At 39.8% G+C, this 144,179-nt stretch overlaps 1 long non-coding RNA gene across 2 annotated transcripts; it reads left to right on the forward strand.

Moving 5' to 3' along the window:
* The first annotated feature begins 57,791 nt into the window (after positions 1 to 57,791).
* LOC121827288 (uncharacterized) lies at positions 57,792 to 114,757 on the forward strand. 2 transcript variants are annotated; one of them, XR_013049193.1, is made up of 4 exons: positions 57,792 to 57,982; positions 109,725 to 109,758; positions 110,867 to 110,923; positions 112,147 to 114,757. It is a non-coding gene; the product is annotated as an uncharacterized LOC121827288 (long non-coding RNA). The 2 variants fall into 2 exon arrangements; XR_013049194.1 differs by lacking the exon at positions 57,792 to 57,982 and adding an exon at positions 79,709 to 79,770.
* The last annotated feature ends 29,422 nt before the right edge of the window (positions 114,758 to 144,179 follow it).

The following is a 144,179-nucleotide window of genomic DNA, read 5'->3' on the forward strand; positions in this document are numbered from 1 at the left end:
AGCAATAGTGGAGAGGGTGCCTGAACTGGCCTTCTCCTGTAATCAGATTGGTGACTACCCTAATTGCCATCATAGAATCTTCATCCAGCAACTGATGGAAGTAGATGCAGAGATCCATAGCCAAGCACTGGGCCAAGCTCCAGGAGTCCAGTTGAAGGGAGGGAGGAGGGATTCTATAACCAAGGGGAGTCAAGATCATGATGGGGAAACCCACAGAGACAGCTGACCCAAGCTCATGGGTGCTCACAGAAGCTCACAGACTCTGGACCAACAGCTAGGGAGCCTGCATGGGACTGATTTAGGGGTACATGTGGGTGAAATTGTGTAGCTTGGTCTGTTTGTGGGGCCCTTAGCAGTGGAACCAGGATCTGTCCCTGATGCATGAGCTGGCTGTTTGGAACCTACTCCCTTACTCAGCCTTTATGCATAGGGCAAGAGCTTGGTTCAGCTTCAACTTGATATGCCATGCTTTGTTGACTCCCATGGGAGGCATTACCCTTTCTGAGGAGTGGATAGGGGGTGGGGTAGAAAAGAGGTGGGGAGAGGGAACAGGAGGAGAGGAAGGAGGGGACACTGTGGTTGGCATGTAAAATAAAAAAAAATAAGGATAAATGAGGGCCTTCCTACCAATCTGTGTTTTATTTCTTTTTGATACGACTTTGCTTAAAACTTAATTGTAGTCAGTTTCAAAAGGTATAGTGTAAGTCATTAGAAGAACTCTCTGGATTTATGATCGTGCAGACTAAAGGCATTTGGAGGATGGTGGGCTGAAAGCTTTAGGGAAGAAATACTGCCTGGACACCAACCTCCCAGGCCTGAAGAAAGGAAATGCCTACTTGTTTATCTATGAAATATCTCTTGAGCACAGTGCTGGAGTTATTACATCCATCCCAAACAAATATCTAACCGCTAACATTCAGAAACAAGTTCTCTTTTGACCAACTCTTTGTGTCGAAATTAGGTAAGTGCTCACTACATTTGAGAATTGTTTGTAAAGCTTACTTTTAAAGGCATTTTAATCCTCCTTCGCTTTCCTGTTCTAGCGGCTGCTGCTGCTGAATTATGAGGCTTGCTGAATCATTTGCAGAAGATAGCTTTGTTTTTGCAAAATGAAAGAAATGTGGGGTATAGATTGTGGTATATAGATAGTTGGCATTGAAAGAAACCTGAATAAATATCCAAGAATGACCACAAGGCCACAGACGTGGGTGTATTTATCCATTTGCCTCATGACTGCGAGGTTTTAGTCTGGAGACGTAGGAAGAGAGAAGGAGTGAAATAACAGTTTTGAATTTTTGAATGAATTTCCACTTGATATATTCTAAGAGTTCTACACTGTAGCGAGGAAATTGAGGAAGATTGTGTTATTGATCATTAACTACTAAAAATTAAACTAGCGGGGATAGTGAGATGGGCCAGCATTTGCTAAACAAGTTGGAAGCTTGAATTTAACCCCCAGACACTGACACTATAATTGTTCTCTGAACTCCACGTATGTGATGTGGCACGAGCCACCCCCAATATGTGCATACACCCACACAAATTCTCCTTGGCCTCTGCTTCAGTTTCTGCCTCCAGCCTTCTGCCTTGCTTGAGTTTCTGCCTTAGCTCTCTTCAGTGATGAACTGTGGTGGGGACATTAGGCCAAATAATCCTTTTCTTTCCCAAGTTGCTTTTGGTCAGGGTCTTTTTCACAGCAACAGAAAGCCAACTAGGACAAAGCCTTTTTCACTTTTTTCTTCTTCATGACATTGCATAGGACTAGGGAAAAGACTCATAATTCTGCAATCAGACTGTGTCAAAATCCAAGTGTTGTCATAGTCAGGTTGTGTGATGTACACAAGTTAACCTCTCTGTGCCTCGGTTTCTTTATATGAAAAATGAGAATGGTGTGATGCATGGGAAGTGAAATCAAACGTTGTGGGAAGTGAAATCAAACATTGTAGCAAGCACATAAGAGACCAACACACGTGCTCCTTTTTATGTTGGTTTATGAATCCTGCAGGAAGTAGCTCTGACTCAGCTGTGAAACAGTGGTTGAGAATGGTTAGATTTGACCCTTCCATGTGTGGGATCCATGATTGTGCTGGAATTATGAAAAGCCCCAGCGCCTCATGTTGAAGCATGTAGTGTAAGGATATTTTCTCCTTATGTGTTTTTGGTTGTTCTGTTTTTGAACTGAACTTTGCCAGGAATCTGGGAAAGAAGACCACACTATGCAATGACATTAGAGGGCTTGACTTTAAACTTCAGTTCTGTTCATTGTAGCTGTTTGGCCTCTCTCAGCTCACACTCCATGCTTTTCAATATGGTAACACCGACTTCCCAGAGCTATGTGGCTTAAGTGAGAAAATTGATGGGCAAGTGCCCAATTATGTTTCACATATGGTAAGTATTTAATAGGAATTTTAGAAATTAGGAGAAAACAAAACTTAGTAGCATGCTTAATTTTAATACTTAACTATAGGAGAAAAAAAGAGGCCTAGACTTTTTACTTAGTTGTAGTCGGTGTGAGGTCCTGGTTTTACTTGGTGGTTTTAGGAAGGGCATACATGGAGGGCAAAATGTCTGAGCCCAACTCAGGTTTGAAAACTTACCAAAACCCACCAGTCCCTGAGCACAAACCCCCCAATCCCTGGGCAAGGCTTGAAATCTCACCAATCCCCACCCTGGAAATCTCCACCCTGGAAATATTCTCCCCCAAGAAACGCTCTATAAGCCTGTGTCCTGCTCGGTTCCCTGCTGCTTCCCACCTGAGCAGAGGTAGCCTTCTCTTGTGTCTTTCCCAATTAAATCTCTTCTGTGAGGTTTGTTGCGTTGTGTGACTTTGTGGTATTCCTTGGCTCCCAATTGCCAAGATTCCTTTCCCTTCAGAGCTGTAACACTTGCATTGGTGAAACCTTCCCGCTCCGGACTGCAACACTTCCCTTGAGGAAGCCTCTCCCCTCAGAGCTGCAACACCTCCAGTGCGGGAGCTCTCCCCTCAGAGCCTTATACTTCCATCTGGGAAGCCTTTTCCTCCGAGGTGTAACACTGACAACTCAGGATGGTGTTTTGTTTATATATGGTCTGGTCTTATGCATATGATGTGAATGTAGTTTGATAACGAGAGTACACTGAATAGATTAAAGGTAAGTGTGGGATGATAGGCAGACTTAGTATTCCTTTGATAGTTCACACCTAGATGATGCACTTCAAACAATGAGAAAACACCATTACTAAAAGCTACAGAAGCCTTGGTAGGCTTAAAGTTTATTCATGGGTGTTATATTTTAGTGGGCATTCTTTTTCATGGGCCACTTCTCTCACTTGAGAAAAATGGTAAATGTGAACCTTAATGTAAAGTATAGTTGTACAATCTCGACTTGAGCCTGATGCCTTCCAGTCTCCAGCAGCACCTTCTGTTATCCACTTGCAGTTTGGATCGGTCCATCTAGTGGATTTACAGAAGGTATGCCTCGGGCTGTGTCCATCTATCCATGTTGACATAAAAGGTGAGGCCCAGAAAAGTGAGGTCACAAATGTTTGGGAAGCCAGCAAACATCAGGGCTTGGGCTGGCAGGAGAGCAGAGAAGCAGTGACAGCAGCAGAATTAAAGATAGATGATTATCAGAACAAAATACTGCACTGTGGGTGGTCAGAAGTTGCTGAAACAGTGGGTGCAAGGGCGGAACTTCATCCGGGCTGCCTCCCTGGGGTGCTTCACCCCTCTCTGCTGTTCTACTGTGTGCTGCTTCCATCTTTTTGAAGACATAGATCTCAGATTCTGATCCCATGTGCCTAGCTCCTTAGGATTTGTTGAAATGAACAGAGAAGAATGTGTTCAAGTCTCACCTGTAAGAGCTCTTAGGAATGACTGTGAGCGTCACACCTGCCCCGTTGCCTTAGAACTATGGTGAGAATTTCGTCTCTTTTACTCACGGTCTCATCATACAGATGATTTCTGGTTGGCCTCTACCCTCCACACTCATGCAATGGCAGACCCATGCTCCTCCCGTAAACAATAAACAAATGGAAAAGGAAAAAGGTGAGAAACGTAGAGAGTTGATAGAGATTCTGTCAGGTGGTATTTCGGTAGGAAAAAGGAAAAGATTGTTGCACTGTTTGCAAAAGACTGAAGATCCTAGTTGCCACCAATCCTTGCCACAGAATGGATTTCAAAGTAAAAAGGCAGTTTTTAATGAAGTGGCAACAGCATGCACCTTTAGCTCATCTTAGGGGAGAGTGAGCCTTGTTCTCTGTTTTGTCTGAGGTCTTTGAAGTTATGACAATTGTTTTGCCTCAGACTCAAGTCCTGGGGCTACAGGTCTGCACCACTCTCTTCTGCCTAGTGTCAGACTTCCTAAGCATAAACACAATAATGAAAGAATAGCCGCAACAAAAATATTCAGAATAAGAATAAAATAAAAGCCAAATAACAAACAGGCAGTGTTTGGTATCAGATAAAGGAAAGTTGCTAGTTTAGTTTACTGTTGTTTCTCTTGAGATTAAAACACCCTGTCTTGCAGGAAGCTCCTTAAGCATGAAGGTAAACCACTCAGAATAGCTTCAGAAGTCCCTGAAACTGACCACATTTACTAGGCTTCTCCCAGCTAGCATTAAGTGATAAAAACTGAGAGTCTCTCCTCTCTCAGACAGAGAAAAGCCACGCTGAAAAGAAGATTCTCAATCAAAGCTGCCAAGAAGACTCTGAGACCAGGCCAGCTACCTGGAAGAGGCAGAAACTAGCTGATCTGCCTGGAAGAGATTCAGACTAACTGAGGTACCTGGAAAGGACACTCTTTAACCTGTTGTGCTGCCCGCAGGCTGTGCAGTGTGCTCCTGGTTCCCAGCTTTGGGAGCTGTCACCTTTGCTGGGGTGGACTTTGGTGGTGCAGCTGTTTTGGAGTCATTTCTGCTCCTGTAAGTAACCTATCACCCACATTCTTGTAAGTAGCACCAACAAAACTCATTGATTTTCCTATAATTCAAAGACTAAAACACTGGGAACTGATGAGTGGATTAAGATTACAGCTGTATAGTTCAAGCAAGAAAAGAATATAAATACCCAACTACCATAGAAAAATTTCAAATCATTTAGTAAAGAAAATGTTAATTAAACATGAAATAATGTATTGAAGTAGAATGAGTGTTTCTTAATACATTCATTTTTGGTGATGGTGTGGCAAACTGGATAGATATGTTCTACAAGAACTATATATTGATGCAGATGTATAGGTATGCACTATTGTGCCAAGTTAAGAATATATTTTTTTCGTATATTATTCTCACGTTAGAGCCCAAGCAAGATCTGCAGAATACATTGCTTTGCTCATTGTCCTGTTCTGTGTTGGATAAACAGAACATTGTCCTGTTCTTTGTCTTGTATGCACCATATTCTACATCCAGCTGATATTTGCTTCATAATGTCATGAGATTCCTCCCACTTATTTCTTGTATAACAGTACTTGAAATGAGAGGTTTGACTGGAGTCAGGTTGATTTTATTTTATTTGCTTTTGGCAAGATCGTAGATTTGTGGTATGTGCTCTTCCGGTTGCAACACACCAGAATGATGTTGTTTCTGGTTGCCCTGTTTTTAAAGGAGCTAAAGTTGGTTAACAGCATATGAAGACTCCTCCCCGATCAACTTTCTCACTGACATTTTGCATCATGGTTCATATATTTGCTAGTGGGACTGGAGACGTGGCTCAGTGGTTAAGAGAACTTACTACTCTTGCAGAGGACTTGGGTTCAGTTTCCAGCAACCACATGACAGCTCAAAACCACCAGTTCCAGAGAATCTGATGTTCTTTTCTGATGTTTGCCAGCTCATGTACACATGTGGGGCAATACATACATTCAGGCACACACACACATTAAATAAAATGAAAAATATATTCATTAATGATCTGCCATTCTGTAAGAATTTATTAAATATAGGCTGCTAGTTTATCTTTTCTATATCAATCAACTGGTAATTTTCTATAACACTTAAAAAAAGAAAAATTTGTCTTTTCTAATAATCCAATTACTTTAAAACAGTGCATGCTGCAAAGGTAGTTACATATCACTCTTGACTCTGTGTATTTGTCAGTTTTCATGGTAAGTAGTGGGTGCTCCTTCATCCTTGACTTACAATAGAGAAAGCTGGTTAGCAACACTGATATCCAACAATAGAAGGTACATTTTGATAGGTCTGTGATACAGATTCATACTGTAGATGTTGTGTAGCCTCTAGACTTCAAAGAATAGTTAATAAAAATATTCATGAAGAAATATCAAGTGGTAGAATGAAAAAATGTATACTCATTGTGATCTGAAATGAACTAAAATACAAGCATTGTAAAATATTCTCTCAGCTTTAAATACAGATATAATTATCATAATACAGTGAAATAGGTATTTTCAATCTTTTAATATTTATTTTTCTATAGGTCATTGTATTATAGATAGTAGTTTTGTAAGTAAAAGGAATATATATTTGTTTAAAAGAGAGGTCTCTAGACAAGTTATACTTGAAGGATTCATAGCTGTTGACCTGGGCACTGACTTTGATTTCTTTGGTAACTTTGGATCTTCTCCCAGCAGTCCCCCCCCCCCCGCCCCCGCCCCGCTTTTTTTTTTTTTTTTGTAATTAGGAGTATAAACTTCCTACCTTCTAAAATATAAATTATTTTTATTTCTTTTAAGTCATTCTTGTTTTAAAATTATATATTGCCGGGCGTGGTGGCGCACGCCTTTAATCCCAGCACTTGGGAGGTAGAAGCAGGCGGATCTCTGTGAGTTCGAGGCCAGCCTGGGCTACCAAGTGAGCTCCAGGAAAGGCGCAAAGCTACACAAGAGAAACCCTGTCTCGAAAAAACCAAAAAAAAAAAAAAAATTATATATATATATATATATATATATATATATATATATATATAGAGAGAGAGAGAGAGAGAGAATGTGTGTGTGTGTGTGTGTGTGTGTGTGTGTGTGTGTGTGTGTGTGTGTGTGTGTGTGTGTCTAGGAGAGGGCACATGGAACTGCACCTGCAGACAGTTGTGAGCTGCTGTATGGGTGGTGAGAACTGAATCTGCGTCCTTTGGCAAAGGAGCCAGTGCTCTTAACTGCTGAGCCTTCTCTCCAGCTTCTTCTCCTAGAATTCTTAAATGGGCCTTTCATTAGGTCCAGATTTCTTCCTATTATAATAAGTGATAGGATTATGTGGAGTTCGTCTTTTTTCCCCTTATTGTTCAGGTGTGTGTGTGTGTGTGTGTGTGTGTTTGCGCGCGTGTGCGTGCGCGCGCACGCGCGCGCACTCATGTGATCTTGAGCTACAGCAGTGCAGCCATCCTGATGGACTTGCTACGGCTGCCATTCCCCAGGCTGTTTTCTTTCCCACTGCCCTTGCTTCTGTAGTCTGTCGTTTTACTGTGTGGCTCTGTGGGTAAGTATTCCTTAGGGAAGAGTAAGAACACGTGGCCTAAACTTCTGAAATTTTGCTGACAGTGGGAGGATTTGGGGATGGATTCAAATAGGATCATCCACATGGCCAAATATTTAAGGACTATAAGGCTTCCTCCAAGAAACATTTCCCATCCCCATAGAAGGAAAGAAAGATAGCTCCGAAGCTCATGTACTGTGCCCCTGGGGCAGTAGCCTAAGAGGTCCTTCTCAGTGTTTCTATGTTGTAGTCTAGAAGAAACCTGTGTTTTCAGTAATAGCCTGCAGTTGACTGCATGAGGCCTGCTTGCATTCTAAAATTCTGCTTTACTCAAAGTCTACTGATTAAATTAATTCCATATAAAACAGTTTCATGGCAACATTTTAACTGCTGTCTGCCCAAATGCTTGGCGCTACAGTATAGACAAGTAAACACATACAATTACCACCAAAGGGGATAAAGTATTTACGATCTTACCATTAGGTCAGAGGTGATTTTTGTTAGCCTACAAAATTCAGGTGGCTGTTTTTGCTTTAGGGATACGATCAATAAAAAGGTCTCCTGTCCTTATCTGCTTCACACTTGGAAAATGAGACCGAGGGCATTTTATAACTCCATGGAAGTCCAACTTGATAAAGTACCCCTCTTAGACACCCCTGTGGGAGCCACTATGACACAGTGCTTTAGTGACAGCTTTCTGATAAGAGCTAATGCCTCTTTAACTTCCTTAGTTACCCTACGGAAAAACCTACTAATTGATGTCTTCTTTATTCACTAAAAGTTATTCCCTTTAAAGAATGAATGCCTCCATTTCTAGTGAGTGAATTTTCTTCTTAGGAGACATTTACCAAATTCTTATGGCTGCATTTAAAACCTGAAAAAATGACGTTGTGGTGGAAGGTGAAAAAAAGGGGTGTTTCTTTCCTACTTTTTACTTTTAAAAATCTCTCTACATTTTGTGAAACAGTGATTAAACACATCAAGAGAAACATATATGCTATCCTAGGGTTATTAATGTCACCTCAGAGTGATAAGCAGGGAATTTAGTTTTTTAAGAGAAAGTGCTCGTTGCTTAATACCAGGAACACTAAGGCCCCCTTACGATTATTTGAAATGAAAAGAATCGTAAAAATTCTAATAATCTTTCTTGTAATCTCAATGAAATTGTTTTAAAAACTCATTTAGATTTTCACCAAAACATGTACCAACATCGACACACTTTTTTGTGTGACTTCAAACTCATAAAAGTCTAGCAGGATCTGAAATTCAATGAAATCTGGCAACAACATACTGATAAATACATAAATAAGTGTATATTTTGCTTGCAGTCATTGTATGGGTTCTTTTTCTCTTTCATTATTTGGCCACTTTAACTTTATACATGTTGATCTAATTTAAATATATTAATTTGTTTTACCTAAATGGTACAGTGGATATTAAGTGTAAGTAAAATGAAATTTTATTACACAGTTTAAAATCATATTATAGCATTAAAAATCATATATTGGTGCCCTAGTGGATGCCACTCTATGATGAACAGGTATGTGGTGGAGAAATGGGAGAGAAGGAGAAGGAGAGTGGTTCGTGCTTTATGGAGAGAAATGGAATTGAAAACACAAAAGTGGTGAGGAGTAGGCTGATAAAGGTGGCCTACACTGCCACCTGCGGCCAAGTGATATCTGAGCCTGAGCTGCCACCTAGGGCCATGTCTGGGTCCTTGGGACTACCACAGCTGCAGTCAGTGTTGGTATCTGTGACCCATGTTACCACCAAAGGCCATCCAGATAACCATGGTCTGAGCCACCACCTAAGGCCATGTTGATTTCCAAGAGCGAAATGCTGCTGGCAGGGCCATACTAACCTGAGTGGCCTGTGCTGTCACCTGAGGTCACAGTGATGTCTGGGCCAGAGCTGCAGCCAAGGGCCATGTCTGGGTCCATGACCCAACCACTGCCAGGGTCTATGACGATGACCATGGCCCATGTTGCCACTGAATGCCATGGGGATGCCTTGGGTCTGAGCTGCCACTTGGGGGCATGTTGGTGTCCTGGGGCCACGCTGATCTGAGTGGCCTGTGCTGCCACCCAGGGCTATGGTGACATTTGGGCCTAAGCTGCAGCCTAAGGCCATGGGTCAGTTGTCCTACTGCAGCCAGGGTTGATGTTCATGGTTGATACCATGGGGCCCCGGGAGAACTGATCCTGCCCTTTGGCAGCTCCATCAGTGAGAGAGCTGTTCCCTTCTCACAGGAGAACTGGCCCCAGTGGCATAAGCACTGAAGAGCTAGCCCTGACCCTTGCCTGAGGGAGGCAGTCCTGCTGGAGGCTCATACTGACCAACTCAGCTACCATCCAGGCCTACATCTGCACTTGACTTGCTAATCTCCCCCCCCCCCCCAAACATCTACCTCATCTATAACCTGCTGAAGCATGTGAAGGGGCTGGTCCTGTGGTACCACAGCTGCAGGATCTCCATGACTCGGGACAACAGCAGGATGCCTGAGACAACATTCCGTGAGGGATCCAGTACTGATGGTGTACCAGAAGTCAGAGGCTTTGAACCTGACCAACAACTCATTGTAGTGAACATTTGCAAGTAAAGTTGTATGGGCCAAAGAGTGTACTGCATGACACACCACAGCTCGCAAGGCCATTATGACAAATGAATGTGCCCTGGAGAGGTGGGAAAGACTGAGAACTGAAATATTTTTTTCTGGTTTTTGTTTGTTTGTTTGGTTTTATTTTATTTTAGGGGCTACAAGGGTGGAGGAAGGACATGGAAGGACTGGGAAGTGAGTGGGATTGGGGTACATGGTGTGAAATTCCCAGTACTTTTAATAGAACATCCTGAATCCTCATGAGCCTGTCAGCTTATTATCAATAGTTGGATGAACTTGTTCATGTACTCTATCCTTTTTTTGTGAATGAAATACATAGGTGAGTTCCAGACCTTGAATGACTTCAGCCATAAGTAATATATTATGCATTGTTAGTTGAGACAATAGACTTTATGTATAAACTGTGTCATAACTACAAAATTGATTTTATATTATTTAATATCCATTTTCAAAGTTGCTTGACAGACTCCTTTGAACAGTTCTTTCCCATTGATTGTGACTAAGCAAAGAAAGTGAAAAGTGAGTGGACAGAAATCATAAAAAGCACTTACTTAATAAAAATACTTTTACTAATGATGATAAAATGATAATTATGATAGACCAGTAATAATTATACAAAAACAATTATGTCAGGGATTTGTGAAAATTCCTAGTATTTCTGTTGTGGTTGTTTATATTTTATTTGGAGGACTAGAGGTTGAAGCCAGAGCATCACACAAGCTAGGAAAGTGTGCCACCACTGACATATGTATGTATGTCTGCAGACCTCTTTGTGCTTTTTAAAATTGTTATTTAATGATTTTAATTATTATCATAGTACAAGGGTTGTATGGTGTATGTGTGCGTGTGTGCGTGTGTGCGTGTGTGCGTGTGTGTGCGTGTGCATGTGCGTGTGCGTGTGCGTGTGTGTGTGTGTGTGTGTGTGTGTGTGCTTCTGTGAACCCGGGTAGGTGTGCCATACAGTGTGTGGAAGTCAGAGGACAACTCTTAGTCTGTTTTCTCCATCGACTATGAGTTGTGGGGCTCAAATCACCCGTTAAGAAAGTGATTTTCACAGCTGAGCTCTCTCTAGCCTTCCATTTACATTTCATTTTGAAACAATCTTCCTAATTGTGCACAAAGACCTTCTAGTCTTTTCTAGCCTGAGCTGGCTAGGAGCTCAGCCCTGCTGTCTCAGCTTGAAGGGCAGCTGAGTCCTCGTGTTTGAGACACTAGGTTGTCTCTGTTTGTAAATGATATGTTAGGCAATTTAAAAGTTTTTCCACTTTTGTTTTTGGTTTTGTTTCCTGTGAAACAGGGTTTCTTTGTGTATCCCTGGCTGTCCTGGAACTCACTCTGTAGATCAGGCTGGCCTTGAACTCATAGAGATCTACCTGCCTCTGCCTCCTGAGTGCTAGGATTAAAGACATTCCCATCATCTTTCCTTTTTAAATTTTATGAAATTTTGTTTTCTTGGGAGGTTGAATAATTTATTATTTTCATTTTGCTAATTTTTATTTTTCTGGTTATAAAAGAAATACATGTTTCATAGAAAAATGCTGGAAAAAAATAGCAATTCCATCACCTGGTGGCAATCACTCAGTATTCTGACGTATTTCTTAGTCTTTTCTTGGTGTGTGTGGGGGATGTGCAAAACATGTATCAGGATGTGTATTTGTGTAAAAAATTAGAACTTCTTTCCAAGTCACTTATTTTAATTTACATTTTGTTTGATGTATTTATCTCAGATTATTTGAGAATGTTAAACATTTTCTTCACTCCTTGTGCTAACTAGTGAGTGTTCTGTAGCAAATCCTCTAAAGTGGAACTCAATTCCACAGAGAGGACTGTAAATACTTTCAAGATTGTAAGTATCTGTTGTTTAGTTCTAGTTATTATCTCCTAGTTTAGAAAATGAATATTCATTTCAAACAAACTATTGGTTTAATATGTTAATGTATTAGTTTTTGATTGATGTATGGAATATTGTCTACCTTTCTGTTTTTCTTTTTAACATTTTTGAGAACGAATTCTTTTTCAATACTTTTGAAAACTCTCTTCTGAGTATTTGTGTGTCTGATCACAGTTCTTTGCTCTTTCACGGTGTTTTCCTGTTTCAGGGCTCATCCTCCTGCTTCTAAAACCTTCTCTAGAGACACAAACTCCGTATGTCTTAGGTTTTCCCCAGCACTCTTAATCTTCTCCTGTGCCTCCCAGGAATGCAACGGCCAACAAAAACTTCTAATTGGAAATTAATTCTTATATTATTACAAGGATTAATGAGTCATTGATACACTTGGAAGAGTATTAACTTTAAGATAAATGAATGTCTGTTTTGAATTGTTTAAATATTAAATTTTGGCAAGGAAGTCAGGTGTAGCTGACATACTATTTAATATCCCTCCTAAGGTTAGAATTCTTCTAACTGTTGCGAAACTCTCATTTCCTAATAGCTTCATTAGCTTTTTGTGGTCCCTAATACTAAAACCAGTGTCTGGATCCCCAGCACTTTAATTGAATGCTCTTAAATTATAATATGTTGATAAACACATTTGTCATTCCTATATGACACAGGAAACTTTTGGTGATTTCATTGGTTCATTCATATAGTAAGATTTCCACATATACCACCCAGGTCCACACCTTCCACCCAGGATCAGATGTCGGCTTTCTGGGCTTAGCTGAGGATTGACTGTGGAGAAGTACTGAGATAGACGCTTTTCTCATCTCCCTATCCTTTCCTTCCCTGATTCCTTTGCAGTACTGACTGGATGGATACTTTTCCCCCCTGGAATCAGTTATGTTTTCACGCCATAGTAGAAGGCTGCATTATCTGGCCTTTAGTTGCCATTAAATAAGACATGTAGTTTAGATGCAATGTCTTCATCTGGGCTGGTAGTGCTCCCTCTGAAAGCCAAAGATTATCTAACAACACTATCAATGCTAGGAATGAGGATCCCTCTTTGGAGGTGCTGTCAGGGCTGTCTAAGAGATTCCCAAAACATTACAGACTCTGACTGTTGCCCTTGTTTGCCCTCCAGAGGTGGAAATTAACTCCTTATTGCTGAAGACACCGTGCACTTCAGACACAGGGTTCAGAGGTCTCTGTGCTGGAGCTAACCTGAAAGCCTAGCTTTCATGTAAGCTTCCAAAGAAAGAAAGCAACCAACAGTCCTACCCAGCTATGATACCTATGAACCCCAACAATGACCAGCATGACATATTAACACTAAAGGTGCAGTAGTGCACACATGCATCGTCTGTAACCAACAGCTCTCTAATTGAACTTAGGACCTGCTCAACAAGAGGTAAACCATGCCTGGTACTGGAAACCTAGACAACTACTCAGGGCTAATGAAGTCATGGATCTTGGAGGAAAACCTACAGCCTCCACTTTATTGAACCAGCATAATCTCAAACAACATTTAAGTATTTGTCCTTATACATATCTGAATAAAACAATATAACTTAAAAAGTTTAAATATTTTTGGTTGTGAGCCTAGCCTCAGGAGGCAGAGGCAGGCGGATCTCTGTGAGTTCGAGGCCAGCCTGGGCTACCAAGTGAGTTCCAGGAAAGGCACAAAGCTACATAGAGAAACCCTGTCTCGAAAAACCAAAAAAATAAAATAAAATAAAAAAAATAAAAAAATAAAAAATAAAAAGTTTAAATAAAGACGCAGGGGTCCAGAGTATATGGATGATTTTAAAACTATCCCTATTTCTTTTCCTGTTGTGATCAAATACTCTGACAAAAGCAAACTTAGGAAGAAAAGGGTTTATTATGATTAACAGTTCAAAGTACAGTTCAACGTGTCAGGAAAGTCAAGACAGAATGAATTTGAAGCAGCTTGTCACATTGCAACTACAGTCAAGAGACAGACAGCAATAGATGCTCAGATACCTCTCTCAATTGTGGCTGGAATCCCAGTCAGTAAACAGTGCTATCCATACCGGGGCAATTCTTTAATCAAGATACACAGCAGGCATGCCCAGAGGCCCATCTCCCAGCTAATTGCAGATTCTGTCAAGCTGACAACATTAACAGTCACACAAACTGTGATTGAATCTCTAGTAGTGAAAGGAAAAACAATTTAAACAATAAACAATACTACTCCCTTTAGGCCAACACCTTAGTTATATCCACCAAAGTTGATACTTTTTGAATGTTCCTTCAACACTAATATACTAAGGCTACCACCACTGCCATTTACTGTTTCTTACAGCCCACACGGTATTGAAACAGTCTATTATTTCTGCCTTTTTTTTCATGTACATAGATAATTCACAACCTAGGAAGTAAACTTCAATATTTCAAGAAGAAACTTACCTTTTTTCTTAAGAAAACAGGTTTATTTAGTACAGTGCAAGAGGGCTGGGCAGTAATGAGACTTTGCAGCAAAAATAAACTTTTCATACATTGACTTTGTCACGCCCATGAGCTGACTGAGCCAGTTGACATAAGGAACAGTCACAACACAGATTCTCTTCTGGAGATTCTAGAATGGAGATCTAAAAGTATGGATTTAGTTCCAGGTGTGTCACACTTTTATACTGAACATTCTTTTTACCTTACCTTCTATTTTTGAAGAGGGAATCAATATAGATGAATAGTGATTTTTTTTTCTTGTTTTGAGTTCTCATCATGACAGCCGTGCCTATTGACTGGCCAACTGGGTACAGTCGGATCTTAGCTCAGGCATTGGCTTAACCAACTAACTCCCCTTGGGCTTTGGCCAAGCCTCTGCCCATTGGATTTATCAATAGGGAGCAGGGTGAGCTCCCTGCTGGTAGGGATTTTACCTGGTTCCTTTCTGATATCATCCATCCAGATCCCAGGAAGAAGCCACCGACAGCTCTATTACAAGGAAAGCATGGAAAGGAAAGCATGCTAAGCCATGTACTTCTCTCCCCTTGAAACTAAGCTGCTGTTTACAACCTACTTCTATGAAAGCTGCCGTCATTGGTAAAGATTCTATAAAATGAGGAGAGGGAGAGAGAGAAAAGAGGGGATGAATGCAAAGCATATGCTTGGGAACCTGTTTATACTTCAACTTCCTTGTGATTAAAAAATGAGTTTACTGTATTATTCTGAAAAGGGTCCAAGCATTAATGACATAACTTTGGTTTAGCCCATTCCTTGCGATCTTCTCAACTCTTCTGTAACTACAAGGCTGCTGAAGCAAAAGAGAGTTGAGTTTTCTGTATTAACACTGCTGTTGCCTATAGGTTATTTCCCAAGAATTCTTTTCAATAACATCAGTATGAACAGGGCTGTATGCATTTAAATATGTTGATCTTTTGAAAAAAATCCTGAAAGCCAGTGAACCCCTATCAATGGCTCATTCTTGTTTTTGTATAAATAGGATTCTTTAAAGATCTTAACAAGTTCTTTGATAAAAACACTTGAAGAACTTGATTTGATTAGGAAGTAGTGATTTTTGAATAACAACAATATCCATATTAAAAGATTTATTTTATGTGTATGGATATTTTGCCTGAATGTATGTCTATACACCTTGTGTGTGCCTGGTGCCCATGGAGGCCAGAGTAGGACGTCAGGTCCCCCGGAACTTGAGCAGCCACCATGTAGCTGCTGGGAATCTACCTTGTGTCCTCTGGTAGAGCAGCCAGTGCTCTTAATCACTGGGACATCTTTCCAGCCCTTAGCAATATCCATTTTTAAATAGGTCATTCAAAAGTCAGTTTGAAACTGTTTGAGTGAAAATGGGGACCATGGAAATTAGGATTCCCTGTTTTCATGAATGGGAAATGACATTAGAGGCAAAGTTGGTGTCTTTATTGCAGTTGTGGCCCTTGTGTTTGGCCTTTCTGTGGACAGCATGAAGATATATAATTAGGTTTAATAAATGCCAGCAGACACCCATATGAACTGGCTTTATATATGTTTATACACATGGGCAATAATAGTTAAATGAAAGCATCTATATATTTGTTCACTCATCTTACGGTAGGTCTGAATTATCTCAGAAGTGCTTTTTGTGTGCCACTGAAGAGCAAACCCGCTAACATGATGTCAAGATGTGTTTGTGCTTTCCTAACTCTCTATCCCTCACACCTTGCCAAGGCCCAGTAAAGACTGTGGGCCAGAGGTCCCTGGAGTCATGATTCGACCACCACCTTACCCTTGCTCTGGTGGTATGTCCATTTGAAGAAACAGTGGATTCACTGTCCTGGTTTCTTTCTTTCTTTTTTTTCTTACCCATTTAGTCTATCTTTTCAGTATATATGATGTCATGGCAAAACTATAACATTTTCAGCCAAGTGGTAGGAACTTGTGAACCCCACTTCACTCCCTTCCCTTCATCTCTTGGTAACCAGATACAAGGCATTCCGATTTCTTCTTGCTTGTTCCTTTTGCAAACATGTGCAGGTGTAGGTGAGATTTATCATCCCCCCCACCCTGCATTTTACACAAAAAGTGGCAGACTGCACACTCTTCTGCCCCACCCTTTCATCATGTAACAGTATCTGGAAATTGTTCATAGACATTTGTTCATGGACATCTTTGTCATGCTGTTTTTATAACAGATGGAACTTGATAAGTGAGCTAGATTCAAGAGAGAGGGGAAACCAGTGCTGTACAATGAGAGGACTTGCGGGGGGGGAGGGGGGGGAGGCTGGGGAAAGCACATCTTTGGGAAGATTTTCTCCAGGCTGAAAGGCCTAATTCATTGTATTCACTATCCACTTAGGAAACATTTGGAAAAGACCGCTTTTCTGTCCCAATGGATGTGCTGCTTTGTTGAAGTAGGATTGAAAGTAGAACATGTTTGGATTTAGTGGAGTCACAGGAGAGCATCAGAGATCTCATATCCTGAGGCACAGAGAAATCTGCTTTGAAGTGTGACTACTGATAGAGCATCTTTCCAAGTCTGCCTGGCCTCTTGCATGAAGAAGGCCTGTGGACGATGTCTCACTACCTGCTCTCTAGAGAATTAAACATTGACTTTAGACAGATTCATGCAGATAGTGTACAATGCAATTATCCAAGTGAGGACAGCCACAGAATCATCAAAGCATGAAGCTCCTGTGACAGCTAAGACCCAGAGGGTTAGAGGCAAATGTCAGAGCAGGTCTATTGTTCTGGAGTCTGAGAACTGGAGATGAAAGGAGCCCCAAACACTGCAAGAGTAAACAGGGAGGGACACAGGATGATCCTCCAGCTAGAACAAGCACCGCCTCTCAGAGCTTCCTTTGAAGTTCTTTCTGGTGAGGGTGTGGTGGGTCAGCTGAGTCTATGGAGCCCAGACACAAACACATAGATGCTTCACTTTTACATTTGAAGATTGGATGGGATGACACAGCTTCGTTTTACAAATCGCAGAATACCTAACTAAACCCAGGCTCTTGTGTAGGAAAGTCGGAAAACTAAATTGCACTTTACATGCCAAGCAGTGAGTGTAAGTGGTTTATTTCCTCAGAAGAACAGAAAAGAAAATGTGTAATGTCCAGTATAAATTCTTAGATGAGCGACTTGGAATTAACTAAGAGAAAGTAAAGGCCTTCAAATAAGCAGTGAGATTACATCTGGGTAGCCTTCAAAGCACCCCTCCAACTCTGTTCCCTTTAGTATTCCTTCACTATTGAATTTGCCTCAGATATCTGCAATAAAACATGAAGGCCCAAACAAAAACATTTTAATTAAATTTCCTTAGCATTTAAAAGTAGAAAGAAGTTAAATTTGATTGATATTTTCGAGAAGCCGTCCCATCGCATTCCTTTCTGAATTCTAAAAACTTCCATTGAACAAATAATTGTATGTATTTTTGGAGTCCAGTATGAAGTTTCAGTCAGGTGTACATTTCTGAATTTCTTCTGTAGTGTTGTTTTTAAAACAGAAGACTTTGTCGGATATACCCCAGGGATGCTTCAAATTATAAGTAATAACAGAAAAGAAGCTGATTATATTGAAATATAGTTATAAACACACACACACACACACACACACACACACACACACACACACACACACACACACACACACACACCACCTGTGTGCTTGCACAAAGCCTCATTGTGATATGCTAACATATACACATTATATTGTACTGGGCATTGATCCCAGGACCTCATGCTAGCTACGCACTCAACCACTGAGCTATATTTTCAAGCCTCTTTTTGCCTTTTATTTTAAGATGGGTCTCACTAAGTTGTGCAGGCTGGCCTTGAATTCACTCTGTAGCCCAGGCTAGTCTCAAACCTGCAGTATTCCTGCATCAGCTTCCTCAGCTGGCCTCTGATACCAGGACTGGTGAATATGTATACTTAAAAAAAATCAACTCATCAAAAATAATAAGAGTCACTAAGCTGATTAAAATGAGTAACATAATCCTAATAAGTATAAGTGATATTTAGTGATACTTATAACAGCTGTCATAATATGAAAATACCTGACATATTTGAGAAAATGCCAGTTATTATTGTCATGACTATGATTTCTGGTTTTTTATGCTTGTAACAAAAAGAAATACTAGATTTCCAGCTATGAAAACAAACACATGGCATTTCCCCACTCAGTTTCATAGACACTGTGAATTGAAAGGGTAATGGAGCTCACGTGAGAAATGAGTTTGTCATTTAACTTGTCAGGGACTTGATGCCTTCACAAACCCAGGGACATTTCAGTCTAAATTACCGCCTTATTTTCACGACCCAGATCCTCACAGGGACGGTGACCAAAGGCCCTTTGATCTCTGTGGCTGCAGGATTTTGCTAGGAGACTTTTGATGTAGATTTTATTTTTCCCACACACTGACTATAAGGGTGACATGGGAGAGTTCCTCAGTGTGCCTTTGACACCACTGTCTTGGGAATCCTGGCCTTATGGTTCATTCCTCACCTTTTTGGCACCCAATCCTTGGTCCTCCTGAGTCACAGAGGCCCACAAGGCAGCTGCTGACTCAGCGGCTTGTTTGGCTCTGAGGTTATGTGATTCCTCATCACTTCTGGCCTCTGAGAATTTCCCCGGTTTTCCTGCCTTCTCGGGCACACATCCTTTTTTTTTTTTTTTTTTTTTTTTTTTTTTTTTTTTTTTTTTTTTTTTTAAATCATGCTACAAAGCTTCTGTTTTTATTTCCTTTTTGGTGACATTCTCCTGAGAGGATTTCTTTGGGTAGCTGGGATATTGTCTTGTCGGATCTGATCCTGATTGGAATTCATCTTGTTTAATCTTGTTTTATGTTTACAGACATCCTATGACATAGCTCATCAGAGCTGGAGAGAGGAGAAAGTCGGCAGCTATTTGTTTGATCAATAAATAGGTGAATTTTTATGCTTCCACATAAATGAATAATGGTGTATTTTGAGGCTATGTAACACGCCATTAAGTTGATGGGTTAGGAATCTTCCCTTTGAGAGAGTGATGCCTATTTAACTTGCTCCAGGGAAGAGCAAAAGAAAAAAAAAAAAAGCGATCTGTATACATTGTCGATATAACAGTCTCTTAAGTGCAAAGTTCTCCCAAATAGACCCATTATTGTCTTGCCATTCACCACCTCTCTCCTATGTTGCCAAAATAACTCTTCTTTTTTTTATTTCTTTGCATTTTATTAGTTTTCTTAAAGCCAGCCACATCATGAAATTCCTGCATTTTTACTAATTCCTGCATTTTTACTCTGTCCGTGGACTGGTGGACTCCTTGCTCCTGGTTCTAAGAGCTGTGGGGGTGTCTGTCTTTTGTGTCCTGCAGCATTCTTTGTTGCGTTTAAGTCACAACAGAAATGCGATCTCAGGCATTTCTTCTGCTGTGCAGCTAACCATAAAAAGGCAATCTCATTCTAAGTCAGTTAGAGTTGCCGAGAATGATTCGCGTTCAGCTTTGTTCCGGTTGAGAGGCTGTTCTTACCAAATTTCTATGCATGGGCTACTACAAAATAGGCTCAAAATAATACACAGGTCTGGGGTCGTTAAAGAAGCTTGTGCCAGGGCTGAATTGACTCTCACCTAAGCTACAGGAGACGTCTTTGTCCAAGGTTCTATCCTCCCATTTCCAATCAGCAAGTGTTTTGTAAGTACCTGCTGTGAGCAAACAGCATGCTAGGAGGCGGTAAACCGGCAGGGGAAAATGAGGAAATCAGTAACACATTTGCTAGGACTGCTAAGTGCAAACGGCCTTAGAGGCCTCGGGCACAGAGCAGCTGAGTGTGTGTGTGTGTGTGTGTGTGTGTGTGTGTGTGTGTGTGTGTGTGTGTGTGTGTGTGTGTGCTGGCTTCACACACTTCTCTGCTGCCCTCCCTTATCTTGGCTGGTTATCCCCAGCTGGCCTTGGTGGCTCTTCAAGGTTTTTCTTTTTCTTCATTCTTTTCCTCTCATCCTGCACATGTGCCCATTGATTTCTAGATGTTATGTAGAGTGCTTGCAACCAAGAGCAGGTCATTTCTGCAGAAGAGCAGGCCAGGCCAGGCTCTGCCTCCCATCCTGACCACTCCTTGTACAAACTGGAGTGCTTCATCAGACATTTGCTCTTAGCTTCTCTTTTTTGATTTCATAGATTCCAGCCCCAGCAGTCCCCACCTGTCCACCTGTGTTTGCTTCTTCTCCTCCTTATTCATGCACTTATTTATTTGTGTTTTAACTTCCCAGAAAATCTCTTCCTTCTCAACGTTTCAAAAGTATGGCTAGTCTTTCATATGTGAGTTGTTTGATCCTTGTACAAATCTAATATTGTAAAATTAGTTCTATTTTTGAGATTACAATATAATCATTTCCCCCTTCCCTTTCCTTCTTCAAACCCTTCCATAGACCCTTCCTGGCTCCTTTTCAAATTGATGGCCTCTTTTTTCTTTGTTGTATACATATATGCATTTATATATATTTAATATATAACTACAGCTGCTCAGTCTGTATAATGTTACTTGTATGTATGATTTTAGGGCTGACCATTTGCTATTAGATAACCAATATTTGGTTATTGGATAATCAGTATGTCCTTCCCTGGGGAAGACTATTCTCTCATTCTCAGCATTCCTTAGTTGAAAATCTGATTTTTTTAAAATCTCGAACATTTTAATATACATGGAAATTTTTTCAATTCTTTGAGGATAAGGGATAGAGTGTCTCCCCTCTTCCTTTTTCCTTTCTTTTTTTTCTCCTGTAATTCCCTATTCACTTTTTTTCTTTAGTTCTGGAAGAAAATATTCCAAATGCCCATCATTGTTCTGAGCACTTTGGAGGAACAGGGTATACACAGTGGGCAGTGGAGTCTGTTGCGGAAGATGGGAAGGCGTGCTGTTCGAATGCATCAAGACCACTGTGTCCAGTGTACACTTGGCTTAACTCAGATCTGTGAGTCATCTGTTATCCTGGGGGGATTTTGTTACTGATTCACGTTTCCAGTGTGGTGACAGACACGCATTATATTTACATGAAGCCTGAACACCCCACACACAGTGTCTTACTGAGACTTAATGCAGTGCCTTTGAGAAAATTTCTCCCAGTGAGGAAACAACCTCCTATATCTGTGATGCCAGACCATGTTTTCAAGATGCGTTTAGGAAATCTGGCAGTCTTTGCTGCCTGGTATCTCTGAGCTGAGGTGAGTGAAGTCAGAGCATGCCATGAACTGTCGGCCTCCGCAGCAGTGTTGGCATGGAGGTGGCTATGAGTGGAGGACCCATCAGGGGATACCGAACCCTCTGAATGTTGTGAGAATGCCCAAGTGTCAGTGGCTGGGATTTTAGGAATGTTTCAGAGTGTAAGGGGAAAATAATCCAGGAGATATCTGGAGGGGCTTGGCGCCATTGGATGGAAATGGCAAGTTACAAATGATTGGCAGGTCATCTGTATGCCTTGGTTTTTTTGATTTGATGAGTCCATATCAGGTGAGGCTCGGACACACCAGCTGTTCTGCCAGCAGACACGAATCTTGAGGTTGTCTGCGGCTAATCTTTAGTGGAGATGCTGTGATGTGCTCAGGCGGGAACAGTCTGACTGTGGTGTTGCCTGAAACATTCAAACTGATGTCTGTTCATGAAGTTCTATTTTGGAAGTTTGAAGGGCTGTGAGGGGCCATCACCTTCTCAGGCTCCCTTCTCTCCCCCACATGATACAACACTCCCATTTGTTTTTATGTTACATTTCTTCCTGTTTTGTATGGAGCACACAGCACATGTGGCATTTTTCTCTTTCACTTTCAAAGGAAGTGTATTTGGGACAGTAAACATGACATTTAGTGCCCTGTGGCCAACTGGCCTCAATTTGAGATTTCAATCACTTGCACAATTTCAAGGCAATGCAAAGACAGTGTGCCACTGCTAGAAACAAAGTCCTAGGTTACTGACACCTTAACACTGTTACCACCCATTTTAACATTTGCATAAAGATGCTCACAGAGCTGGCTGACTCTAGGAAGCCGTTGATGGCTCTGCCTAGGCCAGTGATCTTCAAATTAGGTCCTAGCTGGGTGGGAATAGGAGCAGAGTCACCTCAACTGAATATTGGACAAAATCGATACTAACTATTGGGTTTGTGTCTCACCTAGTTGTAACACATGAATCTACTAAGTATGTAGTCCTGTAATAACTCTTGTCCAGGGGTACAAAAATACAGTGTTTCTTTCTCCAGGATCTGAAAGTTTCTCCTTCACTGTTTCTTGACATTCTCTGTATCCTTTGGATACGTTATAAATAAAGAAAGAAAAGTATTTTTGTTTCTTTTTGGGTATCTGTTTCAGAATAGTTTTGCATAAATTAGTCAAAGAACTATAACTTTTAAAATAAAATCAGAATGAGAAGAACAGTTTATATTTATGAATCATATCACACATCTATTTCCATCTAGACATATCATAAGGTAGATGTGCATTGTTGTTCTCATTTTGTATATGGCAGAGGTGTGGCATTTTCACTGCAGCTGATCTGGAGACAGACCCTGAAGCTAGATGGATAGATGCCGTGGACAGTTGGGTACTGCTAGTCTTTTCTTTATTTTTATTTAATTATAATATTTCTCCCTTCCCCTTCTTCCCTCCAAACCCTCCCATATATCCCCCACAGCTCTCCTTCAAATTCATGGCCTCTTTTTTCACTAATCATGGTGTATGTATATATGTATTTGCATATACATAGATCTTTCTCTTTTTTTTCTTCTCTCTTTCTCCTTCCTTCTTTCCTTCCTCCTTCCCTCCCTCCCTCCCTTCTTTCTTTTTTCATCTGTTTGAGACAGAGTATATCTGTGTGTATCTATTGGCTGTCCTGGAACTTGGTCTACCTCAAACTCACAGAGATCTGCCTACATCTGTCTCCCAAATGCTGGGATTAAAGGTGTGTACTACCACCGCTCAGTTCACACACACACACACACACACACACACACACACACACACACACACACACACAACCAGCAACAAAAAAATTACAAGAAAACCTCTTTAGTCCACATAATGCTACCCATATGTATGTTTTCACCCATATGTGTGTTTTCAGGGCTGACCGATTGGCACTGAACATGGACCAGTTGGTGTGCTTTTCCCTGGGGAGGGCCACCTCTCCTGCTCCCAGCTTTCCTCAGCTTGGGCAGTCTTCTCAAACTCTGAGTGGCTTTTGATCAGAGAACTGTTGCTTGAAATAGTTTTACGTTGTTTGCTTGTATCCTTCCTCTATCAGAAAAGGAAACAAATGCTTCGAGAAGACCTGTGTCTTGATCTGGAAGGACCTGTGCAAATATTTTGATCCCATGTAAACTATATCGAACAAACTTTTCAGTTGTTTATTTTTTAAGTTAGGGCTGCTTTCAGGGATACGGATTGTAAAACCTGGCATTGTTGACTTTTATTTTGCTTTAATATTTGTTTTTGGAGGAACCAGAACCTCCTAACTTTATTGCATTGCAGAAGTATTTACTGACTTTACAGCTGGTTACAGCTATGGCCACTACACATTTAAGGTGTCTTGACTCTCTGAGAAAGGCATAATAATAATAATAATAATATCAATAATAAATAATAATATAATAATAATTATGTATTATTATTATTATTTACTACTATTATTTTTTATTTCAGTTTAAACATTGAGGTTGACAGTCTGGGTGACTTTCCTGGGACTGTGCAGCTAAGCAGTTGGATGATGGGATTGGAGATCGGCCTGACTGGCTCTGGAGACCTGTGTCTTTAACCACAGCAACACAACAGCCTGTTCTAGGGCTGCACTTATAGGCTGGCAACTCCTAGGTTACTCAATGGCTTTAGTCTCCATGGTTATCATTTGTGAGGAGAGAATACATTGCAGAGTTCATTTTCTGAGCAGTATCCCTTTGTTGCAAACACCTCCAGTCCAATCCTCTCAAAGTCCCTAGGCCCAGATAATATTATTATTAAGACTCTGAATTGCCTATGGGAAGACCCAGGGGGCTACTGAGCAGCAGGGAAGGTGGCATTGCTGTTTTGTGGATTGATGAACCAGTTTTTCATTTTAATAATTATACTTCACTGCACTTTCTTTTTCTATTGCTGTGATGAAACACTGTGACCACCAGCAACTTGGGAAGGAAAGAGTTTATTTCAGCTTACAGCCTGTAGTATACCATCCACGGAGGTTGAGGCAGGAACCGATACAGAGTCCATAGGGGAGTGCTGCTTACTGGTTTGCTCACTGTGCTCTCTTATAGTATCGAGGACTGCTCCTGCATCCACCCTGGGCCCAGAGATGGCACTGCCCACAGTGAGCTCTTACATCAATCATCAAACAAGAAAAGGCACCACAGGTCCATCTGGTTGGGAGCATTTTCTCAATTGAGGTTCCCTCCTTCCCATGACTCCAGCCTGTGCCAAGATGATATTAAAACTAGCCAGTACAATGCTTTATGCTGATTTGTGATTAATTCCACACATTAGATCCTGGCTAATTTATTTTAAAGGTGTATGGCAGTATGTCTATTTACTAATTCCTCTTCTTTATAGATATCCCAAGAAGTCTACAAATGAACACCGATAATAGCAGTCTGGACAATGATACATTGTGCTATTAGTGTTAGATTATTATTATTTTGAAGAGTCACATGTATAACAAACAGGATGCAACCGGACATGGCGGGCATCTGTTGCTAAGGTGAGAACTACAAAGGATTAGATTCTCATTATTACTCACAGTTAGTCCCAAATATCTTCGTATGCTCGGCTTCTCAAATTTTTTTTCCTTCAGTTTGGCAGGAAGTCTTAAAGAAGCAAACAGCATGCCCTTCCGCCCTGGCATATTCATAAGCTATTTTGGGATGAGTCATCGGAATTCTGTGGTTTGTATATCCTGAAGGGAGAAAGAAGACACTGTATGGTTAACATTTATTTGAAAGAGCTTATTGGAAAGAAAAATTCTTTGATAAAGTTCAGCATTAGGTAAAAAAAAAATGCCTGTGGATCTTTACACTGTTGTAAAGATTTTGCTTGTGTGCCCATCTCTGGGAATACCATACCACAGTAACTCTTCATGCTGAACTCTCAGTTTGATGTAGTGCCTATAGAAGTCTGAACAGGTGTTTAGCAGAAGTAATTCACTGGCAGTAAACAAATGACTGTTTCTTTCATTGGAGTTGATGCTATATGTGAAGATCTAGAGGCCAAGTCATCTATCTGAGACTGTTGGATCATACTGCCAATACTGTCACTGTAGATTATGATTGAGTCCACTCTGTCATCTATGACAATAAAAAGTACTGGTCAAGGATTTAAGAAATCTTTCTCTAGCTTCAAAGTAGCTGTTGAGAACTTTTTTTGTAATTAACACTGGAAACAATCTTGTGTGTGTGTGTGTGGGGGGGGACGGGGGATGGGAGGGCTGATTATGAACGGAAAAGAGAAATAAGTACAATTTATTGGGGTTCTTAGTGCATACAGATGCTGCACCCCAAACACTGTTTACGTGCTTGAGTGAATGTGCTCTGGTGTTTGACAGGCAGATTTGCTGTGCTCTCCAGAGAGATATGTTCTGATAAGCAGATGTAGCACTTCTCCATCATACTCCATCAAATATCCCACGATGTCCTGACTTTCTAGTTCTCTTTGCTCTAATTATAAAACACTGACTCAACCTCTAACCACTGATCCGTTTGCAACTGTATCCTGATGCCAAGAGGGTGGTGCCTTAATTTAGAATCAGCAATTTTTAATACTCGGTCGTATCTCACAACAGGAAGCACACGCTAAGTTTTGTCTCAGTAACAAACAACTTTATCTTAATGGCCTAGCCCACCTACCTTTCTTCCTTTCTCACACTTTGTATCCCTCCAAGGCTGGCATGGGCTTTGCTTGTTGTAATCATCTCAAACTATTCTCAGGATAACATAGCCAAGGACGTGACAGATCACACACTGCCGTCTAGACACTGTCCGAATACACCTCACTCCTGTTCATCCACTGGTTTCTCTTCCTCCTCCTTCCCCCCTCTCCCTCCTTCCCTTACCCTCATCTCTCTCCTCTCTTCTGCCCTTCTGCCCTTATCTCTGCTCTCCTTCTTCTCTCCCTCTGAAGGAGCAATGGACCACATGTCAAATATGAATATGATGGAGAAATGCAAGTCTACAATATTTCAGGAAAGTGAAGAGAAGATTCCCACATCGGATGGAGTAGACTAGTAGCAGACATGAGCACGTATTGGGAATTGGATTGGCCAGAGGTGGATTCCCTCTATAAACCTCTGAGTGTTCAGCAGCATCAAATTTCTTTTTTTAGACTCCCGGACTGACTCTGAATGTGGTAACCATACTAACATGGTGTAACCTGTACAATTCTGCTATCCTTGCTAGCTTGCCCACTTCACTTCCACGGTTTGTGCTTTGTGTAATAGTGAAAGAGATTCCTATAAATTCAGTTTGAATTCTTCTGCTAGTCAAACGTGAATACATTATATCTTGGCCAAGGAATTCTTTTTTGTAGTGATACTTAAAAATGACTGTGGAGCCAGGCATTGGTGGCGCACACCTTTAATCCCAGCACTTGGGAGGCAGAGCCAGGCAGATCTCTGTGGTTCGAGCCCAGCCTGGTCTACAGAGTGAGATCCAGGATACGCACTAAAACTACAAGGAGAAAATTGTGTCTCAAAGATAAAAAATGGCTGTGGATATTCTAGCATGAATTTAGTAGGCAAATGTGGCTTCCAAGAGACTAATCAATTCTGAGACAATCAGAGAGATCAAGAAATTTGAGGACAGACTCTTCATTCTACATGGACTCAACATTTTATATCTATCTCTTTCCAACAACCACATCTATATCTATATAGATATATGTCATCTCTCTGCTCTCCAATGCCACCTATATCTCCATGTCTACAATTCTGAGGTATAGGAAAACTTCCCCTCTGTCAGGAACTATGAAGCATCTCTAGACGTCTTTTACTACATAGTTTTAAAATAGATTAAAAAACCCAGTATTTTCTTATTTAGCAAACATTTTAAGTACTGTTTGGATTTCCAAAATTGGTGGGCCCTGAATCCAGATAGGTGAAATCTGCATTTGAAAATGTCTTGATCCCCAAAAACATAAACAGAAAACAAATATCAACATCTACCCATGTCTGTGGAACACCCAGGAAAGTAGGTGTGGCGACTTGTAAATGTGACTGGCAGAAGAAGCAGATTCCTGCGCTTCTCCCAAGCCACTTGGAGGATGCTCTCCCCAGTTCCTTGCATCCAGCACATCGACAGAATGGTTTCTAAGCTACAAGTTGGCTCCAGTGGACACAGAATAATCACCTGGCTGAGTGAACAGAGAGAAGGGATCTCTTACTGCTCCCCGTCAGCTGCTACACATCCAGACATGTGGCTAATCATTTATTAGCTTCTAATTTTGGAGGCTGCCTTCAGATGATAAGCCTCATAAAAAACTAACAAGGGGATATCTTTGATAAGCCAGTTAATCATTAAAAGTATGAACAACCAGTTGATTTATAGCTTACTGGAATACATTTGAATGTGAAAGATAAAAAAATGGTATTACCTTTGTCCCTTAAAAATTACATCGGTAAAAACATATACATACAAGCAACACTAAACAGATTCAGCAGGTTGTATTTAGACATTCATCCATATATATACAAAACAATACTCATGAAAGATTAAGGGACTATGAATTTGAGAGCAGGGCCACATGGGAGAGGTTGGAGGGAGGCCAGGGAGGGACAAAGTGATGTAACTCATATTTTAGTTTAAAATAAAAGAGATAAACTAAGAAAAAGGACTCCAAATGTTTCTATTTGTTCTTAGTCCAGTTTCACTGTTTCTGTATTCCAATCATCAAAATATTATTGAAATGCAACTGTAAAAAATTCCACCAGTGTTAAATATTTCAAACAGGTCTACTTTTTTTTTTTTTTTTTTTTTTTTTTTGCTGAGGCTTAGAGATTTCTAGTTGAGTGACTGAACTCAAAACACTTTTGATTCTGAAACTGCTTAAATTTCTTTTTATTTAAAGAAAATAATTTTGCTCTTTTTTTTGTGGTTTCTGAATTCATGCACCAAAGAGTATACAAAGAATACAGATTTTTTTTCTAGTCTGTAGGTTCCTGTGAAAATGCAATGGTTTGCATTGCCCATATATATTTATGACTTAAAGCTTAAATTTATGGTAGATCATACTTCCTCTTTCAATTTACCCCATTCTTTCTAAACTCCCTCCTTTGTGGGGGAAAGATCAAGGCACATTTCTTAAAATAGTCTGTCTCTAGAGGGAGGAACCTGGTACTCACACCGCAGGTGTTCTTAGTGTCCATCTGCTGTGTGCATCTATTCTGTGTTTAAATGTAAAACTATCCATTAAGAGCTTAAAGATGAAGATCATCTCTTAGGACCTTTGTGAGTGTCATGCCTCCTGCCTGCAGCACCTCCTTCTGAACTATTGGGGCTCTCATTCATTTCTTCATGTCTTTCAGTCTGTTTGTTCTTAGGAACACATTAGCTGGCCACTTTAATCTTAAATCATCTGGAAGCTGTTTGTTTTTTCTCCCATCTTTTTCTTCTTTTTTAAAATCACTCCTTATGCCCCGGATTTGGATGATCATAGTTGGACTATGAGGGGAGTTGGGCAATGATGGCCAGGTTCCAGAAAGCACTTGCATTTCTCTCTGACAATATCCTGTAGTATTTATAACCTAGAGTCACATTTAATTACATACATCGGATGAGTGGTTCCAGGATTTCCGAGAGGAATGAATTAAATCCCTTGTTCTCCCTCCTGCCTGATTTCCTGCCCAGGATTTCAAAATTCTTAGGGAAAAATTTTCATCCCTGAGCAAAGGCTCTGGAGCGTTTTACAAATCACACTTGCTCACAAGTAGCCTGGATTAGGTGCACGCTGATGGCGGGCAAGCAGGGTGGGGGAGCTTCTATCACCTTCGTACCTCTGAGACTGGTTGGGCCCTCTTCAACCAGAAGGAAAGAGACACTTTTTGGATTCAGTATTCTCAGGAATGACTGCAGAAAGGAGTTCTGTTCTCTGTGGTTCTGACTCCTATGAAGAGTAACCAGTTGCCCTGGGGCTAGGCTGCTTGAGTGTAAGAAACTCCCGTTTAGTTATAAAAAGATACATAGAATGTGATCAATCACACTCTTAGCTCTCATTTCAGATACCTGTGGCACTGAAATCCAAAAGCCCCTGCTAGTTGGATTGATTAACTTCATAGATCTGGCAAGTCCAGGGACTGCAGGAAGCTATCTAGTGATTGAAGGTCAATGTTGCTTGTGAGTGGCTTTTACTTAGTGATTCTTAAGCTTCATAAGGGTGATCGAGGACACCTATGGAGACCCTAATGAAGAAAAGTGTCATGCTTTCCTCTCTCCTTTCCCTCCTTCTCCTCCTCTTTATGAGGTTCTGGGTTCTTGGGATTGAACTCAGGGCCTTATACATCCCAGACCAGTGTCCTACTACCAAGCTACAACCTCACCCTTTATTTTTCTGAGTCAGAGACTGTCTATGTATTTTTAGACAGTCTTCAACTCCCATTCTCCCTGGCTCAGCTTCCTAAATGCTGAGTGCTGGGATATAGGCGTCTGGCAACACACCTGTCTAAGGTAGTGCTTCCTAAATTACGATGGTGATATATAAATTTTTGTTGTTTTAATCACTGAGTTTCCTTCTACTTGCTTAATTTTATTATTTTATTTTCTTCTTTGTCTTGGTTTTAACTTAATATGAGCAAAAGTTCACTGGATATTAATGCAGTTTATGATTTCTACTTTCTCCACAATAATACAAGCATTCAGAGCACTTAATCCCCAAATCTTCAGCTGGCAGGGTCACAATGGAGAGGCAGTGTCTTCACAGTTTTTTTTTTTTTGGTATTCTGTTTCATTTCTAAATATCTTCCCTAATAAAGATTTAATTAAGAAAGTTTCCTTCTATTGGTAGTAATAAGAAACGAGACCTAAAACAGAGATACGGATAGCAGATACTATTCCCAATATAACACAATTAAAAAACAATCAGAAATAGTAAGGGCTTAGTTTTTTTTTAATGGATAAAAACAAAGAACTTAAGAGAATAAAGGAAGACTTAAATTGATTGACAGAACATTCAGTTAAAAAAGAAAGAGAGAGACCCCACATTGAGCAGCAACTTAAAAAATAAAGCATTTTAGAGATCGGCTTAACATTAACTATGAGGAAAGTAATAAACTTTTACTGAGTTGTAAAAAGAAGGTAAGACAATAAACAGGAATAGCATTCCTATGAATGAGAAGAGAATGCTAAAATGCATTGATTTTTGATCAATAAGCATGTATATGATATATAAATATATATTTCAAGTATTACCAAGCAGGGTCTTAGTGTAACATTTTTTTTTTTGAAAAATATATCCAAATGATTTTGGAGCTTATGAATTAAAACAACAGAAAAAATTTCCCTGTCTTTGCTGAGCAGTAGTGCTTTGAGCCAGACAAGAAAGACCACAGGTAGCACAGTGCTGAAGTGGCCAGACACTGAGATCCGGCTCTGGTTCTTGTGGTCTCTGAGCTTGTGGTCCTGAGAAGTTCCCAGACAAAAATTCTGTCACTTTCTACTATGGTGGATGAGTGTTTCTCAGTCACTTAGTTAGGATCAAGCCGTGCTGAGAGCAAGCTTCACCTTCAGGGAAGTCAGGCCCTTGTTGGGGAGGAAGACACTAAAATTGCATTCTGGGAAGAGACTTTTAATCTCACAGGGAGACTGCAGGCACCAATCAGGATCCTGATGAAGTAAACTCGAGTTTTCTGAACTGTTTGTCTAGAGGATTAATTGTGTTTTTTTCAATCCATGGTACACATCTATTTGGGAACTTATAAAATGGCTTTTATGATGAGTAAGTATTATGAATGATTTCTATTCATGAACAAATTTTATTTCTATCTCATTGCTGATGGTTAATAAATCTATGATTGGCAAATGACCCTGGCTCATACTTTGAGGAGCATCAAAGTAGCAATCCTTTGAGTAAAAAAACCAATACTACAGACAAACCCCAAGAACCAAATTTCTACTGCTGCATTGACATTTCACCCGGCTCCCTTTCAGTCACATGACCACTCCAGTTTCTAGACTTTCAGTCTCCACCTTTGGCCTCTGGCAGTGGCATGAATGGTTCTAGTGGTAGCTCAGTCTAGCATAGGAAATGCCTAAACTATTCTTGCTTCAAATCTTGAGGCTCTGCCCCCCAGCATTGTGCTTTAGGAAGACCAGGAAATAGAACGTACTGGAACAGAACATGTATGATCTTCTGAAATAGAAAGAAAGGAAGGAAAGAAAGGGTCATCAATAAGTATGTTTCCTTTATCTGGATACAGATTGGTAATTTTTTTTTTTGTTTGTTTTTTTTTTGTTTTTTCGAGACAGGGTTTCTCTGTGTAGCTTTGTGCCTTTCCTGGAACTCACTTGGTAGCCCAGGCTGGCCTCGAACTCACAGAGATCCACCTGCCTCTGCCTCCCAAGTGCTGGGATTAAAGGTGTGCGCCACCACTACCCGGCCAGATTGGTAATTTTAAACTCCAAAATTTATTATTATTATTATTATTATTATTATTATTATTATTATTATTATTATTATTATTATTATTTTAACTTAGGATTTTCGAGACAGGGTTTCTCTATGTAGCCCTGGTTGTCCTGGAACTCACTCTGTTGACCAGGCTGGCCTCAAACTTGTAGAGATCTGCCTGCCTCTGTCTCCCGAGTGCTAGGACAAAATCATTTGAAAAGGCTTTAACTTTCAATTTTAAATTTGTATTCAGGTTGAGGAAAGAACTCGGTAAAGTACTTACTTTGCCAGCATCAGGACCCGAGTTAAACTCCCAGAACCCACTTTAGAAAATAACCCTGGGCTGAGGCAGCTGGGAGAGATGGCTCTGAGGACGTAAGAGAGGGAGAGCTGTCCCTGCCCCCACCAGCTGCAACACTCAGGAGGGCAGGCCCTACACCTTGCCTGGGCAGCACAAGGGAGCCAACCCCGTGGGCAGAGGTATGGGTGAGTCAGCGCCGAGAGCTGTCCCTAGTGCGGTGGTGGTGAGGGTGCGAGAGAAATGTCTCCCCACCCTTATCCCTTCCCCCTTCTCCCTTCCCGCCTGAGACAGACGAGGGAGCTGACCTTCCTCTTTACTAGTTCCAGCATTGGGGGGGGGGGCGGGGGGAAGGGGACCCTGCACCTCACCTGGGCAGCACAGTAGAGCTGACCCTGCCTGTTGGCAGAGGTGTGGGTGAGCCAGTCGTGAAGTTGTGAGCCTGGAAGAGCTGTCTTTATTACTCACCTGTCTTGTGGTGACATGGGCAGGGGAGAGGTTCCCCCCCCATCAGTGCCAGAGGCAGGTGGGAGAGCAGGCTCTGAGGTCACATGAGCAGGAGAGCTGTCCCTGCCCCTTGCCAGCCGCAGCCCTTGGGAGAGCGGCCCATACACCATGCCTGGGCAGCCCAGTAGAGCAGATCCTTGTGGTGGGTGTAGAGGTGAGAGAGCGGACCCTGAGGACATGAAAGCGGAAGGACTGCTGCCCCCCCTCTCTTTGCTGCTAGGGTGAACTACTCAGGGCAATGCCGGAGAGCTCACCCTGGTGGTGAAGACAGGCGAGAGCTGTGAGGGGGACCAATCCTGAAACTACTCCTGGCCCTGGAACCAGGTTTTTGTGTTGGCCCACTCCAACATCCACTCCATCTGTAATCTGCTGGAGAGTAGGTGTGTGTGTTTTGTTGGGGCACGGGGGTGGGGGGCAGGGGGCGGGAGGGGAGTGGTCGGTCCTTTAGGCCCAGGGCTGCAGGATCTCCTTGACACAGGATGTCCAGGAAGAGTCCCAGTAAGAGTTCAATGTCGATGATAGCGTAGCAGGGACCAGGGCCTCGAACCAAACCAATGATTCTTTGCAATGAATGCCTGGGTGTAAAGACGTATGGACAAAGGGGTTTACTGTGTGACTCACTGTGTCACACTGCAGCTTCCAGGATGAGATTTTCCCCTTTCTTCCCCCCCATTTTTCCTTTCAAATTTTATTTTGTTTTATTCTGGGGTAGGGTGGGGAGCGAGATGGGTGGGATCCGGAGACATGATGTGAAAGACACAAAGAATAAACAAAAGAAAGTTAAAAAAAAATAAACCTGGGCATAGAGGGGTGGGGGTGAGGGTGGAGGTGAGGATGGGGTGGCTCTTGAAGACAAGTTCCAGGCCAATGAGAGACTTGTTTATAAAAAAAAGAAAAAAAGGTGGAAAACATGGATGGCACCTGTGAAACATTACCTGAGGGTATCCTCCACACAGGCACTCTTGCACGCATGCATGCGTGCGCCAGCCCCACCCCCCCGCCCCCCACACGAGTTTGAGTTCAACTTTAGTTTTTTAAAAAAATCCGGTTTTCTAGGTTCTCTGGAATGCTCAGAGCTCTGCTCAGATTATACCAGGAGAAATTGCTATGCATTTTAAAGAACAATTTTACACCTCCATAAGCACTAGTTTATAATTATAATTACATACACCTTATGAGCTTGTTGGAAATATTAAATGAACTAATGTTGGTAGAACTCCTAGAAGGGACTAAGGATATTTTTAAGGGCTCCATGTTAACCATTGTCTCAGAAACAAGAATTGACATATAATTATTCGCTTGTGTATGGTTCACCTCTCTACAGGGCTTTACCCCTGTATAAGCCTTCAGAAACACAGCTCCTTGATTATTTTCTTTTATCAGATGGGCCGAAAGACACACACTGGCATGTCCGTGTTACTAGTCACCTAATTAACATTTGTATTTTGAATCAGGGCATGTGGTCCACTGTTGTCTTAAGCCTTTCATCTGGCGACATTAGTTAGAAAGATCGTCTCAGTTGATCTTGAGGGGGAGAAAGAACATGACATGTCCCTAAAAGGCAACCTGGACCGTGGAGTGAGGGGAGGACCGGTCTCAGTAGCTGGAAAACCAAAACTCTGTGGCCCCAAATAAGGTTATGTTGCACTCATGTGTCTTCCTCTCTGAGCAGAAGCAGGCCCCAGTCCAAGGGAGGGTGGTGGGGGTTCTGGTTTGTAATTAGCTTCTGGCTGTCAGGCACAAATATGTCTGAAATTAAGATCAAGGTCTGTGAGCCTTTGAGGGGGAAAAAAAACCTGAAATCAACCCTGAAAATTCCCCTGGTTATCTGAAAAGGCCACCCCGCCGTGAGTGTTGTTTTCTCACTAGGGTTTATCTTTACAGGTGTTTTGTAGAGGCCTAGACAGCCAGTCAGCCAGTGTGAGTCATCTGGCTGTGGTAAGATTAGGAATTCCTAAAACATGATAAAGGATCCGGAGTCTGAGACAGGAAAGATGTAAGGGAAGTGCCCTCCGCAGCAGCTCCCGCCACCCATTCCCACCACGTGATCCTGTTGTCCTTAACCTTTGGCTAGATATGGGCAGTTACCTGCTTTCTTTCTCATCTCCCCACCTTCCCTCCTCCTCCTCTTTTAATATTTACTTATTTTATGTATGTGTGCCTGAGTGTGCGCATGTGTACTAGAGGCTTTGCAGGTCAGACGAAGTCATTGGATTCCCTGGAAGCAGAGTTACAGGTAGTGAGTGGTGAGCGCCGGGAGGATGCCGGGAAGAACCCGGGGGTCCATAACTAGCGCAGCAAGGACTCACAACAGCCGAGTCATTGCACAGGCACCGCTTCTTCTTCTTTTATTCCTTTCCTTGACTCTCCAAAGTCATGAAATATTATTGCCATTGAGTATGTAAATATTCATATTTTAATCATAACCCCCCCGCCCCCGCCGACGTGTGCGTGTGTAAAGGTGGTAGACTTAGATATGGTTTAAGAGAGAACTGAAAAGGAAGAAATAGAGGGGGCAGAGATGGGACGGGGGGGGGGCGGGGAGAGCTGGAAAAGAGAAAAAGAAAAGGGAGGGCCGGTACGAAGGGGCGTCGGTGACTTGGTGCTGGATGACGGTCTTGACGTGAAAATGAATGGACAGACATTCCTTGCTGCACAATGCCGTCTTGTTTACAAATGCCACGACTAAAGAAAGGCAGCTCAAAGTCAGAACGTATTCTCTGCACATTTGAATTGCTGAGGGGCTGGGCGGCGGCCAGTTGGCCACTCTTGTTCCGGTTCAGGGCTAAGAGGGTCTCCTCCACCTCCCATGCCCGCCTTCCGTCGGTACAAACACCGAGAACCGCAGTTACCGATGCTGTTCCCCGGGGACTCCTCTTCACTCAGAGAGCAGGGCGGGGGTGCTCGGGGGTTTAAATAGGTTTAAATCTGTCTCCGGGGAGCCCGGGAGCCCAGCGCCGGGACGCAGAATGAATACACCTCTTGAAAGCGCGCAAGTTGAGTGCTCAAGTGAGCATTAGTTTGACTTTGAGGACACCTAGTGGCCGTTGTTGGTTGGGTCCCTCAGAGGCCACCGGGAAGAAAAATCGGTGTAGCTACTAACCCCGGGGGGTAACCTCTCTTTTCACAGCACCTTCACAAAGCAACTGGAATTTGCTCGAAGCTTCAAGATAAAACGGCTTGGCTAAATCCTCGCTCCTGCGGTTCACTGTCCCTAGACAGAATTCCCTCGGCCTAATTGCTTCACGAGTGACTTGTAGGGGGCTCACTGTGTCACACAAAGAAAGCTCTGTCTAAGGACTGAAGAGTGGCCGCAACCTGGTCAACTCAACTGATCAGCAGACAGTCATTCTGAGAGAGACTCAAAGATCAGAAGAATTCTATCCTCATAGAGTTTTATTTTTTTCTAATTTATAGTGAATAGTAGGCTGTACATGGCTTTTTATTGTTTTCTGAGACAGTTAGTAATAAATGCCTTTAAAATAAATGTGCAAACAATAGTTGTTCAGTGCAGAAAATGCAGTTAACAGAGAATGGAAGTTATTGTTGACTTTTTTGAAGGTTACTTTCTCTTTTCATCTTCCAATAAAAACTGATTTAACCCCAGACTGTAGTTTTTTGACCCTGGTTTTAGGGTTATAGCACTATATGCTAGCTCTTTCAAATAAGAGAAAATTCAGTGTAATGCACTTTGTGTAAAAATAAATAAAATTTAAGGTTAATCCATTTCATTTAAAAACTATATAATCTATAATGTAATTTTCTTAAACCATTTTTTTATTCTTTGACAATCTTATGCACGTATACAATATGTCCTTTTACAATTTCATATCTATACAATACATTCTGGTTACTCTAGCTCACTTTTAAATCTCCCATCCCACCCTCATTACCTCTTTCTTCTCTATGTATCCTTTTCTCAGATTTAGACTTTTGGTTTTGTTCTGTGGCCCATTTGGCTAATCAGGACCACATGTGTGACACTAGGTTGGGACAATTGTTGGAGCCATGCTGGGTCTCCAGGGAATGCATAAATGAAGACAATGACTTGCCCATGAGGAAAGTTATCTCTAAAGTGTTTTATGTATGTATCTCATGTGTAAACAGATAGGCAGGTATTTGCCATTGAATATTAGCTTTGGCCTGGTCCACACTGCCCTGTTATGCCACTTCTGTGCCTATTCCCAATCAATCAGTCCTTCAGGTTAGGGTTCCTCACCCACTGTTGTCAGGTCCAATTGGTGCCCCTGAAGCTTCGTGAAAGGCTTTAAGGATTTTTTTTTCTTTTAACTTCTGTACTCCCTTTGAGCTTGAATTTTCTGAGGGTAGTGTCTTGATTATTTGTCTTCAAACACCATGACAGTGAAGTGCTTCCCCCATAGCCAGGTCCTCAGAAACAGTGACCTTTTCCGCATCTATAAATAGAGATGACTGTAATTAGCTGGGGATCTGACATGAACACCGGAGACAACTTAGACACTATCCAGCAGATGCTAAATTGTGGAAATCATGTGTTCTGTTTCTTTACTCTGGGCTGGGGTACAGCTCTCTCTGTGCTTGTCTTCTGGGCAGAAGTGTTCACCATGGTCCACCACCACTGAGTGGAATAGCTAAGATTCTCATTTGTATTTCACGTCTGCCCTGGGTCCCTGTTCCTTACGATCAAAGTAACTCACAAACAATTAATTCTGAACAGGCGGTTATGATAGATACAGGACTTTGAAACTGGCTGTTTCACAGTGAAATACATGGCAGTTGTCGTTCAAGAAAGGGTGACAGGTAAGCTGCTTTCTGTTTGCTTTGTTCTTGGCCTATGTTTAGTTGAGATTCTTGCTGCATTTAACATGGAACCCAAACACTCTTACATGGCCTCAAGGACTTTAAGCACCTCTCTACCCGTGTCTCCAGATTCTTCTTAAGCCACACTTGGCTTTGCTAGTTCGTGTCCATTCATTTTTCAAATCCACTGGGCTCCATTATGACAGCACAGGGCCACTTGGCTGCTTTCTACTCATTCTCTCAGGCTCAGCTTAATCATTACTTCCTCAGAGAGCTGTTTCCTCACCCGAATCCCAGTTTGATTTCTTTGTTTTCTCTCCTGCCATTTCTGCTTCCTCACACTGATCAAACATGTGCCTCCATTCATGATGTCTGTATCCAATACGAGGAGGGGTATGTCTGCTGTATTTCCCCATGCACAGCAAGGGGTGCCACTTGAAAAGAGCATTCTGTACTGAAGAGATGAAGTCCTGCTTTCCTAGGACAGAAGCCAAGGGATGTGCAACTCATTTCCACACACTCACATGGCCTCATTGCCTTGGCTACACCTTTGGTTTTCCACAGAGATTATTCTTGGTTACTAAGGCTTTGGAATGGGCAGAATGAACAGTAACCGACTCTTTAGAATTTTTTTTTAAAGCAAGATTATCTTTAAACAATTCAGAAAATAAAGTTTTTCATTCTAAAACAGGCAATTTCAGTTACTTTTTGTGTGAAAACTTTTAATAGTTCAAATACCATGGGGATAATTGCCCGTCATGACAGGTAAGTCTGTAATGAAAAGAGTCTTCAAGGCCTGAATTTGTGGACTGAGAATTAATTGAAACAATAACAACCAATTCTTTTTTTTTTTTTAAGACCTTGGCAGTGAACAGTGTGCAAGTCCAGACATCCTACTTTTTACCTATGACTAAGCCTTACACACAAACTATTAATTAAGATATTAAGGACTGATCAAGTCTGATATTCACAAACACCAGAAGATTAATAAAGCTTATTGAGGGCTTGAATTTGTCCTTCTTTGACTATATCTGGCACGCTGTCTTGGGACTTGCAAAACTTGAATTTTGAACTTGCAACTTGAATTTTCAGAGGGACATATATATCATCAGGCACCATGATTTTGAAGCTGATTTTGTGTTTCATTGCCTGTTAATATCAGAGACTGTTGTCCACTGAGTTTAATAGTTTTTATTTGACTTGTACATTATTTGAGCAATCTTTTTATGGGCAGATTTATTTATTTATTTATTTATTTATTTATTTAGTTATTTATTTCACTAGCAATTTCCATTCACAATTTTTTCCCTAAGGCAAGGCTCTTGGGTTTGCATATATCATAATCACATAGATCAATAATTATATAGATCATTCTGTCTTGGAAAGGCTTCTCAGAAAACAGTGTCTGAAACCAATACTTGTGGGCAAGTAGATAATTTAAGAGGTGGCTTCAGGGGGACAAGGAGCGGGAGAATGGTTAAAGAAGGGTAGAAAGGGTAGAGGGTCCATTCCACCTTTGTAGAGGAGATTGCTGGTGTGGTCACTCAAGATCTAGATTCCTTGAGAATCTTCAAGTGCCACCTTAGCAAACCTGAAGATGCTTCCTTCTGTCCCCACTTTTCACTGAATCTACATGTCACAGTGTATAGGACTCTGTCATGTTTGAGGGTTGGTCCAGGGGACTTTAGGACACAGCCTCCCTTGCTTCACAGCCAGGGGCTGAGAATGTTCTGGGTCAGAGAGAAGACTCCCAGGAGTCTTGGTGGACTGTGCTTAGCTGAGTTTGTATAGAGCTTTCCACTGAAGACTGGCTGAAATGAGAGGTGGTCCTAGCATGTGTACAGGTAACAGATTCTGTGGCTAATGCTCTATACTTCTGATATGGTAAATATGACTAATCCCATTCATTTAAATGTGGGATAAATTTATTGTTGTTACTGGATGTTGTTTTTATTTATTAGAAATTCAGAATAGGTTGGCGTATGAGTCTAGGAGTCTTAACTCTAATTCAGAAGCAGTGAATTGCTAGGAGTACGGAACCAGGCTTATCTTAAAACTGAAACTAGCTAGAATTTCCTTCTTACTTCTGCTCTCAGACCCAAGCTTGTGTGTATATGGTCTTGCTCTTATCTATTCACAAACATCACCTTTAAGACACCTTTCCAAGAGTCTCTAATCAAAAGTAATTTCTCCTCTTCCTGAACCCTTCTGAGACTTTGGTGATAAAATTCTAACAGGATCCACCAGAATCAATGAGACACTTAGCTCGACTCTCATTTGTGTGCTGTTTCTACATTCTGCATAGTCTCTTCCTGTTTTCTAAAAACCTAGTTAATTCTCAACTACTTTAATTGGCAGGTCTCTAATTTCCCCAGATCCTTGAAGTTACATCATCTGTGTTAAATAAAATCAGTGTATCTCAGCTCCTCACTTAGGTGCTCACATCGGTCACCTAAGAGATTATATTTCATTCACTCCTGTGCTTAACAGTGTAACATGATGACTTACACAGCACACGTAAAAAATTATGCAATGCTAAGGGAAAACCCCTAAAATTTCCTTTTGTGTTTGTAGGAAAATGGGGCTATAAAAACATCCCTGACTCAGGTATTTAGATGCCTAACATTACATTTCTATTTAAGAAGCTCTAGGTTTAAAAATATCGATGACTCAAGTTGCCAGGTGTTTGCAGATAGTATTTCTTTCACAAATTTTATATCAACACAGTGGCTAAGGCTGTTTAAAAAAAAAAGCAAGAAATGAGAAAACATGCAGATTGTGTTCAAGATGAGTCAGATGTGACATAGAAAGAAACTGGTTTTGAAGTCCTCCTGTCACGGTCGAACTGAAATTTCTCCTGTGTGTAGCAATACTCACCAAACAAGTTCTCTTGATGTGCACTTGGCTGACCAGAGACAATGATATATAAAAATTATATCTAAGGATACATAATGCCCAAAGGGGGCTTTGAATTGACCACATTAAAACTTTTACAAAGCTGACACCTGCTCGCACACCATCTTTCTTAATATTTAGTTGCATCTCTCCTTTCTATTTTTTATAGCTCAGAGATTTTTTTGATCTCAAAGGTTCCCATGTTGTGAACATTTATCTCCCATCTAAGTACTAACCAGGCTTGACCTTGCTTAGCTTCCAAGATCAGACAAGATTGGGCTGGTTCGGGGTGCTATGGACACAGACTAAATATACATGCCTACTGGTAGAAAAAGAAATGTATGACGATATTACAGAGAGTGAAGCACTAATTTTTTGATAAAGAAATAATTATCTTCTTGAATTTTGATCCATGCTCTTGTCTTCAAAGTGCCTTGCTTGCACAGATGTCCAGCCTCTTTGGCCATAGGGGGAAAAGGAATCTTGCATATTCAACAGCTGTCTCCTACTCTTTACCTAGTGAAAAGTGTACCTCCCACAGTGGAAGTAAAGCAAGTGTGCAGAAGTGATAGTTGATCCTTACTGAAATGAAATCAGAAAGGACTCGTATGTTTGTGGGGTGGCTGAGGAAAATTCTTATTTGAAGGTTAAGTCAAGACAAGGGTACAGAAATGAGGGAGATTAGCTACAAAAATTTCAAATTTTATTTTTTAAAAAGTGTTGGTCACAACTAATTTCAGTTAACTGTCTTCCAAAGTCACATGCTTTTGGAAAGGTTAAGTGTTGGGCTGTGCTGTGTGTATTGTGGTACATATTGTTGGGAGGGAATTTACCTCTTCTTTATCTTAGTGTAAATTTGTCCAAATACTACTTGTGTTGGTTTGAATGAGAATGGCCTCCATAGGCTCATATATTTGAATGTCTGGTTCCCAGTTGGCGGACTGTTTAGAAAGGATTAGGAGATACAGCCTTGTTGGAGGAGGTGTCACTGGGTATGGGACGAATCAGCCCTAACAGGACTGAGGGCCGGCCATCCCAAACTGGTAATGAGAGTGTGTGCATAACATACTTCCTGAGAGCCAACCTGGGTCTGCCTGACAGCCTTAACAATGGTGTCTGAGTGGGGGCATGAGATGACCTGGATTAATGAAGGGGAGCCATGTCACATCAACAGATGCCTATGCAACAGACCCCTCCCCAGGCAGGGTGGAGGGTATATAAGGCTTGCCCCTTCTGGAAGAAATTGAGCTTGTTGTTCGAGACACCACACCTTCTCACCCCCTCTCTGGAGGGAGCCTTTAGGACCTAGTGCCAACTGAGAACTAGGCACAGGCTTAGAGGTTTCTAGGCCCAGACTCCCCTACCCCACTGCCTTCAATTTGTGGATCAGATGTGAGCTCTCAGCTACTGTACCAGGATAATGCTGCCTGCCTGTTGCCATGCTTCCTGCCATGATGATTGTGGACTAATTCTCTGAAACTGTAAACAAGTCCCCAATCAAATGCTTTCTTTTTCAAGTTGCCTTGGTCATGATGTATCTTCACAGCAATAGAACAGTAGCTAAGATACTACTGAATACATACACACAGACACATAGATTATTTTTGTCACTTTGCCAAATCCAAGTATTTTGAAAGAATAACTACTTAACCTGTGAGCAAACAGGGCAGGATACTAGAGCATGGCTCATCTGGTGGGGAAGCTAAGTCTAGTTGGCTCATTTCTGGGGTTCTTGAGGAACTTGATGGATTGTGGATGACAGTAAATGTAGTGTTAAAGGTGTAGTAGAAACATGGCCTTCCACCTGCCAGCTGTGTAGCTTCAGGTAAGCTGTTTCAGGTCCCTGGGGTTCACTTTCATTTTTCTCATTTGTAAGCTTCAAACAAAATTATGACCATCTCACAGGAGTATGTGCTAATGAAATGGGATTAATTTATAGAAAGTGCTAGGACATAAGCACACAATGAGTTTATTCTGTCTCCTACTTATTTTTCTCTCCTCCTCCTTTATTTCTCTCCTCTTTATCTTTAATTTCCCAGTGTATAGAAGGATAGAATATAGCAGGATTTATAAGAGACACAAGTAATGTGAGAAACCAAAGGATTCTGCTTAAAGGGTGAAGGAATTTATTAGGGAGGAAAACTCACTACAGCACAGGACATTTAACATAGGGTCCTGGAAAGCTAAGGTACAGTCCAAAGCTGTTCTGGCGCTGAGACGGTCCACACCATCCAGCCCACAAGTGAGAGAAGAGAGCGACCTATGTGCATCTCAGGTCTTAAGGGTAACCCCGAGCCATGCCCTGGAGCAGGTACTTCAAGGTCATAGGTAGCTAGGACAGTTACCTGCTACATCTCTAGGGGTGGTGTTTCAAGGTCATAGACAGAACAGCTATCCACGACATCTCCCTCTTTTGTCTAAATAAGAAAGTGCTAACCTAATGATTATACAGGAGAGATGAAAGGTAATAACATAAACAAAAATAGAAATACAATCAGCAAGAACATCAAACAACAGACACATACCAAAATTCAGAAATGTGCAGACCATAGGTAAATGACATGTTACAGACATTGTTCCAATAACTGTTCTATCCTAAAAAATCGAACTTTATTATCTGAAATGTTCTTAGCTAAGATATATGAGAGGATTATAACTATCTAGTCTTCAACCCCATCAAAGACCTGAGAAGGAAAATAATATTACCTGAAAAAACAGGAAGTACAAACAAGCAATTTATGAAAAATTATGAGACAGCTGGCAGCCTGGACAATCACCTAAAGATTCTCAGCACCGTGGGGCATCCATTTTGGCTATAGGCCCAGAATATCTGACAGACCATTTTCAGACACAGGAATTATGAAAGACTATCTTACCCTGTCTTGGAAAGGTCCAGCAGTCACTTTTCCTTGTGTCCTGCTCATCCAGAAAGGACAGTGTTCATTTTGTCTGCAGTAGAGGCAAGGGCAGTTCTTTGCCTAGCAGGCCATTTTGCCCCAAGAAGAAGACAAACTTCCAAACAGAGTGTCTCAGAAGCCCAACATTCTCTTGGGAGTAGATCAGTGCTGCCAGGAGCAATCATGTCTCACGTCAACAGAAGTCTAAGTTATCAAAATATTTCAATGCCATATTTTCTAGGTCTATGAAGTGTTTGAAGATTACCTATCCATCTGACATAAGTTCTGTAAATCTGGAAAACCTTTCTAACGTAACTATGGATATGACACTCATGGGTGACTATTAATCTGTAAGACGTAGCTACCTAAATAACCTAAGGACTAAGGCTTCACATATCAAGGTAAATAGTCTGTAAACAGATGTACAGTATAAAGATAATGTCCTCAAAATTGTGACAATACACAAAATATCTTAAACTGAGGTAGAAATGTATAGTGCAATATGATAACAATATCCTTAAATATGTATCAATATACAAAACATCCTAAACAGAGGTAGAACATACATACAGTATGGTGAATATAATTTTCCATTTGCATCAATATCCAAAATATTTCAAATAAGAGTAGGAACATATGTACAATATAACAATTATAGTTTTGAATTTGTATCAATATACAAATTATCTTAAATAGGAGCAGAAAAAAGTTTACATTTGTATCAATATACAAGAATCTATAACAGTACAATTTTCTAAGGCCGATAGTTTGCTAAATTTGTTTACTAGTAGATACACTACCTAAATATCCTATACCTATCTATTCCCCCGCTTTTATCCTAAAAGAGAATCCCAAGCCTAAATTTTACTGTTCCACTCCAACCCTATAACAACTTATCCATAACCCTGAGAAAAAATGAAACCTTTGGGAGAGGGGACATCATTTTCTTAAAATTGCTTCCTGCTGTTTAGGGGGTGATGGTATCTCTGTGTGAAAGCTAAATGGCTATGCATCAATAGGACTAGCTGTAGGGTCTGCAGCCAGTCTCAGAGTAATGGGTAAGGTTACCGAAGGCTATTGGGGTCCAGCCCCTCGATAGCCTTCACCCAGGGTTCCAGAAGAGACACAACTGGTGGCAGATTAATCTGAGGGATGCTCTAGTAAATCTACATACACAATACTCTTTAGTTCCTACACTTTATTCTTATGAGTCAGTTCTCTCTCTATATTCTTACTTAGCTCCTTTCTTGCCAGACTTCTCTCTACATTTATGTGCTGTTCCCCCATATGCTGTTCCCCGTCTTAATTCCTTCCTCTAATTCTGTCCTGTATTAGTTCTCATCCATCTAGTTCTTCCCCATCTTAGCTCCTCTTTGTCCTTAGTTCCTCTCTAAAATCTTCTAAGTTCTCTCTCTCATTCTTTCCCATCCAGTTCTTTCTCATCTCCTTAGTTCTTTCCCTCTTATTCTTACTCACCTAGTTCTTCCCCATCTGGCTCTTCCTCCTCTTCCATCCTGTTCCTTTTGTACTCTCTTCTAGCCCTCCAATCTAGTTCTTCTCTAATCTAGTTCTCTTCCAATCTAGTTCTTCCCCATCTCAGTTTGTTCTCCTCCAGTTCTCGCCCATCTAGTTCTTCCATTCTCTTTTTTCTTCTCCGTTCTCCAGTTCTGAAAATAAAACTTTCTTTTATTCCTTTGGTCCTTATCTCTCCAAGCTATGTCTGCTCCCATCATTTTTTTTGCAGGGCAGGGGAAATGTGCTTGATTGCTAGGCAACTTGGCTAAGCAACTTCTGTCACAGCTAGATGTACCTGTAAGTAGGAACCCTTTAGTTATGAGTTAATTGTTAAGGCTGGATCTAAAACTAGAAACAGGACTTTGGAAAGGAGAAAGTTAAGCTTAATTAGCACATCCACCAGGCCTTCTCAAACAGACAGTCTAGATGTTTAAGTCTGTTCTTAGAGAATACAGAGGTGTCTCTGATAAGATACTTTTGTTGGTCTGAGGATGGTCCTGGCCAGATGCTGTTAATGACAATAATTACAGAAAAGCCTGAAATTAGGGATCCTGGCTGCGTTACTGAACAGAAGGTTATCTAAATATTCCATTAGTAGAGGGAAAGTGGTGCCCAATGAATGATGGAAAAGCTACAATAGCACGTGAGAAATTCATAGCAGGAAATGGCTAGTAATCAAAAGCCAAATATCACTAAGACTCCTTTTGAGCCTTGGCTTGACCTCTGGAAGGCTCTTGGCTTCTTCCAGGTATTAGCTTGTCATAATCAGCTGAAATACCACTTCACATTATTGCGGCTTGCAGCATAAGGTTATCTGAGATTCTGGCTAGAAGTGTATTATAATGGACCATCTCATTTTGGAACTGTTCTGAAGAGTTCAAAATTGATTATTGAGTGATTTTTTTTTTTAGTTTAATGGCATCATTATGGACCGGGTAGTGTCATTGTCGTGAGGCCCCATTTTCCTTTTGGAGACTTTAGAGACTGCTATTGGAAAGTTTTTCACTGTGGAGGACTTGAACATATTAATATCAAAATGGAAAGTTTGGATTTTAGGATGATGTGACGTGAGGAAGGATTCCCAGAAATCAAGAATAAATATGAAGAGAAATAGAATCTTGACAACTGTGGTCCCTAGATTATTGACTTTCTCCTGTCCCATACCAGGTGATTCTTCTGATATGAGACAGAGTCTCTTAATTCTTTATTTTAGCAACATGCTTTTATTAGAGAAGGAGAGAGCCACATTCCAACTCCAAAGCCAGCTTGATTTATAATTGAATTTGGATTACAACTTTTCTAGAGTTAAAGAGAAATAGATGTTAGACAGTGAAATATTACCCTGTGTATATTGGTACAAATAGGTCCTTCCCTTCTGCCGTAGACCACTGGGTATCCAAGGCCTTTTGATTTCTTGAAGACATGTATTTCTATTATCCTGTAAAGACAAAAACCAGTACCCTGACCCAACCCTTGTTTGGTACATAGAACCACTTAGATATTGCCTTGAGTTATGGCCTATCGGTCACATTTTATGCTCACCCTGCCAAACCCATGTGTACTGATAGAGGAGATTGTAGGAACCATGAACAAGTTCTTCAACTTGTGATGGAATCCCAAGGAACCATTATTCCCCTTAGAGCAAGAGAAAGTTCTAGAAACATTTCTTTTCATATTTGGGCTACAAGGAGAAAAATGATCACCTGTGAGGCACCCATCATGTTTTTAGATAAACTAAATGAGTCTCTGGATATGGTTACCACCTGGCTGAGTCTACCTAATGTGCTGAAAGTGGAGTGGCACCTCAGTTCCCATTTATGCGGGACCAAGCAGTTACATTCCAGCCAAAACAGTCACAGCAAATTAGTGTCGGACACTTGGCATGTGACAGCGACTTTCTATGCACACTCCATGTACTAACTTCATTACCACAGCGACTTTCTATGCACACTCCATGTACTAACTTCCTTCATTACCACAGCGACTTTCTATGCACACTCCATGTACTAACTTCATTACCACAGCGACTTTCTATGCACACTCCATGTACTAACTTCATTACCACAGCGACTTTCTATGCACACTCCATGTACTAACTTATTACCACAGCGACCTTCTATGCACACTCCATGTACTAACTTCATTACCACAGCAACTTTCTATGCACACTCCATGTACTAACTTCCTTCATTACCACAGCGACTTTCTGTGAAGTCACCATGCTTGTTCTAGTTTAACAAGGATAAAAATGAAAGCACACAGAAGCGAGACAGCAGAATTAGGACACGCCACTCTAGCTTCAGCACCTATCTCTCTCCATCTCGTTTCTCAGAGCCTCCTTGCCATATTGACCTCCTGGAAGCACCTTTCTCATTATCCTGAAAAGTCATCAGGAAGGGTGCTTATTCTGCAAATCATCCCCCTTTCTGTTATTCTCTATTTGGACAAATACTATTATTCACAAAAGTCCATTTAGGCAATAAACACCTGCTATGCTATTGATGATGCATTTCTCTTCACCAGAGTGTTAAGCCTGGCCCCATACAGGGTCTGTTACAAAGGAGGTCCTAAATAATTCTGTGGAGGGAAACAATGGCATGTGTTGGATTTTCCTTTTTTATGGGGTGGGGTGGTGGTTGATGCGAATGTGCATATGTAGTTGCTATTAGACAGTCCATATTGAACTGAAATTCTCTACAGCCTATATCATGGAGAAGAAGCCTCTATTTCCTCCTGTGGCAGATTATTTTTCTAAGGACAAAGAGAAATCAGTACAGATGTTAAATTTTCCTTGACACTAGTGTGTCATTAGTAATGGTTGGCACTAGGTGGCGCCAAGGAGCCTTTCAGGGGCTCAGAAAAGGGCTGAACTCCATTATTAACTCTCAGTTTATGCTCAAAATAATTTAAAGATTTTTTTCCTTAAGATTTGCAAATGTGCATTATTTGAGCCAGCTATTTAATTACATTCATCCCCCTGGTGCATTCTTTGCTCCACTGGTTATCTTATTATTTTTGAAGTGGAAAGGCCTTATAATTTATTTCTTCCAGTTTCTTAGTACTTAGAGACAGAGTTTTAATACTTGGGTAAAGACTTTATTTAGTTTTTGAGACTTAATATTTCAGATCTCGCTCTACTCCTGACTTAAACCCACTTTCTATCAATAATGTGCAATGTGGTGACAGCTACTGTGGGTTTGGCCTGCTGTAAAAAAATAAATAATAAAAAAGAAATTGAAAAGCGAACTGACCCATCAGCACTCAAGCAAAAATGCTTATTTCTGTTTTTTTTTTTCTTTTTAAGAAAGGTCCTGTTGGTTAAAACAAAGACCATCAGCAACTGCAATGGGTTCAACTCAAAGTTCTGTTCCCACCTTTGCTTTCCTTTAAAAATACAGACGCCTCACACGCCAAACTGCACACATGGGCGACATAACATGTAAAACTTGGATACATGTGTACATTGTATGATGTGCAATTACAGAGTGTTTAAATCAGACTAAATACGTGTTCTCTTCAAACATCTACTATTTATTCCTAGTAAAAGCATCCTATATCCTTTCTTCTAGCTTTTGGAGGTATACTGTACTTTCCCATTATTTGTAGATGCTTCACTGTCTTGTTTCTATCTATGTCCTAGTTCCTTTTATCTCTGCCCACATCTCCTCACACTATTTTTCCTAGTCTCTGGTGACTCCCACTTTGTGTTCAACTCTTATAAGATCAATCTTTTTAGGTTCACACACAAGTGAGATCACCTGATACCTGCCTTTCTGTAGCTGGCTTACATTTTTTCATTGAACACAAGGAACTCTAGTTCCTATCACAGTGTCTCAAATGGAAGGATCTTTTCTTAGCAGTTGAATGGTGTCACAATTGCAGTGTATACCTATCACATTTTCTTTACTTACATCCTGGTTGATGGACAGTTTGGTTGCGTCTGTATCTTCGCTATCATGAAGAATGCTGATGTGAGCATGGGTATGCAGAGGTCTCTGACATACTGATTTCAATTCCTTTAGATATAGATTGAGAAGTGAGAGTTCAGAGTCATCTGTAGCTCTATGGTAATTTCCTGAAGGAAACTTTACATGGTTTTGCAGAATGGCTGTACTAATTTACATTCCCACTCATACTGCAAAGGCTTCCTTTTCTTTACATCGGTGGCAGCCCTTGTTACCTTTAGTTAGTCATATCCATTCATACTGGAGTGAGGTGATATATGATGGTGATTTTGATTTACATTTCTTTGATGATTAGTGATACATAGCACTCCCTCCCCCCTACCACATACCTTTGGTCTCCTTTGTATGTCTTCTCTTGAGAATCCTTTGTTTAAACATGTCTTTTATATTGGGTTGTTTTGCTGCTATTGACTGCCTGGCATCCTTCATATATATTGTGTGTTAACTTCTTGTCAAATGAATAATTTGCAAGTACCTCCCCTTTCTTGATTATTTCCTTTGCTATGCTGTGCTTTTTACTTTCTTTTTGACCTTGGTAAGTCATTTACTCCCTTTGAGCCTATATTTTTCATCTAAGTGACAAGATGATTTACTTATCTTATTGTTGACTTGTGAGATACATTTGCATTTCATTGTCTTTTTTTACAAATAATTTAAAGATGGTCACAAGATAAGTATGCACATTAATGATTAATGAATACATGACACGTTGACAATATAAATATACAGTGTATAATGATCAATTAAAGGGAATTATCATTTCTACTTTAAAAAATTCATTTATTTAAAGTGTATGTATGTGTGCCCAAGGGTATGTGTATCACAAATGTGAAGGTGTCTGTGGAGAGGGGAGACCAGAAGTGGGTATCTGATCCCCTGGAACTGGAGTTACAGGCAGTTGTGAGCTGCCTGATGTACATGCTGGGAAACTGAACCTGGGTGTTGTAGAATATTATTTTAAGGTGTGTTACTTTTGTTTATGTAGCATTTGTTTAACTCTGTGAAGCTGTGTTACTGTGCCTGTGTAAAACACCAGATGGCCTAATAAAGATCTGAACAGCCAATAGCAAGGTAAGAGAAAGGATAAGTAGGGCTGGCAGGCTGAGAGATATATAGGAGAAATCTGAGAGGAGAGACCTAGGAACAAGAGAGGAAGGAGGAGGATGTCAGGAGCCAGCCACCCAACTACACAGCAAGCCACAGAGTAAGAGTAAGATTTACAGAAGTAAGAGAATGGGAAAAGCCCAGAGGCAAAATGTAGTAGACAGGATAATTTAAGTTAAGGAAATCGGGCAAGAAACTAAGCCAAGCTAAGGCTGAGCATTCATAATTAGGAATAAGCCTCCATGTGTGATTTATTTGGAAGCTGCGTGACAGACCCCTCAAAAGAGCCAAAAAACAAACAACACCTGGGTCCTTTGCAAGAGCAGCAAGTGCTCTTAACTTCTGAGCCATCTCTTCAGTTCCTATTTCCATCTTCTTAAAGTTATCATGTTTCATGTTCTTCAGTAACTACATAAAGAATTATGAATTATAACTACCCTTTTGTGCTGTAGACCATTAAAACTTATTCCTCCAATCTAGATATATTCTGGTTTATCCTTTGTGTCATTGATAAATTTGTGCTGATTTGTGGATGTGGGAGAAAGCTGCTTAGTGTTATAGAATAATATTTTATAGTATGTTACTTTTGTTTATGTTGCATTTTTTAACTCTGTGAAGCTCTGTTACTGTGCCTGTCTAAAACATCTGATAGTCTAATAAAGAGTTGAATGGACAATAATGAGGCAGAGAAATAGGCAGGGCTGACAGGCAGGAGAAATCTGGGAGGAAAAGAATGAAAGAAGTAGCCAGAGAAGAAGGAGGACTCTAGGGGCCAGCCACCCAGCTACAGATCAATCCATGGAATAAGAGTAAGATTTATAGAAGTAAGAGAATGGGAAAAATCCAGAGGCAAAAGGTAGACTGGATAATTTAAGCAACACTGGCTAGAAACAAGCCAAGTGGAGGCAAGGCATTTATAAGAAAGAATAAGCCTCCATGTGTGATTATTTGAGAGCTGAGTGGTGGCCCCCCAAAAGAATTAAAGAACAAAACCAAACAACAACAGTATAGTTCCAGTCTTGTGCATATGATTTTCTGTTTTGCTAGCATTATTTACAAAAGAAGCTTTCCTTTGGCCAATGCATGTTTCTAGTGCTTTTTGTAAAAATTCGGTGGCTTGTTGATATATGGATTTATTTTTACTTTTTTCTGTTTAATTAATCTATGTATCTGTTTTTATTAAAGTACCACGGTGCTTGGAACATGGCAAGTTGGTTGTGTGTTCTGAGTTCAGGCATGATATAACTTTGACTTTGTGCTCAAAATCACTTTGGTTACTTGGCATCGTTTATGATTTAATGTGATTTTTAGGATTGTTTTTCATATTACTATGTAAAATACTACTGATATTTTGTTGGGGACTGAAGTACATCTGCAAGTAACTTTGGGTTGCATGGACATTTAAAGAATATTAATTCTCCTAGTCCATGTAGTTGGGAGTTCTTTCCAATTTTCTGGTGTCTTACTGGATTTATTTTACCAGAACTTGGTAATTCCTATGTGGTGTGTGTGTGTGTGTGTGTGTGTGTGTGTGTGTGAGCGCATGTTCATGTGTGTGCTCATGTATGTGAAGGCTAGAGGGGGATCTCAGATGTTGTTTTTTAGGTGGGTGTCCACTTTTTTTTTGAGGCAGAGTCTTTCATTGGCCTGGGACTCACCAGTTAGGCCAGAATGTCTGGTTAGTGAAGCTCAAGGCCACTCCTGCCCATGCCCCCAGCAGCCCTATGACTTCAATCATGCTTCAACAAGCCTGGCCTTTTAAAGATGGTTTCTGGCGACGGATCTTGGGTCCTAGTGCTTGCAAGGCACTTTGCTGACTTCCCAACCCCAGAATTTGGTAATGTTCTAAGTAGAAATCATTTACATCCTTGATTATATAACTCAGAGTGCTTCTGTAGCTACTATTAAACAGGAATTTCTTTCACTGTTCCTTTTCTAGCAAGTTCATTGTATTGTATAAAAAATCTTGCAGTTTTTGCATGTTGATTTTGTGTTGTGAAAATTTACTGAATCCTTTTATCAGTTTGAATAATTTTTTAGTGAGTCCTTTGGTTTCTCTGTATGTGAAATGCTGTTATATCAAGCAAGGATAATTTAACTTCCTTCCTTCCCATTGGAATCCCTTTTCCTTCTCTTGCCTAATTGCTCCGACTTGGCGTGTCAATACTGTAAGAGTAAGTAAGAGTGACAAAAGTGGACATCTTTGCTTTACTCCAGATTTTAGAGGGAGAGTTTTTAGATATTTTGATTAAGTTTTTCTCTTTTAATTTTTTTCATGTTGGCCTCTCAATTTTGACACAGGTCATTGGCTATTCTCCACATTTCAATTGTCCATGTTCTGGACTTTCATTAAACGTTTGGTTAATTGTGGGCTTTTATTGACTTCATTATTTTTGCAAAGCTGGAGCATAAGAAACCCTTGCTGAGGCTTCAGCACATTCCTCCTTTCATGGCATAAATTTTTTACAGGATACAAACTTACTATGGAGCCTAATTAACTCAATCAAGGGACTATAATAGAAATTCATGTGTCACTGTAGTGCTAGCCTAAATTTTTATCTTTATAATTAGCTTTGTAAGGTAGGTGATATGGCTTCTATTTCATAGAATATGTGCTGTTCTCTGTGTGGCAGGGTATTGTACTGTGTTACTTCCAATCCTTCTGCATAAGTCTATTAAGTAGAAAAAAACTGAAGCAAGATTTAACTGAAAGAGTTAACCAAAACTTACCTTCCTCCCCACTGCCTACCTTAGTTGGAATGTTGAACCAAATATATTTTATGAGTTTTCACAAATTTCAGTGTTCATAGTAATTACTAGATACTTCACATACTATTTATACAGTGTATTATAGTTAGTAGGCCAAGCTATGACTTCCTCACCTGTCTTCTGCCCCGTTCTCCATGCTATTTTCCTTATATTGAGGTGAAAGGGGTCCTGTGGCTATCTAAATCCTCCAGTTGCATTGACCTCCCAACCCTCAATTCTGTGCCTTTATACATGCTAATAAGCTTCTCTGAACCCCATTTTAACCCCCTGTAAAATGATCTATATGATGTGAGATTGTTCACATAAAGCATTGGGAGCACTGATGGACTCAATTGCTTTGGCGAGTGCCCCTGACATCTGCTTAGGTGGCAATGGAGATGAGACGTACTGACCTCCCTCTAACACCTTTAAAAATAGACTGGAATTAAAAATAAGTACATCTTAAGCTATTTATTACCAAGTTGAGAAACTCTAGCATGGATGGGAAAGGTTTTCATGAAACCCACCCCTAGCTGAGCACTTGGCAACTCGTGGATGCTGGGGGTTTTCTTCAGGGAAGCAGCTACTGATAGGCTACCCACGTTCCAGTGGATGGCCCCACATCCGTGTATATACAGGCAGCGCTAAGCGGACTCAGTGGGTTTCGAAAGGAGGACATGATGTTGGGGAGGAAAGTGGTGGAGATATATGGGAGGAGCTGGAGAGGAGGCAGTGAGGGTAGACTTGGTCAACACATTATATCCGTTTATGAATTTTTCAAAAAGTAAAACTTTTAGAATAGATATAATCACTCAGTGTGGTATCTAGAAGTGTAGAGTCCGATGAGAAGAGGGGTAGATTTATGTCTCTGAGTTACACGAACATCTAAAGGCAGATAAAAACAGAACAGTATGTCTTCTCAGGAGTGGTTCTCAGGTTTTAAGTAAGAATGGCAGTGCAGAGGTCAACACTTGGCAATTTGGGGAAGATGTGCTTGAAAAGTTGGAAAGAGGCCAGGCATGTGGTTCGATGTCAGTGTTTGATTACCGTAGGACAGCACTGATACAACATGTGGCCATGCTGGAAGCTGTGATGGAGTGGGTTGAATGGTGAATACAGCTGAGAGCCAGAAAGCAGTACATGTGACTGTGTTTAAAAAAACTGCTTGGGTCCAAGTCGGGTGATGGTGGCGCACGCCTTTAATCTCAGTACTCAGGAGGCGGAGCCAGGCAGATCTCTGTGAGTTCGAGGCCAGCCTGGGCTACAGAGCGAGATGCAGGAAAGTTGCAAAGCTACACAGAGAAACCCTGTCTCGAAAAACCAAAACCAAACCAAACCAAACAAAAAAAAAAAAAAATGAAAAACCAAACAACAACAAAAAAACCCTGCTTGGATCTAAGATCAAAAGAGAGTTATAAGAGAGATTATGAAATACCATTGGTATCTATGAAAGATTTTTTCTCCTCCTCTCCTACTCTTCCTCCCTCTCTTGGTTGACTAATAATGCTAAGGAGAAAATGCCTTTTGGTTACTGAAGGGTCAGAGTGAGAACACTTTCCAAGGCTGGAGGATTCGCAGCACAGCTGGAATCTGTTTCCTCTTTTGTAAAACAGGGATCTGGGTAATGGCATACTGTTTTTGTGGAAATAAAATACGAAACAATTTACAATGGCAAAGTACCAGTGCTGAAGTGTTAACTATTGCTGTGTTGGCCACAGCAGTCTGTCATTCTGGATACAAATGCTAGGCCACAGAACTGTTTTCTCCTGTGTTCAATCTGAAATGTTTTTTCTTTTTTGATCTCGTGGGTCTGAGTTATGACAATAATTTTCAGACCCTGTAAAGTTTCTTGTGAAAGTGAAGAAGAAAATACTGTCAATAGGGAAAGAACTGTTTTTCCTAATCCAAAATGACTTCATTTTTGAGTGGTGCAGACAAGTTGTGGTCACACAGAGAATTTTGCCAGGGAAGTAACTTGTGTAAAAAAAAAAAAAAAAATCACTAAAATGCCAGTGCATGTCAGTCAGAAAAACATTTCAAAAGTCTTTTAATCCTTCCTAAACATAGTGTGAGACAGTCTCTAAAGTCATTTCTTTGAGCCAACTAGCTGAAGCTCAATGGAGCCATGGCTTGAGTTTGTACCCTGGCTCCTTCAGTTTAACGCAGAGATTTTCATCATCACTTGGAACTGCAGAGGAAATGTCAGAGTTTAAAAAAAATACTTAAGTGAAGAATAGGTTTTCTTTTTCTTTTTCTTCTTCTCTTTTTTTTCTTTTTCTTTTTGCCTGTATTTCTTTCTTTCTTTCTCTCTCTCTCTCTCTCTCTCTCTCTCTCTCTCTCTCTCTCTCTTTCTTTCTTTCTTTCTTTCTTCTTCTTTTTTTTTGGATTTTTGGAGACAGGGTTTCTCTTTGTAACAGTCTTGGCTGTCCTGGATCTCACTTTCTAGACCAGGCTGGCCTCAAACTCACTGAGATCCATCTGTCTCTGTCTCCTAAGTGCTGGGATTAAAGGCATACGCCACTACCACCCAGCTAAGAGTAGGTTTTCTAAGCCAGTTTGCCCTCCCTTTTTTTCATTTAAATCAAAGTAAACTTTAATGTTGACTATCCATAAATGCCATTAAGAACATGCTGTTCCTTATTCTATTTCCCTGCCTTTTCAATTTGTATTTTATTTTATTTTAATTTTCTCTTATTCATTTTATATATCAACCACAGTTCCCCCTCCCTCTCCTCCTGTCCTGGCTTCCCTCAGTGAAGGCTCCTGTTTGGGACCTGTAAGCCAAAGCACCCTTTCCTGCTCAGGTTTCTTTGACGATGGTGTTAAGCACAGGAACAGGAAGCAGGCCAGAGCAGTACTTTTACTCACAGTACTTTAAACTCTCCAGCAGTGTTCTCTCCACAGCACCTTTCCTGCTGCCCTGAGGTTGCAGACACAGACTGACCTGGAGTCTAGATGCTTAGTTCCCAGAGATTATACTAAAGGACAATTCAGCTTTTTAATATGCCTTTTAATATTTTCATTAAAATATAATTGTATAATTTTCTTCCTCCTCTTTCCTTCTTCCGATCCCTCTGTGCCTTCTCCTAACTCTTCCAGGGTCCCCTCCCTTCAACCCCTCCCAAGTAGCCCCTACTTCCTTCCAATTCATGGCTGTTACACACACACACACACACACACACACACACACACACACACACACGCATAAAAAACAAACAAACACATGAATGCATAAAAAACAAACAAACAAACAAACAAACAAACAAACAACTCACTGAGACCATTTAGTGTTGCTCATATGAACCTGGGCCTTAACAAGGGCAGAAATCTCTCTCCCACATTTGTAGGAAGTGGGTGTGTCTCTCAGGATGGTATGATTCACACTGGCTTCCCTGGCTTCCCACTGGACTGCTGCTTATATTTGCTTTTTTTACTCACCTGAAAAAAGAATCAGTTTCTGTACTCAAAGGCTGACAAGTCAAATTAATAATAATAAAAAAACCCTGACTCTCAAAGATGTTGGATATGCTTTAGAATTGCATGGAAACAGCGCAAGGTGTCCTTGCTGCTTTCTGCTGGGCACAGGCACCCTGACCCTCTACTAGAGGAGCAGCCAGGGGTGGGGCAGGGAGCCCCGTGCTTGTCTATGGTACACATCAGACCTTTGCCTTTTAAGTACACGTCTTCTTGTTAACTTAATTTCCACTTTTCCCTTCAGAAGAGGTCCATATCCTGAATGCACTGATTTCATTTTTAAAATCATGTTCCTTTTCTCCTCAGCCATCATTGCCACGTGAAGCTTGATTCAGTGGAACTGAGGGTGAATATACATATATGTACACACACACATATATGTATATACATATGTATGTATCGAGTCAGTTATGGGGGTGTGGCTTGGCACCTTGAACTATTTTTAATTAAATATATGTAGTTTCATATGGACAGACTTCTAATGTCAGGCCAACTCACACTGTTATTCACAAAAAGCTTTCGTGTTTTGAGTTAAGTAGCAGGGCAAAGTAGAGTAAAGTCAAACTTGCAGGTGGGGACGCTGAGACTTACAAAGTTGAGCTATTAAGTTGCCAATGGCAGGGTAGAGATTTTACCTTACACCCCCTCATCTTTTATTTGGACACATAAGTTCTTCAATGTAATTAAAGAACATTTCATCTTTTCATACATATGTGGCAAGTTGAAAGGTCGTTTGAAGCATATAACTATTTGGCAATGATATTTATCATCATGATTTAATATATTCCTGGATCTATTCCTCATTACAGTCTTGCTCCTTGGCTAACCACCTCTGTTAGATGGATTCTTGTCCAGAAGTAGTCTGAATTATGCTTGAGAACCAGTCTGCTCTCATGAGGAAAATAGCTCTTTTGTTTTTATGATCTCTGTGTGAATTACTGCTTCTGTTTTGTGTCATGTTTTAGAAGAACAATTCGTCCATGAAAGGTCATTTCACATCAGCTTAGCAGAAGAGTCACCTCTTGTCACATGAACTAGCTGGGTAGATGCATAGAGTGTTGGGGTTATAATGAGAACCCTACTGCCGAGAATGCCGGAGAGAATACCTCTTCTGTTTATACATGCTGCCACTTCTGTATTCTGTGTGCCTAGCACAGTGCGTGGCACCTGGGACGCCTGCCTAACTGAATCATTTCCAAGTGTCACATCTAGGCTCTGTGGTTCAAAAACTTACTCCTTGGAAGGTGGTTTTTATCTTACTGCTGTCCCCACATTCTGTCCTGTCTGCTGTGTACTAAACAACACGTCCCTTTGTTTTCCTCTGGTCTAAAGGCTGAATTCTTTCTCAGACCTGCCACTCGCCACGGGATGGGTGGGCCTGCAGGAGGAGTGGGAACTTCACCTCTCATCCTGGACCCTAGAAGCTGCAACCTCTGCAGCTGGAGACAGCAAAGTCTTCAGGCTGGGGGTATCCCTAGGATTGTTAGCGACTTCCCTTCTTTGCTAGGGAATTCCCAAAGTCCTGTCTTGTGGGTTCAGAGATGATTGATGCCTTTCAGCTAGATTACCTAGATGTGACTACAAGGCCTCCCTGCTGTGACATCAGAAACAACCTAGGGACTTTGTTTTTCTGCCTCTAGCCCCTCCAGGGAGCCCCTCTGAGGTACAGGGACCATAATTTCCGGCCCAGGCAACACTCTAGTGAAATCCAGACCACCCCTCTTCTTGAAGACAATTCCTGCCACCATTAAGGGTGAAGGTCCCAGCCTGTTTAACAGATCTTTCAGTTGCAATGTCCTCCTCCCAAGGCAACATTTTGGTGGGACCTAAAGTCCTGAGCAGGTAGGTCTACTGTCTGTAAGGAAAAAGCCTTTCTCTTTAGTTCTTTTCCAGCTCCCGGGGCAGCTGTTGGGTGGATTAGATTTCTCCTGTGTTTTTCGTTCATTCTCCTCGGCCAGCCCTCATGAGACTATGCTCATCTGAGGATTTTTTTTGTGAGATTAGATCACCTCAAGTTCTAACAACTTGCATTGCAGTTATGCTTTGGAGACTTTTCCTCTCTTTGGATCCATCTTTGCCCTGTTAAAGTCAATCACTATTCCACTGGCATGGACCTCACCAGTCTCCTTTAGTTGTGAGTCCATCAGGGATCAGGTATCGTGAAGGTTTTCAAGGTTGGGTGCCTGTTGTTCAAGAAGACTCCTGGTGGTGTAAACATAATCCCCCAAACTCATAAACTCAAGACCCCAACCCTTGATTCAAGTCCTCTCCTGGGTGCCTACAACTTTCCCACCATTTTCCAAACTCTTCCCTCACATTTTCCTTCTGACAAGAAATCACCAGCTCCCTCCTTAGAAAATTCACCCTTCATCTATTTATGCAGGGTAGCCTCACAGGTAACCCTGGGAGTGAGATAAAATAGTTTCTAGAACTTTCTTAGAATTCCAAGTCTGTCCTCACAATAGGTTAAGAGGAGCCTAGTCCTAAGTGTCTGACCATTGTCCTACCAGCAAGTTCACATCACTTGTCCTTAACACACTGCATGTTGCCTTCAAAACTCCTACTCTCCTACTCTGTCTTTCTTACTGCATGCCTATTACCCAACAAACAGAGAGAATTTAGTGCTCCTTAATGTAACAACACACCCTACGTAGTTGTGCTAATGTGGCACTAACAAGAGGCTACTTGGGGCTGCCAACATACTCCACTTTCTGGTCCTCTAACGTCTAGATACAACTCACACCAGCAGATGGAGCTTTGACAATGGGATTATAAAACACTCTTTTAAAGGATCTGCTAACCACATTTTTTTTTTTTAAATTTTTGGTCACCTCAGGGACAGTCTCTGAAAGACTCTTATACTCAGGTCTCATTTTCTATCAAATACAATTGAACTTACAGGAAGAAAATGTAGGAGACCTCCTTAGTTATGATATAAATCAAACCCTAGATTACTTTCCTATCCTAGACTACTTATTTCTAAGCCCTCAGGTCTCTACTCTAGATATAACATCTGGCCAAATTAGATTCCTTAAGCTTGAAAATTGGGCCAGGGCATCAATACTTCACAAGTCTTCAAGGGCACCTCAACTTTTCCAAAGTCAATTAGTTCACAGGCCAAGCATTTTAGGCTTAATCAGAGAATCAAATACTAATTGCAAAGAGTACAAAGACAATGTTCAGTGGAGAGCTCACCGAGGCCACAAACCAAAACCCTTTTATACACCCTTCTTCTACAGGATGTCTTAACCCCCTTAATGGTCACTCACAGTCTCCATCTTCCTGGCTTCCATGAGAAGCATACTACATTTTCTGCCTGACATCTTGAAGACTGTTTATTCTTTCTTCTAGGGCCTGAGCCTGTCCCTGCCTCCTCAGGTACTGAACAGGCACATGGACTGTGGCATTTGTCCTTCTCCAAGTCCCATTTAATCAGGACTACACATTTTTGCCATAACAGATTTCTCTCGCCTGAACTAAAAGAGCAGTGCTGACTTCACTGTTAATAGTTTCTGGCTTTACCTTCACTGTGTGTATAAGAACAGGGGTTCTTACAAACTCTACTTTTTACTACTTAAAGACTCCCCCCAGAACTCACAAACCAAATAATTATACTAGCCCAAGGACTTTCACACATATGGGAACTGCTGTTAAATCCACTTATAGTAGTTGGCCTTCAGAACTGCTGGACTATTGGTTTGTGGACGATGCTCAAGGTAGATAGACCCTGCACCACATGGAAGTAAGGAAGTTGCTTTTATGATAATAAATCTGAACAAATACAACAAAATCAGCTTAATACTATCAGACATACTGATGGTGCTTGGGTCCAAGACTCAAAAAGAGGGTTTGAATGGTAAGACTTTAAAACAAATGCGATAATGTGGTTTCTTGTTGCTTCACTTTCTAGAGGCACTTAGAGTTATTTGTGTGCTTCTTGGCATTTTGTTCCTGCAGTTTTAACCCACTTGTCAGGTTTGTTTTCTTCAAGCTTCAACAGGTCCATCTCCATGCTTTTATCCCTTCCCCTCAGAAGTCTCACTTCCTCTAAGTCTCCTGGGCCAGGAATGCAGACCTTCCATCAAAACCACTCCTAAATAGAGCTCTTGTTTTATGGCAAGGCATGGAATCCCTGCCAGAGTAATACACATGATCCATGTGGGCTAGTGTGTTCCTCCTGCATGCCTCAGAGAAGCTACCAAAGAAAAGGCCTTCAACCAGCTCTCCAGGAATGGATTTGCTGCTTTGACTAGGTGGGATGTAGAGGCTACGGTTAGGGGAAGAAGCAGGTCCCCAGTTAACCCTGCTTCAGAAAGTGACTCCCCAAACAGAAGACTAGGTTGAGGTCCCAGATAAGTCACACAAAAGACCACCTTCCATGTATGTAATGGACAAGAGCATCTTTATTATTCTAATATATTGGGTGGCCCATCCAGCACAAAGGCACAATGGTGACCGACCCCCAGGGAGGAAGTGAGGGGTTCTTTTAAGCCTCACTAAGGGGAGTGCCCAAGGAAGTTAGCTCATCTTAGATATAATTGGCTTATGTGGGTGGCAATCTTTGTTAGTAGTTTCTGTTGGCTAAAAGTTAGTTGAGGGTTGGTCAGGGCTACAGTCTTTCATTTTTGGGCAAACTTGGATATGTTCTAGGCTTTGTCCTTATTTGGTCATTGGTCCAGGCCTGTGTACATGCTGTTCCCCTCTACCTTACCTTCAGGGACTTCAATAATTAATAGTCCATTGTTCTTGGCTTTGAGAAGCAGGAAGTGGAGCCCAGTGAGGCCTACCTCTCAGGCTTTATGTGTCTGGGTATTCACCCAGCGCTCTCATTTATATCCTGTTTTACTCCAGTTGGGACCAGCGGAAAGGCAGAATACCATAGGCCTGTAAGAAAGGACTGTAACCTCATGTCTTAGTTAGGGTTTCTATTGCTGTAACAAAAACATCATGACTACAAAGCAAGTTGGGGAGGAAAGGGTTTATTTGGTTTTCACTTCCACGTTGCTGTTCATTATGGAAGGAAGTCAGGACAGGAACTCAAACAGGGCACGATCTTGGAGGCAGAAGCTGATGCAGAAGCCTTGGAGGGGTGCTATATTGCTTCCCTGGCTTGCTCAGCCCGCTTACTTATAGAACCCAGGACTACAATGGTTTGGGTCCTCCCCCATTGATCACTAATTGAGAAAATGCCTCTCAGCTGGAGCTCAGAGAGGAATTTCCTCAACTGAAGCTCCTTCCTCTCTGATGACTTTAATTTGTGTCAGGTTGACATAAAACCAGCCAGTACACCTGGACATCACAGAAATACAGCATTGTAAACCCATTTAAGATCAGAACACTGACCAATCAGGACTGTCCTCATTTACATGGCATGAATAGAATGGGTGGGTGGGAGATAAAAGATTGCATAGTGTCTTGGCCTAACCAAACAAGACTGCTCCCAATTAGAAAACTCTCTCATATTCCTATGCTGGCGATTCTATTACCACCGTGCCTGCTGCCCCTGTTGTAATGTGGTGAACAAAGATGTCAATTGTTTCAAGGAAAAAAAAAAAAAGCTCAAGCAAGCTGTCCTTAGTTGGGTTTCTATTGCCGTGAAGGGACACCATGACCACAGCAACTCTTACAAAGGAAAAACATTTAATTGGGGCTGGCTTACATTTTAAGAGGTTTAATCCATTATTATCATGGTGGTACATAGAGGCATGCAGGCAGGCATGGTGCTGGCTACATCTTGATCCCCCACGCAACAGGAAGGAAACTGGGACACTGGGTGTGGCTTGAGCTCAAAGCCCACCCCCACAGTGACACACTTCCTCTAACAAGGCCACACCTCCTAATAGTGCCACTCCCTTTGGGGGCCATTTTCTTTCAAACTACCACACAAACCATTTCCCAAAGTTTTTAACCTTCACAACTATGTGAAGTAGAAAAGTCAAAAACTGGTGAAAATTTAAAACTAGGACCATCAAACATACTTAACCCTAAAATCATGGTACAAAACTAGGGAAAAAGTTTAATGAAAGGTAAAAGAAAGCTCACTGCACATAAAATCTATTATTCACACAATTGGACTATTTAGGAAAATTAAAACCCAAGACATTTAAAACCACTTTTTATACATTTTTTCTAAATATTGATGGGTTGCTTCTAAATGAAATGTTTTTGTTCCTGTACACACACACACACACACACACACACACACACACACACACACACACACACACACAGTATTGCTGACAGTGGGAAATGCATGCCTCTGTGCTCTTAACAGCTCAAGCAATACCTTTCTTTCAGTTTGATGTAGGCTAGAGCTGCACCCTTCTATATCATTAGGCACTAATTGCCCCATTACAGTGCTTTGGGACAGTCTTAGAATGGTGCCCCAGGCTTTTCAGCAAATTCAGCTTTAAAGTAAATGTCCCCAGCAGTCAGAATTATTTACTAAACAAAATACAGAGTTTCTTCTAGAACGATGGCTTAAGGTCTTGCACACTTGCTAAATGCTTGTGTTACAAAATACTTGGGTACTTAGTGGGGCAATTGCTATTTCTCATTAGTCTCCCTTTCTCCCCATAAACATCAAAATGAAAAAGGAACAGTTTGCACTTCGGTACCCCAGACTCACACAGATATCCTTAACCCTGTGAAAAGTGTCCTTTATCTTGTATCATTTTGAAGAAGGGGAAGTGAGAGGCTCTGAATCATGCTATTATTTATAAGGAGAGGTAAGTCATCTAAAAATATTCTTTGTGTGAAAATGAATATAGCCATGTAAGATCCAAGGGACTTGAATGTGTATTAAATCATTCCATCACTTGAATACACTCCTTAAAAATCTCTGGATGGGAATTCTGTCAAACACTGCACACTGACAACAAATGATCAACAGGGAATGTCAGAGGCATTTTCTTGAACAGTTCTTATTAATCTCAACAGTTCTTGGGGACTTCCAATTCTGTGTTACCAATGAGGAAACTAGGGCTTGGGTGGATAAGTAGCTCACCCAAGATCATGCTGCTCACAAGTAACCAGAGACTGAGCATCAAGAATAGGTTAACGAGCCGGGCGTGGTGGCGCACGCCTTTAATCCCAGCACTTGGGAGGCAGAGGCAGGCGGATCTTTGTGAGTTCGAGGCCAGCCTGGGCTACCAAGTGAGCTCCAGGAAAGGCACAAAGCTACACAGAGAAACCCTGTCTCGAAAAAACCAAAAAAAAAAAAAAAAAAAAAAAAAGAATAGGTTAACGAATTAAAAGAGCAGTATAGCTTAAACTATTGACAGAAGGTATATGGTATAAAAAGGTGGTCTCAAATATTAAAACATATACAAGATAGAATGGAAGGTTAAGTGAAGATTTAAAATTCAGGGTATATTTTTTAAAAAACTAGTTGAAAAACGCTGCAATGAAGTATTTGAAGAAAAAAACAACAACAACATAACACTCCCTAATTTATCCTTTAAGGTCATCTGGATTTTCAGATTCAGTGTCTGCTTAATGTAGGCTAACCCCCATCATTTGAAACTATATTCACCTGTCACTTGAAAATGGCCCATCTGTACCACACACCATCCATATAATTTGCCTCTCTTAATTGAGGATGTAATGGTCATGATTATATTGATAAGTAGAAATGAGACATCAAAACTAAGCAATGTGTAGTAAATCCTTTCATTCTTTGTTTGGGTCCACTTGACTCTATAGTCAAGCGCTATATATATATACATATATATATATATGTATATATATACACAAAGTTCAGTTGCAACACAATATACTACCAGTTTTTAAACTTAGTAGTTTTGCCTTTGACTTGTTTTGAAGATATCATCCACACATTTTATTTTAGAGAAAGTCCCAAGGAAATGCATTTACTCAGAAGATTCACCTTTAGGATTTGATGTGTTTAATTCAGAACATCCAACCAAACCAAACCAACCAATCAGCCAACCAAAAAACAAATACTCAAGGAGAAATTTCAAGGTAAAACTTATCTCAATATAGATTTGGGGTTCCCATCTGAACAGTTGGCATGCACAAAACATTAGTTACACTGAACTGAAGGGTCTCTTCTAATGTCGGGGCATTTCTTTGGAAGACTCTTTTAGTAATGTGTGATTAACCCTGTTGCAAGTCGGATTCTCCAGGGAGCAGTCCTGTTGTAGGCAGTGTGCTGAAGGCTTTCTAGGGGCTGGTCTTTGGGCAGGATCCAGGGCGGGGAAGGAGACCAACTCTTGACAACAGTGTGGGGATTCAGTGTTCCCAGACAAGCTTTGAAGAAGGTTGGCTCTTTGGGCTTGAGTCTTGTTTTGTAAAGGAGGACAGGCCTTTCACCTTGGTTTTGACCATTATTGTCTACTGTTCTTTCTTCATGGAAGGTGGTTTGACTAGCAGCAAGGTGGCATTTCTGCGGAAGGCAAATTCCATACAGAACTGACCGTGAGGGTAGCAAGACTAACAGATGCTGGTGGAATAGTCCTGCCTCCATGATCGGACCTGAGAAGCTCAGCACAGAATCTGTTTCTCTTCAGATACCAAGACTAGTGAAGGAAATCAAGCCAAGAGGAGCATATTTTGAATATCCTGTTCTCTGTTCTTCTCTCAAACTTTATCTTTCAATCTGTAAATGAGGGACTTTTTTTCTCTTTTGTTACTTTCAAGTCACAGGTACATTTGTAGGGTCTGACTTGACTAATTATTCTGACAATTTCCTATTCATTATCTCACATAGCAGGGAGCCTCTTTGGACCATCAAGCCTGTAAATTTACGATTGCACATTAATCAGTGAAATATAATTGCTAGCTGTATCCTCTGGGCTTCGGGCACACTGTATATGCCAGGATATATACAATTAGCTTCAAGGTTTGCTTAGAAGCACTTGCCCATCCAACAAGAAAATAAGCAGTACAGTAATTGAGAAAATGAACACCTTGGGTCTTTCTCTGGCTGGCAGTAGTTGGAAACTCTTATCATTGTATTGCCTGCTTTGTTTCTCATTATCTCTGAAAAGCATTGCTAGGAGAGAAGATATTTGGCACATGTAGGATTTCAGCTTGTTTGGGGTGAAGAAGGTGAACTACAAAATGAGAAAATGTTAAGCCATACAGACTCAGGGCTCAGGCTTCTCTCCTTTAAATCTTTCTCCCAGTAGGTGAAGTGGGGTAAAATTTCACCTGCAAATTTAAAGAATTTCCTAAAAGTGTGCTTGCAGTTTGGCTATCTCTAGATGTCTTAATCTGTTTTCCTATCTATAAAAAAAATACAGGAGACTAAGTAATTTATCAGAGTAGAGGTTTGCTTATTTCTGGAGGCTGGGAGGCCCACGAGCATGAGAGGGGTATCTTGTCCAGTCATCGGTTCTCTTCTTCTTACAGGCCACTGAGGCCATCAGAAAGCCCCTACCCTCATGACCTTGGCTCAGCCTAGTGATTTCCCAAGGGCTCCATTTCCAAACATCATTAACATACAAATTTGAGGATTAAGTTTTCAACATAGGATCTTTGGGGGTCACATTCAAGCCTTGGCAACATATGAACATCATTCTTGTTTTCTTTACTTACAGGGCTGCCTCTAACTCTTATTAGGTGACCAGCATGATATATGGCACTTAAAATTTAGAAAATATATAAAAAGAAATAAAGAAAAAATGTACTGAGGAAGATATGCTTGGGTGTGGTGTGTGATTGTTTGTGTGTGTACCTTTTTAGTTGTTCCTCTTTCCAGTGTGGCCAGCAGACTAAATCTCATACTTCTGCATTCCAAAAAGTTAGAAGGGGGATTCATTTACCATATTATGTTATTATATTATATTATCCTCATTGTGTTTGTGCTTGAATATGTAAATAAGGACCTTCTGCAACTTTAAATACCTGTCTCATCATATGGGAACCCACTATTTTACCTGTTTCTGATCATATTCCTGCTGTTAACTTACTCCCTCAGTTTAGGGATCTAGGCAATGACTCCTGCTCCTCTTTTGAGATCAGCATAATGACATGGCTAAAAGGTGAATTATTCTCTTTCTTTGAAATCTCACTTCCCTTATTGTCTCTCTGTATATTCTACTTGGAATTCTTTGCAGCACCATATTGGAAGATAAAATGGTTCTGAGAAATGAAGGATTTACTGAGAAGTAGTAGGTATTCTTCATATCAAGATAAGATAAAACGGCAGTGGGCTCCTGTGGGCAAATGATTAGGTAACTTTTGTTTTAAAGTGAGTGGGTTAAGACTCCCATAACTGACCAGAGTGAACGTTGCCACCTTCATCACAGCCTAGTTATTATGAAGAGCAGGGGACATATCTTGGAATTAACCACATGCAGGGCCAGTTGAGGCTATCAGTAATCTCCAGGTGATTGTATGACCCCTGTGCAATAGCAGTGAACCACACAAAAGGGGGTAAACTGACTCACTGCAATTCAACTATTGGAAAATACACACACTGCATCGACAAAGAAATGCGTGTCAGTAAAAGTTCAAGGTGTTTTGTTTTGGATGACATTAATATTTATTTATTTACTTTTTTGGAAAAATGCCTTTTTGAACATATTCATACAGATGCTGTATTTCAATCATATTTGCCCCAAATCTTTTCTTATGCCACAGACCCTCTCCCTTTTCCCTGCCAGACCCCGTTTCTGTTGTCATATCTTTTCTTTTTTTGTTTAATGAGGATTGCTTATTGGAGCATCAGTAAGAGGTTATTTGTGGGAGTGTTGATAACTTTACTATGACTACACGATGGAAGAAAATCTCTCCATCTCCAGCTTTTCAGCAGCTATGAGCTTCATTTATAACCTCAGAAGTGGGATGGGGCCTCGTGGTCCTCTCTGCCTCTGACAGAAGCTTGATGGGCCTAATCTTGTCAAGGTCTTGTGCTGATAATCACAGCTGCTGAGAGTTCAGGGCTGCAATGCCACGTTACACCTGGAAGAAACTATTCCCTTGCATTTCAGCCCTTCCTCCACCTCTTACATCTCTTCTTTATCTCTTTAGAGATGTTTACTGAGCCTTGGAGGGGTAGTATAGAAGTTTCATTTAGGGCTTGACATAACTTAACAGTGAGTTATTCTCAGCACTCGGGGAGTAGGCGTCTCTGCAGGAGCCACTGTCCACTGTAAAAATAAGCCGCTCTGACCAAAGTTGACAGCGGCCCTGACTTACGGGCATAAGCAAAGTTATTTAGAAGGCAATTTAGTGGACACATCATGTTCCTTTAGAAAAGCAACAACCGTAGCTTCCTCAGTTGAGTTTCTGCCTTCCTTAGCTATCGACTTTTGCTTACAGCATCAGGCCTGAATTCCCTCCTGCGGAGCAGGCCTCCAATCCAATCGGCAAGTGGTTGACTGTACCCATGACAGGCTTTCCACCCTTGTACCAGTGGGCATGTCTTGCCCGACAACTTGGTTGTGTAGCATGTAGGGCCCTCAGCTAAACGCTGCTATTGATGACTGCGTTCTCCCAGCAGTCTGTAGAACACCTTCCAGAACCGTGAGGGTAGTCAGTAGAGAGGACATTTCCAGCTAGATTCCTCTGCCTGTGAGTGAAGTGGGTGATATCTTCTGGACTAGGGTCTTACTTTCTAGTTCTAGCGGCAATAACCTGCATTATTTTGGGGACCTCAGGGGCCTTCTTGATCAACAACTCAAATCTGTCACTGGGGCTTTCATTTCCATTGCTTCCTGGTGTGGGCAGCTTTATTTGCTTATACAAGGTACCTCTGTTCAGACTTTTTTTTTTTTTGGTTTTTCAAGACAGGGTTTCCCTGTGTAGCTTTGCGCCTTTCCTGGATCTTGCTCTGTAGACTAGGCTGGCCTCGGAACTCACAGAGATCCGCCTGCCTCTGCCTCCCAAGTGCTGGGATTAAAGGTGTGCGCTGGACTCTTTAGATAGTTTTAAAATATGTATATCATATTTTATATCAGCTTTGCTTGTGGCTTTTTCATTTGGTCTCTGATTTGGTTGACCCCCCCTATTTACTTCTCTCCCTCCATGTTCCTGCCCCCCACCTTGCCAAACATTTTACCCCTAGTATCTCCATTATCACATGTGTGCAACTACCCTGCTCTCCCTTCCACGAAAGCCCCTCCCACCACTGCATGGTACCCTTTCCAGTTTCTTGGCTCCCAAACTCAGTAACCCTCACACAAACACATGTACATAAAAATTAGGATCCATTTATGAGAGTGAACATGTGTTTTTCGTCCTCTTGAGCTTGGGTCACCTCACTTACTATAATTTTTCCTGTGAATTTTGTAATTTCATTTTTCTTTGCAGCTTCATAAAATCCCAACATGTATATATGTGTCACCTTTTCACTATCGATTCATCATTTGTGATAGTCTTTTGTTTTCTTTCTTTCTTTCTTTCTTTCTTTCTTTCTTTCTTTCTTTCTTTCTTTCTTTCTTTCTTTCTTTCTTTTTTTTACAAAAGAGTGTGTGTGTGTGTGTGTGTGTGTGTGTGTGTGTGTGTGTGTGTGTGTGTATGTTTCACCTGCTTGCATATCGGTGTACCACATGTGTGCCTGGTACTCCAGGAGGTCAGAAGAGGGTGTCAGATTCACTGGAACTGAAGTTGAGGACAATTGTGAGTCATCACATGAGTTCTGGGAACTAAGTCTGCGTCCTCTTCAAGAACAAGTGGAGTCATTTCTCCGGCCCCAAAATTTATTTAAAAATATTTTAATGTGTGTGTGTGTGTGTGTGTGTACCAGCCTGAGCTCACGGGCACCATATTTATGCATGTACCTGAGGAGGCCAGAACTGGACATCCGATTCCCAGGAACTGGAGTTAGACAGCTGTGATCGGCCAGGCGGGTTCTGGGAACCTGACCTAGGTCTTCTGCAAAAGCACTGTGTGTGCCCTTAACTGCTGACCCACATCTCTAGCCCCTGTAGTGACTTATTTTCTTGATGATAGCCAATCTAACCGAAGGCTCAGGTTCTTGTCCTGGTAAAATAGTTCTTGAAGGTCTGATGGGTTTGCTGTACGTCACTCTGCTTGCAGCAATTTCCAGTTCATGGCCCATAGTCTGCATGTAGTCTGGAATTGCTGTAAATGTGACTCAACACACAATAATGAATTCCTTAAAGTAGTGTGAGTTTTCTGCCCCATCTGTGTGTCATTTGATTGTGCAGTTCTTGAATGTGGTCTTTGTAGATACCAGTGTGGCCTAGAGAAGCCAAAAGATTGGCCACCCCTGCCAGGACTTGGTTCTAAGAACTCCCTTTTTGTTCCCATGCATCCTCACAATAAACCCATTCTTGTAAGACACATGTGTATCCCTTCCTTAGAACTCTCAAGTTTCTGACCTGCCAGACTAGTAAAACCTCGTAGGGTGAGTTTTCCTGTCAGTGATCTTGCATGTGCTTACTGATGCCTAAAATTTTTGTAGCAGGGCCCAAAGCCATGTATTCCATAAAAAGGATGAGGAGTAAGGGAGAAAAGGAAGTCAGCTAATGTTTGCTGTGTGTCTGTCTTAGAACTAGCATTGAGGTAAGTACTATATGTAGATCATCTATTTACAAATGTGTTCCTAATATTTCATGTACATCTAAAATTTTAGTGTATCTAAAATGTGTACCACATAAAAGAAAACTAATGCCCAGGGAAAGTGTGCAACTTGCCCAAAGTCCACAGCTTTTTTTTTTCCACTGGGAAATTGTTGTGACTATACCTCATTACATGTTATGGTTTGAATGTGACATGTATGCTGCAGGTACATGTATTTGAATACTTGTTCCTTGCTGGTGGTGCTGTTTCGGGGGGATCTCCAGAAAGTGGTGCCTAGCTGTGGGGGAAGTGGGTCACTGCTGGGACAGGCCTTCAAGTTTCTATCTGGACCCCATTTTCTGTCCTGATCATCCTTTCTGTTCCACCCAGATGTGAACAAGCAGCTGTCACATTCTCCTACCACAGCTGAGAGCCATTCCTTCTGATATTCCCTCCACATGCTGACGGACTGTGCCCTTAGACCATTAGTCAAAAGAAACCCTTCAACAGCTAAGTTTCTTCTTGTCAGGTATTTGGTCACAGTGATGAGAAAACTAATTAATATAGAAAACTGGCAATGAGAAATGCTGTAAAACACCTGATCATGTGCTCTGTAGTCATCTGGAACTGCTTTGTTGGAGGAATTTGGAAGCACTTGGAACTGTGGGCCAGAGAAGCCCCAGAAGGCTACAAGCAGAGCTTCATGGACGATTCTGGTAGGAACTCAGAATGCCATGTGCTGATAGCAGTGTGGACAGCGAAGCCGGGCTCCTTAGATTTGAGAAGGTAAAAAGAGCTCTGTTGGGGCTGGATAAGACACAATTTGTATTACATTCCTGCAAAATGTGTGGATGGCTTCTGTCCATGTCTTGAGAACTTTCAAAGCAAGGGACCAATTTCTTTGGTGGAGGAAAGGGTATGCATAGAGTCTGATTCAGGCTGCAGGGGGGCTTATGGCTCCTGTCACTTCCCCGGATTTACAGTGAGAAAGAAAACAGAAAGCAGAGCAAAATGAGAGGGAAAATGTGAAGTCTGGCAAAGAAAGGAGCACAAATGCAGTTGAAGCTGAGACAGAAACCACAAGCCAAAATAAACATTCACTTGCTTCTGGGTCGGGTTTGGACACGGCTGTGACAAGCCATTTGATTTAGTGCTTAGGGAAAACTTATTTATCTCTATCTCTATATCTATATACCTTTTTGGTTACATTGGGGTCAGAAGAGTGGAGAGTATGTCGAGTTTGGAGTGGAACAGACAAGTTTGGTATCTGATGGTTATCTCAACTTCAGGGAAGCGTTCCTATTCTCCATTTTTGATGCTATTTTGGGGCCATGAAAGCTACATCTTCTTGACTTTTTGTTATTGATATTCTTCTTCCCCCTCCATGCTCCCTTCCTTCTTTCCAAAATGATTCTTCTTGATACTCTGTCAGCACTAGTACTGGCAATACTGAATAGCGGGCAGTGGAAAGGACTTGTCTAAACTTTTTACCTACTCCCATACTGTGATGGGTCAAGAGGCACTGGATGATCCAAAAAGCAATCGTTAGGGCTATTCTGGGATTACTTGCTGCACTATGAGAACCAGTCCATCCATCTTTCCCCTTCCTTCCTTTTCTTTTCTTTCTTAGTTCTTTGAAAATTTTGCACAATGTGTTTTGATCATATTCACTCCTCGCATATCTATGCCCCTTTCCCTACCCACCCAACTTTGTGTCCTTTTTCAAGTCCAGTTTGTACTGCCCACATGTCCTTGGATGTATGGTCTTCCACTGGTTCACGGTCAACCCCCCAGGTGCTACATTCTTAAAGAAAATTGACCCTCCCTCTCCCCAAAGCTATCAGTTGCCAATAATTACTTAGCTAGGGGTGGAACTTCATGTCCACCCCCGTTCTCCATGCTGTGATTTGGTCTGGCTTGGGTGTGCATGGGGCTTGTGTATGCCTCCATAACTGCTGTGAGCTCATATGTGCAGCTGCCCTGCTCTGTCCAGAGGACACTTTCCTTCTATCCCTCCACAGCCTCTGGCTTTCACAGTCTTCCTGCCCCCTCTTCTGCAACAATCCTTGAGATTTGGGAGGAAGGCATGTGATATAGATATCCTGTCTAAGCTGATCGTCCCACAGCCTTATAGTCTCTGCATCTCAACTGATTGTGGATCTCCATTCAATCGCCATCTATTGCAAGTAGAAGTTTCTTGATGAGGGTTGAGAGATGCTTTAATCTATGGGAATATCATTATGGCATTAGGACTCAGTTCAATACTATGTCACATCCCCACAGAGCTATCAGCTGTGGCTCAGGGTGTGTCCTCTTCACCAACTCAAGGTTCTTACAATCTTACCTTTAGTTGCATCCCCCCAGGGCTATCTCAGTGCTCTCATTTGACTAATTCAGTCATTGCATTGGATGCCTTTCGGAACCTGCATGATACTCTCTGTGTTGAAAAAGGCACTGTGGTTTCTGTCGTTTTACAGCCAGATGTTGATGGCATGTACTTGTGTTTTTAAGGTCAAGAGTCAATTGTGGATCAATAGACAATTAGAAATGCCAAATGTACAAAGAAGCTGGGCAGTTGCTAATCTGGCCCAGCAAACTGCTGGGTACATTTAGGAATGGTTAGAAGAGGCTTTTCTTTTTCTTTTTCTACTTTCACAGCTGTGTCAATGTGTATGCTATGCATGTGTGTGTGTGTATGTGTGCTGTGTGTGTGTGTGTGTGTGTGTGTACGCTTGACGTTGATATTAGGGAGTCATCTTTAACTGTTTTTCCATATCATTCATTGAGCCAAGTTCTCTCAATCAAACCTGGAACTCTCAGTTACGATTAGGCTTGTTCTGGGGATCCTTGAGGCTGGAATTACAGGTGGGTTGTCATGCCCACCAAGCCTTTACATGGGTTCTGGGGATCCAAATTCCAGTCCTCATATTTTAATGGCAAGCATTTATCCACTGAGCCATCTCCCTAGCTCCTAGAAATGGCATTTCTTTTACTAAAATGCTTTTGGAAAATAATGTCTGGTTTAATATTATCCACAATAAGAATGTTTGTTAATACATAGGAACACGAAGTCCAGGAAGCTGCTCTGCATGATGGGTCTTTTTAACAATAAACAAGAAAGTGTTTATGGAGGAACTAGATTACCATGTTGTCCTCTTTCTTTTCCTACATCAGGTGGTAGACAAGTATTATTTGCAATTCGATCCCTTTCCTCAGAGACAGACCAAAGCAGTCTGCTGGGTGCCCAGTCTCTCTCTGACATTCACAGGATCTGATTTGAGACTTCATTCCACCAACCACTTCAAATTGCCCAGTTTTCTTTTCCACTCAGATGTCAGCGAGTGCTTTCAACCCTTCTCTAAGAGAACAGATCACCTGTTTATTGAAATGAGTTAGCTGTAGCTTGCTGACAAACAGAATTTCATTTTCAGAAGCAGCTGTCAGACTTTTAAAACATTAAAACCCCATCAAAAACATTTCAGAAAGAACAGCCAAAACCTTCTAAGTGACTTTCTGAAATCTGTTCTGTTCAGATGGATTCAAGATAATTAATTGGCATAGTAGTGCTCACGTTTTGGGGACAGTGTTTTTCAGTTAATAAGTGTAGTTTAGAAGTTTAAACAAACATATTCATCTCAAATTTAGCAATCATATACCACATGCAGCAATGAAGATAAACACTAACCATATTATGATCTGTCCAAAGGCCATGACATCCTGCCTTGCGCTGGAGGGAGGAAGCAGCATGAGATCATCCCCAACTGTGTTCTTATACACAGAGAGCTTCTGGGGCTCCCCAGATGAAAGTCCAAAAGGCCGTGTGAGAGAATCAAAATTTGAGGATTTTGGAATAGTAAACGTTTGAATTACTGCTGGACTTCCATTTTTTGAAGTATGCTTTTATGTAATCCTGACCCAAGGCTGCTCAATGGAAAACAAGATGTCCCCACCAGAATAATGTGAAGGAGTAAACAGAGAGTTACTTCTGGAGAAGGCACATGGAACTCTTCAGGCAGAATGGACTTCTGTGAATAGTATGCATGAACAGGAGGAGGGGAGAGGCAGTGAGAGGTCCTCAAGAGAAAGAGTAAAGCTTATAGGGAGGCAGGATTCTCACTGCATTTATTTTCTCAGAAGGAAGGCATCTTACATTAGGCCCCTGTTGAGAGTGACAGAAAAAATATTAATGTGAAAGAAAAATCCCAGGCATCATTTAGTGTCTTACTGAAAAATGTCAAGGTGGGTTTGGCTTTGGACACTATTAATGCAGGAACCCAGAAATGGCGTGTACCTGTTTGTGGCACCAGTCCCCTTTATTCTTAGAGAACTGGCATTCTTCAGAAACTGGTCCTGTCTGTGCCAGCACATAGAAGGGAGATCCTCTAGGCATTTCTAGTTTTCTGACCTAGTGCAGGTCAGGAAGGAAAGGTCCCTCTTTGCTGTAACTAGCAGTAGAGATTTAGTCAGTTTTCTGGGATGGAGAATGCTTACCTATCTTTTAAAATTTTGTTCCAACAAGGAAACACTTCTAGGATATCTTAATTTTTTTTTGTGTCCTTACTTGGACATCAGAAAAATGGGAGAAGTTTGGACTATTGAAATGATTCCCATGTTTCACTGGTGTAATTTAGAAAGAAGCCCTGGTAGAAGCATTAATTTCTATGGCAAAAAAATTTCTATTTATTTATCAGGGTCCTCCAAAGACACAGGACTAATCAGGTATGTACAGATAACACATATACAAGGGAGACTTTTCATGGGAATTGGCTCATGAGATTATAGAGGCCAAGAAGTCCAGAGACATGTATTTACAAGCCAGAGCACCAAGCAAGCTGGTGGAGTTCTTTGGACTGATCCCAAAGGCTTCAAAACAAGGTGCTAATGACCTTACAGGGAAAGGGGACAGTAGATGGTGCAGTGTAGAAAGGAGAGAAACTCACCTTTATGACTTTTTGTTCTGTCTCAGGTCTCAACAAATTAGATGGTGCATACCCACAAGAATGAGGGAACATCTTTTCTCAGCCTGCTGATTTCAAATGTCAATTTCTTCTGAAAATTATCTCACATCCATAGAAATGATGCTTTACCAGGTGCCTGAGCACCCTGTATCCCATTGAAGGTGACACGTAATACTAAGTATCATGAGAAGAAAGGAGAATGGAAGGGTTTAGAAGAGAAATTAAACATGCTCACCAAACTTTGTACTCAATAGTAGGAGCTTAATGAGTCAAGTCAAGAAGCTCCTGAAAACGGAGGGGTCAGTGGGGAGTCCAAGGCAAATCTTACTGAACTTTCTTTGGCTTCCACCATCTCTCCTCAGTCCAGGGTCTACTTTCTCACAGCTCTCCACTCCACCCTGTAAGAATTAGTTTAGGTCTTCACTTTATCAGTCCTTTCTTTTTCAGATTTTCAAAAATCTCTCTCTGGAAGTGATCATGTAGTTCCTAACCTCTGTGGTTTTCAAAGTCTGCACATTTATGATGCTTCATGATGTTGTGGGTTATCCACCAGAGAAGACTACATGGACATGGGTTTAAGACAATAAAAGTCTTTATTAGCTGGCTGGCGAATACACTGGGTGTTTGGGATCCCAGCATAGCCCCAAGTCTTTCTCAGAGTGAGCTTTTAAGTACAAAAACCATATCCTGAGTTGACAAGCTTCAGCTAACAAGAACAGTTAGCCAGAAGCAAACTATAGAAGCCAAAAAGCAACGTTAATACACTTAGAGACTTTCCCATAGCTGTGGACTTTGATGGATTAAGTCTTTGTTTTCATTTTGGCTGGTGGTACTGTCTACAAACTGAGTTTTATGACCTGAATGGTACTTCCACCGTGGGTTCGGTTGTGCTAAGGTCTGGGGACCTGTTCCAGTGAGATGTGGAACATAAGATAGTATTCACTGCAGATAGGAAAGATGTTTTCCTGAGTGTAAAGTCTGAATGATTCCTTTCCTCTTCTCATGTCAATACTTTATATGCACCGAAGTTTACTCTGCAGATGTGTTTGTGTGTATTTAGATGATTTTTATAGAGTGATTTACAAAGAAATCATAGACAGGCTCCCTTGAGCCTTGTCAACTTAAACTTTCTGCTTCTCAGTGCAGACCTTGCCTCACCACACTGTAAACACCCCACCATCACGGAGTACCACTGTTTTTGGTTGGTTTCCTGTGATGGAAATTTCTGTATTGGTAACTTATTTAGGGAGTGCTCTCACAAGAAGTGTGGAAGGGAATAAGAGAAGGCAGAAAAAGGCATCTAGTCAGAAACGGGTCCCATAGATTGCTTGAGGAAATTCTGGTACATGAAGCACAGCACAGAGTTTGTCCACCACAAAGGGAGGGGACTGGCCTTTTCAATCTCCATATCTAAGTTACCATGGGGGCACTTTTGGAGAGGGTGTAGCTTTCCTGGCATTCCTAGGTGAGCTTTCTTATGTAACAAGTCTTTCTCTGTTCCATCAGCCAACTCCCAAATAGTGACACAGAGATGTACACTTCTTATTAATTATGAAAGCTAGTCCTACAGCTTAGGCTTGTTCCTAACTAACTCTTATAACATAAATTAACCATATTTTTGTTACTCTATGTTCTGCCTAAGGCTTTTACCTTTATCCCATTCTGTGTGACTGACTCTTTCTGCATCTGGCTGGCTTCTCTGCCTCTCTTCTTCCCAGAGTTCTCTCTGTGCTTGGAAGTCCCACCTATACCTCCTGTCTAGCTATTGGTCATTTAGCTCTTTATTAAACCAATTAGAAGGTACTTTGACAGAGACACCTCTTCATAGTGTACAAAAAGATTATTCCACCACACTCTTAGTCTAAGACTAATTCTCAGAAGAGTGCAGCTGTGGACTGTTAATAGCCAATATTCAGAATGGTTGGATGGCCTAGAAAACTTCAGGTGCTGCTGTATCTCACTCTATGAAAGCTTGCCTTCAGAGCTTTACATGTGTCTCAGTCAACTGGGGAACTTGTTAATACCCAGGGTTCTGACTAGTGACCCAAGAATTTATATTCTTAAGTTTCTAGATTGTATTGATTTTTTTTTATTTGAGAAACATACTTTTTTTTTTCAGAGCTTGGGCCTTGTGCTTGCTAGGCAAGAGCTCTATCACTGAGCTAAATCCCCAACCCCAAGAAATATATTTTAAGAAATCAATAGTTAAAAAATGTTGGGCTTGAGATATGGCTCAATGCTTAAGAGCACTGGCAGCTCTCCTAGAGGACCTGAGTTTGATCTCCAGCATCCACATAGCTTCTCACAACAATGTAGCTCCAGTCTCAAGGATTCACCCTCTTCTGGCCTTTGTGGGTACCAGGCACACATGTGGCGCATAGACATACAAGCAGCCAACTAACCAAATAGAAACAAAAATAGATAAATTTAAAATGTGTACATTTGTTTATTGATTCTCTCTCTCTCTCTCTCTCTCTCTCTCTCTCTCTCTCTCTCTCTCTCTCTCTCTCTCTGTGTTTGCATGTGCCATGGTTCACACGTGAGGGTCACAGAACAGTTTATGGGAATCAGTTCTCTCTTTCCCCATGTGGGTTTTGGGGAGCGGGGTAAATCTTTGATCATCAGGCATAGTGGCCTTTACTTCATGAGTCATCGTGCAGGCCTGAGAATAATTATTTAATACATTCTCACTATTCATGATTTGCCTGTCATCTCTTTCAGGAACATTTTCTGTCCATTCCGATTTCCTTCACTGTTGTATTCCTGTGTGAATACCCTTTCTGCTTCAGTAAAACCCTGTACACCGTGCTGTGGATTTTATAGATGAGTATTGGCTCCAGGTGAAGCCAAGGGGCAGGTGGAGGGATGAATGGGACCCAACAGTAGGGTGAAGAATACATGACTAGACTCCCAAGGAAAAATTAGAGAGCATGTCTCACAAAAATGAAGTATGTGCAAGTGCCTTGCATATCTTCAAGGTAGGTGTGTTCATCTTAGGCTCTCAGCTTCCAGAACGTTACCCAATACCTTATAGGAGTCCAGTAAATGTTGGTTAAAACAACCAATCTTGTTAGGATGGGTTTGGTGAAAAATAGGCCTAGCCAATGTGAGTTAAATGTCTTTATATTACTTGTGGGGAAATAAGTTGACTTCCAGAACAGCTCCAGTAACTGGGCTTTTCAAATGAGGGTCTCCTTCTCTAGTGTGAGCTTTTCATCTCTAAATGTGCGTAGAAAAGCATTACCTTGATGTATCATATGCACAAACAAGCCACTTCAACAATAAGCACCATGTCTGGCCTAACACGTGCTTCATTCATGAGCCTATAATTTGCCTTTGGAAAAAAGTCATCTCATAAAATGATAATGACTTGGGTTTAAAAAATCTGGCACAGAGCTAGAAGACAGTAAACACACAACACTGTAAAGGGCAAAATTTAGCAGCACTTATTGTCGGAGAGAGTTAAACACAAGCGTCCACTGTAGCAGATGGTCTTCCTTTTGAAAATGTAGACTGAAGACAGGAGGCAATAGATGCTTTCTCATGGAAAATATGAATGATCTCTTCCTAGGACACATAGTTGAGGAAAAAATTAGCAAAAAGTTATTTTGGAAGGTCAGCTGGAGAATGTATAAGACACGGGGCCTTAGGTAGGTATTCAGCAAAGCTGTGGACATAGGTCTCTTATTAGCTAATATTTAAGATGTTGTTTTAAGGAAATTATGCATCTATAAAGTGCCCAAGGCAAGAGGCTCTGGAGTGGTTGTCATTAAACCTCTTGGCTAATTAGAAACACAAGCTATTGCTGCAACATTAGTCTGTAGCAGCCTTACCTGACAGCTAAGCACAGCTAACCTCACACTGGAATTAACGTGTTTACTTTAAAAAATACAAAATCTGATTCAATTAGCATCCAAAGTCATAGAGACCGTAGCACTGATTGCTAGGTGTTTGTTGTTGTTTTGTTTTTAAAATGGTTAATTTTCCAGTGTTTATAAAACCCCAATTAATGATGAGGAGTTATATATATATATTTTTTTTCCTTTTGGCCCCGGAATCTGAAAACACTTAAAAAACAGATTCAAATTATAAGACTTCTCTGACATAATGTATTAAGAGCCCAGAATGATGCCTTGGGATACAAGAAGAGAGAAAAAGCACTTGGGTAAGTAAGCAGAGTTTATGAGACTTGTTTATGCCAAAAAAGCAGGATGAATATTTCTGACTAAAAGTTAATTAACTATTTTGCCTCAGCAAGCCAATTTGTCGCCTTAAACTTTGATTCATTAACTGCAAACTGAGAGGCTTGCTTGTTCTGTGGTGTCCTCATAGACCAAGTCTGTGCTAAATGGTGCCGTGAGATATGGCTTGTTCTTTCCAGCTGAAACTAACTGACAAGGCTATTATACTGAAGGGAAGACTTTCTAATGGTGGGAAGTAGCTGGTGCACTTTTAGAGCAAAGCTCAAGAAATATGTGGCTTGACTGCAAAGCTGATCAACCCCTTGTAACAAAACAAGGGTAAAATCAGGATTTTCGAGTCTGCACATTTAATGGGGTATGAAGGTTGCCCAGTTGGCAATTCTAAAGTTTTAAGACTTATAAACGTATGCATGATTTCCCTGCAGTTTTTCCCCCACTGGGAGGCTGATACTTTACAAGTAAGTTGTGATGAGGAAAGAAGTTTCTATTTGTCAGGATAGTGACTTTGTTGCTGCATGTTTTGTGACAGTCCATTTGCTGGGGATGGAGCTTCTGTGAGCTCATGAATGGACAAGTTAAAAGGACTTAGGGAAATAGAGCCTCAGACACACTTCTGGGATAATTAGATTAACGTCTTAATCACAGCTGAAGAGGGTGTCAGAAAGATCAGATGTTTTTTAAAGGGGCAATTTGGACACACAGCCACATAGACTCTTACACACATTAATCTACACCATAGAACACTTTTGTGAAACTCAGAATTTATGAAAGGTGAGTCTGTAAGCACTATGCAAATGGACACACTATTTTCACAAGGAATGATTGCTTTAACTCAGTACAGCACACTGTGTGCACTTTCTATGTGTGCTGGTTCTCAGGTACTCTAGTAATACAGAAATTTTCGGCTCCGTCAGAATTCTCCTGAGGGCAGATACCAGAGCCTGGCACAGCTGAGTTGGACAGCAGTATAACAGAGGTAAGAGTTTGTTTGCTCATAACTTTACACCCATCTAGTACCTGGAATGATGCTTACTGAGTGAGTAAAGCGGTGTTTGAGCAAATGAAGGAACATACCATTTGCATTTGTCAAGAGTCCTACTTGTGATGTACACTGATAATAAATTATATCTGTGCTGCTCTCTTGACTCAAGAATAAAACCAATTAGAATATATTGTATGAAAAGAATCTATTTTCAATAAAAGAAAAAGGAAAAAATATAGCCAAGTTGGATGTGTTTTGTTATGTAATACTAACATACATACATACATACATACATACATACATACATACATACACACATACACACATATGTATCACTAGACTGAATACCATGGGCAAAGCCACTACACAGATGAACTGCCCAAAAGTTATAAGCAATGTGATCATGACAGAATTTTCTCAAGATACTTGAGATGAATTTTAGATTAAGACTACAGATGTGATGTATATGAGGTGTGTGTGTGTGTGTGTGTGTGTGTGTGTGTGTGTGTGTGTGTGTGTGTTAGGAGGAAAGCAAGTGGGGGGGTTTAGGGTGGGGAGAAGGGGAAGGGAGGAGGAAGGAAAGAAGAAAAGAAGTGAGCGGGGAGGGGAGATTAAGAAGAGGGGGAGGAGGAAGGAGAGCGAGAGCCCATCGAAGACTCTGGATTGGTCATACTGAAAAGCATGAGCTGAGACCCCAATGGACACTATAGAATAAGAGAAATACCCTGTCCTGCCATTTTCAGAGTGGGTCACAGTTCACTTGTTTTACAGTAATGACTCATTCTTACACAGGGCAAGATTTTCATCCTTGCAACTTGGCTCCAGGCTCTCTTTTGAGTTCACAGGAATTAACTATAAGTTTCCTTCTATGAGACAAGAAAGAAAGAGACCATTGTCCTTTTATTTCTCCCAACAGGGTTGTTTCCATGGGCAAATTCCCTTGCTACTTTGTTGCATACAGGAAGGTATTATAAGAAGTTGCTGTTGCTTGAGATAGCTGTTCAACTTATTTCTTCAATCTGATACATACAGGGCAGATACAGACATGCACACAAAGAAGTGGTTCAAATCACTGCACTATAGTAAAAAACAGCCTAAAATCCATTTCCTTAAGCCCTTTTAAGTGCAGTTCAGAGGTGTTAAGTATGTTTATATTGTGATGCCACAAATCCCTTAAACTTCATCTTGCAAAAATACCATATTAATTATTAACAGTATAATATTAATATTACTAACAGTAATATAACTAACACTATATTAATGGAAACAGTGTATTCACTGATTTGTGCAGTTGCTGAGGGTTCAACATAGGGATTTGTGCAAGAGGTTTGCTACTGAGCTACACCTCCAGTTAAACTCTGGACTCATTGAAAAACTGCCCCTGTTCCCTGTCCCTACTCACCCGTGATTCTACTTTTTTGCTTCCTTGAATTTGGCTACTTTAGACACTTCATATATACGGAGTCATACAGTATTTGTGACTGTCTGATTCCACTTAGCATAATGCCCTGAAGATTCATCCATATTATAGTATGTGATCTGATTTCTGCCTAATGGTTGAAAACATCTGTATGCCACACTTCTTTATTTATTTGTTTTCCATGAATATTGGGTTGCTTTCCCCTCTTGTTAGTTGCATATCATACCATAGTGAATGCAGGCATGTAAATATTTTCATGATATTATCCAAGTAGGTCTTTATTCAAGGTTCCTGGTAACTATATTTAAACCAGAGTGGGATGAAATCACAATAAAGAAAGTCATCATTACTTTCCTTAATCTAGAGGATTCATTGCTTCACTATGTAAAGTGTGGGACTCACTGTTCCCATCCTCATGTCATTGCTGAATGGATGCTATTTATGAAGAATCATCTTACCCTTCTCATACTGTTTATGCTGTTTTCTTGTATATCAGCTCTTTTGATAGCTTTTTTTTTTTTTTTTTTTTTTTTTTTTTTTTTTTTTTTTTTTTTACACCTGAAGTGTAGTGGGTTTGACCTGGAAGTACTGCCCTTTGTGAGGCTTCTGGCAACTGCCATGCCTACTTATGATCTGTCCCTGGGGCGGGGCCAAGACAGGAGCCCTTAAGACCTGAGATCTGGATGTGCTGGGTCTCTTGGTTCCTTGTGATCCTGGATGCTGGATGGTAGACCGAGCAGAGTTCTCCAGAGAACACTGCTGGACTGCACTCCACTTCTCCCGGATCCTGTAACCAACCCCTTTACTGACTGTAAGCTACCCCCAAATAAACCTCCTTTTTAACTACAAGGAGTTGCCTCAATAAATCCCCCAATACTGAAGTTCTTGTTCCATGCTCCTTTATTTTATGTGCTTTGATCTTTCTCTTTATATGAGACACACACAGAGTGTTCTATTGTAACTTTGAGGTTTTCAAATTTATTAAAACTTTGAATTGCAGGTGTTAACTATGTAAAGTGTGGGACTCACTGTCCACATCCTCATGTCATTGAGGATTTTTTTTACTTGTGGAGTTAGGGAAGGAGCAAGTAGGAGTAGAATGCTAGGCCATGATTTTAGCAGGCTCTCTGATCTACAGGGTGTCCAAGCAGGTAAGTAACAGAATGACTGACTGAAACCTTGTGTTGTGTAAACTGGGCAGTTGATATATGAGAAGTTTGTAGAAAGACTATTTCTCAAAAATAGATGTAAGATTTAGGAGCTGTTAGCCATATACATGGCTGGATTTCATTCAGGGCATCCTGGAGCTCAAGGCTGGCCATATGATGTCAGAAATAAGACTTTCAGTCAGCCCTGAGCAGATGTGAAAGGACTAGTGTTCAAGGTGAGAGAAGCCAGTTTGGCAGGGAGGTTTAGCAGGGATGCTTGGTTATGACCATGAGGGTCAGAGTGCATACGGGTGACAGAAATCAAGGACTAAGATAAGAGGCCAGCACACCTAGATGTTTTCTAAGACAGATAAAACTAGATAAGATTATGGCATCAGGAACTGGTTAAAACCAGCAAGATTGGAGGTATTTGAATATCTCACAGTATAATAATCATAGTACTGTTGAGGATTACATCTCTTGAGTATTTAATCCCTCAGATGTAGGAAACTGATTTTCATGTGTTATGTTACTAAATCCATCCCACAACCTGTGAGGCAACTCTTACTCTTACTATTAACTTTAAAACTGAGAGAGTAAATGGTACTAACCCAAAGACAGCAAAGGAGAGCTGTCTTCGGACTGTTGGTCTCTTGTAACAAGAGGATATAAACTGGACTTGAGAAGTCAGGAGATAGGTAAGATGTCATTGACCTCCCCCAACTGAGCCTGAAATGCATTTCTTGGTATGTAAGAGTAATCGTTAGTGTTTGATTAAGAGCCAGATAATCACCTTGTTGGCCTTAAGATTTCAATCAAGCTTCTTGTGAATTTGGTCCTTTCTTTGTAACCCCAAAAATATGTAAATGTAGGAGTGGGAACCTTAAGATATAAATTTTTGATAGAGTCTGTTTTCATTTTATCTCCATCTGTGACCCTATACTTACTAAGACCCTTTAAAATGGTGCTCAAACATATTTCTACAGTGGAGAGAAATGTCAGCATTAGCTGATATACATTCTAACAATTATAAAGACACCGTTTAAGCTGGATTAAAAAACACTGTACAGTCATATACCTGGCATAAAGATTTTGAAGAATAATATGTCAGCACAGTGATCTGAGACTCTGAAACTTGAGAAAGACTCTCACCTAAGTGGGAGCAGAAGAATGCTGCCCGTGGTGCCAGAACACCCATATTTATAGCCATCCCTGCTGACTCCAAACCTGGGAGAGGATGGCAACGCTATGTTTTCAGAACTAATGTATTTTAAATGAAATGCGAGGATGCACTGTGTGAAAGAAAATGCAGAAAGCAATGGCGAGCTTCGGTTCTTACCAGTGAGCTACTGATTGTAAGTTCATAAACTCTTTATACACACACACACACACACACACACACACACACACATATATACACACACACACACACACACACACACACACACTCGTGCACACACACACGTACACATTTTATGCATGATAAAGAATATGAAAAGTTAAGAGAAGTCTAGATGTGACAGCAGAGTTTGAAATGGGGCTTCCTGGATGGGCAAAGACAGAACAAGACACCACTGCTCCTGGAAATAAGATTTTAGTGGTTGGAGCTTCAAGTTTCTGAAGTGACTACCTAGACCCACCAGAGGGCACTCCTGCACTTCTAAGGCACGGGTAGCGTACTTTCCCATGCCTTATTCAAAGCGGCTCCTCCTTCAAGAACAATTATTAAGAAATATAAACTACAGTTCTTTAGTATATTGGAAAGTTCCAGAAAAGTACTGCTCAAAATCCCCTTTAACCAGTTTCCTTAAAGGAAAAGGAATGAGTTCTCATATTTCTCGATCAATCTTTCTAACTTAACATCCATTCCAAATATTTCCTGCTGAGAGAGAGCATTGGGAGATGATTGTCTAACTGCAGAGTTATTGTCTAACTTCATTTTGAGGAAGTTAGGAATAACTCAGTTGTGGCTCCTGTAACCACAAGCCTGATTTAGTTAAACATGCAGAGATCAGGAGTGTGATATAAGCACAAGCTCACAGACTAAACAACATGCTGCAGTACTTTAGAAAGGTTTAAAGGGAGGTGTGTTTGTGTGTGCACATATGTACATGAATATGTGTTAGGATGCAGGGATGGAATGGCCTTATGGAGCAACGGCAGCAGAGAAGTCTCCAGTCTCTAGTCTCTATGTCACTTGCTTTGTGATGTGGCATACTTCTTGATTCTATAGATATAACTAAAGGAGAGATCTAAAAAAAAGTGTTACTTCATCTACACATAAAACAACACAGTGCATGGGAGGCATATGTTTTTGGCTACCAGTATTTTTTAAGTGTTAGGTTGCATAATTGAAAAGTAGGTCCAATTATAAATCCAGCCAATGTATTATAAGCATTAATATTTTCATAGAATGCTTGTTTCCCAGGAAATATTTTTATAAATTGAATCAGTGTCATGACAAATGGAATTTTCTCATTAAATTGGAGGTGTGCTTTACTTTATACAGCTTAGGCCTAATGCGTGATAAAATTTCTAAGGCAGTGAAGTTTCCACAGCAAACAAAGGAAAATAATGGTTCTTTCAAACCAATTTTTGAGAAGGAAATGCTTTTTTCTCTGTTACTAAGTCAGTGGTGAAATCACCACAGAGTGTGAATTCATAAGGTGGATGTTTGCACTGTATGAAGAGCCATGAGGTCAAGTTGCTACTGGGAGTGCCAAATTGGCCACTTCCCAAAGGGTCTGCATAAGCAGTCTTGGTTGACTGTGAAATCAGATCCTGGGCTGGCCAAATCTTTCAAAGAGAATCCATCTTTCAGGAAGGAAAACAATATTAATTAAAATAAATCAGGATTTCCTTATAAGAAAAAAAAAACTTCCATAAAGTCATTATTTATTCAGAAGAGAGTTTGATATTCATGAAATCAGAATAAAAGGGCCAACTCAAGTGGCTCAAAGGTTTCTCCCTTTCCCCTTTTCCCTAGCTAAGCTGTTTGAGCTCCTGTCTCTAACCAGAGAAATAGCTTTTCCCACAGGATAGCAATATTGAGCAGCCAAAGATCTGTATCCTCTTCTTTGTCCATTTGAATGGCCTCAGGGCATGGTAGTGGTAGACAAAGACATTGTCCTCATGGGGTTGCCAGTTCAGCAGGAGAATAGACTTCAAACAGTGAACTACATGCTATACAGAGGGTGCAATGGGATCACTTCAGAAAGGGACCACTCATCCAGCCTGGGGAGGGGTGAAGGGTCAGAGATACTTGAGTTTATCTAGAGAATTGCACAGGGCTCATAGATGCCTGTGTTTCCGTTGACATCTTCTATCTTCCATGTAATTTAGAATGTGAGGTCAAGATAGGGTCAACTTATTTGAATCATGGCTCTTTTCCTGAACATTGTCCAGTAATTCACATTGGTAGCATTTGTTGAAGTGTGCTCTTCTGAAAATTGTCTGAGGTTCATATTTCCATAATGGCCTTTGGCTTTTGCTGGTGCCATGAAGAGCATGATGCAGGCCCTACAGTATTTTTCTTATTGCTCACTTAATGTTGATGGGTATTACTAGTTTGGTTAGCAGTTAGCAAAGGGATCTTGCTGATCCAGAGACTAAGGATTTTACAGGATTATATAACTGATGATATGAATTGAAATCTGAGAAGAGGTTTTTACAGGGTCCCTTCTGTCCCTGAGGATCAAGAGGTGGTTAATGGTTGCTGTGGGATGAGAGCCATTTTCTTCAATGGTATAGCTATTATGAATAACCCTTTATCTATGCTCCTGTAAGTAACCATAGTTAAATTAATTGATTCGTCAAAATAAATAAAAATACATGTATAAATAAATAGAATGCAGGAATTCAAAAGCAATATTGGTTTACAAAAGAAACTTTCCTCTAAGGGTCATTTCAAACATGGAAGGTCAAAACTGAATTATCAATACATGGGTCTATAAACACTGCCTGCCTCCAGCTTCCACCAAGAACATCATCATCTATTCAATTGTTCTGGCCCAAATCCTAGGAGTTCTTTCCTTTTCTCTTTCCTTATATCTAATATGTATCATATTATTAGGATATATTAAAATATCTAGTAATCCATTAGGCTTCACTTCCGAAATGCATCTACAGTCTTGCACCTACTGATCTCCATGCTAAAACTAGCCCAGGTTACCAGCTGTTCTCACCTGGACCTCTGCTACCAGTTGGCATCTTTTCTTCCTGTCCTAACTTTCCAACCCCTAAGGTGTACTAGAGGGTGCCATTCTAATCTATTTAGACTAAACTCTTTCAGTGGAAGTATTAAGGCAACTCTACGTAGTTAAAAGGGAGGTTTATTTTGTGGGGTAACTTACAAGTAAAGGGATAGGTTACAGGGTCTGGAAAAAGGTGTAGTGCAGTTCAGAGGTGTTCTCTGGAGAACTCTGCTTAGTCTACCTCCAGTGTCCAGGATCCAGGAACCAAGAGCATCTTATCCCACAGCAACCATTAACTGCCTCTTGATCCTCAGGGACAGAAGGAACCCTGTGAAAAACTCTTCTCAGATTTCAATTCATATCATCAGTTGTATAATCCTGTAAAATCCTTAGTCTCTGGATCAGCAAGATCCCTTTGCTAACTGCTAACCAAACTAGTAACCCATCAACATTGAGTGAGCAATAAAAAATACTGTAGAGCCTGCATCATGTTCTTCATGGCACCAGCAAAAGCCAAAGGCCCTTATGGAAATATGAACCTCAGACAAGTTTCAGCACATCCAGATCTCAGGTCTTAAGGGCTCCTCTCTTGGCCCCGCCTCATAGGCGTGACAGTTACCGGAAGCCTCAATGGGGGTAGTACTTCCAGGTCAAAGCTGGAACAGCTACCCACTACAAAACTCTAGTCCTTACCTTGTCTTATCAGACAACCCAGGTGTGGACCATCTCTTACAACAGGTTAGGAGGTGGCCTCATATTAAAAATATTTTGTGACTCATTATTTTCATTCATGTATTTTTAAAATAAAATTTAAAGTTAGCATACAAAGTAATGTGCTTCATTGTGGCATGTTTATGCATGTAGATTGTTATACTTTCTTTTTATTCATCACCTCCCCTAGTGCCTTGTCCCATTTCCCTGGACTCTCTCTTATCAGTCACCTTTCTACCGTAAAAATTTCCTTCTTCTGCCTTCATGTCACATATATTCTGTTACCCACTCTTCTCCTACCCCTCCCTTACCATCTTTCCCTCCCACCTCATGGTCACTTCTAAAGTTTCGTGTCCTCTTCCAGAAATTTAAATCAAGATTCCACATACAAGAGAAAACATGAAACTTATCCTTCAGATACCAGCTTATTTTGCTTAAGATAATGTTCCCCAGTTATTTCTGCTGTCCAATATGGATCATGATCCTGTTCTTCTTTATGGCAAAATAAAATTCTGTTGTATATATGTATTGCATTTTCTTTATTCATGTATCTATTGTGGATACCTAGGCTGGTTCCATTCCCCTGCTATGTGAATAGTGCAGCAATGAACATAGATGTACACACAAGTCTTTGTGGTGTTTTGATGTAGAGTCCGTTGGGTATGTATACAAGAGTGGTAGAGCATGGTTATATGGTAGTTTTATTTAAAAAATAAAAAATTAAAGGTAATTAAAAATACAATTTTTTATGCTGGGCAGTGGTGGCGCACGCCTTTAATCCCAGCACTCGGGAGGCAGAGGCAGGCGGATCTCTGTGAGTTCGAGGCCAGCCTGGTCTACCAAGTGAGTTCCAGGAAAGGCGCAAAGCTACACAGAGAAACCCTGTCTTGAAAAACCAAAAAAAAAAAAAAAAAAAAAAAAAAACCCCAAAAAACAATTTTTTTTGTGGGTATAAGGGCAACTATTTAGAATTAAGTTAGGGATTTTGCTATTTTAGGACAGTGGTGGTTGTAGGTTCTCTTCTAAGATCCATGACTTCACCTGGGTTTGCTGTGTATATCATTCTGTATACATAAAACACTGATTGGCCAGTGGTCTGGCAGGAAGTATAGGTGGGACAAGGAGAGAGGAGAATTCTGGGAAGTGGAAGGCTGAGTCAGGGCGTCACTGACAGCCACCACCATGACAAGCAGCATGTGAAGATGCCGGTAAGCCATGAGCCACATGGCAAAGTATAGATTTATGGAAATGGATTAATTTAAGCTATAAGAACAGTTAGCAAGAAGCCTGCCACGGCCATACAGTATGTAAGCAATATAAGTCTCTATGTTTACTTGGTTGGGTCTGAGCGGCTGTGGGACTGGCGGGTGACAAAGATTTGTCCTGACTGTGGCCAAGGCAGGAAAACTCTAGTTCCACAGTAGTCTTGTTGAGTGGGTCTTAAGTCCAATTAGAGAGCTGTTGGTTACAGCCTAGATATGCATGCCATTATTGTAACCTAAGGGTTATTCATGCTATTCTGGCTTTTGTTGTGTTCATAGGTATCATAGCTAGGTAGGACTATTGGTTGCTTCCCTCCTTTGGAAGCTTATATGAAACCCTCTGGTACCAGGAAAGTTATTCCTCAAGGAGAAGGCATTCAAGTCAGTTCCAGCTAAGGAACTTCTGGCCCTTGTGTCTGAAGTACATGGTGTTTTCAGCAATAGGGGTTTACCTTCTACCTCTTGCAGGCAACTGAGGGAAATAGCAATAGCCTGTAATGTTTTGGGATTCTCTTAGACAACACTGACCACCAATTCAAGAGGGTGCCTTGTGTTAGGGGTTTTTATTAGGTTGTCTTTGACTCTTAGAGGGAGCTTTGTCAGCACAGATGAGAATTTTATTTAAACTATATATGCATATTGGTACACTGACTTACATGCATTATAGTATTTTTGTTAGGTGGCTAACACTATGATTCCTAATGAGTTTTTGAGACCTCCCTACTGTTATTTCCCCCTCCCTTTTCATTCTTAAATATTTATGTCCCCCCTACTCTGTAATTAGAGCCATCTTTTTTTCCCATTTCCCTGATCAGCTCACTTGTACCCTCTATTCCCCTTCTCACTGTTCCTCCCACCCCTCACCCTGACAACAGTCCCTTTTTATTTTCTTGTCTTCTGCTATTACTCTAGGATATCTACTCAAAACCTGAAGATTTGGAACTAGGATCCTCTGATGAGAGAGAGCATGTGACATTTCTTCTTTTGGGTCTGGGTTGTCCTTATAACCACAGATAAGTGTAGTCCTCACATCACAAGGAAACCTCTTTTTGTAACAGATGAGACCATTACAGAAAACCATAACCAATCAAAATTCAAAGTCATGGAGCCCAGCCCCAAGGACACATTTACAACACAGCTCTCATACCAGAGCTTCAGGGAACGTTGCAGAAAAGAGGGCAAAAAGATTGTATGAGCCAGAGGATCAGAGAGTTACTGTGAGACTGTGTCCTCTAGTAATGTCAGGGGCTGTACCCATTCAATCTCACCAGTGTGGTTGCCTAATCATGAGCTGAACAAAGACAACAGCAATAGACATGGTAAAATGGGTGAGGGAAAGCCCAGGAGGCCTCAACCTCACATAAAAACTCTAGACAGTTAAGGAATGCTGAGAGTTGGAGAAATAGTCTTCCCCAGGAAGAGCACACCAATTGGTTATCTGATACCAAATAATCAGCTCTGAAAACATACATACAAGTGACTTCATATTGACTTATCATGTTGCATTTATATATTTAGGAATGTATAGGCATATAATAACAATTAATGAAAAAGGGGAACATGAATTTGCGAGAGAACAAGGCAGGGTATATGGAAGGGTTTGGAGGAAGGAAAAGGAGGGGGGAATGATCTAATTATATTATAATTTCAAAAATAAAAGAAGCAAAAAAATAAAAATATCTAATTTTGTTTAACATTAATCTTTCTTTTCTATGGATATAATTATTTTTAAAATATTTTTAATTGAAATAGCATTATACCACTTTCTCCCCATCCCTTTTCTCCCTCCAGTTCATCCCAGTTTCCCTCCGTCTAACCCCTCCTATGGCCCCCAATTCTTATGTTGGTAGCCTCTTATGTATGTATGTATGTATGTATGTATGTATGTATTTGTGTGTGTGCATGTGTACACGTGTCTGTGCATGTGTGTATTTATTCGCTCATTTTGTTTTCTTTCACATTACACAAAAATACATAGAAACCTATCTCACAGACTCTCACTAAGGTTTATTTTAAAAATAATCTCAAAATTCATATTTTCCTGTTAGATTAAGGATATTGAATACTTTCTCAAATATTCATTGCCTATTTGTATTTCTTGTTTTAAGAATTGTCTGTTTGGTTCATTAGCCCATTTTTTTTTTTGACTAGGTAATTTGGTGTTCTTTTTTTGTGATTTTTTTGTTTTGTAGTTCTTCATATATTCTATATATTCATTCTGTCTATGTGTAACTGGCCAAGATGTCTTTTCTATTCTCTAGGTTGTCTCTTTACTCTGCTAATTGCTTCCTTAGTTGTGTGAAAGTATTTAATTTCATGTACTTCCATGTTTAAATTTATGGAATTATTTCCTGGGCTGTTAGGGTTCTTTTTCAAGAAGTGCTTATTTATGCTTATGAGGGCAGATTATTAATTTTGGATTAGAATGTCTTATTTGAGACAGTGCAATGGTTGGGGGGTTAGAGGAACTTGCTACCAAGTATGATGACATGAGTTCAATCCCTGGGGACCACATGATGCAAGGAGAGAACCAACTCCTGTAAGCTGTCCTCTGTGCTCCACATGAGCACCAGTGAATGTACCTCCAGCCCCTGGTGCTGAATGGATAGATCCATTAATAAAAATTTAAATGTTTTTATTTTGTATTTAAGTTTTTAAATGTTTTCTATGTTATATGCATTTTGGATTATCACATTTGACTTTTAAAAATGATCATTTTTTAAAAAAACTTTATTTATTTTTATGTATATGAATGCTCTATTGACTTTATGCCAAAAGAGGACATCAGATTCCACTATAGATGATTGATGATTGTGAGCCACTAAGTGGTTGCTGGGAATTCAACTCAGGACCTCTGGAAGAGCTGCCAGTGCTCTTAACTACTGAGCTATCTCTCCAGATGATAATTTTGACATCTAGTTTTCTGTTCTTCACTTTATCGAGTTCTGCTTTCTTTCCCTATATATATTTTTTGTCTATTTGGTTTATTCCTCTCTTTGTATTTATTCAAGCTACAGATGTAATTTAAACATTATTTTATTATTGTTTGTGCATGATGTCTTTCTCTCTGTTGCTCTGTCTCTCTGACTCTGCTTTTGCCTGACTGTCTTCCTGTCTCTCTGCCCTGTCTCTCTCCCTCCTTTCTTCCTTCTCCCTTGTGTGTGTGTGTGTGTGTGTGTGTGTGTGTGTATGTGTATGTGTGCGCGCACGCATGCATGTGTGCACATGCTTATATCACACCCTGCTGCTACATGCAGAGGATATAAGCTGCTCTCTTTCCCAATCATGGAATCTAGGGATTCAACTCAGGTCACCAAGCACCTTTAACCACTGAGCCATATCATCAGACTTTAAATAATTTTTATCTTAATTATTATTGATCAAAGTAAGAAGAACAATGGATGGACTTTCCTCTGATTAGTTCTTTAAATATATCTCACAGTTGATCATATAATATCATATCATAGTGCTTTAACTATATTTTGAAAAAAAGCTGTAATTTTCTAAGTTCCCCTTTTTCAGAGGGTATATTAAATAAAAAGATTGTTTAACTCTTGAATAGTGTGATGGTTAGGGCAGAATCTCCCATGGGTTTATGTATTTGAATACTTGGTGGAACAATTTGGGAAGAATTAGGAGGTGTGGCCTGCTTAGAGGCAGTGCATCTCGGGGCAGGCTTCGAGTTTTCAAAAGATTCTCACTAGTTTTTTTTCCCTCTCTCTGTCTCCTACTTGTTGATCAGTATATAAGTTCTCAGCTATTTCTGCCACTGTATCCTTGCTCCACTATCATGGAGCCTAACCCCCTGGAACCAGATGCTTCAAATAAACTTTTTATTTTTATAAATTGCTTTGGTCATGGTATTTTTGTCACAGCAATAGAAAAGTAACTAAGACAGAAATTGGTACTGTGAGTTGGCTATTGCTAAAACAGTCCTGAATATTCTGATTTTTTTCTATTGCTAAAACAGGCCTGACTATTCTGATTTTTTTCTATTGCTAAAACAGGCCTGACTATTCTGATTTTTTCTTTTACTTTCTTTTCTTTTTCTTTTCTGAATGGGGAAGACAATGGGACTTTGGACTAGGAAAGCAGTTGAATATTGTTAGTGGGGATTAACAAGTAATTTTAATAGGAGCTTGGAAGATAGTAGTGCTGAGATCAATGTGGACTATGGAGGCCCAGCCCCAGAGGTTTCAGAGGGTAATAATATTAGCAACTGGGATAGAGACCGTTCTTGTGATATTTGACAAAAAATGTAGCTGCTTCCTGCCATTGTCCTAAGAGTCTTTCTGAGACTAAAATATTGGATTAACTTTCCTAATGGATGGAATTTCAAGACATCCTAATATTGACTCTGTCATGTGTTATTAGTAATAACTTTTAGGCTGGTCTACAATGAAAACGAACAAGCAGGGTAAAAAGAAATAGAGAATTCACATTTTGAAGTGAAAAAGAGTGCTGGGAAATTTAATGTTGGAGCCAAGACTAGTGCTGAAAGAGATAAGATTAAAGAAAGGCCTGTTCTGAAATGAAATAAAGGGAGTGGCACCCCCAGGACAGGATCTTGGACAGCTAAGCTTCCAACGTGCACAGAAGAAAAGGCAGAGGAACTTTCTGTTCCTAAAATGCAACAACAAAGGAAAGCTGTATGTGGGATTCAAAGGGGCCAGGTTCCATCCCAAGCAGGCAGCCAGACTTGGCAGAGTTATCCACATGGTTCTGGCTTTAGAACCATCAGGGATTCTCAAGTAAACAGGTTGTGAAATCTTCCTCCATGGTTAAGGGGCGCCATTAAGACCAGGCATGTGGCAGGGAGTCCCTGAATGGAGGCTTTGAGAGGCACTGTATGAAGTTGTGAAAGTGAAGCCTGGGTTGTGTTGGAGACCCCAAGGCATTAGAGATATCAGAGCCATGGGACCCCTGCCAAAGAGAACTGCATATAGGGAGTGGAGCCAGTCCAGGGGAGAGAAGTATGCTGCAGGCAGAAAGCTGGAAGAACAGACCATTTAAGCCCTTTGACATTGTATACAAAGCTGCAGGATTTGGAGTTTGTCCTGTTGGCTTTCAACCTTTCTTTGGCCCAGTATTTCCTCCATTGCTCCCTTTTGGAAATGTATATCTAGCTAGCTGTCTGTTCTGTGCCATTATATATTGGAAATTTGTAAATTGCCTTTTGATTTTACAGGGGATTACAATTAGGAGATTGCCTTGAGTCTCAGAGATGTTAGATTTTGGATTTTAAATTGTATTGAAACTGTGAAAGATTATGGGGACTTTTGGAAGTTGGACTATGTGCATTTTACATTATGATGTTGCCATGAGCCTATGGGGGCCAGGGAATGGAATGTGGTGCTTTGAATGAAAGTGACCTTCATAGGCTCATATATTTGGAAACTTTTTACTTAGTTGGTGAACTGTTTGGGAAAGATTATGAAATAGCCTTGGAGATATAGCTTTGTTGGAGGAGGTGAGTCACTGGGGGCAGGCTTTGAGATTTCAAAAGACTGTTGTCCTTCCCAGTATCTTTGTCCCTGTCTCTCTCTTCTCTGCCTCCTACTTGTGGATCAAGATGTGAGTTCTCAGCTGTTCCTGCTAGCCTGTCCTTGCTCCACCATAATCTTTCTCCTGTAAGTTGCTTTAGTCTTGGTATTTTGTCACAGTGTCAGAAATGTGACGAAGACACACAGTAAGGCAGTTATGATAGTTTAACTTTTGTTTATTTTTTAATAGTTTCCTCATTTTTTTGTTTGGCATCTGTGGATATTATTTTTATATTTATTTTAGTCTTTTTTTAAAACTTTACCAACAAAATGTAAGTTTTCATTATATAATTTTCAATTAGGATTTCAAATCCCCTTCCCCTCTCCTCCCACATCTTACTACCCTACCCTACCCTAAACCCTTCCACTCCTGAAAGTATCTCATTTGCTTTCATGGTACACTTGCTCTATTATTTCCTCCTTCCTAACCCCCTTTATTTTCTTCTTTTGTTGTCCACTTACTGAATAAATGATTTATACCTACACACATATCCACATATACATGTATCAACATTTAAAGCTAGGACCCCCATATAAGAGACAATGTGGAACATTTGTCTTTCTGAGTCTGAGTTTTCTCACTCAATATGTTTTCAGGGCCACCAATTTCCCTGTAAATTTCATTTTCCCCCTTTTCTCAGTTTTCAAAAATTAGTTCTTTGGAAGTTTCAAGCTTCATACAATGTGTTTTGATCATATCTGCCTCCCAACTCTTCCCAGATCGACCTCACATTCCCCACTCACTCAATCCATTTTTGTTTTCTTTTAAGAAATTCTTCAGGACCAATTCATGCTGCCCAAATATTCTTAGGTATGTGGTATTCCAAGTTAAGAGGCATGATTTCATTTTTATGGCTAAACAAATTGCGTTGTGCATCACATTTTTATCATCCATTTATCTGTTGATGGACATTTAACCTCATTCCATTTCCTCAGTTTTGTGAATTGCAGACATAAACACAGACATTTAGTCTCTAGGACAAAAATCTTAGAAATTTTTCTCTATTCTCCTTTCTATATAACTTATATCTAATAGTCCAGTTGGATTTACCTTCAAAATATATCCTCCGTTTCTCCACTTCTTTTTGCCATTAGGCTATCCTATCAGCAATCCCTTACCTGGAACTTTGTACCGTAAGTATTTCTGTAGTCAGATACAGTTTTTGAGTATATACCCAGAAATTGCATAGCTGTTTCTATTTTAAATTTTTGGGAAGCTTCTGTCCTGATTTCCATAATGGATGCAACACTTGACACTCTCTTCATCCATGAATTACCTACATCTTCTCTAGCATCTTTCTTGTTTACTTGAGTGGAATCAGTTGGAGTCTCAGAGTGGCCCTAATTAAAAATTTCCCTGGTGGCTAATGATTTTGAACATTGAAAAATTACTTTTTGGCCATTTGTGTTTCTTCTTTTGAGAGTAGTATATTAATTTCATCAGTTCAATTTATTGACTAGCAGTTTTGTTCATTTGTCATTTAATTATTTCGGTTCCTGATATAACCTAGGTATTAAGCCCCTGTCTGAAGCATAGCTGGAAATTTTTCTCCCATTCTTTCAGCCTTGGATTTGCTCTGCAGAGCTATGCAGAAGATTTTTTAACTTCATATAATCTCTTTCATCAGTTCTTGGGATTATGTTGTATGGAGTTCTTGCCTAGGTATAGATCTTGATGTATTTTCTTTAGTTTTTAAACTAAAATCTTTGATTCATTTTGAGTTGATGTTTTTATGTAGGGTGGGACAGGTATCTGATTTCATTCTTATGAGGATCAATAACTAGTTTTGCTAGGATCATTTGTTGGATGGGCATTTTCCTATTGTGTGATTTTAAACCTTTGTCAAATATCAGGTGGCCATCTCTCTGTGTGTGTTTCTGGCTCTTCTGTTCTGTTGCTTTGTATGTGTGTTTTCATGCCAGTACTAGGCTGGCTTTCGTCACCATGGCTCTGTAGTAGAATTTGAATCAGATATTGTGGTGCTTGTAGCAGTGTTTTCATTTACTAAGGCTTTAAGGTATTAATTGGTTGATTGATTATTTTTGTTATTTCTCTTTTTCTGTGTTCTCACAGGAACTTTTGGATATTTTGGAGTTTTTCTAGTTTTTTGAGTAACTGGAATTTTGACAGTGATTACAATGAGCCTGTATACTTTTGGACATATAGCCTTTCCCCTCCTATTTTATGAAGTCTGCCAATTCAGAAGCATGGAAAATCTTGTCAATTTCTAGTATCTTTAGTTATATTGTTTTTAATGTATTAAAGTTTTCAATGACAGGTTCTTTTGTTTTCCTGGCTGAGTTTATCTTAGCTACTTAGTTTTTATTTGATTTTTAAATTTTGGAGCTATTGTGAATGGGATATTTTTCTTAATTTCTTTCTCAGCAAGTACATTATTGGGAAGGCTACTGATTTTTGTATGTTTATTATGTATTCCTAAACTTTGCTAAAAGTGTTCATCAGATATAAGGTGGAGTTTGTAAGGCTTTTAAAAGCACAGAAACATGCCATTTCTGAATAGGGATAGTTTGATTTTTTTATTTCCTATTTTTATTATTTTTATAGGTTCCATTTATATTATTGCTCCAGGTAAGCCTTGGGGCACCATGTTGAGAATAGTGGAGAGAATGGGCAACCCTGTTTTGTTCTGGGTTAAGGGGAAAAGGGAAAATATTCTTAGTTTTTTTTTCACCAAATTAGTATAGTGACAGCTATATATATTTGTGGCATAAAACCTCTATTATTTTACTTATATTTCATATATTCCTAATTTCTTTAGAACTTTTATCAGGGAAGAAAATTAAATTTTATCAAGTGCCTTCTCTGCATCTGTTGAGCTGTTTGTGTGATTTCTTCCCACAAGTTTATTTATGTGGTATATTACACTTACTGATCCATATTTTGGGCCAGACTTGGCTCCCTGGGATGAAACCAACCTAGTTATACTACACGGTCTTCTCAGTGTGTCCTTAGATTTAATTTGCTAGAATTTTGTTGGGATTTTTTACATCTCTGTTCATCAGGGAAATTGACCTATGAGGTTTTTTTTCCTTCATGTTGTCATCAGATCTCTATCCAGTTTTGGTATCAGGGTGATGATGTGACTTTAGTATAGAGTGACTTTGGTAATGCTCTTTGCTTTTATATTTTGTGAAGCAGTTTGAAAGTGTGGAGAATGGATCTGCTTTGAAAGTCTGACCGAGTTACAGCAGTAAATGTGTCTATCTGCCCCGTGCTGTTCTTTGTGGGAGGTGTCTTAGTTGCCTTTCCTGTGGCTGTGATAAAATAATCTGATAAAAGCAACTCAGTGAAGAAGGGGCTAATTATTTTCACCCACCTTTTCAAATACAGTGTCTTGTTTTCCATCTTAACCTGAGGTCACCCCTACTTTCACGAGACACCCTAGGTGAGGAAAGGTCTGCTCTTCAGAGCCACTCTGGGCAAGTGGGGAGAAGAGAAAGGAAGGAGGCAGGCAGTGTAGCCTGTTGGGAACGGGAGCTGTGCCAGAGCATGGATGCTGCTACTTTGGATGAAGCAACACTTGCGTGCCTGGCCAGAGGCTTCCCGTAGTAGTATTAGCCCAAGCTGGACCAGAAAAGGAACTTTTCTTAATATTTATCTTTTATAAAACCTATATCTTTTTTCTGTCTTGATAGATAGATAAATTTTGTAAATTTATGTAATTTACAAAAGAAAGGAACCTTTTGTAAAGGTTCCTTCTAAACTTAACAAATAGTGCACTTCTCTAAATAAGAGTGTAAAATTAGATGCATATCCTTGACCTTATTGTTTTGGCTATTCAGATCTGTAATCTCTGTGTGTGATATGTGAATGTGGAGTGCGGATGTTTATGTGTTGTGGAGATCAGAAGACAACCTCAGGTGTTGGCATTCATAGTGCATCTTTGAGATCAGCTCTTGTTCCCCATGGGGAATTCTGGGCTAGCAGGCTCAAAGGACTGGGGGGATTCTCCTATCTCCACATCCCATCTCACCATAGGAGTGCTAGGTTACAGGGGTGTGTTACTGCATTGGAGCTTTATGTGTGTTCTGGGATCCCAAACCCCACCCTCATACTCGCAAGGTAAATGTTTTACCCAGAGAACCATTAGTACCCCATCTTCCATATCCAGACTCTTGGCCACTTGATCTCTTTGTTACTAATTGCATCATATCTATTATCCTATTATTGGTATGTTTGTATTTACAACCCTCTTCATGTTTTAAATTATTTTTGCTCTTTAAATGTTAGATTTATCGCCGGGCGTTGGTGGCGCACGCCTTTAATCCCAGCACTCGGGAGGCAGAGCCAGGTGGATCTCTGTGAGTTCGAGGCCAGCCTGGGCTACCAAGTGAGCTCCAGGAAAGGCGCAAAGCTACACAGAGAAACCCTGTCTCAAAAAACCAAAAAAAAAAAAAAAATGTTAGATTTATCTGATATTGCATGGACATAACAAAGATAGTTGTATAAGCTTTAGTATCATTACATTATATTATGAAGTTTATTTATTTACTTAATTTTTTTTAAAGCAAAGTTGCCTTTCACAATTAGTGAAAAAAGAGGCTATGACTTTGAAGAAAAGCAGGGAGGGGATTAGCTTGGGGGGGAGGAAAGGGCAGGAAGAAATGTTTTAATTAAATTGTAATGCTAAAAATTTTTTAAAAACTTAAACAAAGAATTAGCATATGCCCAGGGAGACATTTAAAACAATTGGCATTGCCTTCTAAACATTATTGATAATTGTGTATCACTAGATTTAACACACTATTAAAGAAATAGTAAACACCATAATCTCCCAGAGAATCACCCACATGACCCTCATGCCTTTGATTAATAAACTTGACCACATTGTGTTTCTTGAGGACTAACAGAGATCTCTCTTTTTACCTATAGTGGTTTTAGTTTTTGGCTAAAAATTGGTTTTGCCATCAATATCCTCATCCTTCGTATCTTTTTTTATTTACCTAGTGCACCCTTGCATATCTCTTAGCTTTGCAAATGAGGTTTGCTTTAGCTGTAACTCTTGAATCTGTGTATCAGTCAGCCTTCTGCTGTTGAAGTTTATCTTCCAATCGATTCCTGAAGAACAGCTTAGGGGTATAGATTTCTTGATATATTGTACACTTAAAATTTATTTTTTCTATAGCTTGATACTGACAAGAGAGCTATCTAGATGTATTTTGTTCATAATATTATTCATTGAATTTCTTGAAAATGTCTTTTTATTGTACCTTGCTTTGTATGTTGTTTTTGAGAAGTCTGCTGCCAGCTTAATCCATGGTCCCTGTTGTAACTTATTTGATTTTTCTTTTAACTTGTAGGCCTTGAGGATTTTTTCCCTTACATTTAGATCTAATATTCTTGCTACACTATGTTTTGGAATATGTTATTCAATTCAGTTTCCCTTGTCTCCCATGTTCCCTTCTGATATCTGGAGTCAAGCACTTTAAAGGTACATTAATAAACTTAAATTTTAAGAATACTTTTGGGTTTAAAAAAATTGAGTGGGAAGTATTGTTACATATTTTCTCTCTCCTCTCTCCTACTCTCCTTATTTCCCTCTATTGTTTGTATATTGTTCTAGTGTGGTACATTTGTTACAACTGGTGAATCAATAATGGCATATTATTATCAATACATTTTATAGTTTACAGTAGTGTTCACTTTTTTTGTGTGCTGATACATGTATGCCATGTATCCATTGGTTCACTGTTATGCATTGCGCTTCACACCCTCTGCCTTACTCCCAGTTCCTGGCACCTATTGGTCAACTAACTGTGTCTATGGTTTTGCCAAAGGCAGACATATTTTTTTTTGCTGCTATGTTTTTTAACATATATAGAATATGCATTTGATTCATATTATTATTTTTCTTCAGAATCCCTAATTTTATGTGGATAGTGGTTTTAATGAAAAAAAAATGTTCCCACAGGCTCATGTGTTTGGACACTTGTTCTCCAGGTTTTGGCACTGTTTGGGGAACTTAGATAACCTTTAGGAGATGCAGTCTTTCTGGGTGAAGTATGCCTTGTGTCCTCATTTCCAATGCCCCTCCTCATCTCTCCAGCTCCCTTAATTGCTTTTCATTTCACTTTTTATTCTCTTGATTGTTTTTTTCTTTTTTTTCAATGCCTTTAAAATGTTTTTATTCACATCTCTTCCTCATTGGATATAATAAATTTATATATTTTATAATGTGATTTTTTAAAATATTTATTTTCTGAGTAAAATAAACTTTAGAAGGTCAATTTTTATTGTTAGTTTTCAAATTCCAATTCAAGGTACTCATTTATATCACCAATTTTACTCAATTTTATAATTGAATATATTTATTTCAGTTTGGAATATTTTGTTATTGATTTCTTCATTACTTCTAGGGAGAGGAGGAGGGAATTTTGCCAATGAGATTCTCATTTTCTACCTTGTTTAGAGCACTATTTTTGTAGATAAGGGCTTTTTTGGTCCTTTGCATTTTCTGACAAGGCTGAGAGCTTGAGAAGATTGCAAGGATCCCAGTTCAAACCTTTCCTCTTCAGTTTGCAGCAGAGTCTTACCTTCTGTCTTATGAAACGTCTTTTAGGAAGTTGATGTAGGGAAAGGAAATCTTGTGTTAAATACTAATAGATTATTCAAAGCTTATTGATTATTATTTAATATTATTCTTTAGTCTTCATTTTGAGCCACTGAGATTAGTGTAGTTCTGTAGACTTCATATGGTTCTATCTTGTTTGTTTGAGAATAAATTGAGAAGATTACATTGGCATGCTCATCATTATTACTTAGAATTCTTCCCATTTCCCTTTATCCATACTTTTTCCTTTGGGCTAACCAATCTGTGATATGTCTCTTACAAACAAAAACCTGCTTCAGCTAACAAACACAAACCACTCTCCTTTGAAAATTGTAGTTAGAAGGAAGGTTTATACATATAGACCAGGTGGAGCACAAGCCTTGTACCTATCTTCAGAGATTGATGTTTACCTTGGGAATTTCTTACTGTTCCTACCACTACACCTTAATGGTCTCAAAGACAAGAGGCAGTTTCTTCCTGCTAGTAATGTTAACAAAAGGCCTCATCAAACCTGGAGTTAGTACACAAACTTAACATTAATTCTAGCTAGGGGTATAACTCAGTGGTATGTAACCTGGGTTTATTATCCAGTCCTAAAATCAATTAATAAATCAATCAAATCAATCAAACAAACAAAAGGATAAAATTCAGGCTATGTGTGGGCATTAGGTAGTTTTCTGAAGTAAAATCAATGTTTTTTGTTCAACGAAATGCACATATACAGATATAATTTGATTTCTAGGTTGATCAGAATTGTTGTAAAAAACCTTCATGGTACAGGTTTGGAATGGAAATCTGAATACATATTGTATTATTTGATACTTAGGAATTCTACTAGTTTATCTTTATAAAAGTGGAATCAGACATTGGAGTACGTAGTAGAGTGGTGCTATCATATTTCTGATTTACTACAGGACACTTGAGGAAATACAGTATGTGTTCATCTTGCTGACTCAAAGGAATGGATGATCATTACCATCAGGACTCTAAGTAATATTTTTCCTACTTTTATGATTGCTTCATCATAGTAAATAAGTTTAAAGTTATATAACTGAGTGATTTTTTTGAGAGGTTGCAAAAAAGCACATTCACCACTTAGAATGGCCAAGATGAAAAATGACAACTCGTGCTGGCAAGGATGTGGGGACAGGTAACACTTCTTCATTGCTAGTGGGAGTGCAAACGTACATCCACTATAAAAATCAGTGTGGCAGTTCCTCGGGAAGATGGAAAGACATCTACCTAGAGACCCAGCTATACCATTCTTTGGCATATACACAAAGGACTCTATATCCTACTACAGAGACATTTGCTCATCCATGTTAATTGCTGCTCTAGTATTCATTTATTTTTTATTACAGTTACTCCAACATTTATTTTGGAAAATATTACATTTGGAAAATGGGAAGCCTTCCAGAGCGTTCCTTTACCTTAGGATATTAGTAGACACAAGGATATTTAGAGATCATTTCTTACTCAAAAGTTAGCAAATAATCTGTATACAAATAGACACATAAAATATGCCTTAAATACATTAGTTAAGTACTTTGGGGCTTTACAAAGTTCCTATGGGGTATTTTTGGGAAGTACAGGACAGAGGCTGCAATTTTAACTCACTAAATCAAATTTCCAAGACACCTTTGCTTTAGCTTCCACTTGGCTTTTGCACATTTCTTTTCCAATCACTAACTTTCTTTGCAGCATTCTATCCAAGATCTTACATGCTTCAAGTCCCATCTCCATCTCCCTGACTGCAAGAGGTAAAGCAGACTGAGTCCTGGAGTGAACTATATCTAAAACCAATGGCTTAGGTACCCAAGAGCCCCAAAATGCCAATATCTCTCCCTTTTTCTTCCATTGTTTTTCTCCTTGGCTTGATTTTATAATGCTAAAGCTTAAAGAAGAGAGAACTAAAGGCCTGATATGCTTACTAATACACCTCGTTCTTTTGGGTGGCTTAACTCCCAGTGATTATGATATGTTTTCAGTGGCTACAATACAAGAAATACCAGCAAGATAGGAGGGGACAGCCTTGAGAAAAAAGGGCTGGAGTAATCAACGGACTGCCTTTCTTCTTGAGTGTTCTTTAGTATTTGAAATTTGATAAGGACTGAAAGTTAGCATTGTTCATCATTTCATTTATGAAAGCAGAAAATCAAAAAAACTGCTGAGAGGGTGGGGGGGGGAGAAAAATGCATAGAGAAAAAGTAGGAGGACATATTTTAACTGACAGCAATGACTGCCAATGGGAAAGGAAGTATAATGAGATGGGATATGGAGGTAAAGAAAGACTCCTGGACAATTAGCCCAGTGTTACATATTAGTCCAATAAAACTGGCCAGGAAGGACTAGTGTACATGATGCCATATGCTCAATTCCCAGCAACACACACACACACACACACACACACACACACACACACACACACACACACACACACACAGAGAGAGAGAGAGAGAGAGAGAGAGAGAGAGAGAGAGAGAGTCAGACAGAGACAGAAAGACACAGAGAGAAAGAGAGACAAGAGAGAACTAAGTCAGTAAGTCCACTGAGGACAACCGCAAGTAATTGAAGTCATAATACTTGTTAAACCAGCCAATTTTTGATCAGAAGAAAAAGCAATGCACATTAAAACTAAAAATTCAAATAGTATAGGAATGACAAAATGTTGAAGTTAAAATTTCTTTTAATTATATCACTACCCAAAAATAGATCCTCATTTTTATGCATGCTATCAATTGGCTTTGAGTGTATTTACATTTTCCCTCATATTGAACTTAAGAGGTCACTTTAGACTTGCTATTTTTAATTTGACTTTTCTTGGCTAGCTTTTTATTAGCATGTAGAATTCTATATTTCTCAGTGCTTTTTGTTCTATTTTAATCATGTTCTTCATGTTTTATTACACACTATATAAATACATCTTTAATGTAAAAGAAAAAAGTTAGAGAACTATATGTATTTCAGGAGTAATCCTTTACATCCATCTCCCATTTCATTACACTTCCTTTCAAATAGCTGCTCTATTTACAACAGCCAGAAAATGGAAACAATCTAGATGTCCATCAATGGATGAATGGTACATTTTACATGATGGAATATTACTTGGCTGTTAAAAATGAAATTATGAAATTCACAGGTCAATGAATTGAGCTAGAAAAAAATCAGCCTAAGTGAGGTAACCCAGATTCAAATAGACAGACATTGTATGCATTTTTTTTACATGTGGATGTTAGCATCTAAGACCTCAATAGACATACTACGATCTGTGTAACTACAGAGGTTAGGTATGGAGTAAAGGAATGGGAACTGGGGAGAATTTCCCAAGGAAGGGGAAATAGAACATACAGTTATCGAGAGACAGGAGGGAGACTGGGAAGGTTAAAGGAGAGGTGAAGGAAGAGGGGGTATGGTGGTATTTTATTTGTACTGAAATGTGATTTTAATTGTATGTTAATAAATAAAGTTGCCCAGGGGTCAGAGCTATTAGAGCCATAGCAATAGTGTGGCTGTGGCAGCAGCAGCAGCGGCGGTGGCCCCGCATGCCTTTAATCCCAGCACTTGGTAGAAGAGCTAGGTAGATCTCTGTGTGTTCAGGGATACAGCCAGCATCTGAGACACACGCCTTTAAGACCTGGAGGGCTGTACATACAGGCAGTGATGAGGCAGTCACATGTTTGGGTTTACAACCAATGAGAAGGCAGAACAGAAAGACTATGTAAAGACATACACACAGGAAGTAGGTCTCTTTCGGAGAGGTAGGAGCACTGCAGGAGGAAGGGTAAGGTTTTAGCTCTGAGCTCTGACCTCTTGGCTTTCTCTTTTACATTGGTTCTGTGTTTCTTATTTAATAAGACAGTTGGTTACATCTACAAGGGGGTACGTGAGGGAATATGGAAAGGAACAGTTAACTTCAAGTGAAACCTGCTTGCAAAGGAAAAATTAATTTTCTACAGTGTAGTCCACTGGGTACATTAACCATACTTACAGCAGGGCCATGTTTAGTAGTGGATGGCCAACACAAAATGAACTCAATGGTATTTTTGTAGACTTCTTGGCTCATATTGCTATGTTTGAGCAGTTTTGCCTTTTGCCTGTGTATTATGGATTCTTATTTTGTATTTTTATGAGTTTTATATGTGTCTATGTGAGTGTTGGTATGTTTCTTGTGCTTTTGTCAGGTTTTCATTTTTTTATTTTTTTGTTTGCCTATTTGTTTTCTAAGAGAGAGAGAAAGAAGACATGGAGTTGAATGGGTTAGGACACGGGGAGGGTCTGGTGGATGAGTGAAGAGGTGGAGAGGGTCTTAGAGGAGTTGTGGGAGGGGATATCATGGTCAGAATATAATGTACGAAAAATTATTATTATTACTATTATTTTATTTTTATTTATTCTTCTCTCATACAGTATATCCTGCCTTCAGTTTCCCCTCCCATCATTCCTCTCAGTCCTGACCCTCTCCCCTGGAGCCATTCCCCTTCCATTTTCCTTCAGAAAAGAGCAGGCCTCCTCGGGATATTAATCAAACACAGCATAGCAAGTTACAATAATACTAGGCACAAATCTTCATATCAAGGTTGGATGAGGTAAGCCAGTAAAAATAAAAGGGGCCCAAGAGTATGCAAAAGAGTCAGAGACATCCCCCCGCCAAGTTCCCACTGCTAGGAGTCCCACAAGAACACCAAGCTACACAACCATACCATGTATGCCGAGGACCGGGCTCAGACCCATGCAGGCTCCCTGATTGTTAGTTTAGCCTCTTTGAGCTCCTATGAGCCCGGCTTAGTTGATTCTGTGGGCTGTTCTTATGCTGTCCTCAATCCCTCTGGTTCCTCCAATACTTCCTCCCCCTCTTCCACATGTTTCCTTGAGCTGTGAATCTCTGCACCTGCTCCTATCCATTGCTGGATGAAACCTCTCTAATGATGACTGGGCTAGGTACCAACCTATGAGTATAGTAGAATATCATTAAGAATAATTGCACTGAATTTTTTTTTGCCAGTTGTTCCTGACCATCCAGGTAGTATCAGGTGTGGGCACCCTCTCATGACACGATCAGAATATATTGTATGAAAAAAAATATTTTTAGTAAAAAAGAAAAAGTGTTTGACTTAAATAAATACATGTTTTAGCATCTCAGAAAGGTATACTACCAAAGAGAAGTCTATAGATACTGATTTTTCATGTGCAGGTCTAAGATTGTTGTATTTCAGAGAGGGTACACCACAGGCCCTGCACCCGGTAACAGAGTTCATGAGACAGCTTCCAGCATGAATCTTTTGGGAAGAAACCTCCCCTCAGCTCTAGACGTCTCTGTCCTCCTTACCCCCTAGCAGTTCTCTTACTGTCCCAAGAAACCCACGAGAAACAAAAGTTGTTCCTGTGCCCACCGAGACCATCTACTGGTTTGTGGCTATTAAACAGTTCAGCGTCTACTCACCTACTTCAGAGTGTTCATCCCATGTTGAGAGAACAGCTGCATGTGTGGCAAAAGTGGCTGTGTGCCGTGGGGATCAAAGGGAAAACAGACATCCCAAAGCTCAATAATGTGTATCAGTATCATAATGATCATCTATTACCTAAGGGTTGGATTTTATGAGGCCTGTTTTTTCTGCTAGAAGAGAAACTGATGATCACGATAGCCCAGATGTACGTTTGAGTGCAGCACTGAGGGTGTGGGGACAGTTGCTCACCCTAGAGTCAGTGATATAGAATTGGACTTCCTATATTTTTATCCAAATATGATGTACCCAGCTTGTGAAAGCAGAACTGAAGTCTCCAGATCTGAACTCTAATGGTATTATGAGTGTTGCCTACACTGTTTACCATAGAATATAGTCATTATTTACTTCTTTTCAGTAAGCAGATGATATGTAGTAACACCATGAAGGCCCAAGGGATGAATTCATAAGCTGCAAATTTAAGAATTACTTTGTGTGATGATCATCTCCTGGGTTCACATATCGCTGGCTTACCCAGAACCTCAGAGTATTCTTATAGTTGAACATGTGACTTTAAAGGAATGGTTAAGCTAAATTAGGGTGTTAGAATGGGCCCTAATCCAGTCAGATTTATTTTGATACAAGAGGAAGAAGATGGGAGACGCACATGATAGATATGCACAGAATAAAGACAACGTGAGGACACAGCAAGAAGTTGCCACTTGATGACCAAGCGCAAAGTCACTGGAGATCCATACCTGCAAACACTGTGATCTCAACTTTTAGCCCCTAGAACTGTGTGAAAATGCATTTCTTTTAAGTTCTCTTTGTTTAAATCCATGGCCTTCTGTTATTCATCCTGGGGTGACTAATGCAAATCATTTTCCCTGATTGTGGGCCAGATGTTTAACAGGTGGCTTTGCTTTCTGCATGACCAACTAAAAGTATGCTTGGAGCATGACCAAACTGGGATAGGGAGTCATCCCAGAAAACTGAGTAACTAATTGGCCCAAGAAGCCAATATTACTAAAGTACTTGTCAGCATTTGTTTGAAGGGATGCTGATCACTTGAAAGGTAAAACAGAGAAGAGAGAACATGGTTTGCATTGACTTCACTGTTTGGAAAAGTCCGTTCCTGACGTTGATGTGAACAGGCCATAGCATGAAGAATAACGGTCTTCCAGCTGAGCTCTTCTCATGAAGGCCATTTGTCAAGCTGCTTCCATTTCTTGACTATATCCCTTATGGTGATCCTTATGATGTATCACCTTGGCTAAGCCACAATCAATAGTTATTTAATACAACATTAATCTAGGCATTGTTGCTATAGGGTGTTTCAAAGGTGTGAATAAAGTATACTATCTGTTGACTTTAACTAAGAGAATTTATTCCAGATACGATGGCTGGGCCTGATTTAAACCACTGAAAGGCCTCCAGTTCTCAAGTGCACAGCAGCTTCAGCTCACACTTGAAAGTTAAAGTGCTAGACTTGTCCCCACCAGTTTAGACTTGGCCGTTGGACCCCTACTGTTGTATTAGGGAATTCCTTTCAATAATTTCTTAGTAAATATCCTACAGTGGTTCTGATTTTCTGGTTGAGAAAATCTACTCTATGAAAAGGACTACAAGCAACTGAGGAATGCTGAGAGAGGGAGAATGAGTCTTCTCCAGGGAGGAGCACACTAATTTGTTATCTGATACCAAATAGCCCTGAAAACAAATGCACACAAGTGACATTAGACAGGCTGAGTGGGTTGTATTTGTGAATTTTGGAATACACACATACATGTATGTAACACCAATGAACAAACGAGCATCATAAGTTTGAAGGAGAGAAAGGGAGTTACATGGGAGGTTGAAGGGAAGAGGGGGAGGGACAAGTGATGTAATTATACTATAATCTCAAAAAAGTACAAAGGGGATTTCTGGTGGCTCCTATGAACTTTGGAGAAAGGGAGGACTTGTGTTCCCAACTTGGGCCTCACATACATAATTGAAAGCTTATAAATAGGTCTTGAATCAAAATTTTATCTCTTAAAGCTATAGAGTTTACATTTTTGAAAATAAAACTCACAAATTCACTCTGTGTCTGAATTTGAACCCTAAATGAATTATAAACTGTCCAGCTTGTCTTCTGCTAAAGTTATGCCATTAGGTGAGAATGAATGGGTCCTCCAAATTAAGGTGGAGATGTATGTGGAGAGGATGATGAAGCTAGGAACTTTCAATTTCTAAATCCTACCTCTTCTACAAGTAGAGAAGTCCTTCCATCCCAGTTTGGGAAGATAATCTCTCCTCTACATGAAAGATCTACAGTGCCAAGTCTGTGCTTCTCAAGACCCACTGTAGCACCACACTTGACTTTTTATTTTTCTAAAATGCTATAGGAAGCTGCTACAAACTTGGCTTAATTCATTCAACACTGACTTGAATTCTACATCAGAACTTAACTGAGTTGCACTGACCCATTAAAATGCCAGCAGAGCTTGGTTTTCTTATACTTTAGAATGTGTGTGCCTTTTGAGACCACACACATTCATTGACTTATGGGCCCCCTCCTCACTACCAAAAGCAGAAATAGTAGACCAAGTCTTCCTCCCTTAGTTTTTTTTTTTTTTTGAACTCTGGATACAATAGGGAAATAAAAGAATGAACTCATGAATTTAAGATATCTGATTGAAACTCATATAAATGATCAAAACTATTGTTTATTTGTATTGAATGGAACTCTTGTTTTTTTGAAACAAATGCACATGAGCAGGGTAGATGCTGTGAGATTCATACAGTTAAGTACAGTTAAGATTTTGTGCTCTGGGTAGTTGAAGAATCCTAACAACATTTGTTCTCTCTGGATATTTTTAAGATTTAGTGTGTGGATCCATGTGCATGAGAGAGATGGGTGGGGTTGGTGTATGGAGATGTTCTGAGACCAGAAAATGGTGTTGAATCTCCTGGAGCTGGAGTTGCAGGCAGTTAGTGAGTCACCTGACGTGGGTCCTGGGCATTGAACTCAGTCCTCTGAAAAACAGTAATCCCTCTTAACCACTCTCTAGCCCCTCTTCCTACACAAATAAGCTCATAGTTTTAAGGCATCAGAAATATGCCCATAATGCATAATTACAAAGGTCATGTGGAATAGGCATGGCAAATATTTCCAATTTCCAAGGATTCTATGAAGCAATGTCCTTATGTTTTCTCTTCTATTTTATTTTATTTTATTTTTGAGATTATAATATTATTACAGCATTTCCTCCTCCATTTCCCCACTCAAGCTCTCTCATATACCTCTCCTGCTTCAAATTCAAGGCCTCTTTTCTCTCCAGTTGTTATTGCATGCACATATATATGTCTATAAATATATATTCCCAAATATAAACTGTCCAGTCCAAATAATGTCACTCGTATGTATGTTTTCAGGTTTTCTTTTTGATGGCATCAATGACTTTTATTTGATGATATCATAGTCTTTGCAGATTTCCTCTGGGATACCACCACCGCTGTTCTTTGAAGTTCAATATTTACATTTTAGCTTTGGTGACGGTATGATTTCTCAGTTAACATTTGCATACTGCATGATAGTACACTGTGTAATAAGGAATGTCATTCTTTCTTCTAACTTTTAGTAAATGCATCATCTAATATATCTTGTTTATTTCAGAAAAAAAATAACTTCTTTCCTAAGAACCAACCTGGTAAGTGGATTTACCGTAGATTGTAGGGAAAACTGATATCAGAAAACCTCCTGGGAAAAATCAGTAAATAGCCCCCGGTCTGGAATAAGTTTGCTTTTGACAGTTTTTCCCCAAGACTGTCTGGCCTTCAAAAATAATTTGCAAACTGTAATGTGCAATGCCAGTGCTGACTTAAAGTAGTGCCGATCCAATTGGACATGGAAGGATACATTCTTTTCCCATTGTTCAAGTATGAAATTCTTCTTCCTTATTTCTCTAAAACTAAGAGAAAAGAGCACATTGGTAAATATTAGACAAATAGAAAGAAAGGCATTTTTAAAAATTAAATTTATTTCTATTATTTTTAGATTTTCCTAAACAAGTTTAATAAAACATTCTAACTTCAAGACTTTCCTGTTTTCCATGCATCTCTAGAATACAAGGAGGGCTGAGATTTGAGGTCTTTCTTTTTATTTTTGCTTTTTAGTTTATTTTTGGTGAAACATTATTATTTTCCAAAAATCAAGCTATGTGCTCCAAAATACATGAATATTGCAGTCTAACTTGGTTTTAATCTGTAAGATTTTCTTTCCCCGTTTATACTTAGTGAAAATCACTCTCAAGGTCGGTGCTAATTAGTTTCAGTTTTAACAGGGTAACATGGGACCATCAGAGTATCAAGTCTCCACTGTACAACCTGACATCTCATTAACAGTTATTTTATAACATATGGTGTTAGGGTGATCTGAGTTAATGTCTGTGCCAGCAAGGTGGCAGAGGTGGGTACACAGAGTCAAATTTTCCTGGCATTTGACACGTTACTTTAAGGAAAATATTAGTTACATTTTTCTGAGAACAGTTGATGATCATGAGAGAAATAGGGTCTTTAGGCATAGCTGTTTATATGAATTACTTGTGTAAATGATCCAGAAACTCAAGTATAAATATGCCTCATACAACAGAATAGAGCACAATGTAATTTGATGAATGGCAGCCATGGTTTGGGGATTACTCATTACAAAGGTAGCTGTAGTTTAAACAATGTTATTGCTTGCTGTCACACATGCAGTCTTTCTGAGAATTTTTATGTCGTCTTTATGAAAACTCAAACTCTTTCTTTATGACTTAGAGTTGGAGACTCTGGCAACTTGTCGGTGACAAATAAAAGTTGTGCACTGAACAGATGGTAAGTTTAGTTAGTTTGAGATAGGCCTTATTTTATAGATAAGAAAGAAATAATAAAACATCTTCATGCTGCTGATTTCAAAGTAGGTCTACCTCAGTTAACATTTACTAGTTAGAATTCTAAATGTTTGAAGTGCTTTTATTTATTCATATATGATTTTCCTGATAAGTGCTTCTCTGGACTCTGGTGCCTGAGGTGACCTGATGCTGAAATTATAAAATGTAGAGTTCTGAGGGCCAGGGGTCCTTTAATTGGACATCTTAACGCTACAGAGGTGAAAACTCAGACTAAGTGCTGCAAGCTGCATGGTTTGAATAGATAGATACAATTCTAGTTTTCCCAGATGATAAGAGTGAATTGTACCTCTCCTGTGCATACAGATATATATGCATAAGGAGGACCCAGTATTTCTCTATGCAGGCACAGCAAGAGGTCTCTCATTTTCAATGTAGATGTTAACAGTCCTTTCACTTCCCCTTTAAATGGTTTTTTTAGAGGCAAGGTCTCACTTTGAAGCCTTGGCTGACCCTGAAGTCACCAGAAGCCCACGATGGCCTTCATGTAATGGCAGTTGCCCTGTCCCTACCTCCTGACTATGAGATTGCAGACACCAGCCCTCACGCCTGGCTGTGGGCCACTCTAGTATAAGACCATCAGCTGGTTTCTGACTTTCCTGGCCCACAATTCTTTACTTTCCAGCTTCATGGAACCACTTACTTTTCTCCCTCAGAGGACCATGGTCCTGTCTTAAGGCACATGGTGCACTATTGAGAACACATCCATTAATTTTCTGATCTTCCCAGCCTCCAGGCAGATCTATTCTTTATTAAAGCTATTAACCTGTTTATTTATTTATTTTTATTTTTTTCATTTTGAATCTGTAGTTTCTGCAAGGCTAATGCTTTTTTTTTTTTTTTTTTTTGGTTTTTCGAGACAGGGTTTCTCTGTGTAGCTTTGCGCCTTTTCCTGGAACTCACTTGGTAGCCCAGGCTGGCCTTGAACCCACAGAGATCCGCCTGCCTCTGCCTCCCGAGTGCTGGGATTAAAGGCGTGCGCCACCACCGCCCGGCTAAGGCTAATGCTTTGAACACTTAGTTCTCAGCTTGTGGCTCTATTTTGAGGCTGTGGAGCCTTTAGGAGGTGGAGGGAGGCTGGGAAAGGTGGGAATTTGAAGGTCATACTCACCCCTGGTCCTGACTTGCCTTTTCTGCTTCCCATCCCAGGAACAAGACTCAGTAACTCGCTGCTGCCATATGTGGAGCTACTCTGCCATGCCAGATGGACTGGAATTCCTCCAAAATTATGAGTGAAAAGAAACCTTCTGTTTCTTGCATTGTTTTGGTCAGGGATTTGGTTACAGAGATACAAAATTAATCAATAAGGAAAGTGGGTACCAAAGAAATTAGGCCCACTTTAATTCTGCAACCATGGAAAAAGATTGCCGTTATGGTCCTGGGTCCATGGGTGGAGCTATGCCTGGCATTCCCTGTGATCATAGGGTAGGCTGGAATGCCTTCAAACTGTGAGTCAGAGTAGACCTTTCCATTCAATTATTTCTGTCAGGTATTGGTCACAGTGATGCAAATGTAAGTAATGTGATATTGTCTAGACATTTTCTAAGTACTGTTTTTCTACAAGGATGTAAACTTTTTGAAGGCAGGTAGGATGGCTTGATCCTATATTCCTAGATATTAGCAAAATGCCTGGGACCTGGAAATTCTTTAAATGAATTGATGAATGAGTGAGTAATGGAGCCAACACTTGGGACAGGCTGGTCAGTCGATCTTATCTGAATGTGGAGTATAGAATGGCATACTGTGGTTAGCAGGACTCATGGGAAAGCATCTCAAAAAATAGACTCAACAATTGCAAGCCCCAAGGCAACAGATCTTTTCAATGTATTAATGGTAGAGATGTAAAGAGTTAGTAACTCAGAGCTTTACTCTTCTCTCACGTGTTTTGGAAGCATCATCACTCTGGTAGTGCAAATTTGTATGGGATTTTAATTTAGTAACTAGTGCTTAAAAATGTTCATGTATTCCTATGTAATAATATTTAATCTCTAATATTTAAAAAAAGTCTTATTTCCAATTGTGTGTATGCATTTGCATACATGTATATATACATTAATATTGATGTCCACAGAGAGCAGCGCATTAGATTTTCCTAGTGATGGAGTTGTAGGTGATTGTAAGTCACCTGATGTGGATGTTGGGACCAAACTTGTATCCTCTTTAAGAGTAGTACTTGCTCTTAACCATGGAGCTACCTCTTCAGTCCCAATATTGAGTCTCTAAGTTAATAGTTTATATCAATAACATATGATATGAAGGAATTTAATTTATTTTTTACTGTCCCACACTCAGTATTTACTAGTTTCATGACAGTAGGCAATATTTGACACACTGATCAATAATTGTTTTACTTAATGTGTAATGATGGGCATACAGTAGTAGTGTGAGAATTTTCTGCCCCTTGGAGGTTGGAAATGTGTAGAATACCTGCTGTACAAGTGTGGGGACCTGGGTATGGCCCCCCAGAACCCATGTAAAAGTCTATATAAAGCCTGTTTGTAATCCCACTGCTTGGGTTGTGATACATAGAAAGTATTCTTTTTCATGTTAATTCTATGAGAGATTTGTAGTTTTGAATAAAGTGGTGACATGAAAATCACAAAAGTAGAAACAACTGTCACTCAAATATTAATGTGACAGACACTTTTATGATTATTGGGAGAGGAAATCTACCTTTGCATCTCTTAGTTATGACACGTAAGTAACAGTATTCAAGAATCTTCAATCACTATTTATTGGTACAGTTTCAAATGATGCATCATTTAATAGACATGTTGGAAATGGAAGTTACCCTGCTTCACAACTTTGCAGTTTGCAATGCTCTTTCATGCACATTTAATCCTTTGATGCCAGCTGGTAATGAAATGTTTTCTAATTATTATGCATCATTGGCCAGGGCAAGCCTGAAGGCCAAAAGCAGTTAACAGGTATTAATTATAGCCATTTACTTTCCTCTGAACTTTAATTGACATTCCCACAGGTTAAAATGTTTAAATCACATACAAATTTGATTCCTTCAGCTTCTCTTATATTGATTCATCTTTAAGGAATACCATTGTTCTGTTGTTATATTTTTGTTACTCAATCTAGAGAGTGTTCTATTACAAGTGAGTTAATACAAATCACTAAGATTTCATTGTTTTCTAATGAATATAGAATAATTTATTCTAGAAATAGAATAAATCAACTTCAAAAATGGTTACCAAATTGGAAAACAGTTCCAATTTGGATAGACTATTTCAGTATAGTCTAATCACAAAAATATAGTGTAGTTGGCCAACGTCATACTGTTTTAGAGATTATAAAATACATGAATTGTTGTGAAATTAAAACTGAAAACCAAGAGGTATGTAGGACTTTGTGAAGGCATTTAGACAGATATTAGCATTTCTGATCTTACAGACTCCATTTATGCCATTAAGAATATTGGGTCTCTTTATCAGAGTTTTAAAATTCTTTTCCTACTAAGAAGTTGAATACATTATACTGTTTGTAGTTAATTTTTAAATAAACAGTAGTATAATGGCATGAAGTTGAGAAGCAGTATTTTATTGCAACTATTGAGATGAAAATTGACAAATACGATTATCTTATTTGAAACTAAATAAAGATGTCCAGTACAAATTTCTATTATATAATTATAAAACAAATAGCTATTTTTAGATTGTTAAAGGAACAAAAAAAGAACTCTATAGAAAAAAATGTCTTTAAAGATGTCATGATAAAAGGCGCAAAGCTACACAGAGAAACCCTGTCTTGGAAAACCAAAAAAAAAAAAAAAAAAAAAAAGATGTCATGAAAACTTATATCCTAGCTTGACTCTATATTTAATTGAAAACATACACGGATTTTAATGTAGTATTCCCATTTCCTCACCTCTTAATGGAACATTGCATATTGCAAAATTAAAACTGAAAACAACCATGTAGGGGTTTGTGAAGGCATTTAGTGAGAAAAGACCAACCTTTCTTATCTTACAGATCTTTGTTAAACCTTGGCCTTTATCTCCACTTAACAGTTGGTTTGGCTGTATGACAAACATTGGGAACAGGATAAATAAGAAATGACAATGTATCAGCTCTAAGCATGAACATTAGTGAACTTGCTTGCTATTTCAGGCATTCCCAATCCTAAATACCCAACTCTAGTGAAATCACAGATCTATGAGCAATTGAACATGGTTTATAATTAAGATATCTATCTATGTATCTATGTATCTATCTGTCTATCTATCTATCTATCTATCTATCTATCTATCTATCTATCTATCTATCTATCCTCTTCCATCTGCCTGTCTGTCCATTTCTTTATGTTTTTACCTCTAAAGCTGAGAGTTATAGCTTGAAATCTTTATGAATTTAGATTCTCAACAGAGAAGCAAGAGAAACCATCTAACACTAGAGAATCAAGAGTAACTCCTGACCTAGCACTCTAGTGGACTGTAAACGAAAGAAGGAATGAAAGCAGAGATGGAGTTGTAATCTAAAAGAACACAAATATACACTGCAAAGGGGTCTTGATTCAAAGGATCAGAAGAAGAAGATTCACGATGTGTTCTTTTTTTCTGTTAGATTGTTTCATACAATATTATTTTGATCATGTTTTCCCCTCTCCCAACTCCTCCCCAATCCTCCCCACCTCCCTATACACCCAACTTGATGTTCTCCTTTCTCTTAGGCAGCTAGGCCCTGAACCTTCTTACTCTGAAGGTTCAAAACTTAGTCATGGGTTGGCTGGTTTGTTGCTGTGGCTTCAGAGTATTGTCCTAGTCTTTTCTTTTGACCAGGTTATAGCTTCTTGAGCATATGAACCACTCTTCATGCTTTAAAAACATTCCCCAAGGTAAATGTTAAACATGCAACTGAATAAATGATAAGTCATAGTAGATAGTTTATCGGTCTTATCAATTTATGTAATGCAACAATGACTGTTGGGGTTTGGAAAGCAAAGACTGTTTTGATTTCTAATTGATCAAATAATAGATTCACTATTGTTTCTCTGTGGTAGGTTGTGAGGACACAGAATGTCCCAAACCACATTCTTATTCTCATGTAATTCAGATTCTATCAGGAGAGAGACCAACAAAGGAAAATATTCAGAACTCCAAAGTTCATCAACTGCAACAATGCCTCTATTTTAATGCTACATTTAAAATGTGCCCTTGCAAAATTGCCTCAGACCTGTATGTATAAAGTATGGTGAACTCTTTTCACGTGTCTTCAGAGATCCCCCTTCTCCTGTCAAAAGCAAACTCTCCTGCCTTCCATGCTCAAACTGCATCTTTGTCTTTGCTTCAGCGGAAGGCTTTACAATTTCCAAAGGAGAGCAAGCAGTGAGTAGTGTTGAAATCAGTTGTATCATTCACAAGGAGCAAACAAACAAACAAACAAGCAAGCAAACAAGCAAACAACAAATACACCACATGCACATACCCCAGTGCAAAAAGAAAAAATAATTTGAGAACTCAATTCTCATGTCTCTCATTGTAAGCATTATATGAGCATTGTCAAAATTTACAAATGAAACAAACAAAAATAATTTTATGGATTTTGATTAGAATTAAAGAAGAAAAACTTTCAAGAGATTTTCTATATTGAGAAAGATTTTTCCCCATTTTCCTTACCCAGTTATTATTGAGTTTTGAGCATAAACAACTTTAGTAAAAATATTGAAAATAAATGATTAATCTACCTTTAATTTTTTATGAACTCTATAAGACTACCCAATTTGTAAAGCTATTTTGTAACACCAACATAAATTGTGCCTACAAAAAATGTGAAATGTCTTAGCTGGCTTGTTTATTAGATTATGCTAGGGAATCTTGCCAAGTGTGAGCATAGTAGTTTCCTCAGACAAAATAGAGGGAAGGTCTGTAGCAAGTATTTTTGTTATTCAAACTTCAAATTCATGTGGTCTCAAATAGTCAAGTAGCTGGAATTAGGTTAGAACTTTTATTCATGGAGTAAGTGTTAAAATGACTGAAAGTCTTGTAAAAACTCGGAGGAACACTAACAACCAAGTTGCTAGAAAACTTTTTCCTCTAGACTAGACCAATGTTCTCTTTCTTATTTAAATATTTTGCAACCTTGGTTTGGAAAGTTCAAAAAGAAAATCAGTTTTACAAAATTGAATTACTCACTAAAGTAAGTTGTCTTAAACAAATTTATCAATCACGTAGATCTTATTCATGCTGTAATTTTTCCTTGTGAAATTTCCATAGGGGATGAAAATGTTTACTGGACATAACTTAAAAAGCTAAAGAATTTTTATTAACTGATATTTAAAGGCTTAATTTAGGCCCCAAGGACAAAATTTGTGTACTTTATCTAGTAACTGTTCCCAGGGACATCATATTTAAAATTGTGTTGTATACTTTATATAAATTATTCCCCTAAACAAATAACAACTTCCTATATTATTTCACTAAGATTACCAATAGTATTCATAACATTAAACAGATGAACATTCTTTTAAGTTCTTAACCAACTGTATTAAAAAAAACTTTAAGAATCTTATTTGATGACTTTCTGGGTTTCTTTTTGTGAAATACCTCAGGCCTTCTTCTTTCTCTTAGCCTTTCTGCCCCTTCGGTCATCCTTACACAGATGATGATGGGTGGCAAGGCCTAACTTCTCCTTTTGGCTTCAGGCCTGAACATCCTCTGTGTCCCTGTTATCACTTTTTAGATGCCTCCGAGCCCTCCGACAATAAGCATGCACACAATTAAGATAAAATCTCTCCCCCTAACTTGGTCATCTTTCAAATTTCAGCGAATATCACCACAGTCTAACAACTATGTCAACCACAGGACAAGGAGTCTATCTTATTTTGCTCATTCCTTCACCTCTATTTTCAAACCATCACAATGGTGTTTGGCTTAATTTTCTAAGCATCACATAAATCAAACCATTTCTTTACCACATTAAGCTTAGTTCAAAGTACATCACCATCTCCTGGTGGGAGCATTCTAAGCAGATACTTGTACTCGTCTTTGATTGTGCATTTACAGACAATTTCATACACACACTCACACATGTTTGGAAAATGTGAATGAGACCTTGCCATTCATGTGATGAGATGGATTATTGCTTTATTAACAACTTATCTTGATACCTCTTTATTGTCCATCTATATAGACTTATACCATATATGCATGTATATAGATAGACTTTTTTTTTTACTAGACAATTTGGCTTCTCTAGAATTAATACTTTATGATTACTATTGTTTGGTTGACAGAGATTACACTGGGTTATTTTCTTTTAAATAACCAGGTACCAAATTTCCTTATATGTGAGTCTTTGGGCACATGTGTATTTATTTGTATTATATATATGCATACACACACATATCTCACTGTAAAATTCATGAAAATTGACTTATGGTGGTAAAGTTAATGTTTGATAGATACTGATCAAATGAACGAATGGCCTGCAAGATATGCTAGTGCAGTAGTGACATGAATGTGGGAGGAACCAACTGCTCTCTGGTTGGATTCCAGGCCCACACCATGAAATTGAACCCATACCTGATACTGCTACAGCGGTCAAGACCCTGGGACTGGATAGGCTATGGGCCTAGAAGAAAACCAAGTACTATTGTTCTTCCAAAGGAAGATAGCAATAAAATGACCCCTAATAACATTCTGCTATACCCACAGATCAGTGCTTTCCTTAGCCATCATCAGAGAAGCTTCCTCTTGCAGTAGATGGAAACTAGCGCATAGACCCAGAGCTGTACAGTATGCATAGAGTGAAAGACTTTGGAACAGTCTTAAATGAGATGTCTTCACAAAAGCCTACCCCTTAGGGTTCAGGGGGCCATGCAGCACAGGAGCTGGAAACATTGTAGGAGCCAGATGGAGATGGATGACTCCAAGGAAACAGTGTCCTCCAGATACAAGAGGACTTATGTACATATGAACTCACACAGACTGTGGCAGCATGCACAGGTTCAAGTTAGACAGGGTTCCAGTGCTGAGAGGGGAACTGGACAGGGCTCCCACCCATAATCAAGAAGCTACCTGCAATTGACACCTCCTCACAAATGAAAAATTAGTTCTCTCTAACAGAGTCTTACTCAGGGATACAAACCACCCTTAAGGTAAGGACCCATACCCAGCAAGAGATGGCCAACACAAAACAAATTCAGTGGTATTTTTATACATTTTATCTCAAATTTTGGTGTTTAGGCATTTTTTCTTTTTTTAGTATAATTTGTCTCTTGTGTATTTTGCTTTCTACTTTGTGTTTTTATGGAGTTTGTGTGTGTGTTTCTTATTTTTTGTTTGCTTTTTTTTTAAAGAGAGAAAGAAAGGGGATGGAGTTAGTGGGTGGGGGCTTGGGGAGAATCTAAGAGGAGTTTGGGGAGAGGAAAGTATGATCAGAATATATGAAAAAAATCTCAATTACAATAAATAAATAAAAATGAGAATGAGAAAAAATAAGTATATATATGTATATATACATATACATACATACATATACATATATATATGTATGTATGTATATGTGTATGTATGTATATATATCAATGAGTCTGTTAAGTTTGAAAACTCCAAGGAACACAGTTTGGCATCATTTTAAAGGGATTCATTTTCAAACTTTTTCTTCTTGAACTCTTTTCTCGCTCATTTATAATTTTTCTTAATAATATAGGGATTCCTTTTTTAAGTTTCTGTTTATTTATTTGTTTTTATTTTATTTTATTTTGGTTCTTGTAGCTGAAGATTTCCTGTGTCCCGCCCGGTCCGCAGCCACTCAGACCTATAAACCCACAGAGGCTTATATTAATTTAAACTCCTCAGCCACTAGCTCAGGCTTTACACTGACTAGCTCTTATACTTAAACTGAGCCCATTTCAGTTAATCAATATGTTGCCACGTGTTCGGTGGCTTTACCTGTGTGCCATTACATGCTGCTCCCTGGATGGCGGGCTGGCGTCTCCTGACTCAGTCTTCCTCTTCCCAGAATTCTTCTTGTCTGTTTATCCTGCCTATACTTCCTGCCTGGCCACTGGCCAATCAGCGTTTTATTAAACCAGTGTACAAAGCATTATCCCACAGCAGGTTCTCCTCCTGCCCCTCCCCTCACAGGGGTCTCATTGCAGCACTGCCTGGCCTGGAACTTGCTATGCAGACCAGGCTGACTTCAGACTCCAGACATTCACCTGTGTCCAGACTGCTGGGACTGAAGGTTCATGACACCAGGCCTGGCCAAATTCAACCCACTTCAGTTTGTGCATCTACCTCTGAAAACATGCTTACCTATTTCTTTTTAGTTTTTTTTTTTTTTTTAAATCACATCACGATGCTTCTCTAATTATCCAGGAGTTTCTTTTTTTTTGTGTGTGTGTGTTTATGAATGTTCTGCCTGTATGTATGTCTGTGCACCATGTATGTGTGCCTGGTGCCCATAGATGCCAGAAGAGGGCATTGGATCCCCTATGACAGTTCCGACCTTCCATGTGGGTGCTGAGAATTGAACCCGGATTATTTAGAAGTAGCCAGTTCTCTTATCCACTGAACCATTTCTCCAGCTCTATAATAGAGACTCTCTCTATAAAAACAATTACTACTTTGTCTCTTAAACTTTTTTGTAAACATTATTCAGTATTATATTGACGATCTTGCTAAAAAGCTTCAAGATTTTTATCTAGTAAGTCTTTTAATTATGTTCTTTAGTTTGTGTTTGTTTTAAAATCTTTCTGGGAAGGCCCTTTACTAGTTTTCTAGCAGCCATTATATTTTTAAATTTTGTTGTTTAATATTTTACAGTTATTTTGTATGTATGGTATTCCATAGGACTCTGATTTAACCTTAATTTAAATGGCCATTGATCATGTTTGATCACTAGCTGTTTCTCTGTTAATTCCAATGTCTATTTTCTCTTACATATTAACACACATATATACACACCTGTACATGTAACACAATAACATATTTGTCTCTTTCTACCAGGTATCCAATTTGTTTCAGTGATTTGCATGTTTGTTTGTGAACAAATATATAATTTATATTTTTCATACTTTTGTTCTGTTTTAATATCTAGCATAACAAGTCACCCTGTTGTCTCTCCTGAATGACCCTGTCTAGTTTTTTTTTTTTTCTTTTTTTTTTTTTCCGAGACAGAGTTTCTCTGTGTAGCTTTGCACCTTTTCTGAATCTCCCTCAGTAGACCAGGCTGGCCTCGAACTCACAAAGATCTGCCTGCCTCTGCCTCCCAAGTGCTGGGATTAAATGCATGTGCTACCACTGCCCGGAAACCTTGTCTAGTTTTATTAGTATTGAATTTGCAATTATTTTGTGTAGAATAATTATCTCTTTGGTGTGACACATAGTGACTCTTTGTCATGCCATCATCTTCATATTCAAAATTCCCCATTCACTTGTTTGTGGATAGTATTTCTATTTGGGTTGCTTCTGGATCATGCAGACTGTGTGGGAAATGCTATGTGGTTTGACACTGGTTTTCTTGTGAGTGTGGTCTCTGTCCCAGTTACCTGGAACCATCTGGCTATTTCACCGTGGTGCTCACAATTCCAGCTTCAGCCTAGAATACCAGTGCTCCACACATTCCTCCAAAGACTTGCTTGCTTCACAGCCAATGGATAGTCTTGCTTTTAATGTGTCTGGTTTAGTAAGTCTATAAGACTTTTCTCTTTCTTTAATTTGATTTCTAGTAATGTTTCGGATGAAAAAAAATCTTCCATGGTTCTGGTAAATTTAAGATCGGGTACATTCAAAGTGATATGGCCATAGACTTTGAGTAAAATTCAATAGAATTTTGTCTTGTCATATTACCCAAACGTGTTTAAAATATCTCTGAAAGAGAGAAAACATGAAGGCCCTTGTGAGGTTCAGTGTTTGTATTTGCAAAGCAAGAATAATGATACATTCTTTATGAGGACTGGTTTGGAGTTTAAAAGAGATGCAAGTGTATCTTAAACTCTTGCCATAAGATACAATGATCAAATTACCTTCCATTTCTATAAATTCTTTTCCTTTCTTTCTTTCTTTCTTTCTTTCTTTCTTTCTTTCTTTCTTTCTTTCTTTCTTTCTTTCTTTCTTTCTTTCTTTCTTTCTTTCTTCTCTTTCTTTCTCTCTCCCTCCCTCCCTCCCTTCCTTCCTTTCTTTTCTTTTTTTTTTTTTAAGACAGGGTTTCTCTGTGTAGCTTGTGCCTTTCCTGGAACTCACTCTGTAGCCCAGGCTGGCCTCGAACTCACAGAGATCCACCTGCCTCTGCCTCCTGAGTGCTGAAATTAAAGGCATTCGCCACCACCGCCTGGCTTCTTTCTTGTTTTTGAGACAGAGTTTTACATATGCAGCCAAGACTGGCCTTGAACTCATGATCCCTCTGTCTCAGCTTCTAAGTAAGTTCTGGGTTTACAACCATACCAGGATTCCTTCCCTTAATCTTAGCAAAAACTAATTCTCATTAAAACATCACCCAAGGGTTCCAGGGGTCTTCTTGGTATAAAGTAGGTATTTTGAAAACATCTACAGTGCTTGAAAATTCTCAGGTAAAATCTGCTTTGAGAAACACTGCAAGTAGAATTATGGGGAACTGAGAATTACTAAGTATTCCAGATGGGTTTGGGCCCTTGACTATAATCTAATAGTATCAAGGAACTGTCATGAGCAAAATGAAATTGCTGTATTCCCAGGAAGAGCTAGCTTGCACTGTCAAACTTCTTTTCTGTTATGTAGCTACTGGGGGAGCAATGCATTATCTCAAATGACATCTTAGCAAAGGGAGGTCTCAGAGCAGCAGTTACAGCATCTCCACAGAAGAGGCTGACATCAGTCACCCCAGTGTGGTAGTATCATGATGACAGCTCTTAATAACCGACAGCTGATGCTTATAATGAAAATACAATTTTTAAAGTGGTAATCTCCCCTACTGATAGTCATAATCAACATTGCATTAGTACTTCAAACTGAAAAATCTAAAATGACTTGGGATGTTTTGCCTATTTATAAGTTTTAAAAACTGAAACCTCAATGTATGTCATAAGTGGAGATTGTAGCAAGCATGAATGTGACTATTATCAATGATAAATGGAGAAAGTGACGGGTGGTCTTTGAGTATCGGTGTGGCAAGTCAGAGTGAGGAATAGCTCAGTGATGGAATTTTCAGGCTCTAGGGCTAGCATTTCCCTTGTGCTCTGTAATGTTCCTTTCCCTTTGCACATGAAGGTCATTGGCTCTGATGCTTAATATTCCACATTCTTCTCAGGCAAATTTGGAATTCAAATGAAAACATAAATAAATAACACAGAAAGAAGTACTGTGCATGTTTTGGGGTGTCTGGAGTGAAGTTCACATTTCAAGGACGACTTGAAGGTAACCATGACTCACAGAGCAGGAATCCTAGCCAGCCCTGATGTCATGTTTTATATGAAGGGCTTTTTATTTATAAAGATCTTAGTGTTTTTTTTAAACCAAACTCAACTATGCCAGGACATTTATTTCATCTCCCATAGACTAATGATGTATGAGCCGGATTGAACGGGACTGAGAAGTCATTTGTAACACGGAACAAGTGTTTGCAGCAGCTGAGCTGAATGGTTGAAAAGACTGTCCTTCTGAAATTACAAGGGAGGGCTCTCAGCAGCTGGCTATGGAGTCAGCTAAGCTGACTTCGTCCAGGATGCTACTTTCAGGGCAACTGTGGACCAACCGTATTTGCTAACCACACATGAAATGTTATGAAATATTTACTTTTGTCTTCTTTGGCTGGTACAAGGTAGAGATCACATCTGTAACCAAATATGCTTGTGAGTCCTCTGTATTTTAGGCCTCTGTGTAACCTTAGTCTATGCAAACAAACTCAGATTTATCCCTTTGATAAAGGAGAAGAGGAGATTACCATTCCTTATCAGTGAGCTACATAAGTGCTGACTTGTATGCAGCCAGTAACGTCAGAATTATTTTGAGCCTTATGCTTTTGTGAGACTAATGTTGCGAGGACCATCTGTCTGCCTCTTGGAGACCATGGTCTTTCCTGCTTCTGTTGAAACAGTTCTTTCTCCCTGGAAAACAACATGCTAGTTTTCTAGGAGAAACTGCTGATACCAGCTTTTAAATTGTGTTGGGGAACTCAGTCTGTTGCAACCCATTCCACATCCTCAGAATGTGGCGCTGGAAAGATGTAGAACTTTCTCAGAGTTTATCTGGCCTTCTGAAGACAGATTTGTACATTTTGAATTTACACTGTTCTTTCAGAAATGTTGGACTCATTGGCTTTTCATGTTTTCAGTTTTGCTTTGAACTCTGTGACTGAGGCCATGCTAAGCTGTATTACACTGTGATAGAATCACATTGGCATAAGTTTACTGAAAGGCAAGGAAATACAACTGAGAGGTAGAGATTATTTTAAGTGATATGCAATTTTGCTACATTCAAGCATAGAGATGTGAATTAGGCTAACAACAAGATTTGTACACACACACACACACACACACACACACACACACTCACAAACACATATACAAACTCACAAATGACTAAGAGCGATCTGAATTTTCCAAAAAAAAAAAAAATTGACATCTTTGCAAAAGCTGTGGCAGGGTAGAAATTTAGCCCACAATTTTCTGAGTCCCAAGAGAATAAGGAGGAAGGGTTGTAGTCCTTTAGAGCTCATTGCTGACACAGAAAACATGGTTTTCTGAGCGGCTTCAATGTTCTTCTGACACCATACCAAAGGTAACGGTTATTGCCTCTTCATATGTTCTTTCTAGAACAAATGGCTTGGCTCATTGTTTGCTTTTCTTGAGCCCTGCTACACGATCAAACATTTCATTAAGTATTAAAGTCTGTAAGTTATATGACAAAGTCCTTATCTTCAAAGAATTAATGATAAATTCATGCATAATAATTTTATAAACAAGTTGTATTTATATATTTTATTAAAATTAGAAATAAGACTTATTAAAATGACTTCTTTTCAGCATAAACCTGAGGACATGCTATTAAATCTTAAGTTGGGTATGTTGTCTTAGATAGTTGAGGCCATAGTTTCAGGATCACACATTTAACTTGAAGCAGTAAGAACTGAAGGGACAAAGACTCTAAAGTCCACTACATGGTTTTTCTCAAATAGCAGATCCATGAAAGGAGCCTGTGGTAAATCTTCAGCCATAGGATAATCAGGGTTCCTTATGCTTCTCGTTTTCATGGGTTGTTTAGATGCTGTATATTAGGGAACTACATTTTTCTTGTGAAATTTTGTTTGATTTTTGAGACAGGGTCCTACTATTTAGCCCCGGCTAGCCTGGAACTTGCTATAAGGCCAGGCTGACCTTGAACACACAGAAACCCACCTGACTCTGACTACTAGATACTGGGATTGAAGGCATGCACCATCATGCCCAGACTTCTTGAAAAAATTTTGAGTCATATCCAGATGTGTGTGTGTGTGTGTGTGTGTGTGTGTGTGTGTGTGTGTGTGTGTAGCCATTGAAATAGTTACCAGGACTATAATTAAGGATTAATATTTTTTCCAACAATGTTGACATCATAGATATCTGTGCATGTAGCACATGGAAGGTGGAATAAAATATTTCAGAGCCATGTTTATTGAGGGCCAGAAGCAACAGCTGTTCTGCACTGTAGCCCTGTCTGTCTCCTAATATACTTCTGGTTTATAGTACCCAATAAATGTTGTGGTGCTGAAATAAAGTCAAAATTAGAAGTTATTATAGTATAGGACTTTCACCACTGAATGTCAAAATATCTCAATAATGTTAGTTACTGTTGTATGAGGATGGATATAAATCCAGTTCACAGGGAAATTCAGATGCCTTTGGAAGATAAACACCAACACTACAAAAGGTAATGTACTAAGTACTGGAGGAGCACAAAAGAGAAGAACTGAATTTACCTCAATGAGTTGGGGAAGACTTTATGCTCTTAAATAAAATGGTGTTTGAATTGTATCTTTAACAATGAGAAGAAACCAGTCAGGCAGAGAAATGGAAAGCTATTAGTTGCTGTTTCAGGTACCTATTGCTGCATAATAAGATGTTCCCAGGTTTAGTAATTTTCCTCACGAACTTTTAGTCGAAATAGGACCTGGTGATGGCTGCTACTTAGTGTGGCGATAAGGGGAATGGCTTTGCAAGTTGTTGAACAGTTGGTCTCTGGCTGGCCAATGAGCTAGAACTGGAATCTTGCTTTGAAATTACTTGTGTTTGCTCACAGCATGGCAAGTGAGTTGCAAGAGCATATCCTCCAAGAGACAGGATATTGAAACAATGACTGCCTCAGGGTTGAGCCTGGAAGAAAGACAGCATCACATCTAGCCGTCTGCCAGATTCAGGGAGAAGGGAAACAGACCTCCAGAAATGTAGCCAACCTTAATCAACTGCATTTGCAAATAGAGAACCATCTTTAATAATTTGCTAAATTCACCGGTTGGCTGGAGAACATAGGGAAGACGTTTGTGTCAAGTGGAAAATCACACAAGATGTTGTATTAGTGGCTTTTCTGTTGCTGTGATAAAATACCATGATCAAGGCAACTTGAGTAAAGAGTTTATTTTGGCTTATGGCTCCAGAAGACAAGAGTCTGTCCTGCCAAGGAGACATGGCATCAAGCAGCAGATGCTGAGGACTCACATCTTGTTCTGTAAGGTTGAAACAGAGAAAGAGCTAAGAAGTAGCATGAGTCTTTAAACTCTAAAAGACTGTTCCTAGTGATACACTTCCTCCAGAAAGGCCACCTCCTAAGCATCCCCATGCCTTTCTAAACAGTGCAACCAAATGAGGACTAAGGGTCCAAATGCCTGAGGTTATAGGGCCATCCCATTGAAGTCACCACAGGAGGTGACCAGAAGAGTGAGATGGTTTAAGAGAAGCTGTTAAGGCAGATTTTGAGAGAGTTTTATGATGTCTTGAGAACTGCATAGGTCTTCACCCCTATAAAATTGGCCTGATAATCTCTGTTTTGAGAACAATGAGCAGGGTGTCCATGTAGAAGACTGACAGGGGTAAGTGGCATCACAAATGTGACTGTTGGATAGGAATTCTGGATATCTTTATGACAAGGGAAAATAGAAAGAATTGGAAAAAGGACATGAGGAAGGATAGGATTAATTCCAATGAAATTACACAAAAGATTAAGACTTACTTACCAAATAAATCTGGCATTAAGTGTTATGAGAGAATTAGCATGATCCCGAAGTACCCAGTTTGAAAATGGGATTCATTACCATCACAGAAAGGGAAACATGCTTGGGAAAAGAGGGAGGACATGGTGGGATTAATTTAGGATATGTTGCATTGGAACTGCTTCCTGAAAAGTTTACTAAGCAAGTGGTTTATGAACGCTGATTTCAGAAGCAAGATTAGCTTCTGAACATAAAAAAATGTTAAGAAACTTTACATGTTACTTGAAACTTGAAGACTAAATGGGAACAAAAAAGAATATTTTTTTGAGAAGCGTTTGAAGGTCAAATTTAGGAACAAAACAATGTAAACAAAATGATAGGGTCAAAGATAGACAAGGCAGTTAGAAATAGAGGAGTTCATTGAGCAAAGGCCACAATATGTTACAAAGCAGGGTTGATTAGCAGTGCACTAATTTCCAAATTGTTTTTTAATGGCCCCCATGTTTAGTCACTTATACAGAAATGGGAAGGCAAGCTGATAATTACTCTCAGCTTTCCTAATATTAAACATTTGCAATGGTTTTATAGAAGGGATGGTTCAATGTACGCAAATGGAGGTGCTTAAAAATTACCTCAAGATTGCAGTATCTGCCCCAAAGTATGTAAAATAGACTTTATATTCAACGTGAATCAGTCATGATCTGTGTTTAGCCAAGGAGAGTGACTAGAAATAGCTGGCCACCAGGTCTGGTTCTCAAACGTGATGGTACATTGATTCACTTCCATTACTCAACTTCGAGTAGCTGTGTGACAACTAGCAGCCTCCTCAGAGACACTACAGTGAGCGACTCTGTAAGGATGAGAAAGCAGGACAGGTATGGACTGTTGGCTTGGGACACAAGAACAGTTAAAAGAGGCAAGGAATACTGTACCCAGGAGGCGTAAGGCTGTTGGCTTGGGCCAGCACTGGCAGCTGTGTAGACAATGCCAGACTTTAAAGTCCTTGTTGTTTTGTAGTTCTATTCTAGAAAGTTCATCATCTGCTCAAAGTTAATGCCTACTGAGCTTTTACATCATATGTTCTAGTTGGCACTCATTAATATATATTTATAGAATATTATATATAATTTTGTAATATATATTATTAGTAGTATATAATTACACATTTATGTTATATATGATATGAACATTATATATTATATATTGTTTATAATTGTATATAATTATGTTATACACATATTTTTTCCACAGTCCTCTGCTTTAATTGATCTACACATTCATTTAGCTTCGAACCATATATTTAACAATCCTTTGGAAGCATATAAAGTTGAAACTGACTTTTAGATTTGTTTTCTCATTTCTTGAATAATTATGTTTCTGACAGTCCAAACATCTAAGGCAGAAGATATTAAAGAACATGAATTTAGCAACCAAGCAGAGCTTGAAAGCAACAATTTCCAAATTCTCACTAGATCTTAAACTACTTACTTAAAGAAACCCATTTATCTTTTCTGAACCACACTCTGTTTTTAGACATCAATGAATGTTACAACAGTTTACCACAGGCTTTTTATGTGGCGTATCTTTCAATTGTTTGGTTTGTTTTCTCAAGGTAAGCAGGAATGTAGAAGAGACTTGGAACTTGTGAAATTTTGGGACACACAAACCCTTTCCTAAGCTCCTGTGTGCACATGTAAAGTTAAGATCATTTTCAGGCCTGAGATGCAGAGGAATCTCCTGCTTTCATACTTAGTCAATGACAAGCTTCTGTTACTACTGGATGAGTGGCTGCATGAATTGTTAGTGAGTGAGGAACTCACCTCCTTAGGTGAGGTATTGGATACATCTCCCTCACCAATTAAAATGAAGTGGATGTTCCTCAGGGGCATTGCCTGAGGCAGGTAGAGCAAGATGGCTTATAGAGAATTGGGTACGTTGAGGAAGGAGAGAGAGAGAGCAAATGGAGACAACGGAGTAGAAAACTGGTTTTCCATTGTGGTTCCCTATGAAATGCAAATTAATTAACTCACACAGTTGATTTGCTCCATGTCCTTGAACATTTGCTGTTCTTAAGGTGAGACAGCATACCTTCTATCCCAAGGTTATTCAAGGTGAAGACTGACTTTATGAATAAGAAACATATGTCACAGGGTTTGCCTTTTGTATTCCGGAAGTATGAGTTGCTTTTTCCTCTTGCTTCCTCCAATCCCCTTTTTATGTACTAACACCGTACTCTATCAATGTTTTATAATATTAAAATAATGGAACTACTGACTGCTGGGAGATGAAAGACCCTTTCCCAAGGATGCACCCCATTACTGGTTGTTCAGTGAAGAGTGGTCAGTCTCGAAACCATATGCACACAAATAACAACAATGCCCCCACAGGTTCTATTTATATAGATTTGTGCATGTGCGCGTGCACACACAGGTAGTAAATATAATTAAAAACAAAAAGAGTTTATAAAGTTAAGAGTTGGGAGGTAGAGTGGAGGCGCGGGGGGGGGGGAGCGCAGGGCAGGGGGAGGTTTCCAGAGAGGGTAACTGGGAGGAAGAAGTGATTTAATTATATTTTAATTAAAACTTAAAAGAAAATAAGATAAGTACTTCTGGTGTTCTGGTAGAAAAGGGAATTTGAAGTTGAAGTCAGTACTACATATTGGGAGGCAGTGGAGAGGGAATATGGCTGAAGTGTAAGTTCCCAATACCCTGGGGATCTTGGGCAAGTTACTGACTGTCCCATATATATATTCTTTTAAGATAAAGAAAATAAGTCCTACATCACACAACTAATGTAGGAACTAAACAAAGTACTGCACTGACAATCATTTCACAAAGGACTCAGGGCAAAGTTAAGCTTTCAATAACGATTAACTATTAATTTCTATTGCACTTTTGCTAGTTGGAGGGTTAAATTCAGAATGATTTCCCAAGGTGGAAAAAGATTGTTTAGGGGATACAATGCTTTGAAACAGAGACACTCAGTCTGATTGGAAGTAACCAGCAAATTAAAACCGACAACTGTGTAATATTCAAGGATCTCACTAGACCTCTTGAAGTTAGAGTGAACTTTAACTTATGAAGGCCAGCCGATTCATTTTATTTTTTATACTCTTCTGGAGACCAGTGAAAGCAACTGACGCTTATGTGTGTATTTAAATTTCCCTTCAGTTTTTATATTCACCAACAGTAATTAGGTTTTTAGTTTATTATTCATTTGTTTGAGATGGGCGATTAGTATCTGGATCAATGGGGTTGAAGATTGCCAGGGAACATTAACTTGAAATAATTTTAATTGGTGGTATTTAGAGATTCAGCTTCTCTAAAGCTGTGTCACTTGACAGTTGTTGCTGACTTCTCACTAATGGTTTCAAAGTAACTAGATGATGGAAAGTCTAAAGCAATGGTGATCACAAATTTCTGCTCCATGTGAAGCAGCTCTGCTTTAATTGAGGGGTAGAGCGGCCAACTGCTATAGAATATGGGGAGATATACTCTTCTCCCAGAGTGTTTTCTGGTAGAAAACATACCAGCAAACCAGCACTCTGAAGTCCAAGTTGTCAAGAAGCCCAAGTATCTTGTAAAGTGGGAAAGCCCACTGCACAATTCTGCTATTCTCTAAGCTTAATGAAATGCTAGCAGGCTGCCCTGCTGTTCCCCCATATCTTATATTTCCAGGCCTTGCCACCTGTGCAACAAAAGCAAGCAATCTATTTAGAAGGCTGTTTTTCATTCTCTTAACTCTGAAGGTCTTTATTCTCAGCATGAGATTATTGCAACAACTTAACAAGCAGTGTTTTCTTCCCCCATTTTCCTTTCTTTTCTTTTTGCACCTATGTCCTTTTAAGTCCATTCAGGCCTTAGGGAAACATTTAGTACTTAAGCTTTGGTTTTTCAAGCTCAATCGTGTAGAAAATCTAACACAGAATGTGTGCACAAACGATAGCTCCACACAATAGGGACGAACAAATAGCACAAAGAGAAAGGAAGAATATGACTGTTCAGGGAGCAAGGCTGCCCTTGAATTCAATTTTCCAACAGTAGACCTGATGCTTTCTCCCAAGATTCCCAGGTTTCAAATTGGCCATATATTCAGGGCCAGTTACCTGGACAATGGGAGAAAATCACAGTCGGTAATTATGATCTTGGTTACTAGGTTGTTAAGAGACTAATATTAATCCCCAAATTGTATGAGGACTGCGTTCATCTGGCCATAATTGTATAGTCTTCTGGAAAGCCTTTACTAACAATGCTAATTTAACATGAATCACCCAGGGGAGTATTTTTCAGCTGGCAGGGTTGACAGGTTTTTGGTTAGCTCAGGACACTTTCTCCAGAACAAGAGTAACAACAGAGTACAAATAAAAAGACACAAATAGATATTTTCATATTGTATTAGGTGAACTAGTCAGTGTAAAGATAAAAGGTAATTCCTGCATGAGCTAGTGGGCAGTGGTTATAAATACTGCATGATTATATTCAATTAAAAGTATACTGAGATTATTAGCATCAAGAGATAATTGTTTTCACAAAATATGTTTATCCGTCATAATCTTGTCTTTTGTCGTCAACTGTTTATATGAATGACTCATTTGCCCTACTCTTCAAATCACCCTTGACCTCAAAGCGTCGAACATAGGTGTATGGGTTGTTTCATTTAGCTGAGAGGAAAAAAGATAAGTTTCAAGTGACTCTGACAGTTACACAGCTTCAGAAATAAGATACAAGATCCATGAGCATCTGCTCAAGCTTCCTTTTCAGGCTGTGCTTCTTGTTTGCAGTGAGGACTAGCACACCCCTTTTGTTCTTTTCCAATTGACTGCTTATTTCTTCATTCTTGGCTGATGGGTAACTATGGAAACAAAAGTAAGTTTCATGTCTGAGACTAGGAATTCTTGAGATTTATAGACAGTAACAAGAAACAAGGTAATTTTTGTTGGGGCCAACTGTGTTGTATACATGATTGGTCAAAATTACAACATTCTCATCATACTTATAGCATGAATATTCTCAACCAAGATTTTTTTTTAGCTATAGTTAATTTGTCTCTATTATTTTTGATGGCCATTATCCATCTTAGCAGTAAGAAAACTCACATCACAAATAAAATAAATAAGTCAAAAACTTTGAGATAATTAAGAAAAATATTTCTGTGAGTTGTTTTGAGTGTTAAGGTATGTTGTATTTTATATCAAAGTTGTCAACATAACTTCTGTACATCTATAGCTCAAAAAAGTATATCACATGTATTTGAAGAGTTCAATAAGCTTTCCCATCAATTGTCCTACTAGAGAGAAGATGGGCTCAAATACTTCAGAAGGCTCGTTCTCTGAACAACTCTACTTTTGAACAATATGGTATTTCTAGATGACTATATAAGGAACTGTTTGTAACCATAAGTCTCTTTCTTATTAAATGGTTTGGTATACTGTTGCTGTGGAATGTTCTGTATGTTAAATATGTTGCTCTGATTGGTTAATAAATAAAACACTGATTGGCCAATAGCCAGGCAGGAAGTATAGGCGGGACAAGGAGAGAGGATAATTCTGGGAACAGGAAAGCTGAGCCAGAGAGAAGCTGCCAGCTGCCGCCATGAGAAGATGTTAAGAAACCGGTAAGCCACGAGCCACGTGGCAACTTATGATTAATAGAAATGGGTTGATTTAAGATATAAGAACAGTTAGCAAGAAGCCTGCCACAGCCATACAGTTTACAAATAATATGTCTCTGTGTGTTTACTTGGTTGGGTTTGAGCAGCTGCCTGACTGGCGGGTGAGAAAGATTTGTCCTGACCGTGGGCCAGGCAGGACCCAAAAAACTCTAGCTACATACTGTTTATGATCAAAGAGTCAGATATTTATTAAGGTGGAGGTAGCAGCAAGGATCTACATCTGCCATGCCCCTCTGTCATGATACTTGCCTCAGAATAATTGAGACAGCTGATCATGAACTATATACTCTGCACCCATCAGCCCAAATAAATGTCTCCTCCTTTTAAATAGTTTCTCTCTGGTGTTTGTTGAAGTATTGAAAATATAATGGATATAGGTCTTTTTCCATCATGATCACAACTTCCAACAGGTATATGCTGAAGATTCTTTCTCTGTATGGGGCAAGTTCTAAGAGATATAAAGATAGACTGAAACAAAAACTTAAGATCCTAATAGATGTGGTGCAAATAGTTTTTAATCCAGGAAAGAATTCTGGATGAAAAGATTAAAAGAGATCCATTTATGGGCAGGCAAAGTCAATATGGAGGCATGAGAGATACAGGAGGAAGAAAAGGCCAGTCTGGGCTAAGGAAGACCATTGCCTGTCTATCAAAGGCATGGACATTGCTGTTATAAAATCTCTTGGGGTGCCTTTGCCTCTTATTTGTTATTTCTTACTCAAAAGCCTAAAATCACTATTAATATACCTATTGCCTTCACCTATCAAATGATAGTTACTGAGTGAGACTGCAGTAGGTAGAAAGCCTTGTGAAAAGGATATTATGTAAAAGATGTACTCATGTTTTATTTGTAGTAGAGCTGGTAAGAAGAAAGAGATGTAAATTCCATTATGATCCTATCTTCAGAGGTCCACTACCTGATAATAGAGAGCTTTTAGCACTGTGCTTTGATATATTTTGAGCATATGATATAGTTTTACTTACCAATTCAAAAGCATCTTCAGGGATTCTTTGTTAGAACTTTTATGCTCTTCATCACTAATATAAGATGACTAGGAAATTGGTGTATATTTTTAAAGGATTACTGAGAATGGGGGTGAATGGTCCTTTATATATATATAGCCTTTGGAAGAAATTTAACAATAAAAAAATCTCTGTATCTCCATCACTATTGTAAAAGAAGGGGGTATTTTAAATACAGGGTCTCATTATGTATCCCAAATTGACCTCCACCTAGTTATGTGCATTGGATGTGTATGATCCTTCTGTCTCAGCCAGGATTCAGGTATGTATCATTATGCCCAGCAATAAGTTTTATGTTGGGGGTATATTAATGAGTAAATAACAACCTTTGTTGTTATTGTCTTCCATGATCTTGACTTTATATATCATTCTCATTTTAATGGGTGATTTCTCTCACCAATGCAAAAAATGTTATTGCTGATGTAATAGCAAAGCCACATTGTATAATATTCTTTCTTTTAAATGACATTCTTGAAATCATGGAATTTGTAGGCAGATGGATGGACCTGGAAAATGTTATACTGAGTGAAGTAAGCCAGGTCCAAGAAGCCAACACCCAATTTCCCCATTTACTTGTGAATCTTTGTCTGAATCTGCAGACTTGAGTATATAACCTGAAGTAACTGAAGAAACCAGGAAAATTGAAAGGAATCATAAAGGGAGAGAGGGAAATGAGGAGCTTCAGGGAGGGGAAGAGTAGAACACAAGTACTGTGAAGAGAGAAATGGAGGAGTCAGGTGGGAGACTTGAACTGGTGATTGGGAAGGGAGGGTTATGTAAAGGGAGAGTGAGAAAGAGGGAACACCAAGGATGTTTGCAAAAGCCACAGGAAAACTGCTGCTGGAAAGACCAGCCTCCAGCAGCTCAGGAATTAAAGGGGAGCCATGGAGTTGGCAGACTAATCATTCACTTGACTTTTCTGTCTGAGGGAGTAAAACATGATTCTCTGGGGTCAGTGAAAAAGGGAAACACACACACACACACACACACACACACACACACATCTCAATATGTCAGGATCTCTCCTTGGGTGCTGATGAATGTCAAGCCTTCATTAGGTCAGAGAAACTGAAGAGGAGATGCAGAGTAGGTGAACTATTGGACAAACAGACACACAAAGTCTTTTCTTAGGACCAAAGCTTAATTCTTTATTTTATTATTCTCTCTGTTGCTTGTTCTACTCTATTCTTTTTCTTTTACCCTGATGTTTCCTTCTTCTTCTTCTTCCCTGATGTCATCCTTGTAAAGTCTTTATTTTTTCCTTACAGCTTATATATACTCCAGCAAAATCTTTCAAGCAATATAAAAATTACAAAATGGTTACATTATATTTTTTAAGTGAATGATTACAATGAATACAAGTAAAAATCAACATGCTTCTCATGCAGCAGCAAACATATAAAGGCACACCAGTAACAAGAGACATTCTGAAGTAGAAGTCCTTGGGGCCATGCCTATCTGAGATTCGCCTATCACTGCCTTGCATTCTAGTGAGCTGAACTCCTGAAGTTCAATTGTTACCCGCTGCTCCTTTGACATGGCCACCGGCAGAAAACTATTTATTTTATAAGCTTACTTAAAATGCATATATAATGGGTATGTGTGTGCCTGTGTATAGTTTATATAGTTAAGCCATATAGGATGATAATGTTCTCCCCAAGAACCATAGACTTGCCTTGGTCGGTATTCTAGTGCTGTGAAGAGACACCATGACCACAGCAACTCTTATAAAGGAAAACATTAAATTCAGACTTGTTTACAGTTTCAGAGGTTTAGTCCATTATCATCATGGCAGGAAGCATGGTGATGTGTCAGCAGATATGGTGCTGGAGAAGGAGCTGAGAGTTCTACAGCTGGACCCACAGGCATAAGAAAGAGACAGACACTGGGCCTGGCTTGAGCATTTGAAACCCCAAAGCCCATACCCAGTGACACTCTTCCTCCAACAAGGCCACACCTCCTAATCCCTGTCAAGTAGTGTCACTTCCTAATGACCAAACATTCAAATATATGAGCCCATGGGGGCCATTCCTATTCAAACCACCACAACTATCTAATAAAAACCCTAACCAGCCATAGGAAACTTTCTCTTAAGTTTTTGGCCAAGGGAGTCCAAGAGAATCCCAAGATGATATAGACCACTGTGACTGCCCTCCATTGCCTTCAGAATTTGAAGGTACAAACCTTTGGTTGAAGTCACCGCACACTGCAGACACAGGACTTAGAAGACTCTAGCTGGAACTGACCTGGAAACCTCTTCTATGAGACCTAGCTCTCAAAGTAGCTGAAGGTACTATGCAAGGAGGAAAGGAATCAGTAGTCATACTCAGTTGTAAAGCCTACAGACCACATCAAAAACAAGCCCAGTAAGATACCCTCAATGATGTAACCATGGTCCTTTCATCTGGGAGTAACTAACAGATACAATCCAATCCAATACTGTCTAGTTGGACTTTAGTCCCACTAAATAGGAAATTCATACCTGGTACTCTACACTCAATCCACTACCTGTGGCTGGAGATACCATTGACCCTAGAGAAGAGCCTATTACTGCCATTTTCCTACACCAATGCAATTTCTAAGTCTATTCCAAACTCTTATTTTTATACCCACAGGTAAGTGTAGATTCTTCCATCTTTTAACCAGAACTTTTTTATGTTATTTTATTTTAAATTCTTTTTCACACAATATGTTTTGATCATATTTATTTCCCACCTCCAATTCCTCCCACCTCCCTATACACATAGCTTTATGTCCTTTCTCCCCCTCTTTCAAACAAACAACAAACAAACAAAAAACAAAACAAATAACTCACACAAAAACAAAATCAAAACAAACAAAACTCCCAACTAAAACAAAGTGAAACAAAAGTCCCATGGAGTTTTTTTTTTTGTGCTGACCAACTATTCCTGAGTATGAGGCCTGTTCTGCAGTGTGGCTTATGTATGTATGCAGTGACACTCCATTGGAGAAAACTGATTTCACCTTTGCCAGCAGCAATCAACTGCAAATTGCTTCTTGGTTGGGAGTGGGACCCATGCTGTCATCTCCCTCTCAGTGGTGGGGCCTCCTGTGACTTGAACCTGTTCAGGTTCTGGTGTGTGCTGCCACAGACTCTGTGAGTTCATGTGTGCAACAGTCCTGTTGTGTCTGAAAGATACTTCTGGGGCTCTGTTGTAAGAGATTAGGAATTGGAATCATAGGGTAAAACAATCATCCAAACAAATACTTCTGTTAGATGAATCCTGTTTAGAGCATTCTCTTGGTTTAAGAAAAGGATATGTTCTGGGTGCTGATTTTGCCTGTAAATATTCTTCATCCTCCCTCCAGCAGGGGTCAGAGGAGATCACTTTATTTTGAACTGTTGGGAACCATTTTACAATTCCTGTCTAGCCCACACTTCATCCTTCTGTACTTCAGTTGTTACATCTGTTTCTCCCAATAGATGGAAAATTCAATGACGGAAGAGTGTCTTTTTCTGAATCCCCAGTGCATGGGTGAGGCAGGGTATAGAGCATTATTTAGTGAATGTTTGCTGTAGAAGTGAATGGTAGAACGTAGAAAGAGTTAGGTGTAAGCACTGCTGTAAGACTGACAGGTGCTGAGCTCTAGCTCCTCTGCCCATTAATAGCAAGACAACCATCTTCTAAGCCCATTTAATTATCTGTGTAATGGAAATTCCAATTCCATATCATTTCAGGGAGGTTAAAAGTACAGATATATGCAAAGGGCTTAGCCTTTTCCAAGGCACACAGTACATATTTCTTGAATTAAATTTGAGCTGTGACCATTACTATCAATGTCATGAAGAGTAGGTTCTGAGTTCTAGACCTTTTCTCTTCCTCTTTCTGCTGCTCAATATAAGCCTGTTTCCAAAAAATAAGATTACTATAACAAAAGATTATAATAATTAACCTTGCAAGCCAAACATTAAGGTGAGTTGATATTTATTTTCCCCTGTTATTCTAGCTTATTCTCACTTTCTACCTCCACAAAATGTGTGTGTGTGTGTGTGTGTGTGTGTGTGTGTGTGCATGTGTGTGTTTTTATACCTCCATATACATATTACCTACCATATTCAGGTATTTATTTCCTTGGTATGGGAAAATATTAAAAATATTAGTTCACTGGACTGCCAACAAAAGCGGCTTGACCTTACTGAGGTAGAAAGGCAAGAGCTGTCTTTGAAGAATGAGACCAATGTAAGCAGCAGACAGAGACAATTGGAAAGTGGTTTCCACAGCTTTGTTTTCCTACCAACTGACCAAACATGAAAGATAAAACCCAATATATGGCAAAGGTTCCCCTTCAGAGCTCTCTCCAGCGTCTTCCACATTTCCAAACAATTGGTTTAAGAAGCACACTTTGTGCTTTTTATTAAAGACATGGTCAGGGTAGATTTTTTCTGTAGGAGATTTAATTTGCCAGTGAACTATAGCTTCAGGTTGGCCATCTGGAAAAATAAACTCCTCAAGAGCCATGTAATTTGTCCTTTGTCTGGTTTCAGGCCACGGATCCGAGGGATTAGTGTTGAGCAAACAGTAAGCAGGCGTTTTCCTGGCTCCTTGAAGCGCCCTTTTTTTCTCCTAGGGCATCTCGCTAAGTTACAAGTTAACAAATGGCTCTTATTCCTGTAATGCCTTTGTCAACACTATGTATATATAAACCCGATTTTCAATCGAACCAAGCAGCTTTCGTTTTCTAGTTAGGGGGCCACAGCCATATGGACTAAAGCCTGAGGTCAGAAAAAGCGTATTGCCTGGGATGCAGGCCGACCCACCAGCTGTGTTCTGGCACAGGAGGAGAGGGAGCGGCAGGAGGAAACCATTCTCTCCCTCAGCTCATAATGTGTCCGCTCTCCCCAGCCTACCAAGTTCTTAGCCTGGTTGCTTGCTAAATGTCACAGGAGACAATTCCCATGTTTTCCTAAAACTAATTGTTATTTTTCCCCAAAGCCTAAATACCAGGTCGCCTTTATTTGAGCGCAGCATGAAGGAATTAGAGCTTGGCAAGCCAATCTCCAAAAGCTGTGTGCTCAGATGAAACCACTGTTCCTGATAACTTGCACTTGTTTCCATTCCAAGAGAGGTTGCAGGATGGCTTTCCATTTTCTTTCATAAGAGAGAGATAAGAGGGAATGAGATTGTGGTTAGCACGTGAGCTTCAGGGCCAGATAGGTCTTCTACTTCGTGAATTCAGCTACTTCTACTAGCTGAATCATCTTGTTTGAAGCATCTGATCCCGCAAACCTCACTTTTTGCATCTGTATAATGGGGGCACTGTGACTAATCATGAAATCCCTTTGGAAAGATTGTGACAATTAGGTGAGATCTTGCAGGCCAGATGGGTCCACTTTTGAGAGGTTAATCCTGCATGTTGCCATATACAGTGCAAAGCTGTTAATATAATAATGCCTACTTTAGGAAGTTGCATTCTGTAGCAGGAATGAGGTCAAGTACTCCATAACTACCCTAGAGGAGCTGTTGAAACTCAAACAGGCTAACACATTCCCAGCTTTGCTTGTATTTCCAAGACTTAAACCTAAATGCTTGGATAATTTGTTCACCAAACTATGTCAATTGATCGCCATATTGTGTATTCACCAAATCAATAAATTCCTGATTATAAGAAAAAAATTATAAAATTACATCTGGCTGTCTCAGTGTTTAAGTGGTGACTTAGTTAGTAACTTCATGATATTTCTCAGTCTTGGAACAGTGAATACAGAACAGGTCAGATCTTTTCTTATTTTTCTTAGCACTACCCTTTTCTTATTTATTCAGATGTACAGAAAATAAGTCAGTTACTTTCAGAGATTCCACCACAAAGACTCACAAAGAGCCACATAACTCCATTAGTTTGCTAGGACTGCAACCACAAAGAACCTCAAACTTGTGGCTTAAAGGGTAAACACTTCCCATCTCACAGTCATGGAGAATTGAGGTCTGAGATCCAGGTAGGACAAGAGTTGGCTCTTTCTGACGATAGTGAGGGAAGTCTCTTCTAGGTCAATCTCCTTGGCTTGGAGGTCACCATGTTCTCCCAGATCTCTATATATTGTTTTCCATGTACCGAGCCCTATGCCTATATTTTTCTGTTGTATAAGGGAACCAGTCATATTGAATTAGGACACACATTAATGACCTTTCTTTAACCAATTTTCCTTGTAAAATGCTATCCTCCACATATGCTGCATTTTGAGCTAGTTGGGGCTAGGACTGTGATGTGTTAATTTTGGGCTATACAATTCGATTCATAACAAGCCATTAGTAGGAATATGCTTTGATGCAAAGTTTCATGTGTGGATTGAATTAGAATAAAGGAAGCTACCAGTTTCCATTTCTGACCTTAGGATATTTTTCATTGCTTTCACTATCTTATTCAGCTGCCTCTCATTCCACCAAACACAACAGACAACTTTAGTTATTTCTTCACAAATTCTTGTTTGACAACCTCCATATCTTTTGCATCTCCTTAGGGAAGGCCCATGTCACACTTTCCAGAAGAGTGTTGCTTTCTTACCCTGAAGCCATCCTCCCAGAACAGCTTTTCCTTGTGACAAAATGCCAGATGAAGAGTTCTTTTTTATTCATTTTTAAATAGTCAATGACAAGACTTCTCAACTTTGATACTACTGATATTTTGTGCTGGCTGATTCCTTGTTGTAGAGAAATGTTCTGTGCCTTGGAGGATAACCTCAACACAAATTCTAACATTACTCCTCTTGTTGAGCCAAAAAGTATTTTCAGATATGGATGAATGTCTCTGCAGGTGGGTGGCATAATCTCCAGTGTTTGAAAAATAGCTGAGCAAATATGTGGGCATATTATCTGGTCTAGAAGAGCAGAAGAGGTGTTGACTGGGAAGTTTCTAGGAGTACCTGAAAGAACATAAAGAGTCCCCTTTCACCGTTTCTAGGAGATGGTGCATCTGCTTGGAATCACTTCAGCTGTCTTGCCACCAAAATTGGTGATAAAGTTATTTTACTAAGGATGACAGACCAGAAGGAGTGAATAAAGCCATGTCTTTGATGATATTGTCTGGCTACTAAAACACATGGCAACGTTAACCTTATTCTAGTAGAGGGCAGTTGCTGTTTTTAAGTCCACCTTAACCTGGGTATTCTATTAGTCGTGACTTAGATAATTCTAAACACACCATGTGCAACCAAACAAGACATTGCAATAATTTTTCTATTCTACTTGTTTTACCTAAGAAATTCTAACTGTAGTTATTTAAACATAAAAATTACTGTAGCTTGATTTTTCCACCTTGCCCACAGTCAGGACAAATCTCTGTCACCCGCCAGTCCCACAGCCGCTCAGACCCAACCAAATAAACACAGACACTTATATTGCTTGCAAACTGCATGGCCGTGGCAGGCTTCCTGCTAACTGTCCTTATCTTGCTAACTGTGCTTTTATCTTAAATTGATCCATTTCCATACATCTATACCTTGCCATGTGGCTGGTGGCTTACTGGCGTCTTCACATGCTGCTGGTCATGGCGGCGGCTGCAGCCTCTCTGGTCATTGCGGTGGCTGCAGCGTCTCCTTCTGCCTTTCTGTCCTTTTATATCTCCTCTCTGTTAGTCCCACCTATCTTTCCTGCCTAGCCACGGTCGATCAGGTTTTATTTATTAACCAATCAGAGCAACTTGACATACAGACCATCCCCCAGCACAGCCAAGTGCAGACCATCTCAAACACCTGCACTCAGGCCCATGGTCCTAATCATCCTCTATACGGACCTGCTGGGTAACGCCACAAAGAACCTGAGAATGGGCTCCCACAGGACATACAGAACATCCCACAGCACTTCCCCTTTCTTTTTTTTTTTTTTAAAAGGAAGGTTTTAACTTTTACACATCTCCAAAGTCAGCTTGGTATATTTGGGAATTTGGGCGTAGCTTCTCTTAACTACTTCCTGCTGGAGGGGGGCGCTGTATCTTATGGGGATGCAAAGAAAATTTTAGGATCATGGAGTAGTCCGTGAGACCGTATCGTCTGAGCCAGTTGCCTTGAAACGATTCTGGATGTTGGATCATCTGGGCCATGGTGTCATCGGAGACCTTTCAGGTGGTCTTGGCTGGTCAAACCTGATGTATCTTAATCTGGAACAAATCCATAGCCTCTGGCTTTCTGTAGAGACAAAAGCAGAGTCTCCTTTCCAAAGTAACACATCCTTATATCCAAATTTTAAAGTCAAGATATCTTTAATATATACATATTGGTTTAACTCAACATCTTTTACGATCAAATGTTTTTCTGCAGTTAAAAATCCCAAAGACAATATAATCCAAACTCTCTGTGTGATATCCATCTTTACATGGCTTATTTTTTATATTACTTTTTACTTTCTCTTTAAAGACTTTATTTTTTTAAACTTTCTATTTCTTTATATAACTGTCTATGTTCCTTTTCCTCTCTCTTCCAAGCCCCAGGAACCCGCCAGTAACTCAAACCGGCGGCTGCCGCTCATTTGAGAGAGAGAATTAGGAACTGTGGGGCGTTTACCGACGTCACCGTTCCTGGAGAACTTACCGACGTCACCGCTCCGTGTGTTGAGTTCTGAATCCTCTTTACCACCACGCGAGGATTCTTCTCAGATCACACTTTATTGGAGCGCCTCTTGGTTAAGGGACTTTGTCTTTAGTATTTTTTTTTTTCATAACACTGGCCTTTATCCCTGTTCATTTGTCCTTTTTCTTTAGTCCCTCTTTTTTTTTTTCTTCCTTTTTTTTTCTTTAACCCTTTTTTTTTTCTTTAGCCCCACGTTGGGCGCCAAATGTTGCTAGAGTTTTCCACCTTGCCCACAGGGACAAATCTTTGTCACCCGCCTGTCCCACAGCCGCTCAGACCCAACCAAATAAACACAGACACTTATATTGCTTGCAAACTGCATGGCCGTGGCAGGCTTCCTGCTAACTGTCCTTATCTTGCTAACTGTGCTTTTATCTTAAATTGATCCATTTCCATACATCTATACCTTGCCATGTGGCTGGTGGCTTACTGGCGTCTTCACATGCTGCTGGTCATGGCGGCGGCTGCAGCCTCTCTGGTCATTGCGGTGGCTGCAGCATCTCCTCTCTGTTAGTCCCACCTATCTTTCCTGCCTAGCCACGGTCGATCAGGTTTTATTTATTAACCAATCAGAGCAACTTGACATACAGACCATCCCCCAGCACAGCCAAGTGCAGACCATCTCAAACACCTGCACTCAGGCCCATGGTCCTAATCATCCTCTATACGGACCTGCTGGGTAACGCCACAAAGAACCTGAGAATGGGCTCCCACAGGACATACAGAACATCCCACAGCAAATTACATTACATAAAAGACAAGTCACAGCATTAGTACTGATGTTAAAAACTTTGTATAAAGTTTTTGTCTCTCTCTTTCACTCTAAATATGAGTGAACCAAGTCTTGGTGTTGAACCTGCGGAGGTGAACAGTCTAGTTAGTGAATTCAGTAAGGCTTATTTGCAATAAACAGAAATGAATCATTGGCCTTGTTGTTCTTGTGCAAGTTGTTACTCACAGGAGACAAATCAGACTTCTGAAACATGACTGCAGCCCAGTGTCCTCATTTTCATAACCTTGGTGTCTGTTTGATACTTTTGATCATTTCCTCCCTCACCCTCCGTTCTCTAAACTTCATGACTCTGCGTTTCTTTGGTTGTTTTTCTGCATTTCTCAACATTCTTTCCTGCTTCTCTTTTGTCTTCTTTTGAAGAAAGGCAACTTAGGAGGAAAATTATATGTTTTGGTGTCATCTGAACATTATATGCTATTATACAACAATATACAGTAACACTATATTAAAGTGCACGTTTGCCCATTCCATAGAATGGGGGATGATGTTCACCCACAGGGACTCTCCATGGAAGGACTGAAGAAACAGATGGCAGACTGGAGGCACACAAGAAGAGTCTCCCTTTTTAATAGTTCCATCACTCTGGATAGTCTTTAAACCTCTACTTTCCACCTTCATTTTCAATAAACTGCCAATTTGAAATTAATAACATCATAAAACTTCAATAATAAACATTCTTAAATAAAATCAATTTTACTCAGAAACTCTTCATTTTATAATTTCATGATTTTAGCTAATAAATTCATATTATATGCATATAAATATGTGACATATCAATGTATACAACATTTTAAGTAATGCCATCTATGATGGACTCAAATCTGCCTTCCACACCTCACCACTTACCTTGAGCAAGTCTTTTAAGCTCTCTGGGCCTATTCAGATGTATATAAATGTAGTTGTGAAGCAAGTGAGTAGTATGTATGAAATAAATGGTACACTTTAAAAGGCTATGCAGATAGCATTCTGTTATTACTAAAAACAAAGCAAAACAAAAATAGATATT

This window comes from Peromyscus maniculatus, chromosome 2, assembly GCF_049852395.1.
Source record: "Peromyscus maniculatus bairdii isolate BWxNUB_F1_BW_parent chromosome 2, HU_Pman_BW_mat_3.1, whole genome shotgun sequence".
Classification (NCBI taxonomy): Eukaryota; Metazoa; Chordata; class Mammalia; order Rodentia; family Cricetidae; genus Peromyscus; species Peromyscus maniculatus.